Source organism: Ahaetulla prasina, chromosome 13, assembly GCF_028640845.1.
Source record: "Ahaetulla prasina isolate Xishuangbanna chromosome 13, ASM2864084v1, whole genome shotgun sequence".
Taxonomy (NCBI): domain Eukaryota; kingdom Metazoa; phylum Chordata; class Lepidosauria; order Squamata; family Colubridae; genus Ahaetulla; species Ahaetulla prasina.
The window spans coordinates 1,307,801-1,451,077 of record NC_080551.1 but is presented as its reverse complement, the minus strand read 5'-3'; the positions used below and the strand labels follow the sequence as shown (position 1 = coordinate 1,451,077).

Sequence of the window (143,277 nt, the reverse complement as noted above, 5' to 3'; positions counted from 1 at the left end):
GACTTTTATAATTTCACTTTTCAAAGTTTCCCATGCTTCTTGAGTTGTTTTTCCCTTGAGCATTTCCATCCATGGAATTCTTCCCAAGCTCTAAGTTAGTTAGTTGGTCTCTTAAAGTCTCATTTGACTTTGTTCTATTCCTTGAGCTTACATTATGTTGAATTTCAATATTGTATGGTCATTTTCTACCAAGATTCCTGTTACTTTAATCCTGTTAGTGAGAATTAAGTCCAGTATGGCTGACCCCCTCTACCTTTTGGGAGAAAAAGTTGTCTGCCAGGCTCATCAGGAACCAGTTTGATCTTCCACCAGCTGTAATGTTTGTCTCCCAGTTGATGTCAGGGTAGTGAAAGTCCCCATTGCTATTGTGATGTGCGTCCTATATACTTTAGCTAATTGATTAGCTGGGTGATCTGTAGTATACACCTATGGCAATGTCACTCTTTTTTCCTTTTATCTCGACCCATATGGATTCTAGGGGGCTTTTGTCTTTTGTCCTCTGCATTTCTACAGATATGCAGTGATCTCTTAACATATAATGCAACTCCATCTATTAGGTCTGTTTCTTTTAAACCGTTAAAATTCCTCTAACTTCACATTCCATTCATGGGTTTTGTCCCACCATGTTTTGGTAATGACAATGATATCATACCTGCCCTCATGTACTAGGATTTCAAACTCACCTGCTTGTTCCTCATGTTTTGAGTGTTAGTATCCAGCCATCTGAATCCTTTTTGACTGCGTTTGCTTTCTACATTACCTGTTTTGTGTCTAAATTCCTCTTCTTTCTTACCCCTTGTTTGATTGACCTAAGATTTATACTTGGAATTAGTTCCTAAAATTCATCTTCCTCCCTCCAGTTTTAGTTAAAGCCCTTTGGATAAGCTGAGTCAGTTGGTTTGAAAGACATTCTTCCTGGTTCTTGTGAGGTGCAGCTCATCCCTTACCAAAAGATACCCATGCAGGCATTGTAGACCATTGAAGAATCCAAAGTTCTCAGCACCATCCCCAAGACGTTTATTTCAAAAGTTCTGCCTTCCCTATTGGATGCTTATCTTTCATTGGGAGTACAGAAGAAAACACCACCTGTGCCCCTCTCTTTGGCTTTCATGCCGAGCTGTTTGTAGTCTCTTAATATTTCTTTCAGGCTCTTTGTTGCATCATTTGCCCCTCATGGAAGAGGAGAAAGAGATAATAAGCTGTGTGATTAATTGTTTTAGTAAACCTCCAGTCAGCTGCAGATGCGGCTGTCTGTCGGGGTGAATCATTGGCCCGATGGAGAAGGTACGCAACTTGGGCATGCTCCTGGATGGTCGGTTGTCCTTTGAAGACCATTTGGCGACCGTCTCCAGGAGAGCATTTTATCAGGTTCGCCTGATCCGCCAGTTCGTCCTTCCTGGACGGGATGCCTTATGCACAGTCACTCATGCTCTCGTTACCTCTCGCCTGGACTACTGCAATGCTCTCTACATGGGGCTCCTTGAAGAGCACCGGAGACTTCAGCTAGTTCAGAAGCGGCTCGCGGGTTATTGAGGGGCGTCTCGGGCTCCCATATAACACCTATCCTCGCAGACTGCACTGGCTACCTGTTGTTTTCGGGTGCGCTTCAAGGTATTGGTTACCACCTTTAAAGCGCTCCATGGCTTAGGACCGGGCTATCTACGGGACCGTCTACTGCCGGCTTCTATCTCCCATCGTCCGATGCGTTCCCACAGAGAGGACTCCTCAGGGTGCCGTCAGCCAAACAGTGTCGACTGGCGGCCCCAGGGGAGGGCCTTCTCTGTGGGGGCTCCCTTGAAGAGCACCGGAGACTTCAGCTAGTTCAGAAGCGGCTCGCGGGTTATTGAGGAGCGTCTCGGGCTCCCATATAACACCTATCCTCGCAGACTGCACTGGCTACCTGTTGTTTTCGGGTGCGCTTCAAGGTATTGGTTACCACCTTTAAAGCGCTCCATGGCTTAGGACCGGGCTATCTACGGGACCGTCTACTGCCGGCTTCTATCTCCCATCGTCCGATGCGTTCCTTCAAGCCAGGCTGGAAAAGCCCTGCTGAGGCTTCAAGACCTAAATTCTTGATCAAGTGATGAAAGTCTTAAGTCTGCAAATCCAGGGAGAGATGAGTATCTGGAAGCAAGGACAGGCCAGCAGAGGCCAAAGGGGAAGCCAGCATGTCCTGTGATCTTTGGATGATCAAGCTAATTAAGTCTGGGCTGCTGAATTGACCGTCTGTCAGGTAGCTGCACAGATGATTTGGGAAGCATCCTTGGAGAGAGCCCATCAATGGCTCTTTATCAGGTTTGGAGGAAATGTCTACGTAGGGCCACAGAGTTCTATGCTCTCAATCAGTCTCACGTGACCTTGATTCTATCCCTCATCTAAATGAATGGCGAAGATGAGAGTTTATGAAAGAGTCCTTTGTGGAGCCATGTTGGTTTCTTCTGGGATTTATTTTATTTCTTCACTGGTGTTGTACTAGTTTGGACTTTTATAATTTCACTTTTCAAAGTTTCCCATGCTTCTTGAGTTGTTTTTCCCTTGAGCATTTCCATCCATGGAATTCTTCCCAAGCTCTAAGTTAGTTAGTTGGTCTCTTAAAGTCTCATTTGACTTTGTTCTATTCCTTGAGCCTACATTATGTTGAATTCCAATATTGTATGGTCATTTTCTACCAAGATTCCTGTTACTTTAATCCTGTTAGTGAGAATTAAGTCCAGTATGGCTGACCCCTCTCTACCTTTTGGGAGAAAAAGTTGTCTGCCAGGCTCATCAGGAACCAGTTTGATCTTCCACCAGCTGTAATGTTTGTCTCCCAGTTGATGTCAGGGTAGTGAAAGTCCCCATTGCTATTGTGATGTGCGTCCTATATACTTTAGCTAATTGATTAGCTGGGTGATCTGTAGTATACACCTATGGCAATGTCACTCTTTTTTCCTTTTATCTCGACCCATATGGATTCTAGGGGGCTTTTGTCTTTTGTCCTCTGCATTTCTACAGATATGCAGTGATCTCTTAACATATAATGCAACTCCATCTATTAGGTCTGTTTCTTTTAAACCGTTAAAATTCCTCTAACTTCACATTCCATTCATGGGTTTTGTCCCACCATGTTTTGGTAATGACAATGATATCATACCTGCCCTCATGTACTAGGATTTCAAGCTCACCCTGCTTGTTCCTCATGTTTTGAGTGTTAGTATCCAGCCATCTGAATCCTTTTTGACTGCGTTTGCTTTCTACATTACCTGTTTTGTGTCTAAATTCCTCTTCTTTCTTACCCCTTGTTTGATTGACCTAAGATTTATACTTGGAATTAGTTCCTAAAAATTCATCTTCCTCCCCTCCAGTTTTAGTTAAAGCCCTTTGGATAAGCTGAGTCAGTTGGTTTCGAAAGACATTCTTCCTGGTTCTTGTGAGGTGCAGCTCATCCCTTACCAAAAGATACCCATGCAGGCATTGTAGACCATTGAAGAATCCAAAGTTCTCAGCACCATCCCCCAAGACGTTTATTTCAAAAGTTCTGCCTTCCCCTATTGGATGCTTATCTTTCATTGGGAGTACAGAAGAAAACACCACCTGTGCCCCCCTCTCTTTGGCTTTCATGCCGAGCTGTTTGTAGTCTCTTAATATTGCTTTCAGGCTCTTTGTTGCATCATTTGCCCCCTCATGGAAGAGGAGAAAGAGATAATAATCTGTGGGATTAATTGTTTTAGTAAACCCTCCAGTCACATCTTTGATCCACTTTATAATACCTTGGTAAGACCACACTTGGAATATTGCATCTAGTTTTGGTCACCACACTATGAAAGAGATGTGGAGACTCTAGAAAGAGTGCAGAGAAAAGCAACAAAGATAATTAGCAGACTAAGGGCTAAAACATATGAAGAATTAGGTTGTCTAGTCTAACGGGAAAAAAAGGACTGGGGTAATGTGATAGCAGTCTTCCAATATTTGAGGGGCGGCCATAAAGAAGAAGGGGTCAACCTATTTTCCAAAGCACCTGAGGGTAGGACAAGAAACAATGGATGGAAATTAATCAAGGAGAGAACCAACCCAGAACTAAAGAGAAATTTCCTGTCAGTGAAAACAGTGGATCAGTGAATGTCTTGCCTTCAGAAGTTGTATGTGCTCCAACACTAGAGGTTTTTAAGAGATTGGCTAACCACACATGCCACCCACTGCTTGTGCAAATGAGGATGCGCATGTGTGCTCACCTGCCACTTCCACGGCCTTGTTCCAAAAGGTTCAAGGCCTGATAGTGGGCTGCAGCCTGGGAGTTGGGGACCTCTGCATTAGAAGTCCTCCAAGTTCCTTTCCAACTCTGTTATTCTTTGGAAATGAGCTCAACTCGTGCTTTGTTCACGGCCAGGGCAGGTAGCAGTAGAAAGGCTTGGCCAGTGCCTTCCTCTGGAATGTTTCCTCCTCTGGACGATGCCCTTTCAAGCTCTCCTGGAAGCCCTGCAACCACGAAGGGTGATTCTCTTGGAAATGACAGTTGTGATAAGGCGTTTAAGATTAAAATTACTTGCAAGATGAATTTGAGCCAGCCGTGTGGCCTGGCTGCAAAAGAGGCAAATGCAATAATGCTCAGATTCATCTCAGAGTCTCCCAGCTGCAGGAAGTAATAAATTCAATTATTATCCTGCAGAAGGGCCAGTTTGATCTTCCACCAGCTGTAATGTTTGTCTCCCAGTTGATGTCAGGGTAGTGAAAGTCCCCATTGCTATTGTGATGTGCGTCCTATATACTTTAGCTAATTGATTAGCTGGGTGATCTGTAGTATACACCTATGGCAATGTCACTCTTTTTTCCTTTTATCTCGACCCATATGGATTCTAGGGGGCTTTTGTCTTTTGTCCTCTGCATTTCTACAGATATGCAGTGATCTCTTAACATATAATGCAACTCCATCTATTAGGTCTGTTTCTTTTAAACCGTTAAAATTCCTCTAACTTCACATTCCATTCATGGGTTTTGTCCCACCATGTTTTGGTAATGACAATGATATCATACCTGCCCTCATGTACTAGGATTTCAAACTCACCCTGCTTGTTCCTCATGTTTTGAGTGTTAGTATCCAGCCATCTGAATCCTTTTTGACTGCGTTTGCTTTCTACATTACCTGTTTTGTGTCTAAATTCCTCTTCTTTCTTACCCCTTGTTTGATTGACCTAAGATTTATACTTGGAATTAGTTCCTAAAAATTCATCTTCCTCCCCTCCAGTTTTAGTTAAAGCCCTTTGGATAAGCTGAGTCAGTTGGTTTCGAAAGACATTCTTCCTGGTTCTTGTGAGGTGCAGCTCATCCCTTACCAAAAGATACCCATGCAGGCATTGTAGACCATTGAAGAATCCAAAGTTCTCAGCACCATCCCCCAAGACGTTTATTTCAAAAGTTCTGCCTTCCCCTATTGGATGCTTATCTTTCATTGGGAGTACAGAAGAAAACACCACCTGTGCCCCCCTCTCTTTGGCTTTCATGCCGAGCTGTTTGTAGTCTCTTAATATTTCTTTCAGGCTCTTTGTTGCATCATTTGCCCCCTCATGGAAGAGGAGAAAGAGATAATAAGCTGTGTGATTAATTGTTTTAGTAAACCCTCCAGTCACATCTTTGATCCACTTTATAATACCTTGGTAAGACCACACTTGGAATATTGCATCTAGTTTTGGTCACCACACTATGAAAGAGATGTGGAGACTCTAGAAAGAGTGCAGAGAAAAGCAGCAAAGATAATTAGCAGACTAAGGGCTAAAACATATGAAGAATTAGGTTGTCTAGTCTAATGGAAAAAAAAGGACTGGGGTAATGTGATAGCAGTCTTCCAATATTTGAGGGGCGGCCATAAAGAAGAAGGGGTCAACCTATTTTCCAAAGCACCTGAGGGTAGGACGAGAAACAATGGATGGAAATTAATCAAGGAGAGAACCAACCCAGAACTAAAGAGAAATTTCCTGTCAGTGAAAACAGTGGATCGGTGAATGTCTTGCCTTCAGAAGTTGTATGTGCTCCAACACTAGAGGTTTTTAAGAGATTGGCTAACCACACATGCCACCCACTGCTTGTGCAAATGAGGATGCGCATGTGTGCTCACCTGCCACTTCCACGGCCTTGTTCCAAAAGGTTCAAGGCCTGATAGTGGGCTGCAGCCTGGGAGTTGGGGACCTCTACATTAGAAGTCCTCCAAGTTCCTTTCCAACTCTGTTATTCTTTGGAAATGAGCTCGATTCGTGCTTTGTTCATGGCCAGGGCAGGTAGCAGTAGAAAGACTTGGCCAGTGCCTTCCTCTGGAATGTTTCCTCCTCTGGACGATGCCCTTTCAAGCTCTCCTGGAAGCCCTGCAACCACGAAGGGTGATTCTCTTGGAAATGACAGTTGTGATAAGACGTTTAAGATTAAAATTACTTGCAAGATGAATTTGAGCCAGCCGTGTGGCCTGGCTGCAAAAGAGGCAAATGCAATAATGCTCAGATTCATCTCAGAGTCTCCCAGCTGCAGGAAGTAATAAATTCAATTATTATCCTGCAGAAGGGCCAGCTTGCCTTTTCCCTCCACTCCAGAGTGTTTGCTTTGATTCTGGGAGCCGCTTAGTTACACCTGTGAGAAGGGCCTGCTCCCTAAAAGGAGCCCTAGACTAGCGTCAATACAGAAGCCAGGGCATACGAACTGCGTCCTCCGAGAAGGGCAGCCCGCGTCTCTTTTGGGGCAGGGGAGCCGCCTCAGATTCGACAGGCCGGCTGGGGGGCTCCCTTGAGGGCGGAAAAGCGGCGCCGCAGCAGGGCCGGTTGGGCTTTGGCGAGCTCTGGCTCTTCCTTCCCGCCCCAGCCACCATTTCCCCCGCCCAAGGCGAGCGAGGCTCCGACGGCCGGCCGGCCGGCCGAGCGGAGTGGGGGGAGAGCCGGGCTCAGGGCAGCGGGGCGCCTGCCTGGAGGGCCCCGCTTTGCGGCCGGGCGGGGCGATGGCCCAGCCGCTCCGGGGCTTTTCTGCCTGTCTGGCAGGATTAGCCGAGTGGCTGCCTCGGAGAGACAGCGCTGCTGATCGAGTTAGCCGCCCCGCGATTCCGGCCCGCTGATTCACTGTGGAAATGCCTCATTAGCACTCGGGCGCTCGCGGGAGGACTCAGCCGGGCGGGCGGAGGGGGGAGCTGCGCCGCCTCCGCCTCCTCCTCTCGCGCGGCCGGAGCCCCAGAGAGGCCGGGGCGGGTGGGTCACCCCAATGCAGCCCTGTCAGCCGCCGGGACTCCCGGGCCCGCTCGCTGCCCCTCCGCCCGGCCTACTCCACCGGGTGCTTCTTGCAGGGGGGAGGGCGCGCGCAAAAGAAACCGAATACTAGGTCCAAAAAAGGCCCCTGAAAATGGACAAGTGAGAACGAGGCAGGGATTTAGTCCTTAAGGGCACTACCTCTACACGGAGGGAAATAAGCAGTGGGGTACCAAAGGGTTCCATCTTAGGCTCAGGACTCTTCGATATCTTCATAAATGACTTAGATGAGGGAATAGAAGGGGAACACATCAAATTTGCAGATGACACTAAGTTGCCCTCAGTTTATATTCTGGTGGCTTCTCCTGTCAATGGTGGTGGTGGTGGTTTTGGTGGTTCTTTGGTTGGGCTGCTTACTGTTAGCTTGTTAGGCGGTTCCTTGGTTGGGGTATTGTTTTTCATAATTGTTTGTCTGATATTAATCTTTTTTTTATTTTGTTACAACAGTATACACAAGCATCAACGTAAAACAACAACACATCATATAAGCATATATATAAGTAAAAGTATGCAATAACTATATTAATTTGATATAATGAAAGGAAACAATAGGACAGGAACGGTAGGCACGCTTGTGCTCTTATGCACACCCCTTAATCTTGGTGTTAACCTATGCTCATCTGGGTGTTCATTGATGGTGGGGAAGTCTTTTTGTTCCCTCTTTGGCTTGTGGATTATCTCTCTTGCACAATATGCAGAAGTTGTTTATGACTTATATGTCTATTGATGGTTGATCTCAGAGTTGATGTCAGAGTTGCCAGCTTCTAGAAATTTTCTAGAATTTTTGGACTTGCTTGCTCTAAATGGTCAGTTTCCCAGTTGAAACTATTGCTAAATCTGTCCATACGTTGTGAAATCATCCTGTCTTCTGACTGCTAGTTGGTGTTCATGGATGTATTCTGCTAATGTTCTGCCTGTTTCTCCTACATAGTGGTTGTTGCAGACATTACACTGTATGTTGTAAATGTTCTTGAGCTGTTAGATCTTTTGATTTACTTAGGATGTTTTGGAGGACTTTAGTTGGTTTATGTGCTATGCTGATGCCATGAGATTATAATATTTTGTTGGTAGTTTCTGAGATGGTTTTTATGCATGATGGTAGTATTCTTTTGTCATTCTGTATTGGGTTAAGTGGTCAGGCACTTTTTGCTGGAGTTGCGTGGATATCCATGTTGTTGGAAGATGTTTTATAGACGATCTGTTTCCTTTTTCTGCTGTTCAGGGCTGCTGCAGTGTGTTTTTTGCTGTTTATTTAAAATTTCTTAAATTTTTGAGCTTCTAATTAATTTTTGTTTTGCTTAGAATTGAAGCTAACTCCCCCAGCAACTTTTAAAATTTGTCATTCTGAAGGTCTCTAGTAGCTTTAAAATGGTTAAGAGCCAATTTCCACCTTTGATTGTGGTGGTGAGGTTTGTGAATGTAGTGTCCTTTAAAAGGCTCTGCTACAATTGTGAGTAAGATGCTCAATCCCTTTGCCTCCAGGTGCTGAAACCCATAGGAACCCACTGCCCTGAGGTCTCCTCACAAGGAGCAACTGCTGGAATACAGATGGGCAATCTGCTGTCCCCTGATTATCCAGAAAGGTTCAAAGGAACCAGTTTATTGAACAGTCCCTTGGGCTTGGCTTGTTCATCAGTTCCAGTTTTAAAGAGCCATCTTCAGTTCACCGTATCTCCCCCAGAAGTCCTTGGAACAGAACCTTTTGCAACACATTTTTCCTCTGTACCAAGGTACCTTTACCTCCTGGAATAAAATCATGGCAAACTTTTAGCACAAAATTGAGACACACTTGGCCTCATAACTACCAACTGCAAATATAATTAACAGATTAACAGATTAATCTTTTAATTTTAAATCCCCTCTCACAGTCACTGAAACAGAAAACAGAATAAAACCCATATGCAGCTGTTCAATTCACATGCTAGCAAAATAAGGCATAGGATCATCCAATGCAAATTAGATCCCTACATGGAAAAGGAGATGCCAGATGTTTGAGGTGCCTTCAGAACAATCTTAGGAACATAAGACATTATTGCTGATGTAAGCTGGATAACTGAGGATGCCAAAGAATACTGTATATAAGTCATCAAGTGCCTCATCGATTATAGAGAAGCCTTTCATTGTGTGAATCATGCCAAGCCATAGAAAGTCCTTAGAAAGATGGACTCCCAGAAGATTCCATTGTCCTCGTAAGAAGCTTATATACAAGTCAGGAAGTCACATTAGGGACAGAACATGGAGAAGCAGACCAGCTCCAAGGTTGGTAAGGCTGCACACTCTCCCCTTATTTATTCAACTTATATGCTGAATATATATTAAGGGAAAGTGGGTGCGAAAGAGCATGGTTTTAAAATTGGAGAAAGAAACATTGAAATCCTATATTGTGCTAATGACACTGCCCTGATTACCAAAAATGTTGAATTAAAAGTCAAAGAGCACAATGAAAAAATGGGAGTAATATACATATGTATATAAAGAATACCAAGTAATGACAATAGGTAAAACAACCAGCCTTAAAATTGACATGAAAAATAACAAAGTGGTGTATAGTTTCTGCATTTAGGCTCAATCATGAACAATAAAGGAACAAGCAGTCAATAAATATACTGCAGACTACAACTTGGTAGAGCAGCCATGAAGGCCTCAACAAATATATTCAGATGCTGTGATATGTCTATATATACAAAGACCAGAAGTTGGACTTTGAAGAAGCAGAAAAAGAAGAGTATTTACACTTTTAATCTCTGAAATTGGAGAAGATTGCAGAGAAGACTGGTCAGTCAAGAAAGCAAACCAAGGGATCATCGGAGAAAAATCCCCAAAGTTCTCATTCAACGTACAAAAGATAAGGCTCAAATGATCTTACTTCAGACACATTATGTAGGAAAGGTTCTCATGCTGGGAAGGATACAGGATAACATAGATAAAAGGATTGGAAGGGACCTTAGAGGTTTTCTAGTCCAACCCTCTGCTTGAGCAAGTGACCCTTTGCCAACTCCTAATAAATGGCTGTACAATCTCTTCTTAAAAACCCACAACTCTGGGAGACAAACTACTCATTTATTAATTGTTCTCTCTGACAAGAAATGTCTTCTTAATTCTAGGTTGGATTTCTCTTTAACAATCTCCTATCCATTACTACTTTTCCTGCCTGCAGGTGCTTTGGAGAATAAGTTAGTCCCCTCCCCTCTGTGATGGCCCCTCAAGTATGGAAGACAATTGCCATGTCCTCCCTGCCCCCCAAGTCTTCTCTTTGCTATCTCGCTCCCTCAACCATTCATCATGTAATGTATTTTCCAGTCCTTTATTGTTACTATTCTCTGCACACTTTCCAAAATCTCATATTTTTTGTATCGTGACCAGAAATGGATGCAGTATTTCAAGTGTGGCCTCATCTGAGTGCTATAAAGTGATACTGTCACTTCTTGTGATCTTCTGTGTAATCCTGTATAAAGTCACGAATCCATTCTTCTGAAAGAACCTTCATGGCAAAGTTCTTGCTGAATATCCCCTTATGAAATACTTAAGCAACGTAATATAATCCACAATCCAACACAATAAGATGAAGATGAAGTCTCCATTCAGTTTTGATTTCGCAGCAAGGCTATCGGTCTATTTGCAGTTAGTCTCAAACGCCATTTTAAAAGAAGAGGGGAAAAAAAATTTCTCTCTTTAAAAAAAGGAGGAAGTCAGGAAATCAACAATACTTGCAAACCAGTAATTGTTCACTCATGCTTCTTCCGTCTGCTTATAGAAATCCACAAAAAGAAATCAATTGCTAGCAGAACTTGGACACCTTTCTCTTTTCCTGCTTTTGCAGGAGACGCGCTGGATACTGGAGATAGGAGGAATTCAATGGGATTCGACCTTTCGGGACTTTGTGATCTTGATGCTATCTCTGTTGTTGCAGCCTAGGACTGCTATGGCTTTAGCAGCAGCGGCAGCACACTACTGGCTCCAACGTAAGTGGTAGTCCACTAGTTCACCTAGATCTCTCTCACAGCTAGCATTGCTGAACCAGGTACTACCTATTCTGTACCTACACAGTTGTCCTGTTCAGTTCATTGTTTCCTGCCAAGTGCATCTCGCCTGCCTCTGAGGATGCCAACGGAGCTGCTTAATGAAATGTCAGAACAGTAGAAAACTAGGCAATGGTCATTCAACCCAAAAGCTCATCCCTTCTTGTACTATTTGGAAAGAGGAAGGAAGGAAGGAAGGAAGGAATTTTGCTGTGTTTCTCAGTGGCTACTACTCAGCCATGCGTACAAAGAAAAATAGGGACTCAGGGAGAACCAACTATCAAGAAAGCAAATCATTTCCATATCTTAAATCTAAAAAATATAATCCAGACATAGCTCCCTAGATTGCTGTCTTTTCCCTGAATCCTTCTAGGTTTGAGGCCACTTGAGAGACACTCCAACTTCGCCCATGGGGAAAAAAAAGACTATAAAATGAAGCTACAACTTCTCTTTAGAAGCCCATCTCAGATTTCTGCTCCTTCTCCTTTATTGTTTATTTTCCCAAGTTTACCTGTCTTTACCTGCTGTATAGTTTGATTGGATTTTATTGCAGGTGAGACTCGGGTTTTCCGTTAACTCCTTCAGGGTTTGGGCATGAGGTTTCACTATTTAATGGAATTAAGGAGTTTGATTAAAGCCATACATTTCCTTAGCCCATCCTCCCAATTAATTTCAAGAAGTTTTGCAAAATATTTTCACTTTGGATCAATCTTGGGAGGACTTAGTATATTGGAAAGATATAGTTCAGTCAGATGCATTCTCCAAAATTGTCATTTTTCTTACTTTGTTTGAGTCCCTTTTCCTGTTAAATTCTTCACCTCTCATCAGTGAAATATTTTCCAGGCATGAAATTAGATTTAACAGATTTTATGTTGGCCAAAATTGTTGGGCTGCCAAAATGATTGATTAGAAGCCTAAGTCTAAGGAGGAGTTCTTGTGAAGCTTCCAATTGGAAAACTTCAAACGAATCAGTTTCAATTCCCATTTGCCTATTTAAGATAACACCTTCTTAGGCACAGAGCTGGTCTCTCTGCAGCCCTGAAGCAGGATGAAGTTGAAGCATGAATTATATTCACTCACAGCATAAGCAGAGAAGGGAAGGACTGTTTTAACTAGAAGAACTGCACTGCTTGTTTCACCCTGGCATTGTCACACTTTGCTTTTGCTTGGCCATTCAATAGTTTGAATTGGGGGAGAAAAGAATCATAGAATCATAGGACTGGAAGGGACAGTGGAGATCTTCTAGTCTAACCTCCTGCCCAAGGTAGGAATCCTTATACATCCCAGGCAAATAGTTGTCCAACCTTATTTTGAAAACCTCCAGTGATGAAGCACCCACAATTCTGGGAGGCAAGTTGTTCCATTGATTAATCATTTTCACTGTCAGGAAATTCCTCTTCATTTACAGGATGGATCTTCCTCTGATGAGCTTCCACCATTACTTCTTGTCCTCTCCACAAGTGCTTTGGAGGACAAATGACGTGGCTCTTTCCTGTGATGGTCCTTTAAGTACTGGAAGACTGCTGTCATGTCTCCCCTGAGCCTTCACTAGGCTAAACATATTACTTTGGTAGTGGAGCATTTGATTGTTGGGGGTGGTTTTTTGGTACACTTGCCATCATAGCAAACCTCAAGATTCTGTCCTAGGCCCCCTACTCTTCACTGTCTTCATAAATGATTTAGGTGAGGGGATAGAAGAGGATATTAATCAAATTTGCAGATGACACCAAGCCTGGGAGAGGAGCCAGCACTTTAAGAAGACAGGCTCCAGGTTCATGATCTTGACAGACTTGAATACTATCCAACAAAATGCAGGTGGTGAGAAAAGTATGGTATATAAGCCTTACATATAAGCAAGAAAAACCAAATGCACAGATATAAAACAGGCGGTATCTGGTTTAATAGCAGTAACTGTGAGAGAAAGCGAAGAGTAGACTATTATTTAAGTACAATCCAGCAGTCTGCTGCAGCTGCAAAAATAAATAAATAAATAAAAAATAAAGCCAATACAGTCCTAGGATGCAGGCAGAGAAAGATAGTTTCAAGCTCATGTGAAGTGATAGTACTGCTTTCTACTGTACTGGTGAGACCACATATAGAATACTGTGTCTAATTCTGGTTACCAAGAAACAAAATTGTTGAGACTCTAGAAAGGGTGCAGAGAGGAGCAACAAAGATGCCAGGGTTATGATGGGTTAGATGGAGGCTAAACTGTAAGATGAACTTGATATGTCTAGTTAATGAAGAGAACAACTGGGGTGATATTTATTTATTTATTTATTTTGCCACCTAGTTGCCCATGGCGACTCAAGGTGGCTTACAGAATATAAAAAACCACATTTAAAAAAACAGTAAAACTCATAAAAAAATCAAATAAATTAATGTAAATAAAATCACCCGACCCCCACCTCCCACCCCAGTGACAGCTGATCACATGAGCCATTGAATGGGCGCCATCCCGCTCTGGGTTCCCCAGGCCTGCTGGCAGAACCAGATCTTTAGTGCCTTCCAGAAGAATATTAGAGTGGGGAAAATTCTAATCTCTGGGGGAATGATGTTCCAGAGAGTGGGAGCCACCACGGAGAAGGCCCTTCTTCTGGGTCCCACCAGGTGTATCTTTTCGGGGATGGGACCTGCAACATTCCCTGCTTCCCCACTCTGATGGGTTGGGTAGATGTGACCGGCAAGAGATGGTCCCTCAGATAACCTGGTCCCAAGCCATGAAGGACTTAAAGGTGACAACCAGCACCTTGAATTGCACCCGGAAGTAAATTGGCAACTAATGCAGCTCCTGCAGGAGAGGTAATACATGTGCACACCAGGGTCTGCACAAAACCATGCAGGCCACTGCATTTCTCACCAACTGGAGCTTCCAAATGGTTTTCAAGGGCAGCCCCATGTAGACCGTGTTGCAATAGTCATGACGGGAAGTGACTAGGGCATGAGTGACTGTTGGTCCAGGAAAGGGCGTGACTGGTGCACAACCCACAGTTGCGCAAAGGCCCTCCTGGCCATGACCACCACCTACTCTTTGGGCAAGAGTCGTGAGTCCAGGAAAAAACCCTGGGAGTGGGAGTGGGAGTGGGGGGCACCGTTTTTCAGTGGTTCTCCTCCTACCTCGCTGACCGCTCGTAGACGGTGTTGGCAGGAGGGCAGAGGTCGGCCGCACGGTGCCTCACGTGTGGAGTGCCACAGGGGTCAATCCTCTTGCCTCTCCTGTTCAACATCTATATGAAGCCGCTGGGGGAGATCATCCGTGGTTTTGGGGTGAGTTGTCAACTGTAAGCTGATGATACTCAGCTGTACATTTCCCACAAAACCACCCGAACGAAGCCGTCAATGTGATGTCCCGGTGCTTGGAGGCCGTTCGGGTCTGGATGGGAGCGAACAGGCTTCGACTCAACCCATCCAAGACGGAGTAGCTGTGGATACCGGCGTCCTGGCACAGTCAGCTGGTTCCATTGCTGACTGTGGGGGGGGCGAGTCATTGGCCCCCAGGGAGTTGGTTCGCAACTTAGGCGTTCTTCTGGATGTAGGGCTGTCTTTAGAAGAACATTTGACAGCCGTCGCCAGGGGAGCTTTTTATCAGGTACGCCTGATTCGCCAGTTGCGTCCCTTCCTGGACCGGGATTCTTTATGCACTGTCACTCATGCCCTCGTTACCTCCCGCCTGGATTACTGCAATGCTGTCTACATGGGGCTCCCCTTGAAGAGCACCCGGAGGCTCCAACTGGTACAGAATGCGGCTGCGCGGGGGATAGAGGGAGCATCTCGTAGCTGCCATATAACACCTCTCCTGCGCAGGCTGCACTGGCTGCCGGTGGTCTTCCGGGTGCAGTTCAAGGTGTTGGTCATCACCTTTAAAGCGCTCCATGGCTTGGGACTGGGATATTTACGGGACCGCCTACTGCCAGCAATAACCTCCCATCGGCCTGTGCGCTCTCACAGGGAGGGCCTCCTTAGAGTGCCATCAGCCAAACAATGTCGGCTGGCGGCTCCCAGGGGAAGAGCATTCTCTGTGGGTGCACCTGCCCTGTGGAATGAACTATCCGTGGGACTACGCTTACTCCCTGACCTCCGGACCTTTAAGCGCGAGCTGAAGACTTTCTTATTTCATTGAGCAGGGCTGGCCTAATGGGAATTTTAATGGGGTTTTATAGGGTTTTTATAATTTTATTCTATTATTTTTAACTTTTAGCCAAATTGAATTAGATTTTTAGTGATATATGGTTTTAATTGCTGTGTTACTGTTTTATTTTGGCTGTACACCACCCTGAGTCTTCGGAGAAAGGCGGTATAAAAATATAAATAATAAATAAATAAATAAATAACCCAGATTACACACAGGGTCTGCTAGGAGTAGTGCCACACCACATCCAAGACCAAAGGTGGCAATTCTCCCTGAGCCAACAAACTTCAAACCCAGAGCCATTCAGTCTTGCCAGGGTTTAGTTTCAACCCGGTGCTCCCCATCCAACCCTGAACAGCCTCTAGGCACTGTGAGAGGGAGGACATGGCATCACTTAATTCACCACGGGCTGACACATACAGCTGAGTATCATCAGCATATTGGTGATACCTCAGTCCGTGATAATGGATGATCTCACCCAGCAAGCTTCATATAAATGTTGAATAGGAGCGGAGAGAGTACCAAGCGCTATCGAACCCTGTAAAGTAGTGGACGAGGGCTGGATCTCTCCCATCCTATCAACACTGACTGAGAGCGTCCGAAGAGGAAGGAAGTGAACCAGGCTAACAAGGCCTCCCACTCCCATCCTCTGAAGCCACCCCAGAAGAAAAATGCCATGGTCGATGGTATTGAAAGCTGCTGAAAGGTCAAATAGAGCAAGGATGGATGCACTACCCCCATCCTGCTCCAGCCAGAGATCATCTAAAAGTGCGACCGATGCCATTTCTGTCCCAAATCCAGGCCTGAATCCTGATTGGTAGGGGTCGAGATAATCCATTTCATCCAGAAACCTCTGGAGCTGCTATGCAACCACCTTCTCAACCACCTTCCCCAAAAAGGGAAGATTGGAGACAGGTTGGAAATTATCCAACCAGGTGGAGTTCAGCGATGGCTTCTTAAGAAGAGGGTGAATCACAGCCTCCGTAAAGTGCTGGGGCACCGCCCCCTCCTGTAGGGAAGCATTAATCACCACCAGAGTCCACCTGCCTGTCACCTCCTGGGAAGCTTTCACAAGCCAGAAGGGACATGGGTCTTACAAAGGTGCTTGCATGCACACTCCCTAGGATCCTGTCCACTTTCTCTGGAGCAACAGGGTCAAACTGTTCCCAGATAACAAGGTGAGAACCTGCCTCGGACTTCCACCGGATGAGCAACCACGCCAGCATCTAACTGGGTTAGAAGATTACCAGTCTTCCAGTACTTAACAGAATAACAGAATTGGAGGTCTTCTAGTCCAACCCCCTGCTCAAGCAGGAGACCCTCTACCATTTCAGACAATCTCTTAAAAACGTTCAGTAATGGAGCACCCACAACTTTGGCAGGCAAGTCATTCCACATCACTGGAGGTTTTCAAAAATAGATTCCAAGGTCCCTTCCAAATTTATTATTCTGTGTTCTAATAAAATAACAAGGTCCTTCATTCACCTTCATTCAGAATGTTCCCCAGAACCTATATCTGGTTCTTCTATTATCATCATTCTGTTGTCTGTTACTCAGAGTCCTTCCCAAATTATGGATTCCACTTTGATGCCCCCTCATAATGAACTGGATGTCATCACTTCATACTACCTGACATGTAATTTAGCCTGTACATTCATAATGAAGACTACACTTTCAAACATCCAAATATCTTAACCCTACTTTGATCAAACCATATCACCATTAATCATGTCTATTAGAGCCTTCCTTTTTCTTCTTGTCTCCTAGATACACAATGCAACTTTTACAGATTAACAGAGTTGGAAGGGACCTTGTAGGTCATCTAGTCCAACCCCCCCACCCAGGAGACCCTATACCATTTCTGGCAGATGGCAGTCCAGTCTCTTCTTGAAAGCCTCCAGTGATAAAGCTCCCACAACTTCCGAATGCAACTTCTGCTCAATGGGTTGATTGCTCTCTCTGTCAAAAAATTCCTCCTTATTTCTAGGCAGAATCTCTCCTTGATCAGTTTCCATTCATTATTCCTTGTCTGGCCTTTGGGCAAGTCTTTCACGTAATACTTTTTTAGTCAGAGGAATAAAAAAGAGCTTAGGTTACCTGCCTTAGTTACAGCCACAACACCTGCAGCATTTCATACAAATGGAAAGAACTTAATACATCCTCCTCTTCTTCATAATGCAGTCAACACTGGACCATTTGGCTAGGAGACACGAGCCCAAGCTGCTCACTCTTCTGTTTAAGCCATGATCTCTCATCTAAAGACTCCCTTCCAAGTCAGCATGCTGTACCCATTTCTCATTATCGGATAAGTATAACTGACTCACCCCGAAGATGCTTCTTAAATAAGTTGATTCCTAAGGTAAGAGTTATTTTCAACATAATGGAAGGCTATTGAAGTTGGTGGCAACCAGACATAAAGAACCTGACTTGGGGCCTTTTGTATAATATTTGTTCTGGAGATTGTTTCTGGGAATTGACAGATTTGACTATCTAAAAGGCAGAATGCTGGAGACTTTTGCTCAGATACACCAGCTCAGCCACTTGTCCTAAAATCAGATCTCTGCCCATGTCGGGGTCCCAGGCTGATTTTTGCCCTGGGATGCTAAGGAAGGTCAGCCTTCTAAGAAAATGGCCGATGCAAACAGAACGTTCTGCCAGGACTTGGATCTCGGCTCTTCAGGTGGACGGAGGCTCCCCTCTTAGGGAAGGCTGGTCAGTGCTGCCCTCTAGAGGCCTCTGGTTCCTTGTAAGTTTCCAGATGAAACCAAAGGCTGAGATCATGCTTCTTTCTAGCTCTAGCTCTGCCTCCCGTTATTTTTCCAAAAGTTGTAACAGAAATAACCACTTTGAAAGCAATGTTTCTAGGAAGGGAAACACCTTCCTGAATTTCCAGCCCATCTGGAAAGCAGCTGCTGTGTGGGTGGAAGTGGTTATTTTGAGTGCATCAACAGATAGAAAAGATGGTATTTCCACCCCAACGCAGCAGGGCGGCCTTCCAGAAATAATCCTTTTGTTTGGATGTGGGGTTCTTTGCCCTGTGGCAGAGGAGAGGCAGTTTGAGGAGGGGAAACACAACCTGGCTGACAATCCATTCCGCATCAGCCACTGCAGCCACCAGAGGGTTGTAGCTTTTTGTGTTCTTCCAAAATGATGCAGCCAGAGGAGGGAGTGTTTGTCCAACCTGGGCAGCAGACTGTCTTTCATTCAAAGAGCTGCTTCAAGATTATAGACAGAAAGGAAGAAAATACCAAGACGCTGTTTCGGGGCCAGCTTTTCGAGAAATGGGCACAAGGTTTCAGTTTTCATGGCCCAACCATCCTTTCTGCCCACAAACTTCCACGTTGTTGTTCAAAAGACCACCTTTTTCGTGGCTATTCCAGAAATCTGCTTGGATTCAGCAAGGATCTCCTGAGCGGGAGAGACAAGCAGCATGGCCAGAAGAGCCCACTCAGTGCCAGGCTCAGTGCTCAGTTCCAAAGCTACAATGCAACTGCAACAAAATAGATAAGACTTCAGAAGAGAACCAGCTCAGATGTCCTTAGTCTATAAGGTGCAGCATCTAACAGAGATTTAGGTATAGCTGTAGGCTTGTTTGTATATTAAAATAACTCTTCCCAGACATCAAAATGCCTTTTTGCATTGCCATAGGTTGCGCACCTCAGCTCAACTTATGCCAAATGCCCAGAGTCTGCCTATCGATCATGCTCATCAACCCCACAGTCATGGTCAAACATTGGCGTATCTCTATGGATTTAACTTCTGTGCCTCTTTCCTGAGTGCACGAGTTGGAAGAAAATACTGAAGTTAGAGGAAGGCAGCCTCTTGGTGAACGCAAAAGAAACCTCCAGCCCCTCTCACTGCCTGGATTTGGGCTCCTGCCCTGAGCAAGGTCACCCCTTAGATCAGATGTATTTAACATTCTTTTTATTACCTTTTGCGCAATTGTTTTGGAAGGCCTATCTTGATGATTTTAATAAAATATTTCATACAGACAGGGTGAGAAGAAGGTATTCATTCAGGTATTTACCTGATATTCTGCAATCTTCAAGTGAAGGGGGTGAATTTCAGTGTGTGTTAGGTTTACCCGGTATAATAAGGAATTATTTGTTTAATCAAGTTGATTGAACAGATCTACAGTCAACACACCATTCATGAAAGGGAGAATTCTGCACATTTCAAGACTCAGAGATTGCCTGGGGAGCAGTGAGAAGAACTTGGTGTAGATTCCGGGGGAACATCTGGTGGTTTCAGTCCTGCCCATCTGGAGGAAATTTCTTCCTCGCTGATTCCTTGTGCTGTTGCTCTTTAATTGTTTTACTTGTTTACTTTTTTATGCAGTTTGTAAGACACCCAGAGTATATGGCTACATTAAATCAAATAAATTGAAAGAAATTAAGTGATTCCCCTCTAGTCGCAACTGCCGGCATGTTTCCACCTATATCCCCACAGGGTACCAAGTGAAAGGGTTTGCCCAGGGCCTGAGCAGCCATGAGTGGCCATGTGCCCAGAGCCCATCTCATCGAACAAATCTTTCTATGCTACCCCAGAAGGGATGCATTTTTATTAATACTTCCTTCTGTCCAAGCGCAGCCGGTTGCAACCCTCTGAATTTCCCTTGCAAAGGAGGAGTCTGTAGAGAAATGGAAAGAATGGGGGAGGCCCAGGCCCCAGAAGATATTTGCAATTTCCTCTTGATCCCTGGAGGATTCCGGCTTCCTCTAGACAAAAGGAGGGGTTGAAGGTAAGTCCAGATTCTTCATTTGTGCTGGAGAAACAATCTGCTCTGCGCCTCGCTTGCTCTTCCCAGACTGTGAGGGGGGAGGGCATCGCTTCATCCAGTAAGCCCAGTGAGCAGGAGGGCTCTGGCACCTCTTTCCGCCCCTCGGGGTTTGCAGAAAAAAGGGCTTGTTTTGGAGGAGGGGGACAGGATCAGAAGCTAGCAGAGCCTTTGGGCAAGGGCTGCATGGGGGAGGCCTTGGAGGGAAAATGAGCCACAAGCAAGGAGGGAAAGTGGGGCTCCCAGAAGGCATGAAGAGAGACTTTGCTGGGGGGCTTCACTGGCCACGAGGGAATCTGCAAAAGGGTTTGCAAGAGCTCATTCTCCAAGCTTCCCAAGGGGGAAAAGGGTGGCCGGTCCAGCCACTTCCATGCTCACCTAGCTTTTGCCCCACAAGCAAGATTCAACTGGCTCTTCAGCTCAGTTTGATGAGAAAAGTCCAAGGAGAAAATTCGAAATTGATCCAAAATGCTAACATTAAGTTCCCCTAATACTTTTTGGTTGTTTTGCACTGTCATTGTCCATCTCAGGGCCCAACCCCAGAAGACCTCCTGTTCCTTCAACCAGTTCAGAAAAGCTGCCAAAGCAACAGGCCTGCCCCTCCCCCAAAAACCACCCTGCTTTTGCAGAGAGGGTGAATGAGACTTGCTGCGTTAAAAATGGCTGGACACAACATGATGCACGGCTGTCTCTTCCCAACTAGCCAAATCTCACCTTCCAGTCCATTTCTTTAGCTTTCCCAGAGCCTCAAGAAGCAGGATTGGCTTTTGGTAGTGCCAGGATCTGAACAAAATACAGACCAGAAGTTAATTGAAATGATAATTGATTATTTTGTAGATTGGTTAATTGATGTGGGAATCAACTTTGAGAAGCCCCCAAGCACCTGGATAAAGGGGAGAAGAGAGGATGACACAAAAGGGAGAGAGGAGGGAGAAGGGAGGAGAAGAGAAGATAAGCCATGGCCAAATGGGCGGCTCTTGCAATCTGCCCTGGGGGGAATCCATTGCTGGCCACTGAGTCATGTCGTGCCTCCCTAGGAGGGACTGAAAAGAGCTTAAACAAACATGAAGCGATGCAAAGAGAACATTCCTTAGCTCAGCAACTCAGGAAAACAATGGGGGCAGAGGGAGGGCAGTCCCACAGTCATGGCAGCCCCACTTGCATTCCTCAAAGGCACCGGCCAGGTGGGCACAGCTCTCAGGATGCACCTGGTTCCTGTCCTACCACATTATGTCAGCAACTGAACACAGCTGCTCATCCCTGGCTCTGGTCCGGAGCCCAGGGATCTGGGGAGAAAAGAAGCCAGCCCCAGCCCCAAGAAAGGGCCTGCCAGGATTGTCTCCCGGGCACTACCAGCCTTGGGGCAGATGAAATCTCCCTTAAAAAGGGACCAGACTCTCTAGTGCTGGATTGCCCCGATCTCCCCTTCCTGGGGGAGGCAGCAGTTTTGCAAAGCGGTCAAAATACTGGCAGGATTTGAGCTGCTGGAAGCAGAGTTTGGTTTTAAGGGCTCCTGAGGGCTAGAAGGACCTCGTTGCAAGTGGGAAGAGGGCGGGATCTTGACCTTTTAGCAATCCTAATTATGGCAAAACCGTGGCTCTGTATAGCCAATCAGATCAAGTTTTGTAGAAAACAAAGACTTGGGGAAGTGGATGGTCCAATCCCAAGAATGTGAGGAGGGAACCCGATGTTTATGAAATGTATGAATGGGCTGGGCTCTTCAGCTGAAGGCATTGGATGGGCAGAAGCAGCAATTTCCTGGTCTCTCCCCAGAGGACAAGCTCTCTTCCCAGGAGGACCCAGGCACACACAGGCAGCTGCTGCTGAACACAGCCTCCTGGCATGGCAAGATCTCCTGATGCCTCCAGAGGTGATGGGTGATGTCAACCCCTTTTTCTCCATCTTCTCCTCTTTGCTCTATTTTGCAGGTCTCGTGAGAATTCCTGAAGTCCCCCACATTTCCTTATCATTCTTCCAGCCAGCTTTCTTCTCGCAAGTGTTGGACGGAGAACTGATAAGGGAATGTGGGTGACCCACACGACCAGAACCCACTCCAGAGGTTGCCTGGAGGCCAGCACTAATGGGGTGTTGGGGGTCACATGAAGAAATACCCGTTTTGCCTTCTTTTGATTAGCTCAGCAAACTGGATGTCTGAGCAGCCAGAGGTATTTAAATGAAACCTTTAAGGGAATCTAGCCAAATGTCAATTTTAGCAGTTTGATTAGCTTTCCCACTGAATTTGAACACAGTTGGAAAGGTGAGACTACATTTCTTGTTTTGGAGTTTTTGGAAAGTCTTCTAACATCTGAGCAACGATCGTACTCTAACCTTTTTGTCAAGCACAATCTAAATTTGCTATCAGGAATTTTAAAAAATCATTATATTCTAAACATTGCAATTTCCTGATGCTATTTATTTTTTCCAGGAGGCTCAGGAGGTTCTTGAAACAGGATCCTAATTCAAATGCGCCATTTGAGTTGGAAAAAAAATATTTTAACGTTTGCTAACTTTTCTTTAAAAGAATGGCGAGACACTGAAAATCTCCCAAGTAGCAGAGGTAGAAAAACGGCTCCAGAGATGATGATGACCATAATCTTTGCCTGCTGCAGACTGTTGACCCGCAACAGATGGAGGACAAAAGAAAGTGGATTTCCATTCTTTTGTATTAATGCATGGGTCTTCTGCAAGATATGACCATCACTTCTGCAAAATAATGTTCCCTGCAATAAACACCAAAGGGAATATAGAATTACTTCATGCAGCAGGCTTAGTAGTTCATTAAACTTTTTTATTTCCATTTACTTGTGTCCACAACAGCATCAATGTCTGCTGTTTGGCCAGATGTTCTGAGCACCATGCTTTCCTCCATTTAATTCCACAATAATTCTCAGTGACAGCAGCTGCCAGAAGGATGGGGGTCTTCATTTGTTGCAGGGGCACAAAGTTCCTGTGAGCCTTTTGGGGCAAGTGCATTATGTGAGGAACCAGCTGTGGGCGTGGAGAAAACCTGTAAGGGCACTATAGATTGTACTGCCGAACGTTCCAAAGGAAAGTACAACGGCTACAGCCGAGGATTCAAATTCCTGCACTTCTTTGAAGTGTTATATACCTGCAAGCTCTGAGTTTTACACCCAAGTGCGTGTGTGCAGGAAACCCCTGTTCAAGGAGTGGCAGTCTTGTCTCTCAGTCTGGAGAAAGAAAGTATGCCAAACAGCATTTCTTCAAGGATTGGTATGACATTTGCAGACCCACAACCAGCAGGTGGGTTAATTCAGTAATCAAGTTAATAAAATCAGGCTGACTTGCCTCTTTATTTCACTAGTTACATGTCAGCTTTTAACTGAAAAAGTATTCAGAAGATAAACATGGCTAGGAAAAAACATGTTGGTTAGTACTTTATAAAGACAGAAACAGTTTGTCACAGACCGGTGAACATCAGAAGTGCAATTTCTGAGCTGTGAAGTTGAACAAAGAAATATTCCCCAAATATTCATTTTCTGTCGAACAGGGAAATAAGTAGAAAGGGCAGAGAAGGTGGGAAGAGCAATGTGCCTTGTGTGTATGTAGGGGCTAGTAGGGAGGGGGGGAGTTGGGTGGGAAGGACTTGCATTTCATCCAAGGATAGTTTCTGCTTAGTCATTTCAAAATTCAGTTCCAAAGCTGGCACCTCCAGAAGAGAAACCTGTAATAGTTTGATCTACGGCAAACGTTCATAAAAAAAGTGAAAGTGTTATTTCAAGTCACAAAACATTCTCAGCACATAATCGGGATTGGCCAATAATAATCAACGTTCCTGTCATTCTGAGGTCATCTCCTCCATCCTCCAGAGACCTCCTGTGTAGGATTCCAAATGAAAGCATCTCTTCTGTGGAGGCACCCCGGATGCTCTTGCTTGCGCTTAGGGTCCTTAACATTCCTCTGCCTGGACCTTCACCCCTCGAGAGGTGAGGGAAGGGGCTGGTCTTCTCATCCCCAATTGCACACCTGCCCTCTCTGCATCTCTTCCAACTTCTCCAAATCCTCTTTAAAGTTCACCTGGAGGGTAGGAAACAAGCATTGGAAAAACCCATAGAACAGCCAACTTAAAAAGGAGACTTTACCTTTGAAGATCCGTTGCATTCAAGTAGTCTCTGAGACTCACATCTTCCTTTTAAAGAGCCTCTCAAGTGAAGCTTATTCCTGGTAGTAGCTGCACAACTGCAAATGTCTACACAACTGTCTACAGGACAGTATGGAGGTGATTAACTTTTTGCAGGATAGTTCCTCAACTTTCCACTGTAGTCCCTTTGCAACATTGGCCAAGATAAACCTAGGATACCCATGGAGCTGGGAATTCTTTTTCTTCTGCGAGCACAAAAAAGGCAGCAGAGAAAGTGAGGCTGGATCCTGCACTCCGGTCAGCCTGATCGTTTGGCACCTCTTGGGCCCAGGGCAACTTTGCCTGATGTGGGGCCAGTTCTGATCACCAGAAAAGCAGCAACTCAGCCCTAACAGCAAAGCATGCTGCACCTGACAACCTATCTGGCATCTGACAAGGGACTTGGGCACTAGGGGGGTGAGTCCATTGTCCTGAACAACCTCCTCTTTCTGTGAAGCCCTGCAGCATCTCCAGCCTAGGAAGAGGCCCAGCCACCAGGCTCCAATATTTTTTTGTAAGGGAGGGGGAGCATGGGAGGGCCCTGAGAAACAGGGAGGCAGATGGGAAGAACCTGTGGCCCTTTCCCTCTGCATCCCCAGGCAGCCAAGATGGACTCCTAACTGCCCCACGACCGGCTTTTCTGGACTCCCCGCATGGCCGTGGCCTTCGGCTGCACTTCCTAAAATGATGGAAGCGCACAAAAGGCCAGGCAAGCTCTTCCCCCACCCTGAGCTGCCATTAGCCCAATTGTCCTTCACCCGACTGGCGGGAGGGGGGGGCAGCGGCAAGAAGGACTCCCACACAGCTTACAGGGGTGTTGTGCTGCTTATGGGGGGGGAGGAAGAAATTGTCAGATCTTTCATTAAAGATGCTCCTTCCTTTTTATTCATTGATTTCATATGCTCCTCCATCACCGACATATGCTTAATTTAATTTAATTAATTTAACTTAATTTAATTTAAGGTGTGCATAAGCGCACCAGCGTGCCTACCGTCCCTGTCCTAATGTTCCCTTTTATTGGTATCCATTTCATTCATAATCATGCTTATACTTATTTCCGTTATCTAATACATGCTTAAGAAAAATAAAATAAAATGAAATCTCGGTGCTCCCCTCCTTTCAATGAAGAACCGATCTTCATTGGGGGTTTTTTCTTTCTCAACTCTGTGGTGCCTAAGCACGTGCTTGGCCTGCGTCCGGGTTCACAGCCCGCTGCCCTCCATCTCCAGAGAACCGCAGCTGCCTTGAAGAGCAAACCACCCAACACGTGGCCGCAGCTGAAGAAGCACCCACGGGAGACGGGACGGAAAAGAGCGCGGGGGGGGGCACCCACTCCGGGGAAAGAGCTCGAGGGCTCCCGGCCCTGGCAGCGAAGAGGGCGGCGGGGGCGGCAGCTATCCCTGGTCGGGGCTGGCTTTCCCTCCGCCGCTGGTCCCCTCCAGCCGAGAAGGTCTCGTCGGGGCCCCGAGCGGGCTGGCCTGAGCGGAGCCGCCCTCGGGAGCAGAAGGCAGCGGGCGGCGGGAGAAGACGCAGGGCCGAGCAGGGCAGGCCCGTCTCCCCTTTCCGAGGGGAAGCCGCCGCGCTGGCCCCGCGTGCCCTCCGCCCGGCGCCGGCCTCTGCGTGCCGAGCGCTCCGTGCCCGGCGGCTGTTTTGTCAGCCTGCGAGGGCGGCTCAGTTCAAGGCAGGAAAGCGCTGAGTCGGCTGGAGGGGGCAGCCCCGCCCTCGCTGGGGAGCCGCGGCTCGGGAGGGGCAGGAGCGGAGCTGCGGGGGCTGGAGGCGAGGCGGCTGTGGGGGAGGGGAGGCGCTCCGAAGCGGCCGGGGGGGGCAACCCGCAGCCGCCGCTGGGAGATGTGCGGAGCCCCCGAGGGCGAAGGCAGGGAGGAGGCGGTCAGAAGGCGCGGAGAAGCAGGCCGGGCGGCCCGGAGGATCTGGAGGGGGGGGGGACGGACGCCCCTTCCTCCGAATCTCCAGGTGGGTGCGGAAGAGGCGGGGCCCGGGCAGGCGACTTTCCCCTTGGCCTCTCCTCCTCTTCCTCTCCCAGATAGGAGGGATGCCGTCTGGTTTGGGGCAAAGGGAGGGGCTGCTCAGGTGCCATCCTGTCAAGAATTGCGCTGCCTCCCCAGTCTTAGTGTCCACCCAGATTTGGGGGCATTCTCCTAGCTTCTGCTCTCTTTGATACTTGGCACCTTGCTTCTTTCTCACTTTTTTTTTTTTTCCAAGCCATCCAATCATGGTGGAGTCAGACAGCCTTAAAATTGAAACAATGAAATTAATTTCTGGAGACCATACAGTTCCACCAACCGGTGAATGGACCTGTCTTTTCTGCAGAAGTCCCTGTGAAGTTAGATGCCCATCTTGCCCAGTACTTGAACTTGGGACAGATTGATCGGGATGCCTTATGCACAGTCACTCATGCGCTCGTTACCTCTCGCTTGGATTACTGTAATGCTCTCTACATGGGGCTCCCCCTGAAGTGCACTCGGAGGCTTCAGTTAGTCCAGAATGCAACTGCGCGGGTGATAGAGGGAGCTACACGTAGCTCCCATGTAACACCGCTCCTGCGCAGACTGCACTGGCTGCCTGTGGCCTTCCGGGTACACTTTAAGGCGTTGGTTATGACCTTTAAAGCGCTCCATGGCTTAGGGCCTGGGTACTTACGGGACCGCCTGCTGTTACCATACGCCTCCCACCGACCCGTACGCTCCCACAGAGAGGGACTTCTCAGGGTGCCGTCCGCCAAACAATGTCGGCTGGCGGCCCCCAGGGGAAGGGCCTTCTCTGTGGGGGCTCCTACACTCTGAACGAGCTTCCCCGGTTTACGCCAAATTCCTGACCTTGGACATTTCGTGAACTCAAGACTCATCTTTTATCCAGCGGGCTGGCTTAAATCGGGATTTTAATATTAAATTTATTAATTTTAAACGGGGTTTTAGTATGGTAAATTTTAATCACTGGGCTAATTTAAATAAGTTTTTTAAATCGTATTTTAAATCTGTATATTGTATTGTCGGTTTTTTATTATGCCTGTACACCACCCAGAGTCCTTCGGGAGAAGGGCGGTATAAAAATCAAATAAAATAAATAAATAAATAAATAAATTAGGCAGCTGCCCTCCTGCCTGCCAGCATCCTGACTGTGCTGCAGAAATTCACCTGCCAAATTGCAGCCAAGCACTTTGGGCCACTTTTGCTGGTTTAGGTGCATTGAAGTGGGGATGAGGGAAGCTTCCTTCCCACTCCCACCCTGAAACATCTGGAAAATGGGATGAAAATACTGGGCCCCGAGGGAGAGATGCTCAAAAGCACATCAGCTGGAAGCAGCCAATCTTTGTGCCCTCCTGTCGCCCTCCCTGCATTGTTGCCTCTGAGGAGGCAGGGAGGGCGAGGTGAGTTCATCCTGGTGCTTGAAACAAGGAGCAGCTCCCACTGCTAGAAGGATGGAAAGTCTTCTCTGTTGACTGATGTCAAACCTGACAGGTTATTTTTATGTCAAATGTTATACCGTAGTTATCATTTTTTGGCTATGTTGCTCTCAACTGCCCACTTGCTGGTAGGCACAAGCTTTGAATAGCTGGCCACACCTTGTTTCTACCTGTGGCACGTGTTCTTTACAAATATTACAGAAATGTTACAGAAGGCATTGTTTCCCACTGCTCCTGAAAGCTGTGCACCATGACACCCTCGCCCCAACTGAAGACATGCTTACATAGCTTCATCAGCCACCTCACATCCTCAAAATCAGGGGCAGGATCTGCCCTCCAAATGTGATTGTGGGTTGCCAAGCACAAATACCTCCACATCCATGGCTTGGCATGAGGACAGACTTTAGAAGAGAAAGCTTCTGCTAGTGAACTGCCAAGGTCATCTTCCATGCCCTGAAGGAGAACCAAGTAAGAACGTCTTCTGTTTATTGGCTGGCCTTGCTGGCCAGATGGGGTGCAGATTGCTTTCCGACAGCATCCACAATCCCAGCAATGTAGAAAGCCCAGAATGCCAAAGTTGTCTATGAAAAGAAGAAGGTCCTGTGGACAAACTCAGCTGAGACGGCACACGTTCTGCTGTGGCTATGAAAATATTTTCATAGAGCAGGTAGGAATACTTAGAATCTGCAATATGGCTGGAGAGACTGATTCTCTACCACCCAGCTTTCCAGAGTCTGTTTTATTTCCCTCTTGCAAATAATATTGAGGGATCACTTTACGTTAGCATTCTTTCCCCACTGTATTCCAAAATGTAACACGTTGAAGGGGTGTCAGCACATCTGATGCTTCCATAATGCCATTGTGGCTGCCATCTTGACTTTTTTAAACCATATCTTGTAGCCCTGTCTTCCAAGTGGCGTGTTCTTAAACTGAACAAACAGTCTTGCAGAGAAACTCAGGGACCTAGAAGGCTGCTTGGCATTTCCAGTTGCATTATGCCAGCTGCACACCCATAGGGTAGCTTTGTCCAAGCGAAGGCCTCCTTGCATTCTTTCTTCTCTACCTCTTTGTTGCTTTTTCACATTGTACAAACATCAGCACTTCGTGTCATCCCTCTGTTTTCATTGTTATTCATAAAACCTGGATAGTTTACTATTTTCTCTTTAAGTCCATTGGCCGCCCAACTGTGATCTTCACAGTTGCACCTAGAATTGCAGCTGCTTTTACTGTGATGCTGCTGGACAAGTATTATTTCTCCCCAAAAGGGAGAAGCAGAATATCAAGCTGAATTGACTTAGGGAAGGAAGATAATCCAGGGCACAAGACTAGGTCACCACATCAGGAAGTCATCACAACGTGGGTGGATACAACTTCTCATGTGACCAAGAGGATGTCATCTACCTCAGGGGTCTCCAACCTTGGCAACTTTGCTGGCTGAGGAATTTTGGGAATTGAAGTCCACAAGTCTTCAAGTTGCCAAGGTTGGAGACCCCTGATCTCTCTCACAGGGAACTGGTTGCTCAACAAAAGGCGCACACACATTTGCGAACCGGTAGGGAAGGGAAGGGAAGGGAATTTCACCCCTGCTGTAACATGTTGGATGATTCCTACCAGTGATGAAAGGCTACCATATATGAAAAAGAAATAGGCTCAGCCAAAAGGGAGGGGGTGTTGCCTTGTATGTGAGGATAACGGGAATCTACAGAAATTCAGGTTTCAGGAGATAGATGTTTCTGGGCAAGAAGAAAAGAAAAGAGATGGAGCTGTGAGAGGTGTTGTTGTTGATTTAATTCAATTAACAGCCCGGGACTGGTAAAACCTGAATAGTTCAAGTCCTAACCAAGGGCCTAAGAGCTGTTAAGGTAACATCTGACTATATAGGCAGTTCCGAGTAAGGTGGTTTTTTGCAAAGTCAGAATATACAGGTCTGATAAATTCAGAGTTTCCAAGTATCTAGGCATATATGTATTGCTTGGGTATTGCTCCAAGGGCTCCTATTACCAAGCCCTCTCTTTTGGGGGCGCCAGGGTGCTGCACCGCCACTGGGAAGGCATGCTTGGTGGAGAGGAACTGCCAAATTGCCCTGCTCAGCAACTGCTGTTTTCCTCCCCTCCCCAATGCCTGAGGCCACTACTCATCCCACCTGGTACCACCGCATCCAATGGGAAGGCAGAGGCTTACCCCTTGGCATGGAGATTTGCTGCCAGGAAATGCAGCTATTTGTCCCACACAGCCAATTGGCTGGTACAAGTGTCTCTCTGGGAATCCCCTGAGATGAGGGGGTGGGAGACTAGTGGGGGGATTCAAGGGAGGGCCAGCTGAGAATGCCCGCAATAGGTCACCTGCAGCAGAGGGGCCCATGGTTAATTATCCCATTCCACAAGCTGACAACATCAAACACACTGAAGTTAAGATGAAGGCCAGAAGTGAATACCTCAAGAGAGTGAAAATCTTAAAGTCTAAACTCAATGGAGGAAATACCATCAAGGCAATTAACACCAGGGTAATGCCAGTCATTAGACACACAGCTGGAATTGTGGACTGAAGCAGAATTAAAAGCTCTGGATAGGAAGACCACGGCCTTCGTGCATTCAGTGATGTTGACTCTACTTACCAAGGAAAATAGGTGGGTGTGGAATGTAGGCAAGTACATGAGGTGGTTGAAGGAAGTAAAAATGGCCATTGGAAGAATATCTGAAGGACAATCGATGCATTGCTGTGCTAGTAAGAAGATGCCCCAGTTTTCTCCCTCCCCACCCCCCAGATTTGACTATCCTTTACCCAACAACCCTTTGAGGTATGGCCCAGTTCCAGATGGGTCGGGAGCTGCTTTTTGTCAATGCTACAACATTCAACTACAGCAGAAAGCTTAGAAATTGCTGAGAGCTGTCACTCGGAGCCCTCCAGGAGACCCTGGCTCTGGATTTGAACAGCCAGGCTACGCCCGTTCCCTGTCCTGCACTGCCCTCTGCTGCATTTTCTTTTAAAGATTGGAACCACGTGGGCAGTTTCTAGGATCTTTGAAAGATTTGGTTCAATGGTTCAGAGATGACGTCTGGCAGCTCCTTCAGGACCCTGAGATGGAATCATTCCAATATGAATCATTCTCCAAATGATTGAGCTTTCTCACAATGCTACCAGATATGGATGAACGATTTAACCTGATTGTGGTGTTCCAACAATTGTTAAAAAATGAACTGTCCATTTTTATATTCAGGACTGGGGTTTACACACCAAAGATAAAAGTATTTCATATAAGTATTATCCAAGATCAGTATAAATTTAATACGCTCCTTTGATTTAATTTCTCATTGTTGTGTATCTGTGCAAGCTGTGCCTTTGAATGTTTATATCTGGCAACTGCCCAGACCAGCTCCATTGGTCCCTTGACAAAAAGTTTTTCAAAAGTGACTTGATTGAGAGTGATTGGCCCAGGATCACCCAGTTGGCTTTGCTCTTTTGTTGGGATTAGAACTCAGGGTCTCACGTACATCTAAATTCTTCATTCTTTATGCAATCATTGACCTGTTTGGTTTCTGAGTCAGGCTTTACTAGTAATTGAGGAATAAGGTCCAGCTGATACTCTGGTATGAGAGTTTCAAAGGATAGCCAAATCTCTTGTTCCTGCAATTCTTTTTAATACCACTTCTTTGAAGACAGACAGTTTGGTGCAGCGGTTGGGGCACCAGGGTAGAAACTGACAGGCTATGGTGCAAAGCCAATGGATGAGGGAATAGAAGGGGAACTTTGCAAATGATGCTAAGCTGGCAGGACTACCCAACACCCCAGATGATAGACTCAAAATCCAGATGGATCTTGACAGACTTGAACACTGGTCCCTATCTAACAAAATGAAATTCAATGTAGAGAAAAGTAAAGTCTTACACTTAGGCAATAAATACCAAAAGTACACATACAGACTGGGTGAAACCAGGCTTAACAGCAGTAAATGTGAAAGAGATCTTGGAATCCTAGTGGACAACCAATTAAATATGAGCCAACAGTGTGCAGTGGCAGCCAAAAAAGCCAATGCAATCCTAAATTGCATTAACAGAGGGATACAAACAAGATCAAGTGAAGTATTGATACTACTCAATACTTCATAGGGCATCCCGGCCCCTTTCTAGACTGGGATGCCCTATGCACAGGCACTCACACTCTCGTGACGTCTCGTCTGGACTACTGCAATGCTCTCTACATGGGGCTCCCCTTGAGGAGCACCCGGAGGCTCCAGTTAGTTCAGAATGCGGCTGCGCGGGTGATAGAGGGAGCCCCTCGTGGCTCCCATGTGACACCTCTCCTGCGCAGACTGCACTGGCTACCTGTGGTCTTCCGGGTGCGCTTCAAGGTTTTGGTGACTATCTTCAAAGCGCTCCATGGCATAGGGCCGGGATACTTACGGGACCGCCTGCTGCTACCGGATACCTCTCACCGACCTGTGCGCTCTCACAGAGAGGGACTCCTCAGGGTGCCGTCGGCCAGACAGTGCCGGCTGGTGACACCCAGGGGAAGGGCCTTCTCTGTGGGGGCTCCCACCCTCTGGAACGAGCTTCCCCCAGGACTTCGCCAACTTCCTGACCTCCGAACCTTTCGCCGCGAGCTTAAGACACATCTATTTATTTGCGCAGGACTGGACTAGATTTTAAATTCGAATTGGTTTTAATGGGGATTTTATTATTTTTATTATCATCATTTTAATTATTCGGCCAATTATAATAAGTTTTTTAATGGATGTTTTTATTTGTATTTATATGTATATTTTTATCTGGTTGTTAACCGCCCTGAGTCCCTAGGGAGATAGGGCGGTATAAAAATATGAAAAAGAAAGAAAGAAAGAAAGAAAGAAATACTCTATAAAGCCTTAGTAAGACCACACCTAAAGTCCATCCAGTTTTGGTCACCGCACTATAAAACGGATGTTGAGACTGTAGAAAAAGTGCAGAGAAGGGCAACCAAGATGATGAGGAGAATGGAGGCTAAAACATAGGATGAACACTTGCAGGAACTGGGCATGGCTAGTCTAGCGAAGAGAAGGACCAGGGGAGACAGGTTAGCAGTCTTCCAATATTTGAGGGGCTGCCACAGAGAGGAGGGGGTCAAGCTATTTCCCAAAGCACCCAAAAGCCAGACAAGGAATAATGGATGGAAACTGATCAAGGAGAGATTCAATCTAGAGATAAGGAGAAATTTTCTGACAGTATAGTATAGTATAGCCTTTATTATCATTGTACATCATGTATACTATGAAATTGGTTTTAGCCTCACTGGTGCAATCCATGACAAAAAATACAAACAACATAAATAGTATAAAGAATAATCCTGATGCAAGTAATTAGGGGAAGAAAGAAAAAGAAAAACTAGTCATACATTTCTGCGTGTGCGTGGAGTGATTGTGGTTGTGTTTAAGAGTCTGACAGCCCAAGGATAGAAACTATTTTTAAACCTATGTGTTCGGCTGGCTATGCTTCGATGTCTTCTGCCCGATGGTAGAAGTGCGAAGAGACACTGACCAGGGTGTGAATCATCTTTGAGTATCTTCCTTAGTCTGCTAAAGCAGCGAGACTTGGCAACGTCATCCAGTGGTATTAGAGGGCAACCAATGGTTTCTTGTGCCAAATTGATCACTCTCTGTAGTGCCTTCCTGTCCACAGCAGTTAAATCAGCGTACCATACTGTAATGCAGTATATGAGGACACTTTCTATTGTGGACCGATAGAAAGGGGTCATCAGCCATTGTTCCACCTGATTTTTTCGCAGGACTCTAAGGAAATGAAGTCTCTGTTGGGCCTTGACAATCACCAGGGACATGTTATTTTTCCAGGTGAGATCTTGACTAATAAGCACCCCCCAAGAATTTAAAAGAGAAAACCGTCAATATACAGTGGGGCAGGTTCCTCTCTGTGCTTCCGGAAATCTAGCCCCATCTCCTTGGTCTTACTAGTATATAGATGTAAGTTGTTTTTTGAGCACCATACTCAAACATAGAGGGAAGAAGTCCTTTTGCACTTCTTCCCTGTATGTTGATTCCATCCCCTCCAGTTATGAGACCCAGCACCATTGTATCATCTGCAAACTTGATTATGATGTTGGATGGATCAGAGGATATACAGTCATAGGAATATAAGGTTAAAAATTTAACTTTAGAACAAAGGGAAGAATTGAACCGGCCTATAACTTCTGAAGAAATTATTTTGGTAATTAAACAATTAAAAATGGGGAAAACTGGTACGGATGGGCTTACAGTTAGTTATTATAGGAATTTACAGAATGAGATGTTAGGTCCACTTAAAGAATTATTTAATCAGATACAATTAGGAGGGGGAATTCCCCCCTCATGGAGAACTTCTTTTATTTTATTGATACCAAAAGAGGAACAGGATTGTTCTAAACCTGGGAATTATAGGCCAATTTCAGTTTTAAATTATGATTATAATAATAGCTAACAGATTAATGTTGATTTTGCAGCGAAGAATTCATACTGATCAATCTGGATTTATAAAAGGGAGACAGATGAGGAATAATGTTAGGCAGATTGTTAATTTATTGGAGCATTTAGAAAAGAAAAATTTTATTCCAGCAGCATTTATTTTTCTCGATGCGGAGAAAGCTTTTGATCGATTACATTGGGATTTTTTATTTAAATTAATAGAAAAGATGCAATTTGGAGATGGTTTTGTAAGAATAATTAGGGAAATTTATGGAGAGCAAACAGCTCAGATTATAATTAATGGTAGCTTAACAGAAGCTTTTAAGATTGCGAAAGGAACGAGACAGGGATGTCCTTTATCACCATTATTGTTTATTTTAACTCTAGAGCCATTATTGGATAAAATACAAGAAGTAAAGGAGATAGAGGGAATTAAAGTTAGACAACATGAATACAAACTGAGAGCTTTTGCAGATGATTTGGTGATTACTTTAACAAACCCTATAAATTCATGTATATCTTTGTTGGAAATAATTGATCGATACGGGAAGGTTTCAGAGTTTAAGGTAATCAGAATAAAACAAAAGTGATAATAAAAAATATGGCTAGACAACAGAAAGAAAAATTAGAGGAAATAACAGGATTTGAAATTGTAAAAATGGTTAAATATTTAGGGGTTTATATTACATCATTAAATGTGAAATTGTATAAGAATAATTATGAGGTTTTATGGCAAAAAGTTCAGAAGGAGTTGATTGTTTGGAAAAAATTGCAATTATCGTTGTTGGGGAGAATAGTTGCTATTAAAATGAATGTTTTACCTAGATTTTTATTCCTCTTTCAGATGATACCAATAATTAAGAAAGGTAAGAATCTGGAGGAATGGCAGACAGGAATTAATAAATTTATATGGGAAGGTAAAAAAGTGAGGGTTAAAATGAAAATAATTCAAGATTCTCGGGAAAGGGGAGGTTTGAAAATGCCCAATTTTAAATTATACTATGAAGCAGCTGCTCTCCCTGCAATAAGTGATTGGTTTAATTTAACAGAGGAAAGAATTCTGAATATAGAAGGTTATGACTTGCTATATGGATGGCATGCATATTTAATTTATGACAAAAAAGTGGATAAGGCTTTTAAAAATCGTGTTAAGAACTGCTCTTTTGCGTGTTTGGAAAAAATACTGTTATAAACTAAGTTATAAGGTTCCTATGTGGGCAAGTCCTAGACATACAATAGAGAATATAAATATAAATATAGAACAGAATCAGGAAATGACTACATATAAAGATCTTTTGTATACTGAAAGAGGTAATTTGCAATTAAAACTTCTGCACGTGTTAAAAGAAGAAGGGAAAAATTATACTTGGTTTCAATATGAGCAACTACGTGCTAGATGGAAGGAAGATCAGAAAATTGGTATAGTGCAGAACGAGGAAAATTTGGTAAAGCAAATTAGAAATCAGTCTCAGGAGCATATAAAGAGATTGTATAATGTGTTACTTGAAATAGATTCTGAAAGGGACTTGGTAAAGGACTGTATGATAAAGTAGGCGCAAAATTTTCAGGAGCCAATATTATTGGAAACTTGGGAAAAAATTTGGGTTAGAAATGTTAAATTCACGCAGGCACAGAATCTGAGGGAAAATTTTTATAAAATGTTTTATAGATGGCATTGAGATCCTAAGAATCTATCGTGTATGTATCCAGATATGCAAGCGAAATGTTGGAGATGTAATTGTGATGATGCTACATATTTTCATATTTGGTGGACTTGTAAGGATATTAAGGCCTTTTGGATAAAAATTTGGTGGATTTTACAAAATGTTCTGAAAAAGAAGATAAAGTTCCTGCCGCAATTTTTTCTGCTGGGAATTATTACGGACTGTACGGTAATTGAGACATATTTATTCATTAAAGCGGGACTGGCATAATTAGTGATGTATTTTAATTGGGTTTTTTAATATTTTTTAACTTCTTAATTTAAATTTTAATAATCAGCCTTTAAAATTTGCTCTTTTTAATTGTTGTTTTAAATTGTATACATTTTTGTTTTACTTTGGCTGTACACCGCCCTGAGTCCTTCGGGAGAAGGGCGGTATAAAAATTTAATAAATAAATAAATAAATTGATTTTAAATCTAATAACAGCAGCAAGATTACTGATAGGACAGTATTGGAAGAAAAAAGAAGTTCCCACATAGAAGAATGGATATTGAAAGTTGCTAATTTGGCTGAGATGGCGAAAATCTCAGCCTTTTTGAAAGACAATACGCAAGAAAGATACTTAAAGGAATAGAAAAAATGGATTGACTATATTCAAACCAGATATCAGACTAAGAGTTATCAAACTGCCTTTGAATGATTAGGATGTATTATTTCTGATTGTTTTGGGGGAACTTAGGAACTGATGAGAATTGTAGGAGTATAACTGAGTTGGGAGGGAAAATTTTTTAGCATATGTTTGTTTTATTTTTAACTATACCTTGTGTTTGTTCCGGGAAGTCGGGGGGGGAGGGGGGGGGGAAAGGGGGAAAAAAATTTTGTAAAACTTTTTTAATTAAAAAAAAAGAGGATATACAGTCGTGTATACAGTGAGTACAGGTAGTATAATGAGAACAAAACCAATGGAACAGAAGTTGCCTTCAGAAGTTGTGGGAGCTTCATCACTTGAGACTTTCAAGAAGAGACTAGACAGCCATTTGTCAGAAATGGTATAGGGTCGATCGAACCAGAAGCGTCGCAGCAAGACTGGCTGGAAAATAGCAGGCTCCAATGAGCCTTGTGAAAATCCAGCCAGACAAACCGCTGTGGGAGGGTGGGGGGGTCTTTGGACCGGAACTGCCACTAGAAGTTCTGGGTGCTTCATCACTGGAGTCTTTTAAGAAGAGAAATTTATCTGAAATTGTATAGGTTCTCCTGCTTGATTAGGGGCTGGACTAGAAGACCTCCAAGATCCCTTCCAGCTCTATTCTATTCTTAAAAACAATTTCCCCTAGGAGAGGCACATGAATATATGATTATTTACAACATCTGTACTTCTGAACAACTCCCTTAATCCACTCAAAGGTCATAAAATCAATCACAGACCCAGGGTGACCTGGTTTATGACCGGCGCAACTTACAACCTATAAGGCTGGGCTCATTCACGGCTGAAGGTTGAAAGGACTGCCAATAAGAGATATGAGGAGGGAAGCAGTGCTCAGCCCCCTTCTGGCTTAACAAACTAAGTTGACAAACGTTGCATGCTTTCAAAACGCGATCAGGGCCCATGGGAAGATGCGTTTGGGATCCAGAGGTTTTTCCTGAAAGCTTTTATTCAATGCTCCGTCTATGTAGATAATAATGAGCATCTTTTTGGAGGACATTAGATCTCCCCCCAGGGGAGTGTTCAGCTCTCTGCATCTGCCCTACTCTTGGCCACCTATTTCTGCTGGAACATGACCAAGTGTGGAGATGTTCCAGACATAATATAGAATAGAAGAGAATTTATTGGCCAAGTGTGGTTGGACACACAAGGAACTATCGTCGATGGTTGATGGTTGCTACCACCCTTCTCCATTGGCATTATATATATTAATATTATAATATTATAATATTATAATATTATAATATTATATATATATAATATTTTATATATATAGGTCTTTGGTTGTTTGGGTTTTCTCCCGTGTAAAACCCGAACAACCAAAGACCTATATACAAACACCCGTGAAAACCTCAGAAAACAAATATTTTATATATATATATATATATATATATATATATATATATATATATATATATATATATATATATATATATATATATGAAGCTGAAGCCTGAAGATGACGAATGAGACTTGTCGAACGTCGCCAAGACACTTCCAATTTTACGGAGAAAACCCGAACAACCAAGACCTATATACAAACACCGTGAAAACCTCAGAAAACAAATATATATATATATATATGTTTTCTGAGGTTTTCACGGTGTTTGTATATAGGTCTTTGGTTGTTCGGGTTTTCTCCGTAAAATTGGAAGTGTCTTGATGACGCTTCGACAAGTCTCATTCGTCATCTTTAGGCTTCAGCTTTGTGCTTCTGGGAGCAATGTGATCGCAGCTGTTTCTTCCTTTTAACTGCTAGTGGGGTTTGAACTGATTGGGTGGGAGCTTGGCTGTGCTCTGATTGGATGGGGGTTTTTGTGCTCTGATTGGCTGGGGGTGTCCTGTTTGGGTGGGGGCTTGGTTGTGTTCAGTTTAGTCTGTGTTGCAGGGGGATTTGAGCTGGTGAGCTGCATAGCTGTTGTTTGGCTTTGTGGTCGTGCTACATCTTCATAGTGGGTGTCAGTCTGCTGCATGTATGGATTGGAGGGGTTTGAAATGGCTAATGTTGCAGCTGCGGTCTGGCTTCTGGTCCTTGGTCGTGCTTCATGATCAGTGTGGGTTTGGGTCTGCTTTCTGGGTGGATGTGCGGTGGTGACATCCTGTGTGGACCTCGTGAGTGTGGGTCTGGTGTCATTCCTCGTGTTAGGGACTCGTTTGTCAATAAGGCGGGTTTCCAAATGGCTGGTAGGCGGAGGTATCATCTCGTTTGTTCATGCTGTGTGGGCGTTTTTCTATCTCAATGGCTTCTCTGATTATTCTGTTGTTAAAGTGTTCAGTTTTGGCGATAGTTCTGGTCTTTTTAAAGTCAATATCATGTCCTGTGACTTTAAAGTGTTGGACCAGGGAAGAAGTTGGTTCCTCTTTTTTGACTGAGTTCTTGTGTTCTTCAATGCGTGCACTTATTCTTCTGTTGGTTTGTCCGATGTATGTGGTGGGGCAGGCGGTGCATGGGATTTCATATACTCCTTGATTTTCTAACTCAATTTTGTCTTTGGGGTTTCTTAGGATGGTGGATATTTTTCAGTTTGTGCAGAATGCTGTCTTGATGTTGTGTTTGTGGAGGATCTTGCTGATTCTGTCTGTGGTGCCTTTTATATATGGGAGGAGGGCTGTGCCGTTTTCTTGTTCTCTGTCTTGGATTTTAGTGGGGGGTTCTTTTTGGATTAGCTTGGTAATCTTATTTCTTTGGAATCCATTGGATGTTAGTACGTTAGTGAGAGTGTCTAGTTCGGTTTTTAGGTGTTGTTCATCAGCTAAGCATTTTGTTCTGGAGATGAGTGTCTTGGTTACGGAGTTGATCTGTGCTGGGTGGTGGTGTGAGAGTGCGTGCAGATAGCGGTTTGTGTGTGTTTTCTTCTGGTAGATGGTGTGTCCTAGGGAGCCATTGGGTTTTCTGTAGACTAAGACATCCAGGAAGGGAAGTTGGTTGTTAACTTCTGTTTCCATGGTGAACTGTATTTTGGGGTGTAGGCTATTGAGGTGTGTAAGGAAGTTGTCAAGTTTTTCTTTCCCGTGTGGCCAGATTATGAAGGTGTCGTCTACATATCTGAGCCAGAGTTTGGGTTTGTGATCAGATTTTTCTAGAGCTTGGGTTTCAAACTGTTCCATGTAGAGATTGGCAATGACAGGTGAGAGGGGTGATCCCATGGGTGCTCCTTCTACTTGTTTGTATTTTTGTCCATTATAGATGAAGTATGTGTTGGATAGGCAGTGGTTGGTCAGATCTAGGATGTGCTTGGGGGGGTTATATTTGTTTTGGATAGCTGTCAAGGCTTCTTTGATTGGCACTTGGGTGAAGAGGGATATGACATCAAAGCTCACGAGTAGGTCGCTGGGCTGTAAGTTTTGTTTCTTTATGATCTCTATGAACTGGAATGAGTTTTTTACGTGTGAGGTGATGGATTCTGCATAGGGCTGTAGTTGTTTGGCGAGAAATTTGGCTAGGTTTTGTAGAGGTGAGCCTATGGAGCTGACTATGGGTCTAAGTGGGGTTCCTTCTTTGTGTATCTTCGGGAGACCATAGAGCTTAGGGCATCTGGATGATTTCTCTCTGGGAATGATTCTTTGTTGGGTTTCTTCGCTGTATGTAGGTCTTTGGTTATTCGGGTTTTCTCCCGCGTAAAATTGGAAGTGTCTTGGCGACGTTTCGACGAAGTCTCATTCGTCATCTTCAGGCTTCAGCTTCGTGCTTCTGGGAGCAATGTGTGATTGCAGCTGTTTCTTCCTTTTTAACTGCTAGTGGGGGTTTGAACTGATTGGGTGGGAGCTTGGCTGTGCTCTGATTGGATGGGGGTTTTTTTGTGCTCTGATTGGATGGGGGTGTGTCCTGTTTGGTGGGGGCTTGGTTGTGCTCAGGTTGGTTGTGATCATGAAGCACGACCAAGGACCAGAAGCTCAGATCTGAAAATCAAGCATGATTTGGGGTTTCCAGACCATGAGGAACATGTCAAGGTTCCAGAAAAACCTCTTCTGCATAAAAAAAACCCTCAGAAGCCATTGTCTTTCAGAGTTCTTTACTAGCATGAGGAAACTGGCACACGATGAGTGAAATTCCAAAACTGAACTTCCGGATTCTTTTCCCAGTTATACAAACCCCAAGAGTCCCACCCCCCTGACCCCTTTGCTGGTCACATGGTCCCACGTTCTCCCAGTTCATTCGAATATCTTCTCACCACTCTTCCTGCAGATGTGAACACCATCCGACCTTGACCGTTTGAAGAATGTTACCATACCCCTCAACCCCCCTTCTTCCCCTCAGGGGAAAAATGTGGCAGCGTCTGGAACCCTAAAGTCTAGTATGGTTTCCAGGCCTGACAGGCGTCCCCCCTCTAAAAAGAAACAAAGAGTTAATAAAGAAGAGTGTCAGTGGTCCACACTTCCCTTCTACCCCCCTCTCCCTCCTCCAAGAGGTTTTTTAGGTTTGTCAGGGAAAGTGTCGTGAAATTGTTTAATCAAATTGTCCGCATTTACTTTCCAACTTTTGACCCAAGTAGATTCAGATAATGGATATCCCTTCCAGTGGACTAAATATTGTAATTGACCTCTGTATAGTCTAGAGTCAAGGATTTTCTTGATTTCATAGTGGGTTTCACCTTGGATTATCAAGGGTGGTGGGGGAGCAGCAGGTTGAGGTCTCAGACCAGACTGTCTAGCAGGTTTTAATAAGCTGCTATGGAATACCGGGTGTATCTTCCCCAACATTTGAGGGAGCTTGAGTTGGACGGTAATGGGATTAATAATTTTTACAATGGGGAAAGGACCCAAAAATTTTGGACCGAATTTTCTGCTGGGTATTCTCAACCTCAGATACTTAGTAGATAAAAAGACTTTATCTCCAATGCGAAAAGGGGGTTGAAGGGAATGGTGTTTGTCAGCTTGGGCTTTGTAATTCCGAGCTGTCACAGCTAAGGCCTTTTTTGTATTTTCCCAACCTTTTTTCAATGAATTCATCCAGTCCGTTAGGGAAACGGAAGTGGGGGGTTGCACGGGGAGTTCAGGCATTGGAACGAAGTCCATGCCCGTGGTTATTTGAAAAGGGGTTAACCCCGTGCTGCTGTGTACAGCATTATTATATGCGACCTCTGCAAATGGTAACAAATCTGACCAGTTTTCTTGTTGGTAATTTACATAACAGCGTATGTATTGTTCCACCATCGAGTTTAATTTTTCAGCCGCCCCGTTCGTCTCCGGATGGAACCCAGAACTAAGTCCTTGAGACGACCCAATGGACCGTAGGAACTCCCTCCAGAACTTGGCTGTGAATTGAACACCCCTGTCGGATATTATCCTTTTAGGAACTCCATGCAGTCTGTAGATGTGTTTGACGAAGAGCTTTGCTAATTTTCTCGCCGATGGCAATCCGCTGCACGCAGTGAAGTGGGCCTGTTTAGAGAACAAGTCCACTACGGTCCATATCACCGTATTACCCCCACTAGGTGGGAGTTCAACAATAAAATCCATGGCAATCTCTTCCCAGGGTCTGGTGGGTTCGGCTACGGGTTGTAGGAGTCCAGGGGGTTTCCCTGGTCTGGACTTCATGGTGGCGCAGGTAGCACAGCCCCGGACATAGTCTTCGACATCTGATTTCATTTTTGGCCACCAGAATTGTCTTCTAGCCAAGTGGAAAGTCTTTAAAAATCCAAAGTGACCTCCTAGGTGAGAGTCGTGGCTTCTCTGTAGTATAGGCAGCCGCATAGCGACGGGTACATAAATCTTGGTTCCCTTCCAGGGTATTCCATCCCTTAAGGTGAGGTCTGGCAAGTTTTCTTTAAACCAAGCATCGTCAGTGAGTGCTGATTTTAATTCCGCTAGTAGTTTATTTGGTGGGATGTTATTATCATGGCGTGATCGCGGTCGAGTAAGTGCTTGGCTGGCTGGTTCGCTATTGGGAATCATCGCATGTATTACCTCTTCGCGTTGGCTGTCAAATTGCGGTTTCCTAGATAGGGCGTCAGCCAGTAGATTTTGGTCGCCGGGGATGTATTTGAGGGTGAAATGGAACTGTTTGAAAAACTGAGCCCATCGAACTTGTTTGGGAGAAAGCTTTCGAGGGGTTTTTAAGTATTCGAGGTTTTTGTGGTCCGTCCATACCTCGAATGGTTCCTTTCCCCCTTCAAGGAAGTGTCTCCAGGAGAGGAGTGCCCAGCGCACTGCAAAGGCTTCCTTTTCCCAAACTGCCCATCTGCGTTCAGTGTCCGTCAGTTTTTTAGAAATGTATGCGCAGGGCATAAGATTGTTGTCGGTATTCCATTGTAATAAGACAGCGGCTACTGCTACATCACTTGCGTGAGCTTGGACCACAAAAGGTTTATTTGGGTCCGGGTGTTGAAGAATTGGTTCCATCGAGAATAGGCGTTTTAGGTGTTCAAAGGACCGTTGGCAGTCCATTGTCCAAGGTAGGGGTTGGCTAGGTTTGGGTTTGGTGGGTAGTGGCCCAGTTTTTAGCAATTCTGTTAATGGTAGAGCTGCTTCTGTGAAAGAAGGAATGAATTTGCGGTAAAAATTTGCGAATCCCAAGAAACTTTGAAGTTGTTTACGTGTGCGTGGCGGTTGCCAATCCAACACCGCTTTCACTTTTCCTGGGTCCATTTCGATACCTTTGTTTGATATCCGGTAACCTAGGTAGTCTAGGGATTCCTTATGGAATTCGTATTTGGAAAGTTTGACATATAGCTTGGCTGCTAGGAGTTTTTTAAGGACTTGTCTGACCAATTTGATGTGTTGTTCGATATTGTTTGTGTAGATAAGAATGTCATCTAAGTAGACAAGAACCCCATTGTAGAGATGGGGGTGCAGGGTTTCATTAATTAGTTGCATGAAAACAGCTGGAGACCCCTGGAGGCCAAAAGGCATGACACGGTATTGGAAACTGCCCAAGGGGCAGTTGAAAGCCGTTTTCCATTCATCACCTTCCTTGATGCAGACCTGGTAATAGGCTTCCCTTAAATCCAATCTGGTGAAAATTTTGCCTTTTGATAAATGGTTCAATAAATCGTGCATAAGTGGTAAAGGGTATGTGTTTTGTATCCAAATTGCATTGATATCTTTGAAGTCAATACACAATCTAAGCGAACCATCTTTCTTTTGTTTAAATAGCAAGGGCGCAGCTACAGGTGATTTTGCTGGTTCAATGAACCCTCTGGCTAGGTTAGTGTCAATGTATTTCCTTAGTTCAGACATTTCGGCTGGCGTCATTGAGTACATTTTGGGTTTTGGTAATTTTGCCCCAGGGTGCAATTCAATTGTGCAATCAGTTTGTCGGTGGGTGGGTAGGAGGTTACATTCATCCTCGCTAAAAAGGTCTGCTAAATCCATGTATGCTTTAGGGATGTGTGGTTTATTAGGAGATGGATTGGATCTGGTGGTTGTTGGTTCCCTCTGGTGGTCATTTTGGATAAGGTTTTTTTCGGCAGGGGGAATTGGGTCTAAGGGTCTGAAAGCCCATATAATTTTCCTGAATCCATCCTCCCATTTGATTGTGGGTTCCCATTTGTCCAACCAAGCTAACCCTAGGATGATGGATTCTGACATCTTTGGAATTACTATGAATCTTATAAGTTCATGATGGGCTCCAATTTCTAAGTGAACCAGTTGCGTGATTTGGGTCGCTGGAACACCGCCAATTAAGGTTCCATCTACTTGGTGGAATTTAATTGGGTGTTTCAAGGGAAATGTTTTTATACGGAGTTGGGCGACCGTAGAGGTTGAAATTAGGCATCTGGTACATCCTGTGTCCACAATAGCTTCTAAATCTTTTTTGGCCCCTCCCTCTGGAATTATTAAGTTCACTTTGATAGCAAAAGGAGGAATGGGTGCACTCACCATTGGGTCGTTTTCTGCTTGGTTCGAGTCGTCAGGTGGTGAATCAGCTGACGGAAGATTAGTGGATCAGTAGGGAAGTCTATTCGGATTTTTTCGAGGGGGTTTGCATGGTCGAGTAGCAGTTGGTGGGTGATACTGTGGGAGGGTGTTGGGGCTAGGCAAACCGATGCCCGATGTCCTAGTTTTCCACAACGGTAGCATTTAATTATTGTTGAAGGCTGAAAGGTGGAGGGTGTGGTTGGTTTTAAGAGGGAGGGTCTTGTAGATGGTCGTTGTGGAGTTGTAGTTGGTGATTGGCTTTGGGGGGGGTGTTGAATTCTCTGTCCAGAGCTATGGACACATTGTACCAGTCATTTAGTTGTTCTGGGATTCCTCTGGTGGAACAGGCTTTTCTGATTTTTTGATCGATCGCCTCTTTGAAGTAGTGGAGGAGGATGCGGTCTGGCCAATGTCTAAGATTACCAGCAACTCTTTGAAAATCCCATTTAGAGGTCTGTTACCTTGTTTCATCGTTTTTAAGATGGTTTCACATTCTGCAATTAGGTCGTCATCCTGAAACTGGTTGCGAAGCAATGCCATAAATCCGTGAACATCGTTTAGTTCTGGTGCAAATTCATTGTGTAGTTGAGCTATCCACTCTGAGGCTAGCCCCACGTTCATATTATCCGAGATGCGGTTGATTAGGCTTCTTTCTGATGGGTATTGATGTCTATATTGTTCAACGTAAGCCTCAATTCTGCTGAGAAAGTAAGCCCGGTGGTGTGGATTTCCATCAAAGGTTGGTTTGAAAGGGGGTGGGGCTGGGTGAGGGGGTGTAGGTGGGTTTGGCTGGCCTGCTTGCAGTTGAAGAGGGATTTGTGGGAGGGCTGTTGCTACCGTGGCTGGTTGCTGAGTTGTAAAGGGGGGTGGCTGCTGAGAAGGAAGTCCTTGAAATGCTTCAGCTGGCGTGGCAAAACCCCCCCTGGGGTCCCCAGGAAAGAAAGCTGCTGAACTTTCTGGTTGCCATTGGTATTGAATCCATCCTTGTCCAGGATAAAATGCCCAACCGGGAGGAATAGAAGCAGCAGGAGGCAGCATAGGCCTCTGTTGGCGGGAAAAGTCAATTGGGGGGGGAGTTGCGATTCCCCCCAAGTCCCTGGTGCTGCCTGAACTCCCTGCCGTCTGAAGGAGGGAAGGGAGGTCCTCCTGCGTTCATCGGAATGGCTTCGAGCTTCAGTAGTTTCTCCCTCTCTGGTGGGAGGGAAGGTGAATTTAGGCTGAGCTAAACTCAAAGGCTCTCGAGGTGGGTGAGCTGAGCTTATACGAGGTCTCACTTCCAAACGCTCAAAAGTTTCCGGGAGGTCCAGTAGGGACTGGGATTTCAGGGGGTTTCTCAGGTCCCAATCCAGTGACTCTCCCGATTCTCCAGGTTTTACTGTCCTCCATTGAGGTTGAGAAGAGGGAGGGGGCTCTCCATTCCGCCCCGGGGAAATATTTTCTCCCAGGGATCTCACTTCTTGCAATTGATGGGGAGGGGTTTGGCCGCTATGACAGCTTACCCATGAATCGGAGTCTTTAGGCCGTGCACCAAGCTGACAAGCAGGCTCTACCACTTCGGGTTTTTGAGTCATATCTTCCGATGGGAAGTAGGTGATTTCGACCACGTCCTCAGATTCCAGCCTTTGTGCCCCTTCCACGCTTTCAGCTTGCTGCCCGTCCATCTTCGCTGGGTCTTTGCACCGCTGTGGAGGTTGCGGAGGCTGGGGCCCAGCACCCCCTAATGGGCCCACCCCTGAGCGGAGGAGAGGGTACCGTTAAGCAAAAGAAAGTTAGCAGTTTTGGAATACTGTCAAGGTTCCAGAAAAACCTCTTCTGCATAAAAAAACTCAGAAGCCATTGTCTTTCAGAGTTCTTTACTAGCATGAGGAAACTGGCACACGATGAGTGAAATTCCAAAACTGAACTTCCGGATTCTTTTCCCAGTTATACAAACCCCAAGAGTCCCACCCCCCTAACCCCTTTGCTGGTCACATGGTCCCACGTTCTCCCAGTTCATTCAAATATCTTTCCGCCACTCCTCCTGCAGATGTGAACACCATCCGACCTTGACCGCTTGAAGAATGTTACCATACCCCTCAACCCCCCTTCTTCCCCTCAGGGAAAAATGTGGCAGAGTCTGGAACCCTAAGGCCTAGTATGGTTTCCAGGCCTGACACTAGCTGCAAGACCAACTGCGGCGTTTTCGATGTCCGGATCCTTTGGGGAGTGGCTTGCACTTGCCAGGAGGGGCGTGGGAGGTGATGAAGATGGCCCCTTGGACGGCATTTCCAGGTACCCTCGGAGGACGGAGCCGGAGACGAGAGGAACGTCGGAGGCGTTGTGGTCTCTGTTCGACATGTTCTCCCTTACATATGGGGGACAATGACGGACAGTGACGGAGGCGCCCGAAGCACCACTTATTTCCCTATGGGACTCGGGTTTTATGGAACAGAGCAGTTGTGTTTTATGTCCTGGTTGGTTTAGGACGGTTTAAGATCTTTGTCTGTTAATCCACCAGGATATCATGGACTTTACATCTAGCCATGAAAGACTGCTTGTTCTACTTTTTCCATCTTGCACCGGGCCCCGGATAACCACCTTAGTATAACATCTCAGCCGATAAAGGGGACGGAATCAGCTGTCGGCCGATGCCATGCGTTATTCGCCACATGAACTCTTGCGCCTGCGAGGCACCCCTGCCTCACAGGAATGGCCGTCCACGTTATCAAGGGCTGGCCTTATTGATGGGTTTTGGGACCCAGAGAGGTGGCATGCATCGAGGAAGAATCTTTGGGGTTTTTTAAAAAAGGGTTTTTTAAAGGGGGGGAGGGAAAGCACGGGTGGGGGGTAACCCGTCGGGGAGGGGTCCAGTTCCTGCGCCTGCTCGCGGCGTTACTTCATCTGATCCGAAGGCAGGGAGGGAGGGGTATGTTCCTGGTTTTGAGGGTCGTTCCATCTGTACGGTAAGTGGGAGAGGCAGATATGGTGGAAGCGAGGGGCCGTATCAATCTTTGGGAGCACGTATTCGCTGTCTAAAAGCAATCGCACACTCTGGCCCCTCAGACTTCACCCGTTCCCCGGGTGGCCAGGATCCTCAGAGCTTGGGCCTTCGGTTGATGCTGTGCAATGCACAGTCCATGGTTAACAAAGCCCCCCTGATTTGTGATCTTATTCAGGGGGGGTCCGCGGACCTTATGGGCATTACGGAGACCTGGTTGGGCATGGAAGGGGGTGTTCCTCTTGTCGAACTGTGCCCTCCGGGTTTCCGAGCATTCCATCAACCGAGGGCTCAAGGTAGGGGTGGGGGGGGTGGCGGTTGTTATTAGGGAAAGTCTACAGCCGAGGGAGTCCACTGTGCCTCAGATAGCCGGTTGTGAATCCCTCTTTGTGAGGTGGGGTCATAGGGGTCAGATGGGCTTGTTGATCACGTACCTGGCTTCTTGCTGCATGACTACAGCCCAGCCCAAGCTGTTGGAGGTGCTTGCCAGGGTGGTGGTTGAGACCCCCAGACTTATGGTCATGGGGGATTTCAACTTGCCATCGACCGGCTTGTCATCGACGACGGCTCGGGAGTTCAAGGCCTCCATGAGGGCCTTGGACCTGATACAAGTAGTTGATGGCCCTACTCACATTGGGGGAGGCACACTGGATCTGATTTATATCTCTGGACAGTGGTTAAATGATTTGGATTTAGGAGATTTAGCAACAGAGCCTTTGTCATGGTCAGATCATTTTCTCCTTCGCTTGGACTTTCGGACCACTACCCACCACCGCAGGGAGACGGGACCAATACGGTGGTTCCGTCCCAGGTGCCTGATGAACCCGGAGAGGTTCCTGATGGAGCTTGGGCCGTTCCCTGAGGATGGCTGAAGAACTAGTTGCAGCCTGGGAACAGGGGCCGGGGCTTTAGACTGTGTCGTGCCTTTGCGGCCTCTGACCCGGCATAGATCTCAACCAGCCCCTTAGTTCTCCGAGGAGCTGAGGGAGATGAAACGCCGGAGAAGACGCCTAGAGAGTACTTGGAGATCCAGCCATTCCGAAGCTGACCGGACACTAGTTAGGTCTTATACTAAGACCTACCTAGCGGCATTGAGGGAAGCGAAGCGTTCCTACGTTTCCTCCCTCACTGTGTCGGCAGATAACCGCCCGGCCGCCCTGTTTCGGGTGACCTGCTCTCTCCTTCATCAGGAGGTGCGGGTCCTTACAGGACCGTGCCGAGAAGTTTAGTGGCTATCTATACGATAAAATCGTTCAGCTCCGGGATGGTCTGGATCAAAATTGGGATGATCCAGGTGAGAGGGTGGAGACTCGTCATGTTGAGATTGTTTGGGATGAATTTGACCCTGTGGCTCTCGAGGACGTGGACAGGTTGTTGGGAGGTTGCATGCCACCACATGTTTACTGGACCCGTGTCCCTCCTGACTGGTGCTGGCCACACAGGAGGTGACACGAGGCTGGCTCTGGGGGATTATTAATGCTTCCTTGTTGGAAGGGGCTTTCCCTGCCGCCTTGAAAGAGGCGGTGGTGAAACCCCTCCTCAAGAAGCCTTCCCTGGACCCAGCTGTTTTGGGAAATTATCTTCCGGTCTCCAACCTTCGCTTTGTTGCGAAGGTTGTAGAGAGTGTGGTGGCATGTCAGCTACCCCAATACCTGGATGAAGCTGTCTATCTAGACCCGTTCTAGTCCGGCTTCCGGCCCGGATATAGTACGGAGACAGCTTTGGTCACGTTGGTGGATGATCTCTGGAGGGCCAGGGCCAGGGGTTGCTCCTCTGCCCTGGTCCTACTAGACCTCTCAGCGGCTTTCGATACCATCGACCATGGTATCTTGCTGCGCCAGTTGGGGGGATTGGGAGTGGGAGGCACCGTTTATCGGTGGTTCTCCTCCTATCTCTCTGACCGGTCGCAGATGGTGTTGACAGGGGGGCAGAGATCGACCGCAAGGCGCCTTACTTGTGGGGTGCCGCAGGGGTCGATTCTCTCGCCTCTCCTGTTCAACATCTATATGAAGCCACTGGGTGAGATCATCAGTGGCTTTGGGGTGAGGTACCAACTGTACGCTGACAATACGCAGCTGTACTTTTCCACCCCAGGCCACCCCAATGAAGCTATCGAAGTACTGTCCCGGTGCCTGGAAGCCGTACGGGTCTGGATGGGGAGAAACAGGCTCAAGCTCAATCCCTCCAAGACGGAGTGGCTGTGGATGCCGGCACCATGTTGGGGGCAAATCATTGGCCCCAATGGAAAGGGTGCGCAACTTGGGCATTCTCCTGGATGGACGGCTGTCGTTTGAAGATCACTTGACGGCCGTCTCCAGGAGAGCTTTTTATCAGGTCCGCCTGATCCGCCAGTTGCGCCCCTTCCTTGACCGGGATGCCCTATGCACGGTCACTCACGCTCTTGTTACCTCTCGCTTGGATTATTGCAACACTCTCTACATGGGGCTCCCCTTGAAGAGCACCCAGAGGCTCCAGTTAGTTCAGAATGCAGCTGTGTGGGTGATAGAGGGAGCCGCACGTGGCTCCCATGTAACACCACTCCTGCGCAGGCTGCACTGGCTGCCTGTGGTCTCTCGGGTGCACTTTAAGGTTTTGGTTACTTCCTGACTGCTACCCTTTTAAAAAGAGAAACTTTTTTTTCTTTGTTTTAACTGACTGTTTAAGATGGCGCCTGAAAGGAAGTGAAAGTGAAGAATGGAATTGTAAACAGGCTGTGTAACTAAGAAGCTAAGAAACGTTATGTGTGGTTTCTAATGAAGTGAAGTGAGCTCTCCTATACTTAAAGGGGAAAAGAGAAGTTTCTAGACTTATATTTTGTGAATTTTAAAAACTGAAATGGCTACTAAACCACCTAAGACTGGGGGTAGAAGGGGTTCTGAACCAGCTTTAGAAGATTTGATTAAAGAGCAAGGGAAAGTGTTTGAAGAAAGGTTTAAGGAGATGATGGATAATAATGAGAAAATAAGAGAAGAAATAAAAGAATAATAAAAAATAAGAGAAGATATTTTGATGGCTTTTCAAGGTTTGGCAAAAGACTGGAGGTGGTGGAGGAGGAGGTGCAAGAAATTGTTCAGTCAAATCAACAAATAGAAAATAGAATGGGGAATGCAAATCAAATTGGACAAAATGAAGATCAAGTGGTGGTGATGCAGTATAGAATGATGGAAGGAGCTCTGAGAATTAGGGGTTTGAATGAGGAGAAAGGGGAAGATTTAAAAAAAAATTTATCAGAAGCTCTGGCTGAATTTATTGAACTTGATCCACAAGAGGTTGCTTATCAAATTGACAAAATTTATAGAGTTAATTCCTGAATTACTAGGCAGAAGAAACTTCCTAGAGACATTGTGGTTTATTTTTTGAAAAGAACAGTGAGAAATCAAATTTTGCAAGTTACATTTCAGAAAAACTTGAAAATAGGAGAACAGGAGCTGAAGGTTTTGAAAGAGATTCCTCCCAAGATGTTAAGGGATAGAAAGGACTTTACATTTTTTACACAAGAACTTAAGAAATACCAGATTCAATTTAGATGGGAGGTTCCAGTTGGTTTGACAGTGTATTATCAAGGAAGGAGATATCGTATTGATACAGTGCTTAAGGCCAAAGATTTTCTTTCTACAGTGCTGAAACTTGAAGTAGAAATAAGTAGTAATAAGTAGTAGAAAAAAGAATTCAAGAGACTCAAATGGGTGTGGAAGCTGAGGTGATTCCAGTGATGTTACCATCTGAGGAACAACCACAAGAACAAAGACTGACGAGGGGAGCCCTTAAGCATAAAGAAAAGGAGCAACAAACTCAAAGTAAAGTTCAGAATTCTGCTCAGAAGCGGTGGGAGGAGCACGGCCGAAGATACGGGAGGACGATCTTCAGCTGATCGCTCAAAAGCTTCAGCAGGCCAGTAATGGAATGTCAATGGTTTGAATTCAGCTCAGAAGAGAAGAAAAATATTTCATTATTTGAAACAATTTAGAAATGATGTGATTTGTTTACAAGAAACACATATTAAACTATCAGATCAAAAGTACTTAATAAAGTCAAAGTTAGGTAAACATTTTATTGCCTCAGCTTTGGACAAAAAACATGGCATAGTGGTTTATTTGAGAAAAGATATACCAGCCAAGTTAATAGAGGCAGATATTCACGGAAGATATATTGCTATTGAACTTACAATAGAAACAAAAAAGACCCTTTTGTTTGGTATATATGCACCTAATCAGCAACAAGAAAATTTTTATAGAATGTTGTATGATAAGTTGATTCTATGGGATTATAAATCGTGTATTATATTGGGAGATTGGAATGGAGTAATAGATACACGAAAGGACAAGAGAATTTCTTCCAAGAAGATACCTGCACATGCAAAGCTACCTAAATCCTTTTTGATATGATAGAAGATTTTGAGTTAAGAGATGTATGGAGACTGGAATTTGGAGGAAAGAGACTATACTTTTTCTCTGATAGGCATCAATCCTTCTCACGTATTGATTTTATTTTAATTTCTAATGATTTGCTTTTTAGGGTGAAGAAAACTAAGATATTTCCAAGATGTTTGTCTGATCATAGTCCTGTTTGGATGGAATTGCAATATGGAAAAGAAGGTAGAAGAACTTGGAGATTAAATGAAAATTTGTTTAGATATCAGGATAATGTAAATCAATGTAAAAAGCAGATGAAAGAATTTTTTGATTATAATTTGAATAATGAAACATCGATAGAAATGGTTTGGGACTCCAGTAAGGCTTTTATGAGAGGTGTATTAATATATATTAATAATAGACAGAGAAATAAGCAACAAAGACAGCGTAGGTATTTAGAAGAGGAAATTTATAAGAAACAACAATTATTAATACATAATCCACATGATCAAAAACTTAAAGATGCAATAAAGTTATTACAGAATCAATTTAATATGATAATGGCTGATCAGGTGGCAACAAATATACAATATGCCAAACATAATACTTTTGTAATGCAAATAGACCTGGTAGGTGGTTAGCATACACTTTAAGGAAAAGACAAAACAACGTACTATAGAAAAATAGAATATAAAGGTAAAGAGAGATATCAACAGGATAAAATTAAAAAGCTTTTTAGAATATTATACAAATTTATATCTTAAAGATAATATATTGAATAGGGATATTGATAATTATTTGAAGGAATATAAGGTTAAAAATTTAACTTTAGAACAAACGGATGAACTGAATCGCCTATAACCTCTGAAGAAATTATTTTGGTAATTAAACAATTAAAATGGGAAAACTCCTGGTACAGATGGGCTCACAGTTAGTTATTATAGGAATTTACAGGATGAGATGTTAGGTCCACTTAAGGAATTATTTAATCAGATACAATTAGGAGGGGAATTTCATGGAGAACCTCTTTTATTTCATTGATACCAAAAGAGGAACAGGATTGTTCTACAACTGGGAATTATAGGCCAATCTCACTTTTAAATAATGCTTATAAGATTTTTGTTAAAATAATAGCTAATAGATTAATGTTGATTCTGCAGCGAACAATTCATAATGATCAATCTGGATTTATAAAAGGGAGACAGATGAGGAATAATGTTAGGCAGATTGTTAATTTACTGGAGTATTTAGAAAAGAAAAATTTTATTCCAGCAGCATTTATTTTTGTCGATGCAGAGAAAGCTTTTGATCGATTGCATTGGGATTTTTTATTTAAATTATTAGAAAAGATGCAATTTGGAGATGGTTTTACAAGAATAATTAGGGCAATTTATGGAGTGCAAACGGTACAGATTATAATCAATGGTAGCTTAATAGAACCTTTTAAGATTGTGAAAGGAACAAGACAGGGATGTCCTTTATCACCATTATTGTTTATTTTAACTCTAGAACCATTATTGGATAAAATACGAGAAGTAAAGGAGATAGAGGAATTAGAGTTAGACAACATGAATATAAGTTAAGAGCTTTTGCAGATGACCTGGTGATTACTTTAACAAACCCTATAAATTCTAGTAAATCTTTGTTGGAAATAATTGATCAATATGGGAAGGTTTCAGGGTTTAAGGTAAATCAGAAAAGACAAAAGTGATAATAAAAATATGGCCAGACAACAGAAAGAAAAATTAGAGGAAATAACAGGATTTGAAATTGTAAAGAAGGTTAAATATTTAGGGTTTATATTACATCATCAAATGTGAAATTGTATAAGAATAACTATGAGGTTTTATGGCAAAAGTTCAGAAGGAGTTGATTGTTTGGAAAAATTGCAATTATCTTTGCTGGGAGAATAGCTGCTATTAAAATGAATGTTTTACCTAGATTTTATTCCTCTTTCAGATGATACCAATAATTAAGAAAGATAAGAATCTTGAGGAATGGCAGAAGGAATTAACAAATTTATATGGGAAGGTAAAAAGCTAGGGTTAAAATGAAAATAATTCAAGATTCTCGGAAAGGGAGGTTTAAAATGCCTAATTTTAAATTATATTATGAAGCAGCTGCTCTCTGCAATAAGTGATTGGTTTAATTTAACAGAGGAAAGAATTTTGAATATAGAAGGTTATGATTTGCTATATGGATGGCATGCATATTTAATTTATGACAAAAAGTGGATAAGGCCTTTAAAATCATGTGCTAAGAAATGCCCTTCTGCATGTTTGGAAAAATACTCTTATAAACTAAATTATAAGGTTCCTATATGAGCAAGTCCTAGACATACAATAGAGAATATAAATATAGAACAGAATCAGGAAATGATTACATATAAAGATCTTTTGTATACTGAAAGAGGTAATTTGGAATTAAAATCTCTGCAAGTATTAAGAGAAGAAGGGAAAAATTATACTTGGTTTCAATATGAGCAACTACGTGCTAGATGGAAGGAAGATCAGAAAATTGGTATAGAGCAGAACGGGGGAAATTTGGTAAAGCAAATTAGAAATCAGTCTCAGGAGCATATAAAGAGATTGTATAATGTGTTACTTGAAATAGATTCTGAAAGGGACTTGGTAAAGGACTGTATGATAAAGTGGGCTCAAAATTTTCAGGAGCCAATATTATTGGAAACTTGGGAAAAAATTTGGGTTAGAAATGTTAAATTCACGCAGGCACAGAATCTGAGGGAAAACTTTTATAAAATGTTTTATAGATGGCATTTAGATCCTAAGAAATTATTGTGTATGTATCCAGATATGCAAGCAAAATGTTGGAGATGTAATTGTGATGACGCTACATATTTTCACATTTGGTGGACTTGTAAGGATATAAAGGCCTTTTGGATAAAAATTTGGTGGATTTTACAAAATGTTTTGAAAAAGAAGATAAAGTTCCTGCCGCAATTTTTTTTGTTGGGAATTATTACGGACTGTACAGTAATTGAGACTAAATTGATTTTAAATCTAATAACAGCAGCAAGATTACTAATAGGACAATACTGGAAGAAAAAAGAAGTACCTACAATAGAAGAATGGATATTGAAAGTTGCCAATTTGGCTGAGATGGCGAAGATATCAGCCTTTTTGAAAGACAATACGCAAGAAAGATACTTAAAGGAATGGAAAAAATGGATTGACTATATTCAAAGTAGATATCAGACTAAGAGTTATCAGACTGTTTTTGAATGATTATGATGTATTATTTTTTATTGTTTTCGGGGGAAGTTAGGAATTGATGATTATAGGGGTATAATTAAGTTGGGACAAAATTTTTTTAGCATATGTTTGTTTTATTTTTAACTATACCTTGTGCTCGTTCCGGGAAGTCGGAGGGGGAGGGGGGTTGTGAAGGGAGGGGGGAGGGGAGGTGGGGAGAAAGAGGGGGAAAAATTTTCTGTAAAACTTTTTGAATAAAAAAAAAAGGTTTTGGTTACTACCTTTAAAGCGCTCCATGGCTTAGGACCAGGGTACTTACGGGACCGCCTACTGCTACCGAACGCCTCCCACCGACCCGTACACTCACACAGAGAGGGACTTCTCAGGGTGCCGTCCGCCAAGTAATGTCGGCTGGCGGCCCGCAGGGGGAGGTCCTTCTCTGTGGGGGCTCCTACCCTCTGGAACGAACTTCCCCCTAGACTGCGTCAACTGCCTGACCTTTGGACCTTTCACCGCGAGCTGAAGACGTATCTGTTTATTCGCGCAGGACTGGCTTAGGAATTTTAAATTTTAAAGAGTTTTAATTTTAATATTTATATTTAATACAAATTTTATGGGGTTTTTAATGGTATAATGTTTTAAATTTTTGCCAAACATATAATAAGTTTTTTAATCTCTGCTTTTATCTGTACATTGTCAATGTTTTTTATTGTGGCTGTGAACCGCCCTGAGTCCTTCGGGAGAAGGGCGGTATAAAAATCCAATTAATACTAATACTAATACTAATACTAAAGAGATATATCAACAGGACAAAATTAAAAAGGCCTTCTCAGAATTTTACACTACTTTATATGCGAAAGATAAAATACTGAATAGGGACATTTATGATTATTTGAAAGATTATAAGGTTAATACTCTAACATTAGAACAAAGGGAAGAGTTGAATCGGCTGATAGCTACTGGAGAAATAGTGGAGGCAATTTATAATATAATATAATATAATATAATATAATATAATATAATATAATATAATATAATATAATATAATATAATATAATATAATATAATATAATATAATATAATAAAATATTATAATATAATATAATATAATATAATATAATATAATATAATATAATAAAATATTATAATATAATATAATATAATATAATATAATAAATATAATATAATATAATATAATATAATATAATATAATATAATATAATATAATATAATATAATATAATATAATATAATATAATATAATATAATATAATATAATATAATATAATATAATATAATATAAACAACAGAGTTGGCAGGGACCTTGGAGGCCTTCTAGTCCAACCCCCTGCCTAGGCAGGAAACCCTACACCATCTCAGTCAGATGGTTATCCAACATTTTCTTAAAAATTTCCAGTGTTGGAGCATTCACAACTTCTGCAGGTAAGTTGTTCCACTGATTAATTGTTCTAACTGTCAGGAAATTTCTCCTCAGTTCCAAGTTGCTTCTTTCCTTGATCAGTTTCCACCCATTGCTTCTTCTCCTGCCCTCAGGTGCTTTGGAGAATAGCTTGACTCCCTCTTCTTCATGGCCACCCCTGAGATATTGGAACGCTGCTATCATGTCTCCCCTAGGCCTTCTTTTCATGAAACTAGACATACCCAGTTCCTGCAACTGTTCTTCATATGTTTTAGCCTCCAGTCCCCTAATCATCTTTGTTGCTCTTCTCTGCACTCTTTCTAGAGTCTCAACATCTTTTTTACATCGTGGCAACCAAAACTGGATGCAATATTCCAAGTGTGGCCTTAACAAAGCATTATAAAGTGGCACTAACACTTCACGTGATCTTGATTCTATCCCTCTGTTTATGCAGCCCAGAACTGTGTTGGCTTTTTTAGCAGCTGCTGCACACTGCTGGCTCATATCTAAATGGTTGTCCACTAGGACTCCAAGATCCCTCTCACAGGTACTACTATTGAGCAAGGTACCACATATACGGTACCTGTGCATTTTGGGTTTTTTTTTGCCTAAATGTAGAACTTTACTTTTTTCACTGTTGAATTTCATTTTGTTAGATAGTGCCCAATGTTCAAGTGTTTCAAGATCTTTCTGTAACTTGAGCCTATCTTCTGAAGTGTTGGCTATTCCTGCCAGCTTGGTGTCATCTGCAAATTTGATGACATCTATCCCCTCGTCCAAGTCATTGATGAAGATGTTGAAGAGTACTGGGCCTAAAACAGAGCCTTGGGGTACTCCACTGCATACTTCCCTCCATGTGGATGTAGTTCCGTTGAGGACTACACGTTGAGTGCAGTTGGTCAACCAGTTACGTATCCATCTGGTGGTGCTGCTGTCTAACCCACATTTTTCTACTTTATCTAGTAGTAGGTTATGGTCTAATGCTTTACTGAAGTCCAAGTAAATTATATCGACAGCATTCCTCTGGTCTACTAATTTTGTCATTTTGTCAAAGAATGCAATAATAGAATAGAATAGAATAGAATAGAATAGAATAGAATAGAATAGAATAGAATAGAATAGAATAGAATAGAATAGAATTTTATTGGCCAAGTGTGATTGGACACACAAGGAATTTGTCTTGGTGCATATGCTCTCAGTGTACATAAAAGAAAAGATACGTTCATCAAGGTACAACATTTACAACACAATTGATGATCAATATATCAATATAAATCATAAGGATTGCCAGCAACAAGTTATAGTCATACAGTCATAAGTGGAAAGAGATTGGTGATGGGAACTATGAGAAGATTAATAGTAGTGCAGATTCAGTAAATAGTCTGACAGTGTTGAGGGAATTATTTGTTTAGCAGAGTGATGGCCTTCGGGAAAAAACTGTTCTTGTGTCTAGTTGTTCTGGTGTGCAGTGCTCTATAGCGTCGTTTTGAGGGTAGGAGTTGAAACAGTTTATGTCCAGGATGCGAGGGATCTGCAAATATTTTCATGATCTGTTTTTGACAAACCCATGTTGGCTTTTGGTTATTACTTTGTTTGCTTCTAGGTGTTCGGTGATTCGTTGCTTGATTATCTTTTCCAGAATCTTCCCCTGTATTGAGGTCAGGCTGATAGGTCTGTAGTTTCCTGGATCTGTTTTTTTCCTTTTTTGAAGATGGGAACTACATCAGCTCTTTTCCAGTCCTCTGGCAGCTCCCCTGTGCAATTAAACAATTAAAAATGGGGAAAAACTCCGGTACAGATGGACTTACAGCAAGTTATTACAAAAAGTTACAGGATGAAATACTAGGTTCACTTAAAGAATTATTTAATCAGATACAATTAGGAGGGGGAATATCCCCGTCGTGGAAAACATCCTTTATTTCATTGATACCAAAAGAGAAACAAGATTGCTCTAAACCGGGAATTATAGGAATTATTATCTCACTTTTAAATAATGACTACAAGATTTTTGTTAAAATAATAGTGAATAGATTAATGTTAGTTTTACAACAAAGAATTCATACCGATCAATCTGGATTTATAAAAGAGAGACAGATGAGGAATAATGTTAGACAGATTATTAATATATTGGAATATTTGGAAAAGAAGAATAGTTCAGCAGCACTTATTTTTTTGGATGCAGAGAAGGCCTTTGATCGATTGCATTGGGATTTTTTATTTAAATTAATAGAGAAAATGCAATTTGGAGACAGCTTTGTTAGAATAATTAAAGCGATTTATGGAGAGCAAATAGCTCAGATTATAATAAATGGTAGTTTGACAGAAGTTATTAAGATTGCGAAAGGAACGAGACAGGGATGTCCTTTATCACCGCTACTGTTTGTTTTAACTTTGGAACCATTATTGGATAAAATACGAGAGTTAAAGAAGGTAGAGGGAATTAAAATTAGACAATATGAGTAGAAAGTTAGAGCTTTTGCAGACGACTTAGTGGTTACTTTAACAAATCCTATAAATTCAAGTATATCTCTGTTGGAAACAATTGATAAATACGGAAAGGTATCAGGATTTAAAGTAAATCAGAATAAAACAAAAGTGATAATTAAAAATATGTCTAAACAACAGAAACAAAAACTAGAGGAAATAAGAGGCTTCTGGTGGCTTCCGTCTTCCCCGGAAGACGCCTGGAAAGGCGTCCCAAACTGAGACTCCGTAAAAAGCTGGAGAGACAGCGAAGAACAGCTGTTGCCGGCTTTAAAGCTTTCTCTGGGTGAAAGAGAATAGCAAAGAGCGGCTGGAGAGCAGAAAATTGCCCCAGGGGCTCTGCTTTGTTTAGCAGAGTCTTGGAGTGGAGCCTGCCTAATTCAGCCCTGCTCCAGACTCGGCGCGATCCTGCTAATTAGGCAGGATGAGAGGAAGACGCCCACCTCTGCTCAATTGATTCCATTTTAAATACTGGATGCAGATGGGACAAATACAAGTGATTGATCATTGGGGAAGCAAGAAGAGAGCTGACTTCTACTTTTTTCAAAAAAAGGAAAAAACTTTTTCTCACTTTAAATTAGTGAAGGGAAAAAATGGCATCTGAGAGGAAGTGGATTGGAGGCTGCTTGTGAGAGAAAGTGAAGTGTGTCTTTGTGGTTTCCAGCTGAATTGAAGCTCTCCATAGGGAAGCAAGGTGAAAGTTTTTATTTTACAACCTCAATTTGAGACTTCATTTAAATCAGAATGGCTTCTAAGCTACCTAAAGTCCCTATAACGAGGAGGGGGTCTGAATCTAACCTGGAAGATATGTTAAAGGAACAGAACAGAGTTTCTGAAGAAAGATTTAAGGAACTTATGAATAATATTTATGAGATGATGGACCAGCTTAGAGAGGAAATTAAAGAGAATCTTAAACAAATTAGAGAAGATTTATTGATGGCATTTCAAGGTTTGGCAAAAAATTTGGAAGTAATAGAAGATAAAGTGGAGGAAATTAGCCAAACGAATCAGTATTTGGAAAATAAAGTGGGAGAATTGCAAAATAAAGTGGATAAAAATGAAGATCATGTGGTGTTACAACACAGGGTGATGGAGAAGGCTTTGAGAATTAGAGGCCTTCAGGAACAGAAGGAAGAAGATCTTTAAAAAGTTATTTCAGAAGCCCTGGCTGAAATGTTAGGATTGGACCCTCGAGATGTTGCTTTTCAAATTGATAAGGCATATAGAGTTAATTCATGGGTAGCGAGGCAGAAAAAGCTCCCAAGAGACATTGTAATTTATTTTTTGACTACCACAATGAGAAATCAGATTTTGCAAGCTATATACCAAAAGAAATTACAAATAGGAGAAGAGGTGTTGGTCCTGAAAGAGATTCCTGCTAAAATGTTAAAGGATAGGAGAGATTTTAGATTTTTTACACAAGAGCTCAAGAAACATCAAATTCACTACAGATGGGAGGTGCCAATTGGTTTAACAATGTTTTTTCAGGGCAGGAGATATCGAATTGATTCAGAGCTTAAAGCAAAAGATTTTCTTTTTAATGTGTTGAAAGTGGATGTAGAAGTGGTGGATAAAAGCCTTCAAGAGAGACAAATGAGAGAGGAAGTTGAAATGGCACTTGTGATGTCATTATCTCAAAAACAACCTCAAGAACAAAGAATGACAAGGGGAATTATTAGGCGTAAGGAGAAAGAGGAACAACTACAAAGAAAGGAATGGGATACTACCTCTGAAGCTGTGGGAGGGGCTAGGCCAAAGAGTGAGAATTTTCAGCTGATTGCTCAAAGGCTTCAAGATGCCAGGGATGGCAAATAAATTTCTGACATGGAATGTTAATGGTCTGAATTCAGCGCAGAAAAGAAGAAAAATATTTCATTATTTGAAATAATTTAAAAATGATGTGATTTGTTTGCAAGAGACACATATAAAATCATCAGATCAGAAATATTTGATTAATTCAAAATTAGGTAAACATCTTGTTTCTTCATCTCTGAATAAGAAAAATGGTATAGTGATATATTTGAAATTAAATATACCATCTAAATTAATCGAAGCGGATACTCAAGGAAGATATATAGCTATTGAATTGGTACTAGAAGGAAAAAAGACACTTTTGATTGGTATTTATGCACCTAATCAACAACAAGAATTTTTTTTATAAATTGTTACATGAAAAATTGACTTCTTGGGATTATAAAACATTTATTATATTAGGAGACTTGAATGGTGTAATGGATATTAAAAAAGACAAAAAAATTCTTTCTAAGAATATTCCTACGCATGCAAAATTGCCTAAATCTTGTTTTGAGATGATGGAAGATCTTGAGTTGAGAGACATTTGGAGAATACAGAATTTTGAAGACAGAGATTACACTTATTTTTTGGATAGACATCAATCTTTTTCATGTATTGATTTTGTATTAATTACTAATGACTTGCTTTCTAGGGTTAAGAAAACGAAGATATTTCCAAGGTGTTTAACTGATCATAGTCCAGTATGGATGGAATTGCAACAAGAAGGAGGCAGAAGATCATGGAGAATAAATGAGAATTTGTTTAAATATGAGTATAATGTAAATCAATGTAAAAACAAATGAAAGAATTTTTTGATTATAATCTGAATAGGGAAACTTCGATAGAAATGGTTTGGGATGCTAGCAAGGCCTTTATGAGAGGTATTTTAATATATATGAACAATAGACAGTGGAGAAAATTACAAAAACAACGTAGGTATTTAGAAAAGGAAATTCAGAGGAAACAAAAATTATTGGTATATAATCCACATGATTTAAAAATTATGGATGCGATAAGGATATTGCAGAGTCAATTTAATATGTTAATGGCAGATCAGGTGGCAACAAACATGCAATATGCTAAACATAATACTTTTTGTAACGCCAATAAATCAGGGAGGTGGCTGGCTTATATGTTAAGGAAAAAACAGAAAGCACGTACTATTGAAAGAATTGAATAGAAGGGTAAAGTGATATTTCAACAGGATAAAATTAAAAAAGCTTTCCTGGAATATTATACAAATTTATACGCTAGAGATACAATGGTGAAGAGTTGGAAGGGACCTTGGAGGCCTTCTAGTCCAACCCCCTGCCCAGGCAGGAAACCCTACACCATCTCAGTCAGATGGTTATCCAACATTTTCTTAAAAATTTCCAGTGTTGGAGCATTCACAACTTCTGCAGGCAAGTCGTTCCACTTATTAATTGTTCTAACTGTCAGGAAATTTCTCCTCAGTTCTAAGTTGCTTCTCTCCTTGATGAGTTTCCACCCATTGCTTCTTGTTCTACCCTCAGGTGCTTTGGAGAACAGCCCACCTCCCTCTTCTTTGTGGCAACCCCTGAGATATTGGAACACAGCTATCATGTCTCCCCTAGTCCTTCTTTTTATTAAACTAGACATAAGGTTAAAGGTTTAACTAATGAACAAAGGGAAGAGTTGAATCAGCCTATAACTTCTGAAGAAATTATCTTGGTGATAAAGCAATTAAAAGTAAGGAAATCCCTGGGCACAGATGGATTTACAGCAATATATTATAAAAAGTTACAGGATGAGATAGTTGGTCCACTTATGGAGTTATTTAATCAGATACTGATGGGAGGAGGAGTGCCACCATCATGGAGGACTACTTTTATTTCATTGATACCAAAAGAGGATTAGGATTGTACTAAGCCTGGGAATTATAGACCGATTTCACTCTTGAATAATGATTATAAGATTTTTGCAAAAATAATGGCAAATAGGTTAATGGAAATTGTACAACAAAGGATTCATACTGACCAGTCTGGTTTTATAAAAGGGAGACAAATGAGGAATAATGTTAGGCAGATAGTGAATTTATTGGAATATTTGGAAAAGAAAAATCAGATTCCGGCAGCGTTTATATTTTTGGATGCAGAGAAAGCTTTTGATCGTTTGCATTGGGAATTTTTATTTAAATTAACAGACAAAATGCAATTTGGAAATGGTTTTATACGAATACTTAGGGCAATTTATGGAGAGCAAACAGCTCAGATAATAATTAATGGTAGTTTGACAGATAGTTTTAAAATTGCAAAAGGAATGAGCAGGGGTGTTCTTTATTACCTTTATTGTTTATTTTGTCTTTGGAACCTTTATTGGATAAGATAAGAGAGTTAAGGGAGATAGAGGGTATTAGAATTAGAAGACATGAATACAAAGTCAGAGCATTTGCAGATGATTTGGTTGTTATGTTGACTCAGCCTATAAATTCGAGTGTATATTTGTTGGAAGTAATTAATCAATATGGAAAGGTCTCAGGGTTTAAAGTGAATCAAAATAAAACAAAAGTGTTAAAAAAAATATGATTAAGAACCAGAAAGAAAAACTAGAGGAAATAACCGGATTTAAAATTGTAAAAAAGGTTAAATATTTAGGAGTCTTTCTTACTTCATCAAATGTAAAATTGTATAAGAATAATTATGATGTGTTATGGAAAAAAATTCAGAAGGAAATGAATACTTGGAAAAAATTACAATTATCTTTGTTGGGGAGAATAGCAGCTATAAAAATGAATGTTTTGCCTAAATTCTTGTTCTTGTTTCAGATGATACCAATAATTAAGAAAGAAAAAAATGTGGAAGAATGGCAGATTGGAATTAATAAATTTATATGGGAAGGGAAAAAAGTGAGAGTCAAAATGAAAATAATGCAAGATACACGGGAAAGAGGAGGATTAAAAATGCCTAATTTAAAACTGTATTATGAAGCAGTTGTTTTTTCGGTAATAAGTGATTGGTTTAATTTGACGGAGGAAAGGATTTTGAATATAGAAGGTTATGATTTATTATATAGTTGGCATGCATATTTATTGTATGATAAGAAAGTAGATAAAGCTTTTAAGAATCATGTGTTGAGAATTTCTCTTCTGCGTGTCTGGAAAAAATATTATTATAAGTTAAATTATAAAATTCCTATATGGGCAAGTCCTCGGCACGCAGTAGAGAATATAAATATAGAACAGGAACAAGAAATGATTACTTATAAAGATCTTTTATATAATGAGAAGGGAAATCTACAACTAAAATCTTTGGATACATTAAAAGAAAAAGGGAGGAATTATACTTGGTTTCAATATGGACAGTTAAAGGCTAGATGGAAAGAAGATCAGAAAATTGGTATTATTCAAAATGAAGAAAATTTGGTTAAACAAATTAGAAATCAAACCCAGGGGCATATAAAGAGATTGTATACTGTGTTGATAGAAATAGATTCTGAAAGAGATTTAATAAAGGATTATATGATAAAATGGCACAGAATATTCAAGAACCAAAAATGTTGGAAACATGGGAAAAAAATTGGGTTAGAAATGTTAAATTTATGCAAGCACAGAATTTAAGGGAAATTTTTTATAAAATGTTTTATAGATGGCATTTAGATCCTAAGAAATTATCATGTATGTATCCAGATATGCAAGCGAAATGTTGGAGATGTAATTGTGATGTTGCTACATATTTTCATGTATGGTGGACTTGTAAGAAAATTAAGTCTTTCTGGATAAGAATTTGGTGGATTATGCAGAATGTTCTGAAGAAGAAGATAAAGTTCCTACCACAATTTTTCCTTTTGGGAATAACAACGGACTGTACAGTGATTGAGACTAAGTTGATTTTGAACTTAATAACAGCAGCAAGACAGTTGATTGGACAATATTGGAAGAAAAAAGAATTACCCACAATAGAAGAATGGATATTGAAAGTTTCCAATTTGGCTGAGATGGCTAAAATCTCAGCCTTCTTGAAAGACAGTACTCAAGAAAAATATTTAAATGAATGGAAGAACTGGATTGATTATATTCAAAATAGATATCAGATTAAGAAATTTCGGATTGCCTTTGAATGAAGGATGTTGTTTTTTTTTATTTTAATGGAAGAAGTCAGAGAGAGAAGGATTATAATTGTGTTAGATTTTAAAAATTTAATGTATGACTGTTTGTTTATTGAACTATACCTTGTGTTTGCTCCGGGAAGTCGGGTGGGGGAGGGCGGTTTTGGAGGGAGGGGGGAAGGTGGGGGAGGGGGGAGGGGAGGGGAAAAAATTTAATTGTTGTTGTAAAACCTTTTCAATTAAAAAAAAAATGAGCTTAACATCCCTGATAACCACGATGGGGTGGTAACCTTGAGTCAGACATCCTAGAATGTGAAATCAAATGGGCCTTGGGAAATCTGAACAACAACAAAGCTAGTGGAGAAGACAGTATTCCAGCTGAGCCATTCAAAATCTTAAAAGACGACGCAGTAAAAGTGCTACACCCAATTTGCCAGCAAATTTGGAAAACTCAACAATGGCCACAGGATTGGAAAAGGTCAGTTTACATTCCACTTCCAAAGAAAGGCAATGGCAAAGAATGTTTAAACTATCGCAACATTGCACTCATTTCACATGCTAGTAAAGTTATGCTTAAAGTTATGCTTAAAATCCTACAAGCTAGGCTCCAGCAATATGTGGATCGAGAACTACCGGAAGTACAGGCAGGATTTCGTAGAGGCAGAGGAACTAGAGATCAAATTGCCAACATACGCTGGATCATGGAGAAAGCTAGGGACTTCCAGAAAAACATCTACTTCTGCTTCATTGACTATACTAAAGCCTTTGATTGTGTGGATCACAACAAATTGTGGCAAGTTCTTAAAGAGACGGGAGTACCAGACCATCTTATTTGTCTCTTGAGAAACCTGTATGCGGGTCAAGAAGCCACAGTGAGAACTGGACACGGAACCACTGATTGGTTCAAAATTGGGAAAGGAGTCCGGCAAGGCTTTATACTATCACCCTGCCTATTTAACTTACATGCAGAACACATCATGAGAAAGGCGGGGCTAGATGAATCAAAAATTGGAATTAAGATTGCCGGGAGAAATATCAACCACCTCAGATATGCAGATGATACCACTCTAATGGCAGAAAGCGAAGAGGAACTAAAGAGTCTCTTGATGCGGGTAAAGGAGGAGAGTGCAAAAGTTGGCTTGAAACTCAACATTAAGAAAACTAAAATCATGGCATCCGTCCCTTTCAATTCCTGGCAGATAGATGGTGAAGAAATGGAGGTAGTGACAGATTTTATTTTCCTGGGCTCCAAGATTACCACAGATGGGGACTGCAGCCAAGAAATTAAAAGACGCTTGCTCCTGGGGAGGAAAGCTATGGCAAATCTAGACAGCATACTAAAAAGCAGAGACATCACCCTGCCAACAAAAGTGCGTATAGTCAAAGCTATGGTTTTCCCAGGTGCAATGTATGGCTGTGAAGGTTGGACCATAAGAAAGGCTGAGCGCCAAAGAATTGAGGCCTTTGAACTCTGGTGCTGGAGAAGACTCCTGTGAGTCCCTTGGACTGCAAGGCGAACAAACAAGTCAGTTCTAGAGGAGATCAACCCTGACTGCTCTTTAGAAGGCCAGATCCTGAAGATGAAACTGAAATACTTTGGCCACCTAATGAGAAAGAAGGACTCCCTGGAGAAGAGCCTAATGCTGGGAAAAATTGAGGGCAAAAGAAGAACGGGACGACAGAGAACGAGGTGGCTGGATGGAGTCACTGAAGCAGTCGGCGTGAGCTTAAATGGACTCCAGAGGGTGGTAGAGGACAGGAAAGCCTGGAGGAATGTTGTCCATGGGGTCGCAATGGGTCGGACACGATTTCGCAACTAACAACAACATAAGATGTGATTCGGTCAATACTCTGTTCATAGAATATACTGTATATAGGGGGGAAATTAGTAAAACTTGATTTAAAAAAAAGAAATGGGGGGGTTGGACTAGATGACCTACAAAGTCCCTTCCAACTCTGTTAATCTGTATCTGATCCTGGGCGATCCTCAGCTCTCTCAGTCCAGGAAAGAAGACAATGGCCAACTGTTCCCAAAAAACTTTGACAAGAAAACTGGTCCAGGAGTCTCCATGGACTCAAAGGCACACATGCACACTAACTCCCTTCTTTGAGACTCTAAAACCAGCCGAGGGATGAAGCCACTGGGAAGTCAAACTCTCCAAAGATTTTATCCTTGTTTTATTGATAATCAGTCCTTGAGATGCAAATGAAGTATTCTCTCTCCCTGAGGAAAATGCCTTGTGCTTTCCTCTTCATAAAAGTAAATATTTAACAGCAAAGCAAGGAAGGAAAAACATGTGTTTATTCTTTTCCCATATTTATCCTATATTCAATACCCTAACTATTATTATTATTATGCCATGAATTACTCACTTCTATTTGTATCAGACCACAGATAATTGTGCAGACTCTCCTTTCCCTTCGATAGAAATAGCTGGCCATGAGACACAATCCACTCTTAATCCATGGTCGCCCGGCTTGAGGGTTGGCACTGCCAGGGCACTTCGCTCTTCCAAATTCTGCAGCTCTTGAATTTCACCCTAGATACTTTATGTGTTTATGCCAGTCACATAGTAAATGTTGTAAATGTGTAGTAAATGTTGTACCTTGATGAAGGTATCTTTTCTTTTATGTACACTGAGAGCATGTGCACCAAGACAAATTCCTTGTGTGTCCAATCACACTTGGCCAATAAAAATTCTATTCTATTCTATTCTATTCATAGTACCCCCTGTTTAACACATATATATGTCACTTCTTTGTAAGAAAAAAATAAGTATTGGAAGAGTGTTTGTTTTAAAGGCTGCAATTTTTCCTAACCAAAACAACTCCCCCCTGGCTTACGTCAAGTGCCTGATCTTCGGACCTTTCGTCGTGAGCTTAAAACATATTTATTCATTCAAGCAGGACTGGCATAAATAGCTGTTTTAAATTGGGGTTTTAATAATATTTTAAATTTTTAAATGTTTTAATAATCGGCCACATAGTAATAGTTCTTTTTAAATTCTTTTAATTGTATATATTCTGTGTTTTATTTTGGCTGTACACCGCCCTGAGTCCTTCGGGAGAAGGGCGGTATAGAAATTTAATAAAATAAAATAAAATAAAAATAAAATAAATACATTTTTTCTATCCACTGTCACATCTTTTCAGCTCTGTAATTATTTTAAAACAAATCCTCCCTATTCTTTGTCAAGTGAATTACTGAGTAATTGATCTTTTGCTGCTGTGTTAAACCCTGTTATTCTATGCCTTTATTTATATTTATTGATTTGATTTGTACCCCACCTCTTTTACTTTATAAGTAACTCAAGGCAGCAAACATACCTAATTCTTCTTTCCTCCTCCTATTTTTTGCCAGAACAACAACCCTGAGAGGTGGGCTGGCTGAAAGACAAGGACTGGTACAAAGTCACCCAGTCAACTTCCATGCCTAAGGCAGGACTAGAACTCACAGTTTCCTGGTTTCTAACCTAGTGCCTTAACACCAAACTGGCCCTCTAAATACTGAAAGCAGCGTCGCTTTTCCTCCTGCTAGATTCTGTGCCCGCATCTGGATTGGGCCTGTCTTGACTTGATGCCAGGAAGAGACGCACTTTTCCTTTCCCAGCTCTTGGCGGGTGCCAAACTCTCCTGACCTCTTAGGCAAGAGCCGACTCTCTTCTCCCCTCCAGCTTCAATTCATTTAATGGCAGGACAACAACATGAGAAGAAGGAACCGTGTGGAAGGAGGGGCAGCATCAGACCATGAGGTGCTGTGTGATGACCCAGGGCTGGGCACAAAAGCAACACAGCCAGAGTGAAGGCTTGACTCCCTTTTATTGCTCCAAACACCCCCCCAGCCCCCCCTAGTCCAGAAGAGCAGCCAGAGTTCAGGGAACTTGGTTCAGGGAGTCTTTGTCACATGGAGGGAGGGGTCGCTGGGGCTGCAGCACAACTGAAAGCAGAGCTGTGCCACTGAGTACTTGCCCACAACCAAGCTAGGCAACCCAGGCAAAACAAGGCTAGGCAAAGGGGCAAGATATCAGTAACTGCAAGTGTGGCTGGAAAAAGGCAACGCTTGTTCCCAACAAACGCCCCCCCCTTTCTTATTCCCCAGGTGAGCCTTGTGACAATGGGTGGGTGCCCCCCCACCCCCCGTGTTTGCCCGGCACTGATCCCGCCTCCTCTCCCTTCTCCCTTCTGGAGATCCTGGGCTGGAGAGTCGGGTGGGGGAAGCTCCGTCACTCCTCTACTCCATGGCCGACTCTTTTCCTCTCCTCCCCCCTCGCTCGGTCGTCCTGCGCCCTCTCTCTGTCCTGAGGGGCCCGGGACTGTCTCCTCCGGGGCCAGCGAGGCTGCACATCCTCCTCCATCGGACTTGGCTTCGTCTCGTCCTCCCGCTTGGAACCAGGCTCCAACAGGGCCACGACATGCTGGACTTCTGGGTTTTAAGAGAGATGGAAGCAGCACATTTTTGTCTCTTCCAGATGAGCAGGGAGTCGGCTGTGATGGCCTCCAGGCACCCTTCATCTCTAGGATTCTAATCTGGTTCTGTGTATGCTGGCTCTGGGTCACTCTGCCTCCTCAGCCGCCCGGGTGAAAAAGCCAAGCTGGGTGCCTGGGTGCCCATTTGCCCTGAGCCAAGCAGTGTTTGGGCCCCAAGAAAGACAGAGCCTCATCTGGAGCGCTGGGCTGCCAATCTGGCTCTTTGGTGGCTCGCTTTCTGGTTGGCATTGCAGGAACATTTTTTTTTTCTTTCACCTGCTTGCTTTGGAGTGGAGCATTTGCTTGGCATCTGCGTGGCAAGGCCCTCTTCATGTTGCTCCACCCTGGGGGGCTTCAATCAGCTCAGCCAGGGATGGGCAAGCAGCATCTGTGGGCCACATGCAGCCCGACTCCCTGCTTGCTCCCAGCATGCAGTAGGTTGCTATACCCTCCTTCCCTCTTTCTTTCTTTCTTTCTTTCTTTCTTTCTTTCTTTCTTTCTTTCTTTCTTTCTTTCTTTCTTTCTTTCTTTCCTTCCTTCCTTCCTTCCTTCCTTCCTTCCTTCCTTCCTTCCTTCTTGTTTCTGGCACAGAGCTGAGAACTTTTTTCCCTTAACATTTTCACAAAATACAAAAAGGGAATGCTGAAAAAAGCATGGAAGAATATGAGTGTCAAATGAGGGAAGAGGAATCGCTTTGGCCCGGATGCCTCTGCTCCCATTCCCCTCCTTCAGACCTGCAAACATCCCAAAACAGGCTGAAAACTATTGGCTCTGCTCCTGCGTGTGACCTCATCCCAGCCTCCTGCATCACTCTGGGATGCTGGGAGACTCCTGGCAGCCCCAGGCCCTTCTGCTGTCTCTCCCCAGCTTCTCCAAATGCCAGTTTGGTGCCAATTCTGCCAAAAAGGCTTTGTGGGTGAGGACAGTTGGCTTGCTCCCCAAGACTGTGGAGCTGGGGATGGTGGGGGGAGGGCTTGGTGGTCAGCAGGAAGAGCCACAAGTACTGCAGTGGTCAGAAAAGAGGGCCTGAGCCCAGTCAAGAAACGGGTCTCTGACAGTATGCCATGGCCAACTCGCCACAGGACAACTCTTGCTGCGGGGATGAGAGCTATATTTTGAAGAAATGGTGAAATAAAATCATTAAAGAATGCAAAAGGTGGGAGAGAATGAAATTAAAGAAAGGATGCAAAAGGAGGGAGAGAATGAAATGTGAACAGCAAAAATTAAAATATTTTTTATTAATTTTAAATAATTAAATAGAACTTTTAAATTGTCCCACAGGGAATTGTCCCACGGTGAGTGGGCCGTGTTGTCCCATTGAACCTCTCTGCAGAGAGGGAGGGAGGCAGAAGGGACTGTCCCTGTGGCTGCTGCAATGAGAGCCTAGCTTTCTTGCCTGGGTCTGCCTTAAAAGAGCAGCCCAGATCTGCTCCCAGCAGGGGATGGTTCCTCTTTGCAGGACTGCTGCTGCCGCTCTCAGGCCCAATGTGGAGGCTGGCGGCAGCCCTGTCACTTTCCTTGCTGTTTTCCAGTGTCAGGCAATCTGCCAGGATCTTCTCCTTTCCCCCAAAGCCACCAGGCCCTGGTCTCTTCCTGCCCAGCCTCCTAATTCTAACCCTAATCCTAACCCCCACCCCCACCCTGCAGACCTTGGGAGCAGAGCCTGCTTCCTCTAGGCACCACCAGGAGCTCGTGAGCATTTTCTCCTGGGGGCCACTGGGGGGCAGCGCTGCACTCTGACACCCAGAATCCCCAGCTGCCTCCTGGAGGGGCCTCCACTGTGGCTGTTTGGAGGGGCTGCTCTCCAAACTGTCTCATTGGGCACCTCTCCAGGATGTCTTCTTCCACTGAAGCCGCCTGGATTGAAATCCCTGGAAACTCTGGGAGATGCTGTGCCAGTTGTGCTCACCAGTTTGTTGTGGGGAAAACCGGGAGAATCCCCCAGGGACAGGAGCTGGTCAGCCAACCATCCCCCATCAGGGCGCAAGTCAGCCTCACCACTCCAAAGGCTCCTGGCTCAGCCGATGCCCAGGAAGCCCAGGATCAAGAGGGGAGCATGGCTGCCCACTTGCCTCCTGCCAAAGAACAGGCAAACCTGTGCCCCCCTCCCTCCCTGAGAGGAGACTCGGCCTCTCTAGGGGAAACAAAACAGGCCTGGGCAGAGACCCCCACTCCATATTACTGCTGTTGGGAAGCTCTTCAGTCCAGGCTTCACAAGGAGCGCAAGAGGCTGAAAGAGGGTTGAGCCGTCATTTCTTGAACAAGCCACAGCACCATAAAAGCAAGCCTAGACAGAATGTGCCAGAAGCTCCTTATGGCTTAAGCAACAGGCGGGAACAGCTGGAAAGCCCCCTCCCAGCTGCCTCAGAAGGAGCCGAACTCACGGCCACTCAGGCTCCTTCCCAGACAAGGGGCCTGTGGTGGCGTCCCTGCTGGAACTCCTTCCTCCTCTGGCCCAGGCAAGGCAGCCGGCAGCTCTATGGTCTGAAGGAGGCTGGAAGGGCTGCCAGTTGGGCACACAGATGCCCTCGGGGGGGCCCTTGAGCCCGGGCCCAGGGCCACCTCTGCTGTGTCAGAGAGGAGCAGCCTGCCCTCTCTCTGGGGGAGAGCAGAAGACACGGAGCCCTGGAAGGAGCCAGTGACGGGGGAGGGCAGCTGCTTCCCTCGCCCGGCTGCCCTGCAGCACCCGCCCTGCCAGCCCCCAGCAAAGAGGCGGTAGGTGATGGGGTCCAGGCAGGCATTGAGCAAACCAAAGAGGAAGAGGATGTGTGCCAGCGAGGGGCTCACTGCCCGCTCCATGTCCGCTGGCCAGAACCAGTACCACAGGCCCAGCAAGTAGTAAGGGGTCCAGCAGAGCACGAAGGAGCCGACGATGGCCAGGCTGAGGTGCAGCAGGCGGAGACGCGCCCTCGGGATGGGGTTGCGCGAGCGGCGCAGGGGCATCTCTTGGGCAGACCCTGAAACAAAGAAGGAAGCCTGGTCAGCCTGGGTGGCTGGAGGCCCAAGGGCCAGAGTTCATGGGTCTGGTACATTCATTGCTTAATGCAGATTTTGGTGCAGTTTTTCCTAAAATGTTTCTGTTTTGTGTTTGTCCAGAACGAACATATTGGACAGACTTTTTTTTCCAATGGATGCCTTTTCTGTTAATTTCCTCTGTTAAGGAAAAAAATCCCAAATTTTGCTTTGGGTCAAGCATGAAGCTCCTTTGGCAAAGATATGAAATTAGTCTGACATCTTTGGGGAATTTTTTCATTTTCGTTATTTGGCCTCTGGGATCCCATTCAGATTTAGGCTTTTCCCGAACCTCAGACAAAACTGTGGCTGAATGAATAACAGCACAGGTAGTCTTCAACTTACGACCACAACCGAGCCCAAAATTTCTGTTGTTAAACGAGACATTTGTTAAGTGAATTTGGTCCCATTTTACAACTTTTCTTGCCATAATTGTTAAGTTAGTAACACGGTTATAAAGTGAATCTGGCTTCCCAATTGTATTTTCAAAGACTCGTTTAAAAAACCCCTATGCAAAATCTCCAGAAGATGTGGACATTGAAGAACAATTCAAGTTTAAAAGGCATGAATTAACTCCCAGGTGAAGGGAAGCAATTGTGCTGCCCCACTGTGCTCACTCCCAGCCCCACCAGGCCAAACTCACAGCTGTTGCAGGAGCCGACGTGTCTTGAAATCTCCAGCAGCAGCCGGGTGTAGCAAGCACTCATGACCAGCAGCGGCAGCAGAAAAAGGCTCAGGAAGCCAAACATGTTGTAAGCCACCTCGTGCCAGTGCTGGGCAAAGGAGCCGTGGGTGGTGCACTGGGTGAAGTTCTGGGGGGAGCTGATGGTGACTGTGTGGAACAGGAACAACTGCAGGGACAATGCAGGAATTGGGGGGGAGAGAAAGGTTTCGGAGCAGAGCCTGATGTTGTTCAAGCTCCCCCTCACCCCCCAGCCACCCCCCCAGGCCACGGATCCCTACCCCAGGGAGGGGAAGCTTCCTTGCCAGGATGAGCAGGGTCAAGTACCTGAGGAGCGGAGAGACTGGCGCTCATCAGCCAGGCCGCATAAAGCAAGATCTGGTTCTTGCGCCAAGCCCGGGCAGTGGCCAGGGGCTGCAAGATGGCCGCTTGGCAGTCCAAGCTGATCAGAGTGGTGACAAAGGCCGAGGCGTACATGGCCAACAGCTTGAGGAACATGAGAAGCCGGCAGGCCACATCCCCGGCCTGCCACTGCAGCGTGATGTTCCAGGCAGCATCTAGTGGCATCACCACCAAGGCCACTAGCAGGTCCGCCACTGCCAGGTGCAGCAGCAGGCGTGCGTGGGAGCCCTTGGCTGCTGGCCTGGTCCAGCCGGTCCATAGCATGGCCACGTTGCAGGTGGCCGAGATCACACACAGCAGCAGGGTGAGCCCCACCCGGACCTGAGCGGCAGTCGAGAAGACGGGCAGCACCACCGACTCCTCCAGGCCTTTGAAAGAGGAGCCCCTTCCCCACAGCCCGCTCCTGTTGTGCTCCATGGGTAGGGAGATGAATCTGTCTCCCTGGACCCTGGGAGGGAGAAAAGGGAGGCAAGGTGGATCGTCGGAGCCAGTGCAGCTCCCCAGCAGCCCCCTCCCCCTCCTCTGTTGCCCTCCATAGTGTCTCAGCAGCCTACCTGCCCCGGAGCTGGAGCCTGGCTTCCTCTCTGCCTCGCCAGCCCTGGGAAAGCAGCCTGAGGAGGCCTGCAGGCAGTCAGGGCTGGTCACTCTGAGAGACGCCCTTGGACAGACATCCCTTGAATTCTGCCCAGGGTCACATCTGCTCAGCCCCACCCCAGAATGCAGCCAGGTGGCTCTTGTGCAGCAGTGGGTGGCGGGAGGGGGGGGAGAGGTGATTCCAAATCAGGATTTTCACATGTTGCCCCAACCCACTTTAGCAGCATGTTGTGCAACTAACAGCTTGTGTGAAAAAGGGCCCAATGGCTTGTGCTACAAAACACAGTTAAAACAGAGGCAAATGTTTTTGAACCCAGCAGGGTCAGGATCCAAGTCATTTAAAGAAAGGAGTTCTTACTCAGCCTGCCGCAAGAGAGCGGCTATGGGGCAGCAGAGGGTTGGATGGCAAGGCTGCAGCCTCTTCCTGGAGGGGCCTGAGGAAATGGGCAGAGTCCCCACTGGGCTCGGGCTCCTTTCTTCTCTGGGTTTATCGGGGCGGGGGGGGGGCTTCCCCAGAAGACCCATCTGGGTTGGGGGTCACTTTATTGTCCTCCTTTGGAGCAGCTTCTGGGTCACCTGTGCTGCTGCTGTGGTAAAGGGGCTCACAGCCCACCAGTGACCTGACAACCACCATTAGCAACCGGGGGCTCCAGCAACACCTAATCCGGCCTTTGCGTGGCTGTTTGTGGCCAAAGGCGGAGAAGGGGGCTCTCTCTCCTCCTCACCACCCTTTCTCTTGTTTCGTTTTGTACTTCGCTTTTGAGGGTCAAAGGTTTTCTAAGCAAACAGCATTACAGTCAGCTCTAAATTATTAAAAACCATTTATTTTACCCAATCATTTCTACCCCATTTTCCCCCATGATAATAAATACCATCAGAATTGCAAAAGACTGTAATTATTACAAAGAGTCCAGAAGCTTCAGGGAGAACCAATGAACGGAAAGGGCCCCGCGGGCATCAGGGCAGAAACCGCCACCAGGGGGCGCCTGCTGCTCACGGCCTCCGAAAAGTCCGAGTCCGGAGTTTGCTCAACGGTTCGAGGCGCGTCCGGCGGCCCGGCCGTTCCGGGGCCGTTTTCTGTCCTCGCCCCACCAAGCGCGATGGAGCCGGAGGAGCCGAAGCGGGTCTCGGGCGGCCGCAGCCGGGGGAGGAGGCGCCGCTTCCCGTTATCCGCTCGGCGCCTGCTCGGAAGGCCGTTTGGCCGCGGGGTCCCTCGGCTGGCGAGGGCTGCTAGGTCGGCTCCGAGAACGCGGCGCTCCGTCCGGCGCGGGTGGGCCGCCTCTTCTGCTGCTGGCGCGGGGCCGGCCGGCGGCGGCGGCGGTCAGTCCGGGCCGGGAGCCGCCAGCGGGAAGAAATCCTCCAGGAAGGCGAGCAGCTCGTCGGGGAGACTCTGCAGGGAGAGACGGGAGCCGGTGAGCCTCCCGCCGCGCCACCACCCGCGACCCCGCAGGAGGGGCGGCGGCGGCGGCAGAAGAGGCCGGGCCGGCCGGGGACCTACCTGGCAGGCGGGCGACGGGGGCGCGGCGGGCGGCTCCGGCGGGAACAGCGCGATGCCTGCTCGGCCGCCTTGTCCGCAGCTCGGGGCGGGAGCGGCGCTCCACAACTCTGCCTGCGGCGGGGCGGGCAGGCGGGGCGGCGGCGGCGGCGGCGCCGGCGGGAACAGCGCGATGCCTGCTCGGCCGCCTTGTCCGCAGCTCGGGGCGGGAGCGGCGCCCCACAACTCTGCCTGCGGCGGGGCGGGCAGGCGGGGCGGCGGCGGCGTCTGCTGGCCGAGCAGCTCGGAGAGGTGGCCGATGTAGCGGATGGCGAGGCGCAGCGTCTCGATCTTGGTCAGGCTCTGCCCGGCCGGGGCCACCGAGGCGGGCAGGTAGCGGCGCAGCGCGTGCAGGGCTTGGGCCAGGCGCCGCATGCGGAGCTTCTCGCGCTGGCTGGCGCTCTGCCGCTGCCCGCCGCCCAGCCGCGCCCGCCCGCCCGCCCCCCGCCAGGCCCGGGAGCCCGGCAAGGAGCCGCAGGAGTCCGGGGAGGAGGCCGGCGAGGCGCTGCTGGAGCCCGGGCCGCCCTCGGCCGGGCAGAGGCAGCAGGAGCGCCGCGGGAAAGCGGGGCCGAGGTCTGGCGAGGGGCAGCCGCCGCGGGTGCTGCGGGCCATGGCGGGGGCGCTTGTGTGGGGCGGGCCGCGTGGGGAGCGCTTTATGCCGGCCAGGTGTGAAGTTGCCACCTCGGCCGGGCCTTCGCACCTCAAAGCGGGAGGGGGCGGCCGGGCGCTTTCTGCCGGCGGTGGGAAACCGCGGAGGGTCGTGGGGGTCGCCTGGGGAGCTCTGCGGGGGGGGGCTTGGCCAGGCCCGGGAGCGTTGCCTGAAGGGCCCCGGCAGCCCCCTTGCTCACCCCAACCGAGGGGCCGCTCTCACGCCGGAGGCTCTCCTTGCCTTTGGGCCCCCATCCCACTTAGGGGACCCCGGGCTACTCCGATTCCAGGCGCCTGGAAAGGGCCTGGATAAAAACTGGGTCGGGTTGTGGAAGAATGCCTGGGGTTGGCCTGGTGTGCCGTTTTCTCCCTGTGTGTTGTAAAAATAACCAATATGGAGGCCTCTTCCTTGGTGCATTAGATAAGAGGAAACGGTGACCAGCAGCTCTGAGCTAGCTGAGAGTTGGGTGGTCAATTGGCCAGAGAGCTCCATTAATGGCACTGGTTGCCCTCTGGGATCGGAGGCTTTCTGATCCCACTGCTGAATGTGTGAGACACCCCACTCTGAAGGGGCCTCACCCCACTGATATCCCCCCCCCCGCTCTGGTTGGGCTTATGGGGGAAGCTCCCGGGCTTTGAAGGGGCTGCCATGTCTGAGGGGTGATGATGAGATCAGCTCCAGTGAGGGCGGATAGGCAGGTGGTCTCCGCAGGAGAATCCCAGGAGGACTTGCTGCCCTGGGGGGGTGGGGGCATAAGGCTTGTGCTCCCTCTGCCCACGGAAGCAAGACCACCCCATGGGCTGCCTGGAGGCTGCTGCTGCCCACCGGCCCTCTTCACACCTGGCCTGCCTCATGAACTGCAGACTTGAGATAGGGTCTCCAGACCGGGCACTCAGTGTTTAGACAAGGGTGGGGTTTTCTTACTACCGGCCCTGGGAAATCTTTCCCTCCACACCTTTCCCAGCCACTGCAAGGGGAGGAAAAGTGAAATGCAGCCTCTTCTCTTCCTCACAGCTTCTGAAATCGCCACTGAGGGTCTTCCACATTGAGCTCTTCAGATTAGTAAGAGGTGGACCAGTGAGAAGACCCATCCTTCCTGGTTGTGGGCCTGGAACCGCAGGGAGAGCAGGGCTGCAACAGGGCAACCTTGGTGGGAGTGCGGAGGCCAAGAGGCTACCCTTGCACTCCCGAGATATGGAATTTTATTCTGGGGGAGAGAATGGGAAGCCATCCTTGTCACCTGGATTAGGAAGCTACCGGAGAAGAGGAATTCCCAGTGGGATGATAGTGGCAAGAGTCAGAGGGTGTCCTGGCCCCTTCTTTTCTTCGTGAGGAGCAGCTCACTCTTGGTGAATCTGGTAGGACACCAGAGAAAGCAAGGATCCTCTCTGAACAGGCAAGGCTTTGCAGTCATGGCCCAGGCCCCCTGCGGAGGAGGCTGGCTGGATTGCATGCTTGCCTGAAGCAGTCAAAAGAATTGGAGCAGTGAGTTTGGCCAAGAGAGCTTGACCAGGTCAAAGAAGAGGGCAGAAAACGAGGGGGAAAGAGGAGAGCAGATTCAGGGCTGCGAGTGAGCGAGATCCAGGAGAGCCGAAACACCAAGGCCACCTACAGACCTTGCTGAGGAACCACTGACTGAGTTCAGGCAAACAGGAGAGGGTTAGAAGAGCTGGGAGACCAGTGGAAGAGACAGGTGGAGGTGTGTGGCTGCCATGATCCCTGGGTCCCCCAGAAAACATCTGTGGGGCTTCCATTGAGGTGCTGGGACACATTTGGGACCATTTCTCACATGAGGGACAGAGATGAAAGAGAAAATCTCTTGGTAAAAGAGAGGCCAACTAAGGCAAGATACAAGTTGAAAGGAGAAAGAATTATTAAGGGGGGAAAAACCCCACATTCAGTCCTCATTTTCTTATCTCTGGTGAGTGTCGGACTAATCAAAGACCACCCTGAGTTAATGAAAAAAAGGCTTGTGAAGGGGATGAATGGTGGGAGAACCCGATTATAAAGGCTTGGGAAGGCAGCGCCAAGAAGACACACACACACAGCCAGGTAATTGGAGGGGCAAAGGCTCGTGGGCCTCAGGAGGAGGGGGGGCAGGGGAGGAGAGGTCCCTCCCAGAGGGTCTCCATTGGGAAGGGCCTTTCTTCAGTTTCCCACGTTGCATTTTTGGCTGCTGGGTAAAAGAGAGGGAGGGATGCTGAATCCATCATAGTCCACCTGGCCTGGGGGGCAACTCGGGAGGGACTGCTCCAGGGAAGCTGATCCCAGAAAGGCCAGCCAGGGCATCAGCAGCCCTCAGTGCTGTGTGAATTGCTGCCTGCACACTTCCCAAGGCCGGAGTGACGACAATTAAGGCACCGAGTGGTGAAAGTCACACCTTTGCAAATGGGGCTCTCTTTCCCACTGCCCTCGGCTGGGAGCCTTTGACCCCTTGCCCAGCCCTGCTTGGGGTTGCTTCCCATCACCAGAGGCAGCATCAGGCACTTTCAGCTTCCAAGGGGGGACAAGGCTGCTTTGGATTTTCTCCCCCCCCCCGCCAGGCCCCTTTCAGCCCCCAGCTGCAGGGGAGATGCAGCCTCCACCCACTCTAGCCATGCCAGGTGGATTTGCATAGGGCAGCTGCCAGGCCCGGACTCCACTGCTCCCTGCCCATCTGGGCAGCCAAGGCTGGCACTCTGTCCCCCCCTTACTGCCTCTCAGAGCTGCTAGACCTCGTGGGAGCCACAGACTGCCTGCCAGATGACTGGAAGAGTGAACAGTTGAAGCAGCCTCAGGCCTTGTGGGGTGGGGGGAGAGTCTGGCACAAGGAGCTAGAGGGCATCCAGCTGTCTTGCAGAAGAATGGTGGCCATGGCATTTGCTGGAGAGGCAGAGATGCTTTGGGGCACCTTCCATGTCCAAGGGATGCTCTTGACTCCCAAGTCCCTGCAGCATCTGGGCTGTTTGGTCCCCTCTGCTGGGCACCCCTGATAGGGCACCCCTGCTCAGACCTAAAGAACCACTACTGCAAAAACCTGAAGCTGAGGAAGAAAAAGACACAGAGGGTGCGGAGCACATGCAGCTCAGAAGGCACCCAGGTCAGAGATCCAGTAAAACATTTGCTTTCTCCACCTCTGGCATTCCAGGTCCCGCATGCCTGGCCACTGACCTCTGCAGTTCCTGAGCATGTGTGGAGAAGATGGCCTTTCTAAGAATGATAAGAATTGGTATCGATGTCTATGGAGATTATTGGTCATCCAGGTCATGGTTGTGTCGGGTGCTTTTTTCTTTCAAGGAAAAAACATGGTCCAGTTGCCTTTTGAAGAAAGCACCTTTGGGATAAGAATTGGTAGGGACCTTGGTCCAGTCCAACCTCCTTCCCAGGGCAGGAATCCCAGCAACCATTCTGGACAAATGGCTGCTCAGTCTTTTCTTAAAAACCTCCCACAGCACCAGGAGGCAGGTTCTCCATGACTTTGTAGCTCTGACAGCCAGGAAATTTCTCCACAGTTCAAGTTTGGCCCTCCCTCTATAAAGCTTCCACCTCTTGCTTCTTGTCCCATTCCTGTGGGGAATGTATCCACACTTTCTTCCTGGGACATCCCTGAAAAACTACTCTCCTATCTCCCCGTCTTCCTGTGACTGCTATTCGTAGCTACCCTCCAACCTCTTGACCACCATTGTTGCTCTTCCCTGCGCCCTTTCCGGTTCCTCGGCAACCTTTCTTTATGGGGCAACCAGAACTGGAGAGCAGATTCCAGGGCCCTCCTCCCTCCCTTTATGTCTGTATGTCACCTAAAGCTTCTCCAGAGGTCCTCTTGACCTGGGTGGCATTGAGAGAAGATTCAACGGATAAAACCAATCCTGGAGCTGCCACCTGCCAAGGCACCTGCCTTCCTGTTCCAGGCACAACAAGGCCCTCAGGTGGGAGGAAAGGAGATTGACTTGCAAAACTTCCATTGGGCTGTTTTTCTGGTGCCTCAAGAACAAAGGTTGCTCTTTCTCTTTTTATTTTATTGCTTTTTTAACTAACAAAAAAAGAGCAACACATAGAGCAATGCATACGTTGTTCAAAAACAGGAGGAAAAAAAGGTGGTATGAAGTGGTTGTCTTGTGGACTGCAGCTGCTGTTGCTTCTGCCAAGGACATCCATGAGTGCCCCTTCTCACCTGGGGCAGCTGCTGCTCCTCTCCCAGCCATGCTGAGCCAAGCATTGAAGAGGGAGCCTTGCCCGTCTCTCATCTGCCCTGCCCTGCCCTGCCTTGCCTTGCCTGCGTGAGCTTGTTTAATAAAGGCTGCGGGTCTGCTGTTTTTCTTACAAAGTTGTGCCATGATATTTTAATGTTTGTGCTTGTGAGACACTGAGAGATGAAGTGAAATCCTGAACAGGCTGTGCTTTTTGTATGGAAGAAAGATTCAAACAACATGATAAATATAATGGAAGATTCAGCTGGAGGAACATGTTAGCTTCAGGAGACCAAACTCTGCATCTATCACAAATTTAGTCAAAGATAACACAAAGATAGGGTATTCCTTGAGCACGAATTCTTCGGAAACCGTTGCTGGAGTCCAGTTTTTATCCTTTTCTTCCCAAAATTGGGGCGTCTGCTTAGCCAGCGCTTCCCCAGCAGCTGCTGCAGGCTTGCGTTCTTTCTAGTGAAATGGTTGTGGTGTTGCGCTGTGTGTTCTGACTTGGGGTGGTGCACTGGTGACCCTCCTGGGCTGCAGCCGGAGCCTGCCCAGTGAGACAGCCCTGGTGGGTCAGGGACTGAGCATCAGCAGGCAGGAGGGACTAGATGAGCCCTCTCCCTTTTTGGGGGTTCAGGTGCTACAGTCATCTTCATGTCCCATGTGGCTAAAGTAGTTCCCTTGTCCCCAGGTTCCCACTGGGGGGGAGGGGATTTCCAGCACCTGCCCCCCCCCTCCACAAACTTCATCCCAATCTAAATTCTTCCACTCGTTTTCAGGTTGTGAGGGGCTGGATGTTCTTTGGAACAAGTTGGAAAACAGGAATTGACCAATAGAAACTGACTTTCTCAGCCCAGCAGAGCAACTTGGAAACATAGAGCTGGAAGGGTCCCAAGAGGTCTTCTAATCCATCCCCCTGTTCAAAGTAGGAGCTTTATGCCAATTAAATGGTCATCCGGTCTATTGAAAATCTTCAGTGATGGAGCACTCACAACTTTGGGAGGCAAGCCATTGCATTGATTGTTCCCACTGACAGAATTTTTTTCCATCTAGGTTGGATCGCTCCTTGACCAGCTTCCTCTCACTTCTTGTCCTCTCCCCCCCCACCCCCCCCACCCCGTGCTTTAGAGAATAAGTCAATCAGCTCCTCTCCGTGACAGCCCCTCAAGTACTGGAAGACAGTTAACATGACTCCCCTATTCCTTATCTTTGATAGGTAGACATATCTAACTCCCTCAACTGTTCATCAATCATCTTTGCTGCTTTCCTTGGTAAGACCACAGTTGGAATATTGCATTCAGTGTTTGTCACCATGGTATTAAACAAAAAAGCCCGAAACTTTCTAGAGTGGAGACAAAAGCAACAAAGATGATTAGGGGACTGGAGGCTAAAACAAAGAACGGTTGTAGGAATTGGAGATGTCTAGTATACTGAAAAGAAGGGCTGGGGGTGACATGACGGGGGCAGTCCCTCAAATTCCCCTAGACTCCAAAGTACCTGAGGGCAAGACAAGAAGTAATGGATGGAAGCTAATCAAAGAAAGAACTAACCTAGAACTAAGGAGAAGTTTCCTGTCAGTGAGAACAATGAATCAATAGAACTTCAGAAGTTGTGGAGGCTTTAACTCTGGAGGTTTTAGAAGAGACTTGACAGTCTGAAATAGTATAGGATTTCCTGCTTGGGCAGAGGGTTGGACTTGAAGACTTCCAAGGCTCCTTCCAACTCTGTTATTCTGTTCTCTTAATTCTTTATACACTTGTCAAACTCCCAAGATTGTTTTTGTATCGTGACCAGAACTCTACGCAGTATTCCAAGTGTGGCATCACTAGTGCAATATAAAGTGCTACTATCACTTCTCGTGATCTTGACACTATCTGTTGATGCAGCCTAGTATTGCACTGACTTTTTGGGCAGCTGCTGTCTCATATTTATGGGGTGATTTATTAGGATACTAAAATTCCTCTGACAGATTGTTGAGCAAAGTACCTTCTATTCTATATCTATGCATTTGATTTGTCCTACCTAAGAACCTTAACGTATCTCACTACTGAACTGCATCTTATTATACAGGACCCACTGTTCAAGACTGTCAAGTTCCTTTTGGATGTTGATCCGATCTTCTGGAGTGTAATCTGTTCCCGCTGCACATTTGATGAGTTCCCCTTCTATTCCCTCATCAAAGTCATCTATGAAGATACTGAAGAGCCTAAGACAGAACCTGTGGACACCCTACTGCATACTTTCCTCCGTGTAGATGTAGTTCCATTTGAGGGCTAGTTGGTCAGCCAGTTATAAATCCATCTGGTGGTGATATTGCCTATCTCACACTTTTGTATCTTACCAAGATGTAAGCTGTGACCAGTGCTACCTTCAAGTGCTATTTCAAGATGAAAGGGAAGAGGATGCAAGGTGGGCAGACTCCATTCTGGTGGCAATAACTGGGAGACGTGACATAACAGGGATTGATTGTCTTTGAGAAAATTTTATGTGATTGTTAGGAATCGAAAAGGACTTGATGGCTCATAATCAGTCACTTAATATAAAGTGCTCTTGATAACACACTCTGAAATTTGGATTTGGAGACTTCTACTGCATGTGAAATTAAGCATAGTGTCCATCCCACAGCCAGGATCAATCTTCTTCGTAAAGGTAGCAACCCTGGTGTTCTTGGTTAGGACTAGACACGTTTGGAGACACGAGAGAAGTGGAAGCTGGCTGCTTTGGATCTTACAGGTGGTGGGCTCTGGGAAGGTGGGGTAGACGGGATAATAAATGACTGAAGGAATGTGGGGGGGGGGTAGAAAGCCTGGTTATTCCATCCATACAGTTGTTAGGAGAGCTAAAGCTGAGATTCTCCATTCACCAACAAGAATGATCAAAAGGCATGGCTGATTAAGAAGGACCAAACAGAACAGAACAATACAATAGGGCTGGAAGGGACCTTGGAGGTTTTCTAGTCCAATTGTCTGGCCAAGGCAGGAATATCATCCTGGAGAAATTGTCCAATCTTTCCTTGAAAACTTCCTACAATGGAACACCCCATAACTCCCGATGACAAGCTGTTCCAATGATTCATTATTCTCTCTGTCAGGAAATTCCTCTATACTTCTAGGTAGGATCTTTCTTTGTTAAGCTTACATCCATTACTTCTTGTCCTGCCTTCAGGTGCTTTAGAGAATAAGCCAAGGCCTTCTCTGTGACAGCCCTTCAAGTCCTGGAAGACTGTTATTGAACCTAAACCTCCTGTTTGATAAACTAGATGTATCTTGTTCCCTTAGCCATCCCTCATACGGGTCAGCCTCCAGACCCTTTCTCGTCCCTGTCGAGACGGGCGCTCCTTGAGCAGCCTTGCCAAGGACATGTTGCCCAAAGGATGCTGATGCAGGAATCATGTGCCCAACCCTTTCTCCATTGTTAATACCCTCTACAGGCATAGAGTGCTGCGTCAAGATGGCTGGCATTGCATCACAAAATCTGCCTTGGCATCAGGTCACACCCCGCATGGCCCTACAATATCTTCCCTTTCCCCAGCAGTAATCTGCACATTCCATTCAAGAGAGACTTTAATTTACAGTGTTGGAGTTACAAAATTATAGAGGGGCATTGCCGTGGTCAGAGAGAGTCCCAGCCCACCTGCTCCTTTGCCCTCAGGTGCCCAGAGGGAGAGTCACTGAGCCCAATGCAACATCCCGGACGTTGCCCCTCTGGCCGGAACCTCTGCCCTGCAGCAGCACTGCCGAGTCCCCCTACAAGCTGTCCTTGAACCACTGCAGGACAAGCGGCTGGTTCTCTGCCACCCACTTGATGTTGGCCTTCGTTCTCTCCAAGGCCTGCTCCAGCGCCCGGGTGGCAGAGCCGAAGCCCACATCCGCATTGTCTGCCTTGAACTGCTCCAGCTGTCGGCCAGTCAGAGAGAGAGAAGGAAGAAGCATTTTTCCTAAGCGTCCCTGCTTGCTGGCTCACAGATTTTCTGATCAGACCTGGGTTCCCCCCACCCAAGTGTTCCAAGGGACTCTCCGCCGGCCCCCTTCCTTCAGATCTCCCCTCTGCACTAGGATCCAACAGGAAGAAGTGCTTCTGGGAAGAGGCTAAATAACTCACCCAGCAACCATTTTGAAAACCCCTAGCAAGATAAAAAGAGCTGGTCCGATGCCAGGAAGGCAGCAGCACCTTTAGCAGATGCCTTGGCCTGGTTCTCTGGCCTCCAGTGCTTTCTTCACTGGGCAGATACATAAAACGAGGACTTGGCTGTTCCTAAAAGGTGGCCGTCACTCTTTGCAAAGCCGGCCACCCCCCTAAGCCCTCCACAAACCCCAAGCAGCCTCACCTGTTGAAGTTCAAATGGAGATGCAAATCTCTGGGTCACCGACTGGATGAGGCTGGAGAAAGAGAAGGAGCTTCCCCCAAACCTAGACCGGAAGATGGGCAGATGAGTGGCTGGTCTCCCGTCACCCAGCCCGGGGTGGGGGTGGGGGTTCACACTCACTGCTGGAAGAGGGTCCTCCAGTTCATGCGCACAAAATCCCAGGCCAGAGGCTGCCCCACCACATTGCTGGCAATGCCGTTGATGGTGGACGTGGCATCCTGGCGGCGGATCAAGGTGGAGTCCAGGGTATACTGAAGGTACCTGCGAGGGATAAATGGGTAGATCCAGCTAGCCCCCTCCTCAAACAGCTGCAGTCGAGGCTTCCTTCTTTTCATGCAATTGTACAATTGTACGGCTGGACAGGGCCACAAGGATCTTCTGACCCAACCGCCTGCTCGATGCAGGAAGAACATCCCTGAGAGGTGGCTGCCCAGCCTCTTCCCAAAATCCTCCAGAGATGTAAAAGGCCCACCTCCAAAGGGAGACTCTACCGCTGCTGGGCAGCTGTTCCAGGGTGAAATCTAATTTTTTTTTGCTACCGGTTCTGTGGGCGTGGCTATGTGACTGGGGATCATAAGACAGAAACTCACTAGCAACGTCCTGCTGGAGCAGGATTGGACTAGATGACCTCCAGGTCCCTTCCAACCCTGGATTGTCCTCTGAAGCTGCCTCTAGTGCCAGGTTTGTATTCCTTCCTTCCTCTCCTCCTTCCTTCACTGCCTCCTTTCGCTCTCTCTCAAAAATGAAACCCCCCCACACCCCGTTTTTCTTCCCTGAAGCCTTCTTACTTCACCTTCTAACGGGATTCTCTCCATCTTCCAATTTTGCGCAAATACAATTCTTGCTGCTGTTATGACATGTATAATTAAATATATTATTTTTTACTATATCTCTCTGACAAAATACTCAATAAGAAAAGCTCTGGCTTAAATTCTATAAATTTTTGTAACATTTCCTTTAACCATGTCTGCATTCTAAACCAATATTTTTTTGCTTCTATACATGTCCACCACATGTGATATGATCTCTTTACCTATAAAGAACTCCTTTGTATGGAAAAGGGGGAATTACAATTAAAATCCAGAGAAAAGATGGGGGAAAGAAGGAAAAAATTATACATGGTTTCAATATGGACAATTACAAGCTAGATGGAAATTAGATAAAAAAATAGGTATTAAGCAAACTCAGGATAATTTGTTAAAACAAATGAGAGATCAAGGCCAACAGCATATTAAGAGGTTGTATAATGTATTAGTAGAAATAGACTCAGAGACTGAACTGGTTAAGGATTGTATGATTAAGTGGGCACAAAATTTTCAGCAATCAATAATGTTGGAAACTTGGGAAAGAATTTGGGTGAGGAATGTTAAATTTACACAAGCGCAAAATATGAGAGAAAATTTTTATAAGATGTTTTATAGATGGCATTTAGACCCCAAAAAGTTGTCATGTATGTATCCTAATGTACAGGCTAAATGTTGGAGATGCGATTGTGAAGATGCCACTTATTACCATATATGGTGGACTTGTAAAAAGTTAAAGCATTTTGGATTAAAGTATGGTGGATCATGCAGAATATTTTGAAAAAGAAGATTAAGTTTACTCCACAGTTCTTTCTACTAGGAATAATTATGGATTGTACAGCTATAGAGACTAAATTGATTTTGAACTTAATAACAGCCGCGAGACTTTTGATTGCTCAATATTGGAAGAAAGAAGAATTACCTACAATTGAAGAATGGACACTCAAAGTATCAAATCTGGCAGAAATGGCAAAATTTCTGCTTACTTGAAAGACTATACACAAGAAAAATATATTTTAGAATGGAAAATGTGGATTGATTATATTCAAAATAAGTATCAGATAAAAAAATATCGAATAGCATATGAGTAAATTTAGGAAATATTTTGTATTAGATATATTTCTGAAGGAGAGGGGAATTGAGAGTGTGATTATGTGTGGAGTGACTAGAGATTATAATTTAGGAATTATTTTGGATTATGATTGTTAGTTTTGATACCCTGCATTTTGTTCTGGGAAGTCGGGGTGGGGGTGGGGGTAAGGGGAGGGAATTGGGGGTTGAGGTAGAGGATGGAGTGATGGTAATTGTACAGGGATTATTGAAGATGTATAAATATAATTAATGTAGGGTCGGGTCTGCCCAGTTACCATTTTAGAACGGTGGGGAGGGAGAAAAGAGGAGAGAGTAGGAGGTAGGAAAGAGGAGAAGAGGAAGGAAGAGGGGTAGAAGAGGGAGAAGGAAGGTATAGGGTGGAAAGAGGAGAGGATGTAGATAAGAGAAGGAGAGGAAGGTCTGGAAAGTAGAAGAAGGTGGAAGAGTGTTAAAAAGGGTGGTGGTGACTGGACCAACTAATTGTATATAACTGTACATTGGATGAGCTGTTTGATATGATTGTAAAAATAAAACTTTTTTATGAAAAAAAGAAAGAAAGAAAAGCTCTGGCTTAAATTCTATAAATTTTTGTAACATTTCCTTTAACCATGTCTGCATTCTAAACCAATTTTTTTTGCTTCTATACATGTCCACCACATATGATATGATCTCGGCAAACATTTTTGCTATCCTTTCTGGTGGCATTATATAAGTTTATATGAGAGCCGGGGTCGTCTGTGGGATGCCTGAACTGTGCAGTGCTATCTCCCCACTCGTCTCTGGCCATCGGATGAAGCCCCGTGAGCTGCCACCCCACTGCCCTGGGCAGAGATCAGCTCACCTCTGAAGGATCCAGGGGGTCTGGCTGCAGGTCAGGGCCCCGCGCAGCTTGTCAGCCTCTGAGATCACCTGGGCCTGCTGAAACATCTTCCAGGCAAAGTCCCAGGCCTCCAGGCCGCCTGTGCTGATGGCGCTGCAGTAGATGGCGGAGCGCAGATTGGGCGGGATCCTGAAAGTGAGACCATCACTGAGAGGCTCCACGGGCAGAGTGGGGGAAGACGGGAGAAACTGGAGCAGGTGAAGGAAGAGTTTTAACTAGGAATGAGGTCCAGCAGGTCTAAAGTGCTGTCTGGGGAAAATGGGGTGAGGTTTTGCGTAATGGGCAGGATGTATGGATCCCTGCCATTACCCGCCCCCAAGATGGCTGCAGCCGAGGACTATTCTTTTGGTCTAAAAGAACCAGCAGAGAGAGAAGCAGCTGTACCAGAGGCTAAAAGTGCCCTACTCAGAAAAGCCCTCTGCATTGCCAAAAGCAGTTTGCTGGACAGGTGTGTATGTGTGTGTGTGTGTGTGACTGTCCTCCTAACCAAGAAAACTCTGTGGCCGATGCCTTTCAAGATCAGTTTGTCCTCCTTGCAAAAGCAGGGGAGGGAGGGAGGGAGGGAGGGAGGGAGGATTTGCTGGGAGGGGAGGCCATTTTTTTTTGCCCATCCCAAATCCACACCATCCTGGAAATTAAAAACTCCCATCTTCAGCTCAGCCGTAGCCCAGGAGTGATGCTTTCCTGGTATTGGTATTTAAGTGGCATTTTCTTCCCTTGTGTGCTGCCCAGAATCCCTTTTGGGAGGACGAAGCTTCATTCATCATCTTCAGGCTGGTGTTATCAGCTTCGTGCTTCTAGGAGCAATGTGTGATCACAGCTTTTCTTCCTTTTAACTGCTAGTGGGGGTTTGAACTGCTAGTGGGGGTTTGCTAGTGGGGTTTGAACTGATTGGTTGGGGTTTGGCTGTGCTCTGATTGGATGGTATGTTCTGTTTGGGGGCTTGGTTGTGTTCAGGTTAGTCTGAGTTACACGGGGATTTGAGTTGGTGAGCTGCATTGCTGCAACTCAAATTCCCGTGCAACTCAGACTAACCTGAACACAACCAAGCCCCCCCTCCAAACAGAACACCCCCCCCATCCAATCAGAGCACAGCCAAACCCCCAACCAATCAGTTCAAACCCCCACTAGCAGTTAAAAGGAAGAAACAGCTGCGATCACACATTGCTCTAGAAGCTGACTGATACAACCTGAAGATGATGAATGAGACTTCATCGAAACATTGCCAAGACACTTCCAATTTTACGCGGGAGAAAACCTGAATAACTAAAGACCTACATACAAACACTCGTGAAAACCTCAGAAAACAAATATATATGTATATGTATAAATATACATATATATATATATATATATATATATATATATATATATATATATATATATATATATATATATATACCGTATATACTCGAATATAAGCCGATCCGAGTATAAGCCGAGGTCCCCCATTTTTCCCCCAAAACTGGGGTAAACTGGGGACTCAGTATAAGCCGAGGGTGGAAATGAGGCACCTACGGTTGAAACCCTCCTCCTCAGCTGAGAAGGCTGGCGGCTCCCCGCCCGCCCTCTCACTGCACCGGCAGGGCTTCCGTCCGGTAAAATGTGAAAAAGAAAGAAAAAAACTCAGTATAAGCCGTATATACTCGAGTATAAGCCGAGGTCCCCAATTTTACCCCAAAACTGGGGTAAACTGGGGACTCAGTATAAGCCGTATAGACCCGAGTATAAGCCGAGGGGAAGTTTTTCAGCACAAAAAACGTGCTGAAAAACTCGGCTTATACTCGAGTATATACGGTATATATGTTTTCTGAGGTTTTCACAGGTGTTTGTATGTAGATCTTTGGTTATTCGGGTTTTCTCCCGCGTAAAATTGGAAGTGTCTTGGCGACGTTTCGACGAAGTCTCATTCGTCATCTTCAGGCTTCAGCTTCGTGCTTATGTATATATGTATATATGTATATATATATTTGTTTGTTTTCTGATGGTGGAACCAAAGACCTGTGTGTGTGTGTGTGTGTGTGTGTGTGTGTGTGTGTGTGTGTGTGTGTAATGAATAAATAACTAAATATGAAAGTTGTTAGGCTCGGTCCTCTGAGTGCAGTGCAAAATGTGAGGACAACCAAATGTTTTATTGTGAATATAGAAATCCCTTGACTTCCAAGAATTTGGTCAAGTGGACTTTGGATGGACTTTGGACAAAGGCTAGCTGGACATTTTGGGGTTCACCCATAAAACCCCCTTGCCTGAGCTCAAATATGTCCCACTTAAGCCTTGATTGGGGAGAGATTTCACAGTGGTGCCTCCATCCAAGGGCCAACCTACTGCTAAACAAAGATGACCCAGGAAGCGATGGAAGGAAATCTCCTGTGCAGGCCTTCAGGGTCTGCTTTCGCCTGCCACCCCCCCCACTCCACCCCACCCCATCTGACCACGGGGCTCTCCGCCTTCCTGACTTTGGCTACCAAGAGAACGAACTTTCCTCAGGTGGGGGAGGGAGTGACTCTGCAAACCCCAAAGAGGGTATTTTCTGTCCCGGATGTGGAGGGGGGGGCTGCTCTCTGGCCCAGGAAAACAGAGCTTGAAAAACCTGACCCATCTCTTCTCCTGACACCTTTTTCTGCACCGCTCCCTGTGGAAAGCCCCTCCCTGGCCCTGCCTCCTACTCCTCCAAGCAGCCGTCCCAACCTCCAAGGAGCCCCGACAAATGCCACCTGGGCTGGGGGAAAAGAATGGGGAGGGCGTCAGATTGGAACCCCTCGCAGACCAACAGCCCCAGAGAGGCAGGCATCGGGCGATGGGAGTGCTGAGTGGCAACCATTGCAGTATTTTGGATGCCCAGCCCCCTTTGCAGGGGGTTGCCGTCATGCTGGGGCATCGCTGCCCTCTCAGAAATCCACCCCTCAGGCCCCAGGCTGATGGGAGAACATCCCTCACCTGGCCTTCTTTCTGTCAAGGCAGCTGGGTGGGCAGGGACATGTTATTGGGGATGGGGACATCCATGGGGCTGACAGGAGGAGCCGCTAAATCAGGAGTCGCTAAACTTTAGTAACTTTAAGGCTTGTGGACTTCAACTCCCAGAGTTGAAATCCACAAACTTTAAAGTTGCTAAGGTTGGAGATCCCTGCTCTAAATCACTGCTTCCTTTTATTTGTGCATGAAAGATGCACACATGAAATTCCACCTGGATTTAGTGGGCCGCCTTCTTTAGCAGACAGACCCTCCCACTTATTTGTCTGCTGAATCCGGGGATCCCTGAGCGTTCCCAGTAAAGGCAGAGGACACAATGGGCCTGGTGGCTCTTCAGCAAAGAGGCGGGAGGCTAAGCCCTAAGAGCAGGGCAGGGGCCTCTGCTCTGGCCCAGCATCTGAAAAGAAGAGGTGTGCAGAAGCACAGGGTCCCTCGTAGAGCTGCCCCTCTTTGGGACCTGGGCAAGCCCAGGGAGTGAAGAGTGGTTAAAGGCCACTGCCTCCCCGAGACTGAGCAGGAGGGACTGGCCTTGCAGAGAAGAGGATGGCCTGCCCAGAAAGCAGCTCCACTCCCACCCACCCCCGCACTAGGCTTCCCCCCCCAACTCCCAGGGCCAGACACTCTCTCACCTGTTGACGCTGGGGTTGTCTTTCCAGGCCTTAAACCAGGAGGAGGCCAGCTCTTTGCACTCAGGGACTCCATTGGAGCAGGCAGTGCGGATGGCCAGGATCTGGTTATACCTGAAAGAGGGAGAGAAGGCCAGGATATGAATTCAAGGGCAGTGACCCCCTCCCCTTTTCTCCTGCCATGCACAACAAGCCCCCCCCCACTTCCTCCTCATCCATGGAGACTCACTGATTCATCAAGCCATCTGGGATTTGGGTCCAGTTGAGAGTGAGGTTCTGAAAGTGGTCAAACAAGGGGGTGACCTGCTTCCGGATGTATTTCTGCAACAGGGAGAGTAAAATCTGACTAGGACCGAAGCTGGAGAGCAGCCCTTTCACCCCCACTCCCACCCCAGGATCCCCTCTGTTGGAAGGGAAGAGAGGGAGGAGCCGAAGGGCCGAGACTGGCTGGAGCTCACACCTGCATCGGCCCGTAGACTTCGCTGCGATCAAACATGAGGCGGAAGTAGTCCAGGTTGTCCAGGGCCGTGTCCCAAGGAAGGTACTCCCTCTCCTGGGCCAGGTAGCGGGTGGTATTCAGGGCAAGGTCGCTGCCCACGTGCTTGGCTCTGAAAGAGCAGCAGAGGGCTGGCTGTGGAGCTGGCCTCCGCTCTGCCTCAATGCTTAGCCCAAAAGAGGGCCATGTGGTGGAAGAGGCGCCCCTGGGTGGGTGCAGCAGCCTCCCAAAGTGGGGGGCCCTGTCAGTCCTGTCCTGGAATGCCCCCCTATCAGATGGCAGCATTTCAGCCCAGGGGGATCCCTTAGGCGGAGTGAGGACGAAAAATCCTTGGAGGTTCAATAGACTCAGAAGGCAATCTGATTGCAATTCTGCTCCCCAGCAGCAGGGGGAGATAAAGGGATTCTCACCTAGCCAGGTTGAAGGCATCATCGATGATCTGAGCACGATTTAGAATGGGGATCTTCTGCAAAAGAACAGAGCAGTCAGAGAAAGGAAAGAGAGTTGGCCAAATCAGGCGGTGGGCAAGAGGAGGATCCTGGAAGCTCACATCCTGCCTCGAGACCATTGCCGGTTGTGTCGGTTGTGTCGGCAGAGTGCTTCCTCCACTGGGAGGCCGTCAGGTGAGACTGTGGAGTTAGAGAGGGCAGCCTCTCATCCACAAATGGAGAACGAGAGCCAAAGCATTCGAAAGACTCTTCTGGAGAAGCTGGCTGGGGATGTTTGGGAGGCAAACAGATGCTGTGGGACCCGAAAGGAGGAATGGCTCAGGGGGGAAAGGTAAGCGCCTCCCTGCTTTCCAACTCTCGGAGCTCTTCCCTTACCCTGGAGGAGCAGCTGTTTCCCCATAGCCATTTCTGGGACAGAGAGGGGAGGCGGCAGTTTGACAGCCTACCTGAAGGTCTTCATTCAGCTGATTCATGAGCCTCTCCCAGTTTTCCAAATCATAGTTTACCCGGAAATAGCCCATGACATTAATATTGAGTAGCAGCCACTGGGCAGGGTCAGCAGAAGTTGAGAAGTTGGCATTTTCAGCTGCAAAAAAGGAAGAGAGGTTGTTCCACTCTACAGCAAGAGCTGCCCTGCTGCTCTTCCAGGGCGACAGGTAAATCTTAGACATTTTGTAGTTTCAAACATACAACACTGATGACTTCTCCCAAATTCCATTTTGAAGATCAGGAGGAAGAGGCCACCAAGCTTCCCCCCAGCAACAAGAGAGGCCATCTCCTCGCCACTGACTGACAGCAGATCAAGCCAGGGCAGGCTAAGTGGGCGCACCCATCTTGGGCCACCTAGCAAAAGCCACCTGGACAGCCTTAAGCAAACTCCATCAAAGCTCCTAACACTTTAAGGATGATTTTGTAACTCCACACAACAACCAAGGCGGTACAAATGAATTATACCTGAAGTGTCTGTGAGCCAGTACATCTCTGCCTCCTTTCCTTTGCTCAGCCAGGAGACCGGAACAATCCAGGTGTAACTGCAGGAAACCGGCTGTCAGTTGAGCAGCTTCTGCCCTCCCTTGTTCCTCCCCTTGCCTCCACCTGGTCCTCTTCATTCTTGGACTGCATGAACCTCGTCTCCCCAACAGCAGCATGTGGCCCCCATCGTCAAGAATTGCACTAGCCAAGAGGATTCCTCCCTCTCGCTGCCTCTGGACAAGGCTCCTTCCAGGCAGAGATCTGACCTCTCCACAGAGGCTCAAAGCTCCTGACTTACTTGAACTCTGAGGGTCGCTCAACGGGACTTTCTGGGTCCAGCAGAAAATGTTTTTGGGTGATGATGCCTCTAGTGGTATTAACTGTGAGAACCGGGAAGCCCATCTGCAAGGTCCAGCGGTCCATTATGGTCTTGACAGTGCCTGGGAGACTCATGTTCTTCTTGTTCACCACCTGTCCCAGAAGCATCAAAAAGACTCAACTTGAGAAGGTGGCTCCTGGCTCTGGTATTTCGAAATGCCTAATCTCAAGACTTGGACTTCCTGGCAGGAAATGCATCCCAGGAAGCCTGAAGTTGATTGAGGCCACCTGCAGACAGTCCCACCAGCCTTTGAAATGTAGCTCCTCTCTCTTCTACCGTGGACCTGTCTCTTCCTCAACTGGGCTGGTTGTTGGCAACATGGGCATAGGCCCACAGAAGGAAAGAGGAGATGGTTCCCACTGAAGTTGGGCAGACACAACAGCCTGCAACTTCAGAGGAACAATCTGAGTAAGATGGAGTACCAAAGGTTGAGAACCAAGGTCACTTGCAAGGCAATTGAACTTCACACTCATCACGTGCTTGGGACCTAGTGCTCCTGTTACTTTTAGCGTGAACTTTGCACTATAGCCTTCAAAAGAAAGCAGTGTAAGGCAGTAGGACTAAGAAGAGAGCCAGATGCCTTCACAGCTGTGTTGGCTTCCTGGTGAGTTGGGATGTGTGAATGGGTTGCTAAGAGTAGGACGAGAGAGTGGCTTCAGATAGGGAAAAATGTCCTTACCAGAGGACAAAGGAGGGCATCTTTGGGGTGGTGGTGTCTGGAGATGATTGTCACATGTATGGAAAGGGGAGCTGGGGGTGGGGGGAGGCAAAAGGCCACTCTGGATGTTGCTATTAGCCATAGCTGTCTCCATCCGATCAGTAAAGGCAGAGACTGAGGGGTTGGCTGGCCTGCTCAAGCCCTTGGGGGAGAGGATCCATTTCTAAAGCCTGCTCATAGCACCAACAAAGAAGGGACACATCGGGTAGAAAAACATCCTTCCATCTCTGGGACTCAGAAAAGTCTATGGAAGCAGCTAGAATAGGATTCAAAACTTACCATCTGCAGTTCTTTCCAGAGGTCATCACAAACAGTATTTTCATACTGGTAGGTCTCGAAGTAGGACTGTGGAGAAAGGAGAGTCGGGTGAGCAGAATTCCCAAACTCAGCAGAGCTCCGGGTGCCTTTTCTATGGCGTGTGTGTGCTGGTGGCAATTCCCTCTGCCGCTGGCTGATTTCCCGCTCCCACATTCAGGACAGGGAGGGGCCGGGAGGGGCCCAGCCAGAAGCCACCACAGCGCCCCATCCAGATGTTGGGTGGGGGAGTTATCTAGTAGACAGGGAAGTCAGCAGGCCCAGAACCTGACAGCAGCCACCATGGAGGAAAATCCCACAGGAGAGGGGCTTGCCCACATCAGCTTGGAGGGGGGCACAGAGGTGTCGTATCCCTACAAGTCATCCCTCAAACCCCCGAGTAAGATTTTACACAGGTTGGAGCTGCCTGCCTGTCTCCCTATGGCAGGCAGGTGGGCAGGGGTCAGAGGGACATGGGAAAGCCTCTGTGCTCATCCCACCAAAGCTGAGGAAGTCCAAAGGGCCTCTTGGCTTCCGCTGGTCGTTCACCAGTGTGGCAAGCTGAGGTCTCTCCCGAAAGGGCTGCCTGGAGGTAGCACTGTGGGATCCACCCTTTTACATCACACACACACACCGCCCACAAAACAGCACAGCTATACATGGCACCTTAGGATGTATATGTGTGTGTGTGACAGTTTTAGCTTGTGCCTCAGTCAGGGAGGGGAGGTGAAGGGAGCCCCTTACCTGCAACCCTTCTCTGAAGACCGGCTCGGTGAGGAATTCGGAGAGCATTCGGATCACAGCCGCCCCCTGCAGGGAGAAAAGAAATTGCAATAAGGCAAGCATACACTTCCCCCCCTCCTGCTCAGCCCTCTTTTCTTCCTCCACAGGAGGATCTTGCACAAGAGGGCACTGAAGGGCATGGAGCAGACCTGGTCCCAGACTTTTTGTGGGCAGCGTCTGAGGAAGAATACAGCAAATCCCTCTTTAGTTCTCCAAAGCCCACAGCTGTCAGGAGGCTCAGTAAACAGATACTGAATTCACAGAATCAAGGAAGGGACCTTGGAAGTCTTCTAGTTCAACCCCCCGGGTCAAGCAGGAGACTCAATGCCATTCTGGATAAATGGCTGTCCAGTCTCTTCTTAAAAACCTCCACAACTTCCGGAGGCAAGATTAATTGTTCTCACTGACTTAGTTCTAGGTTGGATCTTCCTTAGTAAGTTTCCTGTCCTACCTTTAGGTGTTTTGGAGAATTGGTCAACCCCTTCCTCTCTGTGACAGCCCCTCAAATATGGGAAGATTGCTATCAATGGGCTCTCTAGTCCTTCTCTTTGTTAGACTAGATATGCCCAGTTTCTGCAGCCATTCATCACACATTTTAGCCTTCAGCCCACTAATCATCTTTGTTGTTCTTCTCTGCACTTTTTCTAGAATCTCAAGATCTTTTTTGTTTCGTGGTGACCAAAACTGGATGCAATATTACAAGTGTGATCTTCCCAAGGCATTATAAAGTGGTATTTTGTATTTTAAAAAATCTATTCTTTACTGATGTTTCAGTTCACGTGATCTTGATTCAATGCAGCCTAGGACTTGATTGGCTTTTTTGGAAGCTGCAGCACATTGCTGGCTCATATTTAAGGGTCCACTAGGAGTCCCAGATGCCTCTCACAGTTACTGCTGTTAAGCCAGGTGCCACCTATTCTGAACCTGTGCATTTGGTTGGTGTCTGTGTATAAAAATCTCATCACTGAATAGCATTTGGTTGTATGGGGCCCAGTGTTCAAGTCTGTCAAGATCCTTCTAAAGTGTTAGCTATCCCCCCCCCCCCCCCAGGCTTGGTGTGATCTGCAAATTTGATGAATTCCTCTTCTAACTCCTCATCTAAATCATTTATGAAGCTATGGAAGAGAACAGGGCCCAAGGCAGAGCCTTGAGGTACCCCACTGTATGCTTCCCTCCACGTAGATGCAATTCCTACATGCTGAATGTGTCAGCCAATCAAGAATCCCTCTGGTGGTGATGCTGTCTATCCACATTTTTCTAGTTTACCAAGAAGTAGGCCTTTTGTCTACTTTGGTCTATTCTGTCAAGGGCCTTACTGAAATCCAAGTGTACTATGTCTGCAGCATTTCACTGGTCCACTAATTTAGTCACTTTGTCAAAGAATGAGATAAGGTTTCTTTGGCATGATCTGTTTTGACAAATCCATGTTGGCTTCTGGTTATAACTTTCCTTGCTTCTAGGTGTTTGTAGAAAGCTGCATTGCCTTTCAAAAGATGGGCAACTTTCATTATATTTCTTGACACAAGCTTACTTTTACCAGCACTCCTGATAGATTGGGCCCTTTGGGAAAGAAATGGATCTTGACTAAGAATCCTGAAGTTCTTACAGAGCAAAACAGGAACTCTTCTGTGATGGTGAAATGTCAAAGCCTTCACTGGCTCGGCTCCTGCTTGAAGGTCCAAGTGATTTTGGAGCAAGAGGGGAGGGGCAGCGCTCCCACTCATACAGCCTGTCCAAGGTCGATCAGGGTTTGTTTGTTTTTTTAAATGTCAGGCCCCCCCCCCAACTTCTTATGACACACACACATGTCCTGCATTGTAGCTTTTCTCCACCTGGTGGCATGCATCTGCAGGTCTTCTTGCTGTGGGATGGATTTTCCTGCTCCTGGCATTATTTGTGTGCATTTGCCTGGAATCCCCTCCAGAGTGAAGGCAGCCCAGCAAAGCTGCTAACAAATCCCTCCTGCTCTAAAAGTCAGGCAAAATTTCAGGAAGCCCCCTCCTCACCTTACTGTAGGAAATGGCATCGAAGACTTCACTGATCTGAGCTGGAGTGTTGACTTCATCTGCAGGGCTGGAGAGCGGGTGTGAGGAAGCCAGGGCATCGATGGCCATCACACGGTATACATCATTTGGCACAATCAGGTCTTTCTGAAAACAAAGGCCTTAAACTCAGTTCTCAAAGCAACCTGACTGGCCCCGAGTCCTTCTTCCACCAAAGACCACAGTGGGCGGCAACCTGATTGCCACCAGTGGGCTTATAGTTGGAAGGGCAGGACATGGAAGTTCCTCCTCCTAGATCTACCACAAGGACCTTGGATCCAGCAGGAAGATCAGGAAAGCCTCTCCAGCAGGATCATCTTTGTCCCAGGAGAAGTCCTTTCTCTCCAGAACCAGGAAAGGCAAGTCTAGATGAGTTTTTTCAGCCTTTCAGAGGCTTGGGCTAGATACACCAAACACTCTCAGCCAAGTCAAAGACCTAGTGCTGCCTTCAGACAACATGCTTACCCTGGGAGAAGAGAAGAGCTAACCAATGCATGAATTTGGCTATTTTGTGATTCAGTGGACGCTGCTAAACCAGGAAATGGGTTAAATGAATGGATTCAGTAATCATGTTACACATTGCATGTAAATTCTGCTTAGTGAAAGAACTGCTGCCCAGGAATCTTGGCGGTGGATGAAATGGGAAACCATTGAAGCCCCTGGATTCTTCCTACATCTGGATTCCCTTTCCAGGACTGGCTGGTTTTCTGCTGCCCAGCTCAGCCCTTCTCCCAACAATTCGGCCTCCCACAGATGCTCCGCTCAATTTGCCTCATTCAGAATGTGCTCGGCTCCTGGCTCCAGGCCCTGGAGGCCTCTTCCCAGAGTTACGGGGGCACCTGTACTCCAGACAGGGCTATCCATTTAGCCAGTCTAGATCGCGCCCTGGCCAACTCTCTCTTCTGCAGGGGGTGGGCATAGCCTAGCCTCCAATTGCACCTTTGGGTTGGTCCAGAGCAGGTTAGTGTGAGTTTAGAAAAAGCCCCTCTCCTACTGCTCCGCTGGCTCAGTGGTGCTCCTGTTGCCTCCCCATCCCCATCCCCATCCCCATCCAGCACTCCACACGGCACTTACAATATTCCATGTGGGCTCAGCTTCATCTGCACCCAAATATTCCACGTAGGACGCAAAGCCCTCGTTTAGCCACAGCTCATTCCACCACTCCAGGGTTACCAGGTTTCCAAACCACTGTTGAGAAGGAGATTAGTCCTGTAAGCACTTTTCCTAGGAGCCCCTGGGTATGTGAGGGTGCCAGGGGTTCAGCCAGAGTGGATTGCCCAGAGGTTCCATTGCATGGCCTCTATGTTGGTAGGGATTCAGTTGCTCCAAAAGTACAATCTAGAAAATACCTGGTGGGCAACTTCATGAGCAATCACTGTCACAATCCGTTCCTTGTTGCCGATGGAAGAGAATACTGGGTCAAATAGTAGGGCACTCTCACGGTATGTAATCAGCCCCCAATTCTCCATTGCTCCAGCGTTGAAATCCGGAAGAGCGACTTGGTCTGGCAAGAGAAGTCCCTGCTAATTGAACCAAAACCACCCCCAGGACTCCCTGTTCAACCTTGATCAAAGCATCTTTTCCCTGATTCAAAGCATCTACTGCTGTGGCCGTGCAAGGGCAGCGGGGAGCTTAAACGCAAGGGACTCACTCACTGAGGTTCTTCTATCTGGTGCTAAGTTGCCAACAGTGCCCAAGACTCTCTGTGAATGCTGAGTGCAAGAATTGGGAGGAAATTAAGCACATGGGGGTGTTGTGGTCCGCCAGCAACCTGCAGAGCTGGTAACGGAGTCGGATAGTGATGAGGCTGGGGAAGACCCAGATGAGGGCTCTGAGTTGGAGGCTGAGGGGGGCCAGGGCTATCAAGGAGTGTGGACTACAGAACCTCCAGAAACTGATAATAGTGAGGCAGAGGAACAGGAGGAGTCTGTTCCTAATGCACGCATGAGTAAGAGCTGCCAGAGCAGCTCAGGCCAAGAGGACGACTCGGGAGTAGGACCAAGAGATGATTGGTCTCTCCCATAAGGCTTAAAACAGATCAGCAATGGTGTTTGGGCTTTGCCGGAAAACAACATTAGTAGCTTCATCTTTATTTTTGTATCGGTGTCTTCTGAACGTTTGCCAGGAAAGGCTTTTGGCAGTTTGCCTAATTGGACCAAGGTTTGTGATAGGACTGAGGAATTTGTGTTGGGAGGAATTTGATTTAATTTAATTGAACTACGCTGAGAATGAAGTAATTCTCAGCTGTTCGAATAAAGTTTGTTTGTTTTTTCACTGACTGAGTTTCCCAGTACCTACTTAGGCCTGGGTCACAACAGGGGGAGGGTCACGCCCACAGGACACCCATCATGACTGAAGGCTACACAGCTCTCCCCACCCCCTGCCCAGAGTCACAACTCCCATCTGTGACTCAGCCCTCCTCACCTACCTAATCTCTTCAGAGGATAAGGCACATTGTACTGCCGCTCGAAGAAGTTGAGAATGGGCCAGGTGACATGTAGGGCGTAGTCCCCCTGGCCTTCCTTGATTGACTTGGGGCGGCCCCAGATCTGGATCTGAAAGAGGAGCCAAAAACGCTCAGGAAAGGCCCCCCTTCCAGGGCAGAGCAACCTAGAGGATGCCCCTGTTGTGGGCAGGGGGTCCCCCGTGAGAGCAGGCCTACCAGGATGTCATTCTGGATAGCAGACACATTCTCAAACTCGCTGACAATAAAAGCAAGCAAGTAGGTAGACATCTTAAGGGTGGGTTCAAATTCAGTCCGGGTCCAGGTTGTTCCATTTGACATTGTTACTTCCTCAGTCTCTGGAAGAAGAGGCAGAGAGGAAAAAGGGTGAGCTCAGCCCCCTTGCCTAGCCCCCCTCCCCAGGAGGAAGGGGTTCTGCCTCCCCAAGCACCAGTTCCCAAAGGAGGGGGCCCTTCCCTTTCGGCCCTTTGGCCTGGTTGTCCTTTTAGACGGAAGGCCTCCAACCCCTTTTCACTCACTCGCAGAGTCCACTGACAGGCCTGGGTAGCTCAGAGGGAGGGATCGACATGCCCTGTGTAAAAGCAGAGCAATCCTCCCCTTTGGAGGCAGAGGGGGGATTTTCCCCACCATCAAATGCAGCAAAAACCATGGGAAGGGAAAAAAGCGAGAGTCAAAATGAAAATAATGCAAGATACACAGGAAAGAGGAGGATTAAAAATGCCTAATTTAAAACTGTATTATGAAGCAGTTGTTCTTTCTGTAATAAGTGATTGGTTTAATTTGACGGAGGAAAGGATTTTGAATATAGAAAGTTATGATTTATTATATGGTTGGCATGCATATTTATTGTATGATAAGAAAGTAGATAAAGCTTTTAAGAATCATGTGTTGAGAATTTCTCTTCTGCGTGTCTGGAAAAAATATTATTATAAGTTAAATTATAAAATTCCTATTTGGGCAAGTCCTCGGCACGCAGTAGAGAACATAAATATAGAACAGGAACAAGAAATGATTACTTATAAAGATCTTTTACATAATGAAAGGGGAAATTTACAACTAAAATCTTTGGAGACATTAAAAGAAGAAGGGAGGAATTATACTTGGTTTCAATATGGACAGTTAAAGGCTAGATGGAAAGAAGATCAGAAAATTGGTGTTATTCAAAATGAAGAAAATTTGGTTAAACAAATTAGAAATCAAACCCAGGGGCATATAACGAGATTGTATAATGTGTTGATAGAAATAGATTCTGAAAGAGATTTAATAAAGGATTGTATGATAAAATGGGCACAGAATATTCAGGAACCAATAATGTTGGAAACATGGGAAAAAATTTGGATTAGAAATGTTAAATTTACGCAAGCGCAGAATTTAAGGGAAAATTTTTATAAGATGTTTTATAGATGGCATTTAGATCCTAAGAAATTATCATGTATGTATCCAGATATGCAAGTGAAATGTTGGAGATGTAATTGTGATGATGCTACATATTTTCATGTATGGTGGACTTGTAAGAAAATTAAGTCTTTCTGGATAAGAATTTGGTGGATTATGCAGAATGTTCTGAAGAAGAAGATAAAGTTCCCACCACAATTTTTCCTTTTGGGAATAACAACAGACTGTACAGTGATTGAGACTAAATTGATTTTGAACTTAATAACAGCAGCAAGACTGTTGATTGGACAATATTGGAAGAAAAAAGAATTACCCACAATAGAAGAATGGATATTGAAAGTTTCCAATTTGGCTGAGATGGCTAAAATCTCAGCCTTCTTGAAAGACAGTACTCAAGAAAAATATTTAAATGAATGGAAGAATTGGATTGATTATATTCAAAATAGATATCAGATTAAGAAATTTCAGATTGCCTTTGAATGAAGGATGTTGTTTTTGATTTTAATGGAAGAAGTCAGGTTATGTGAGAGAGAAGGATTATAATTGTGTTAGATTTTAAAAATTTAATGTATGACTGTTTAATGAACTATACCTTGTGTTTGCTCCGGGAAGTCCGGGGGGGGAGGGGGGTTTAGGAGGGAGGGGGAAGGAGGGGGAAGGGGGAGGGGAGGGGAAAAATTTAATTGTTGTTGTAAAACCTTTTCAATAAAAAAAAAGCAGCAAAAACCTTGCATTGCTGCCTTTGTCCCACAGACTTTCTACAATGGGGGGGGCACCTTTGAGCCAACAGAGCCTTGAAAGGTTGCGGGTGTGTTGTTGTCACTCTGACCCAGGGCCAGAGGGGGCAAATTACCTGTTTAAAGTGATGGTCATCACGAATATGGGTGGCACCCTCCCCCCTCTCAGATCCTTCCCTTTTCCCACTTCCTTTTGCCTTGGGGAGCACAAGCGGGTGGGCCCACCTCCTACCAGCCTCATCTCAGCCCTAGGAGCCCCCCCACAACATCTTCCATGGCAGCAGCAGATTTTGTCGCCACCCAACCACTGCTAAAGCTTGGCCTTAAGGAGTCTCTCCCCATTTCTAATGGCCCCAGAATCTTCTTTCCACATCCTCAGACACACCCTAAAATCACCCTCATCCTGCTAAGTCAGTCATTCGGCACCTTCTCCCCAGCCCCATTCCTGCCCCCCTTGGCTTTGGTTCAGCCTCCGGTTTCCACCTAGACTAGAGGGAAGTTTTGCCAGCCTCTTAGAGGAGCCCAGGTGGCAGCCAAGAGCAAGAGCACCTCCCCACTGCCCAGGGGAAGCCCTTTCTTCTGCCCCCCACCCACCCAATTAGGCACTTACTTTTAACAGGCATGTTGGAGAGTGCCTTATATTTAGGCAAGTGAATCAGCGTGATGGAGAAGTTGGCCTTCATGGCAGGCTCATCAAAGCAAGGAAAAGCTTTGCGGGCATCAGCAGCCTGCATCTGGGTTGTAGCCACCAGCCTGGAGAAAGACAGACCCCAGATGGTCAGTCAAGATGCCCAGAAATCTTTTAGTTAATCAGCCCTGCTCTTTCTGCTTGAGCTGGGGCCTCTCAAGGGGGCATATATACGACCACAAGAGAAGATCTGTTTGGGGAACAAAGGCTTCCCAGTCCAGGTGGGGGACAGGCAGAGGCATGGTGGCACTAAGGAGGATTCGCTGCTTCATGTGGAGTGGCTGAGAAGTTCTAAGTTCCCTTTGTCTCATTACTATTCCTCAGAAACAACATTTCCTGAGACACAAGTGGGGGAGTGACTCAGTTCACGATGGGTCTGCTCAGGGGGCATCTGCTTCTTCCTAGGAAGATGCAGCTTGGCCTCCACTCCCAATCCCCGCCCAAGCCCCAAAAACTGCAGCAGCTACCATGTTGTAAAACCCATTGATGGAACAGATCTCTGTGGGTCCTCTTCCTGTCCCCATACTTTCCCCCCCCCGCCCACCTCTGGCCCTTCCACATACTTGAGTACCCGTTCTTCCATATATGCACTGCGGTAGAAGCCAGCCAGATCATCTGCCAGTTCCCCAGTGAACTCGGCATACAGCTTATAGGTCTTATCCTGCTGGAGTTTCTCTTTGAGTTTCACCACCAAGTATTCTGTCTTCTCCACTAGCCAAGTTTTTTCAATGGCAGGTGCAACAACATCAACTCCTGTCAGGGATGCAAGGAATGTCTCCTGCAGAGTGTAATTCAGCTTTTTGCTGTGGATGAGTATGAGGTCTGTAGGTTGCTTGCACCGGAACTCCACTGTGCTGTTGCCTTTGAAAATGTAGAAGTCTGGTCTGATCTCTTCCAGAAATGGCTGCAGAGAGATAGTGTAAAATGTGGGCATCAAAGTTTTGGGCAACCGCATGTGGTCCCAAGGCTCCAAAGGCTTGGTTGTGATAGTGCTGTTGGCGCCGGCCGTGGTAGCTCTGGTGGTGCTGGCCATGGTAGCTCTAGTGGTGCTGGCCATGGTAGTTCTGATGGTGCTGGCCATGGTAGCTCTGGTGGTGCTGGCTGTGGTAGCTCTGGTGGTGCTGGCCGTGGTAGCTCTGGTGGCGCCGGCCATGGTAGCTTGGACAGTGCTGGCTATAGTAGCACCAGCTGTGATGGTGCTGCTTGGGCCCTGGTTGGCGAGCGCATTATCTGCCCGCTGCTTCTCCTGGGTGTAGACAACCGAGAGGGCGATGATGGTGGCCACGGCCCCCAGGCCAAGGACAATGCCTACGATCCCCAAAGACTTGCTGATGAAGAATCCTTTGGCCATGGCTGAGGAGAAGCCAGAGAGGGGCTCGCACACAAAGGGATCTGCTAAGACGCTGCAGGTCCTTTATATATGTGTCGCCTCTGGGGATTTATTAGCGTGATGAAACATGTCAATTATTAAGCCAGGAATGGTGGGCAAAGGTCACTTCTGCTCTGTGGCCATCTTCCCTTATCTTGTGAGAGAGTTAATGGAGAACTGGATGCACCTTGATGTGGTTCCTGTGGAGAAAAGCAGCCCCAGTTTCAAAGGACCCCCAGGGCAACAGGGCCCGCTGCCTCCCACCTGCATTTGCACTTGGCCAAGTCCCCCTGAGGGGCAGGCCTGAGATTCAGGAGGAACTGCTGGCCCTGCAAGTACAGGACGGACTTGAGATTCAAGCCCAGCCAGTACACCCACTACTGGGGTGTAGACCTAATACCTAGAATTTGCCAGCCCAGCCTCTGGAGGTCCGCCAAGACCCTTTTGTCACCCTTCTCATTATTATTTTCATTTGCTTAAAAAGTAGATGGCTTTTTCTTGAAAATATTGTATTTATGTTAATAAATCAGTGGTTCTCAACATTTTCTTCACCATGGAGCCCCCTTTAAATACCTTTTGTGGCCACAGATGATGGCCATGGGCCCCAAGACTTAATTCAAGATTTAAATAATTACATTTCTTCAAGCCTTTGCAGACCCCCTGTGATGATATTGTGGACCCCCCCTAGGGGCCCGCAGACCATAGGTCGAGAACCACTGGTTTACATGATTCAATAAATAAACTTAGCACTAGCACTTAGACTTATATACCGCTTTACAGTCCACTCTAAGCAGTTTACAGAGTCAGCCTCTTGTCCTCAGCAATCTGAGTCCTCCTTTTAGCCACCTCGGAAGGATGGAAGGCTGAGTCAACCTTGAGCCCCATCAGGATTGAACGCTTGGCAGTGGGCACAGTCAGCCTACAACACTGCTTTCTAACCACTGTGCCACCATGGCTCATTCTATGAACGCATCATTTTTTAAAATATTGTAAATATCAATAAATATAACTTCTACAAACAAATGCTCTTTTGGGGTCTTCAACAATTTTTAAAAGTGAGAAGGGGTCTTGCAAGTGGAACATTTAAAAAATATTTCCCTAGAGCGGGGGTCTGCAAACTTGGCTCTTTTAAGATTTGTGGACTTCAACTCCCAGAGTTCTTCAGCCAGCTTTGCTGAGGAGCTTTGCTGGCTGAGGAACTCTGGGAGTTGAAGCCCACAAGTCTTAAAAGAGCCAAGTTTGCAGACCCCTGCCCTAGGGTAACATCTCAGTTGTAAAGTTAGAAACAATTAGCATTTCTGTTCCACCTGTCAACCCCTGAAGCTGACCTGACCTTTACTATCGGTTTGCAATGGGACTGTGTGTGCGCGCTTCTGCGCATGTGCAGAAATTTCCTAATGACATCCGGGTCAGTGGGTGGAGCCTCCCACCAGTTTTACTACCAGTTCTTGTGAATCAGTCCAAACTGGGGGCAACTCACCACTGGGCCGGGCCATATTGGAGCTTCAGCATTGCCACACTGGAGCTGAGGGAAAGGGAGGGAGGATTAGAGATCGTGGGGGTTGTGTAGCCAAAATAAAATACTTTCTCTTGAGAACCAAGGACGTTCTCACACCTGGACCATGGAAGGAGCAGAGAGGTCACCAGGCAACCAGGCAATATCTTGATTGGACCATGACTAACTATTTGGGGTTGTGGGAAAACTTTCTCTGTTAATTAGGTGAAAACTGTGAGAACCTTCAGAGTCGGTTTTCACCAGATTTGTGACAATATGATATCTCCAATAAAGTTATTCTTTGAGGAATTCACCTGCCTCAGAGTTTTGCTTGCTATAGGACTATTACTTGGAACCCTGAGACCACCCTTTAAATGGGAGATTTCCCACCTGCTCATACATAGTGTACAAGTGTGCCACATCTGATATGGGTTGGAGGCTGGAGATCCAGGCCAGACAGTCCCTGGGTTGAGGAAGGAAATCTTCTGCTAGCTGGCTTGTTCCATTGTGTAACATCTGTCAAATGACTTCCGGCGGCTGCATTTACCTTCTGCACGGGCCGTTCCCCCTGCTGAGCTGAGGTGCCCTCCACCCTCCTGCCAACTGATTACTGCTGCCAGGATTGTCTCTAGCTACAGTCGCTGCCAAAGGATGCAGAGTGTGGTCAGAAAATCGGGTTGAGCTGCTGGTCTTCAGCTGCAGGAAAATACCAGCTCATCATAGCACAGGAGCAGGAACTGGTAGGATCCGGGTGTCGGACTGCTCATCTCTCTACCAACTCTCCCTATTTGGTCATAATCTATTTATTTAGAAGATTTATATAGCTGTTCAACTCACTCACAATGATTCCAGGTGGTTTACCAAAATAAAAGCCCAAATAGAAAAAACCCCAAACCCCCTTTCCAGTGATAACAATCAAGCAAGTCACTTGATGGCCTCTGAATTCTCCAGGCCATTTGGCAAAGCCAGGTCTTCAAGGCCTTTCTAAAGAGTGTCAAGGTGGAAGCCAATTTTATCTCCGCAGAGATGATGTTCCAAAAGAGGGAGCCAGCACAGAAAAGGCCCCTCTTCTGGGTCCCACCAGAAGGACCTCCATACAAGAGGAGATCCTAACATACTCTGCCTCTCTGCTATGATGGGTGGGGTAGGCATAACTGGGAAAAGATGGGAAAACATCTTCAAATAACCTGGCTCCAAGCCAATCTAAGTTGAATAAAGTTTAAAAATAGTCACGGCCACTAAGGCAGACAAGCAGCTCAAAGCAGGGCGGAGCGCTGGTCCTGTCGTTTGAGGCTAATACCTATTTCAGTTTGTTGCACCTTTTCTCTGGGCCTTTCTCACATCCTCCTAATGGTGGCACAAACATGCCCTGGCACTTGCTGTTTTGCATGCTGTATCCTCATACCCTTGCCTCTAACTCATCCCCAACCCGGCCACGGCAGCTCTATCCATTCCCAAGCTCTTCTGTCACAGCCTTCTCTGAAGCAGAAGAGAGCTGGCAGATTCTTTCTGGACTGAATCAGACCATCACAGAAGTCTGGAGATGGAAAGGACACAAGGCCAACCTTCGTAAACTGATCTCGAGAAGCAAATCCACCATTCACAAGAGATAAACAAGCTCCTCTGGAGAGGGGCTACTCACTGCCTCCATGGGCAGACTGTTCCAATCTTGTACAGATCTTGCCCCAGAAAGTTTTTCTTACAATAAAATGAAATACTTGCAATGTATACTCATTTTTTTCTTTCCTAATTTCTGTGAATGTGAAAAACAGTTAACATATCTTGGCAATCAGATCTTTGCTCAGTCTTCATTTCTCTCGAATATCCCTGGTTCCAACCAGCCTGTCTTCATAAACATGTTCACAGGTCTCCATATCAGCTGCTGATATGCTCATATTCAGCTGGTTATTAATAACTATAAGTCCTGCTTCAATCTGAGGCTTCCAAGTCATTAATCTCCCATTTTAATTTCTACATCTTTTCCTCCATAAATACAATAAACTTAGACTTTTCCCTATTAAAATACACCTTCTTTTTGTAATCTGTTTTCCAACTTGTCCTGATTACACTGCAAACCAGCTCAGATGTTATGTCATCTACAAAGCTAGTAAGCAGCCCATCAAGTCCATTATTAGATCATTAATAAACATGTTGCGTAAGAGAAATCCCCGTGAAAACTTACAAATTACCACTTTCCAACTTAATGTCACTCTCTGAATGTGGTTACCCAACCAGTTGTGGACTCACCTTACTGTAGTGCCACCCTTTAATAGTCTGGCAATGAGAATGTTTGGGTAACTTGTCAAAGGTAGATTATAACCAAAGCATTCCTCTTGTCCACCAGTGAACCTGTCAAAAAAAACGAAGATAAGATTTGATTCGCCTGTCCTGGTTTTTTTAGAAAATCATGTTGACTCTTGGCACTCAGCACTGCTTTGAGATGCTGATTAAGTGCCTGCTTTAATACCAGCAATCACTTCTTTCCCTGGTGAGAAATCTCTAGGATTCTCCAGCTCAGTGGCTTCTCCCCAATTCTACAGACACACATACACACACACATCCTGTGATCCCTGGCAGAGGTCCTGGCAGCTTTTTAGGGCCTTCCAATTAGCTGGAGGGTCCTGCACCCAACTCACTGTGTTCGTTTGCAGTCTGTTACTGAAACCACCAATTTCTTAGGATGCAAAGACAGGCAAAATCAGATAGTTCCTCCATTATTATTATTATTTTATCATCTGTTCAGATTTTTCCTTCTGAAAGAAGCTGGGAGTCCACCAGCCCTTCTGTTGACACTTTTGGAGAAACCCCTCTTCATATGTTTTGCCATTGTGATCTCGTTTCATTTCTGAGCTGAGGGTTTTTTTAAAGACTTTTCTTCCATTGATAGCAAGTACATTCTGGAATCCCAGTTCCTTTGTAAACTGCCTGTTTAACTGCATTGACTTCTTTTGATGCCTCCCAGTTTTCTTCCCCACTGGACTGCATTCTCTGTAATACATCTTTTCAGAAGCCCCACCTGACTCAAACATCTTTGCCTTTAAAGATTTATTCCCACTTGAACACAAGCATCTGAATGCATCTTATTACATCATTTTGCTGTATTTTCACTTGTGCATCATTTTATTGTTATTTCACTATTGTATTCTACTATACTGTTTCAAACTTACACTGTTTCAAGTTTCAAGAAACAATAGACCAATCAGCTTGACATCAATACCTGTGCAAATCCTCGAAAAGATGATCAAGTGATAGGTTTGTGAACATCTAGACATCAGTAAGGTGATTACTAGACATCAGCATGAGTTTATTAAAAACAGATCGTGTCAAACATACCTTATTGCCTTCTCTGATATAGTGACTAATTTAGTAGATCAGGGAAATGCTGTGGACATAGTTTACTTAGACTTTGATAAGGCATTTGACAAAGTAGACCACAGCCTACTTCTTGGGATTGTGTGTGGGATAGATAGTACCATCACAGATGGATTTGCAAGTGCCTGGCCACCTGCACTCATCATATAGTCCTTAACAGAACTACATCTACATGGAGGGAAGCATGCAGTGGGGTACCTCAAGGTTCTCTCTTGGACCCAGTACTCTTCAGCATCTTTATAAATGATTTAGATGAAAAGTTGGAAGGAGAACTCATCACATTTGCAGATGACACCAAGCCGAAGGGAATTGCTAACATAGGCTGAAGATTCAGAAGGATCTTGGCAGACTTGGGCATTGGGCCTATCCAACAAAATGGAGTTCAGTGGTGAAAAAATTAAAAGTTTTACACTTAGGCAAGAAAAACCCAATGCGCAGATATAGAATAGATGGTACTTGGCTCAACAGCTGTAACTACAAGAGGGATCTTGGAGAGTTAATGGATAACCACTTAAGTGTGAGCCAGCAGTGTGCTGTAGCTGCCAAAAAAGCCAACACAGTCCTAGACTGCATTAACAGAGGGATAGCATCAAGATCAGAGAAAGCAATAATATCACTCTGTATTATCACTTTCTGTACTGTACTCTGCACTAGTGAGGCCACATTTGGAATATTGTGTCCAGTTCTGGATGGAAGACATCCAAGGTCCTTTTCAACCCTATGACTCTATGATTCTAAGCCCTGGTGTTACATTTTATGTGTTTTCCCAGTGTTTTGGGGAACCATCAGCAGAGAGGTGGCCAGTGGGACTGACCAGAGCCTGGAGGAGAGGGTCACCTCTTCATCCACCTGAAAAACCACAAAGCACCTCTGAAGCCCTTTCCATGACTTCCAGCATGTTGAATGGTGAAGCCCATGAAACTTCAATATCTTGTGGTTGTCCTGGGATGGTGTCAGGATAAGGATGAAAATGCTACTTCAACAGCAGTATGTATGTGCTGTATGTTCTGGGGTCTCAGTTTGGTTTGGAAGGCGTGGGGGGCTTTGAATCAATCTTGACTCCTGATGACTGCAAGGCAAGATTTTCAGAGGGGGTTTGTCCCGGCCTCCTCCTCCCTGGCCCAACATCACCCAGCTGCTTCATGTCCAAGGGTGGACTAGAACTCACAATCTCCAGGTTTCTAGCCTAATGCCTTAACCACTACATTAAAATATCTTTGTGTGAATTTACTAAGATTTATATGCCCCTCTGATCTGTGGAAATTCAGGGTGGCTTACAAACCCTTTTCAGTAAGAGGATTAAAAGCAGTACATTAGAACAACCACAAAATCCTAATACAAAGAAAACAAAAACGAAGTTGCAATATAGTCTATGCCAAAGGAATAAACAAAAATAGCAGATTGTACAGTACACAAAGGTCTGTCCCAAATGCTTGGGAGAGGCAAGTCCTAATGATGCCTCGGAATGTGAACAGGAAGGAAAAGCAGTGGGGGGGTGTGGCTGGGAATGCTCTCTGAAAGAAGGCTCATGCCTTTGGACACCAGGACTCAGGGAGAGCCCACAGAAACGGGGAACAAACCCCACAATCCCTCCCATCCTGTTGGGGAAGGAAACCTCTGCAAGTCCAGAGAGCACCCAGGACTCCAGAACAAAACCACTCCTAATATTGCCTCCCCACCAGCAATCGGGATTGGTTGCCAACTGCTCCAGGGAGCTGAAAAGAACTCCATGGAGGGATGCCTTTTAATACAATTTGCTAGTCAGAGAAGCAGTTCCCACACTACCGATGTCTGTCAGCAGAGAAAAACATGGCTCTCCTCCTATAAGGTCTCTAGAGCTCTGTTTTTCTTGAATTTTGGAGAAGGTTGTGAAAGTAAAAAAAAATTGCAGTCAATTCTATGAATTCCAGGTCCACCTGAACTGGAATCACAGACTGTGGGGAAAAACAACAGTTTTTTCCTGAAGGCCATCACTCTGCTAAACAAATAATTCCCTCAACACTGTCAAACTATTTAAATCTGCACTACTATTAATCTTCTCATCGTTCCCATCACCAATCTCCTTCCACTTATGACTGTGTAACTGTAACTTTGTTGCTGGCAATCCTTATGATTTATATTGATATTGATTGTTCCTGATTGCTTATTTGTACCCTATAACCATCATTTGTGTTGTAAATGTTGTACCTTGATGAAGGTATCTTTTCTTTTATGTCCACTGAGAGCAGATGCACCAAGACAAATTCTTTGTGTGTCCAATCACACTTGGCCAATAAAAATTCTCTTCTCTTCTCTTCTGTTGTGTCATTCTAGTCAAATCACGGATAGGGCTGCAACTGAAGCCAAAAGCATTTCCATTTCAACAATTGGCTGAAGCCAATCATATACATTTTAAATATCAAGTCAGGATTTACACCCAAGCACTTTGTTTGGGGAGGTGGGGTGGAGATTGTCTGTAAAACATTACAGAGGTAATTTTTGAGCCAGCGGTGGGAGATTGAGTGGTCCCAGCAGAGCCAAGCTGTTCAGCTACTCTCAATCTCTGCATGATCTGTGTGACAGACACGTGTGAGGGAAGGTTTCTAGCAAGGGATGAGCTGCACTGCGTAAGAACCAGGAAGAACATTTTTAGAAAATGATTGACTTGGCTTATCCAAAGGACTTTAAATTAAAATCGGAGGGGTGGAAGGCCATGTTTTAGAACTTAATCCAAACATAAACCCAAGACAATGAACCAAGCATAAGAAAGAAGCGGACCTCAGATACAAAATGGAAGAAGCAGGAAGCAAATGACTCAGATGCCTAAATACTAACACTTGAAGTAGGAGGAACAAACAGGGTGTCCTTCGAGGTCTAAGTAGATGAGGGCAGGTACAGGCTATTACCAAAACTTGATGGGATGAAGCCCATGACTGGAACGTACGGCTAGAGAGATTTAAATTGTTCAGAAGAAACAGACCTAAAAAAAAGAGGAAATGGAGTTGCATTGCATAAGCCAATGGAATCCTAAGTTGCATTAATAGAGAGATTCAATCAAGATCATGTGAGGTACTAATACCATATAAAGCCTTAGTAAGACCACACCTAGAATACTGCATCCAGCTTTAGTCACCATAAAAAAGATGTTGAGACTCTAGAAAAAGTGCAGAGAAGGGCAACCAGGATGATTAGGGGACTGGAGACTAAAACATATGAAGAACGGTTGCAGGAACTGGGCATGGCTAGTCTAGTGAAGAGAAGGATCAGAGGAGACATGATAGCAGTCTTCCAATATTTGAGAGGCTGCCACAGAGAGGAGGGGGTTAAGCTGTTTTCCAAGGCACCTGAAGGCCAGACAAGGAACAATGGATGGAAATTGAACAAGGAGAAATTCAACCTGAAAATAAGAAGGAATTTCCTGACACTGAGAACAATCAATCCACAATCAAATGGAACAGAAGTTGTCCTCGGAAGTTGTGGGAGCTTCATCACTGGTGGCTTTCAAGAAGAGACTGCATTGACATTTGTCAGAAATGGTGTAGGGTCTCCTACTTGGGTGGGGGGTTGGACTAGATGACCTACAAGGTTCCTTCCAACTCTGTTAATCTGTTATATGTAAGAAATAACTACACCTCTACAGAGATGCAAAAAACAACAACAACCCCAAAACAAACCAAGGATGAAAGCCTTCTTGAATGCATTTCAAAGGAAAAGGAAATGACATGGACTACAAGCAACCCAACCAAGCAGAGATGTGATTTTTTTGCTTATCGTTTTGCTAAGGTGCACAGGAAGCATACTACAATAGTAATGGGGGACTTCAACTACTCAGACATCAACTGATAGAGAAACTCTGCAATACTGCAGAGATAATACTGCTTTATACTGCGCTGGGGAGACCCCGCTTGGAATACTGCATCCAGAGCTGGTCACCACAATACAAAAAAGATGTTGAGAACCTGAAAAGAGTGCAGAGAAGAGCCAAAAAGATAATAAAGGGTCTGGAGGCTAAAACACAACAAATAAAATAATAAAACAGTTGAGGAAACTAGGTTTATCTAGTCTAATGAAGAGAGGGACTAGGGGGTGATATGATAGCAGTTTTCTAATATTTGAGGGGCTCTCATGGAGAAAAGAGGGTTGGCCTATTCTCCAAAGCAATGGTCACCAACTGGTGGTCTGCAGACCACTGGTGGTCCACAAGAAAATTTTGGTGGTCTGCAGAGAAATCTTTGCCTTTTTGCACTTCAGTGAGCACTCCTCGAGAGATGAGAGTTTGCAGGGGGTCGATCTAGCATCTGGGCTGGCTACAAGAGAAACATTCATTCTCAGCCGCATTTGAGATTTTTAACTGCAATAGACAGTAAAACTAGGGTTGACCCCAGCCGCTTCTCTCCGCTAACAAGCGGTCAAGCTAACTGCCTGAAGGACCCCATCCTGTCCCTGGCAATCAAAGCGCTGAAGTGTGAGCGGCGCGGGAAACTTTGGCCGGGCTCCTCGAGAGACAAGAGTTTACAGGGAGCCGAGCTAGTGTCCACAATGGACAACAAAACTAGGGTTGACTCTGGATGCTTCTCTCTGCTGTAGTGCTTCCTGGACATGCTCTGAGCCCCAAGTGGCAGGAAACAAGGGCTGCCTTGGTGCCACCAGCTGGTGCAAATATACTGTGGCAAAGGCAGAATGCTGATGCCGCACAAATGCAAGTAGCGCTTTGCTCCCACACCTTCCAGCCATCGCCACCACTGCTTCAGGCCCACCCACCCCCCATTCAGATTGACCAAGCTTCTTGAGAGAAGGAACACAAAATAGGTTTCCAGGCTGTGTGCCTGGACCAGGCAGTTTCTCTCGGCCTCCCACCCGGAGGCCTCACAGAAGCAGAGAGGTAGGCCTCCCCCCCACCCCACCAGTAGTCAATGGGATTTAAGATTATGAATTTGGTGGTCCCTGAGGTCCAAAAGGTTGGAGACCCCTGCTCCAAAGCACCTGAGGACAGGACAAGAAGCAACCGGTGGAAGATTATCAAAGGGAGATCTGGAAGCTGAATAATGGCAGCTGAACTTCTTTTCTTTCTTAGTTTGAAACATTTCACAGCTTATCCAAGTACAATCAAAGAGAGTCTAACTTAGAATTTCCTGTCAGTGAGAAAAATTAATCAGTGGAATGGCTTGATTTCAGAAATTGTGGGTGCTCCATCACCAGAGGTTTTCAAGTACAGACTGGACAGCCATTTGTCCAGAGCGGTATAAGGTCTCCTGCTCAAGCAAAGGGCTGGACCGGGTGCGCTTCTACGTCCCTTCCATCCTTGTTATTCTATGTTCTCTCCCCCTTTATGATAAGAACTCAGTTGTGGATGTTACATCATCTTCTGAATAAGTTCCCTAAAAAGGAGAGGACAGAATCATGACAGTAATTTCCAAAATTGCTGGCATGGAATCTTAATAAAGTTGTTCTTTGTCCTAAACCTCCTGGTCCTCTCTTTGGCCCAGTTGTGACACTCCTCTACATCCTGGTGTCCTCTTTGGTCAGGCAGAGATGCAAAGTGCAACTGCCTAAGAGCTGGTTCAAGTATTGACTCAGTAGCAGTGATGGCAGCTTAGGAGTTCTGGTTCACCAAAGAAGCCATGTCAAAAGCATGACAGCTTTATTTTGCCTCAGTAGCGCAACAACCTGTTTGACCTATTTTCAATCAGCTAAGTTGACACAAGATGCTGAGCTCATCACAAACAACAGGTTGATTCCAGGTTGATTCCACAAACAACAGGTTGATTCATGGTTACATGACCAACATGTTTACACAGGCAGAGATTTGGAAAATGAGAGCAAAGTTATCTTCTGCAACATCTACATGAGGTTGCTGGGTGAGGTTATGTGATCAGGTATCATCAACATGCAGAGGATGCCCCGTTGCATATCTGCTCTTGAGCTTGTTTTCTTGGGGCCTGAAGGCTCTGATAAGACAGCACAAGCTCAGGTTGAACAACACTTGAGTGGTATGGATTCACAGTCCCCCCCACCACCATTTCTGGGCACCTTCTCTTCTTGATGGAATTGTACTTCCCCAGATGGAACAGACCTATAATTTGGGGCTCATCCCAAAGTCTAGATTGAAGATCAGATGGCATCTGTGGCCAGACTGTGCACTAATGACACACTTCCCTGGTTCATGGCTAGTCATGGTTGGCCTATTGCAATACACCCTACAGGGACAAGTTTTGAAGACCGTTTGGAAGCTACAGAGGGTCCAGAATATGGCAGCACAAGCAGTTCTTGGTGGGTTTACCTGGGTAACATGACTGCTCTGTAAGCTACACTGGCTGCTAGTAAGCTTTCGGGTGCTAATCCTCTTTAATGCTTTTTCTGCCTCAAACCCATTAATATAAACGACTGCCTCTCTCCAGTTGGCCTGTCCTATTCAATCTTGCACAGTGCACATTCCACCCTTAAAGTACTTCATTTTGTGGGACTCAGAGATCTGCATTCTACATGAAGGGAAGTAAGCAGTGGGGTACCACAAGGTTCCGTCTTGGGCCATCTTCCGTCTTCAATATCTTCATAAATGACTTAGATGACAGCATGGAAGGGGAATTTACCAAATTTGTAGATGATACTAAGCTGGCAGGAATAGCCAACATCATAGATCCGTGATGGCAAACCAATGGCACGTGTACCACAGGTGGCACATGGAGCCATATCTGCAGGCACACAAGCCGTTGCCCTAGCTTAGCTCCAGTGATTTTCAGCTTGCCCCACCTACGCTGCCCCTCCCCTCACAAGAGTCTTCACGCAGCCCTGTTTGGTAAGTACAGGGCTCGCATGGAGGCTCTGGGAGGGCATTTTCAGCCTCTGGAAGACCTCCGGGGGGTGCAAGGAGGCAATTTTTGCCCTTCCCAGCCTACGGAGAAGCATACTGGAACCTGGGGAGAGCAAAAAACAGGCCTACCGGGCCCACCGGAAATCAGGAAACAGGCTGTTTCCGGCCTCTGGAGGGCCTCTGGGGGTGGGGAAAGACCTTTTCAGGGCTTCAGGTAAGCCTGCTAGGCCCAAAATGGGGCACGGGGGGGGGGTTGTGTGCACATGCACGGGGTCGCAGGTCATGGGGGGCATTGAATTATGGGTGTGGGTACTTGCGCGTGTGACCCTCCCCCCATGCTTCCCACCCCCCACTTTTCACGCGATGGCAAAAAGGTTAGTCATCACTGCCCTAGATGATTGGACTAGATGATCCAGATGGATCTTGACAGACTTGAACACTGGGCCCTGTCTAACAAAATGAAATTCAATGTAGAGAAAAGTAAAATTTTACATTTAGGCAAGAAAAACCAAAAGTACACATACAGACTGGGTGAAACCAGGTTTCATAGCAGTAACTGTGAGGGGGATCTTGGAGTCTTACTGGACAACCAATTAAATATGTATCAACAGTGTGCAGCGGCAGCCAAAAAAGCCAATGCAATCTAAATTGCATTAACAGAGGGATACAATCAAGATCAAGATTCCACACTATGTTGTGACTCTAGAAAGAGTGCAGAGAAGAGCAACCAAGATAATGAGGGGACTGGAGGGTAAAACATACTATGAATTGTTGCAGGAACTGGGCTGGCTAGTTTAGTGAAGAGAAGGACCAGGAGAGACATGATAGCAGTCTTCCAATATTTGAGGGGCTGCCACAGAGAGGAGGGGGTCAAGCTGTTTTCCAAAGCACCCAAAGGCCTAACAAGGAATAATGGATGGAAACTGAACAAGGAGAAATTCAACCTGGAAATAAGGAGGAATTTTCTGACAGTGAGAACCATCAACCCATGGAACAGAAATTGCCTTCAGAAGTTGTGGGAGCTTCTTCACTGGAGGCTTTCAAGAAAAGGCTGGACTGCCATCTATCAGAAATGGTATAGGGTCTCCTGCTTGGGTGGGGGGTTGGACTAGATGACCTAAAAGATCCCTTCCAATTCTGTTAATCTGAAAAGAAAAAAGGTGGCTGCAGAAGTGGGTGGTTAGAGTTCCACATGATCAGCTAACAGTTTTGAAGCTCAGATCAACCCCATTTCATAAACCAAGAATGAATGATTGAAATACACTGAGATTCCAGTTACTTAACGTCTACAAAAGAGTTACTTATGCATATGTGTATGAATTTCTATATTTATATACCACCAACCTAAAGTTTACAAAAATATGGATATTCTCCTAGTTGCCCATCCCAGTAATATTCCTTCCATTTAAAATCATTTCAACATTTTCAAAGATGTTTCAGAATGGTTGCATCTGATGTCCTTTTCCTGTTATTGTTCCAGTTTGGTAAAAATGTAAGAAAACCACTAGATTTTTGGAAGAGAGCCTTCATTCTGCAAAGTCAAGGTGAAAAGAACACTTGGAAGGAAAAAAGACTGGAATGGGCTTTCTTAGAAAAGAGCAATGTTGAAAGAAACAGGTTGTGTAGTGCCTGTCTCTTGGAAGGCTGCACACACTGTTTAAAAACAGAAGAGTATCCCTGCAAACTCATACATGGGAGTGAACAACCTCTGTATCTCTCTGCTCTAAGAGCTTAAGGGAAGCTGGATTGTGTACATCACAGGTGTCCAACTTGGCAACTTTAAGATGTGTGGACTTAATTCCTAGAATTCAATGACCAACCATGCTGCCTGGGGAATTCTGGGAATTGATGTCAACAGGTCTTACAGTTGCCAAGGTTGAAGACTCCTACATCCTTCTGGCAGACTGGGAGAAGCAGTGAAAGGACCCCCTTGGGCAGCAGGAGGCGGTGAAAGCCAGCTCAGGGATGATGTCCAGTCAGACAGCAGGTCTAGGAGCCCTTAAGCAGACAGAAGTACTTACGAGGAGCCAGAGGTCACCAATACATCTGTGCTTTTCTTGTGTTGGGGTGGAGGCCAGGAAGTGGAAGCAGGAAGTCCTATTCCTCCCTCGCTGGAGGAATCTGTGGGGAGGAGGCCCTTTTGCTAAGCCCCGAGAGTGGTCTGGAACACGGTCTTCTATGCAGAAGAGGCCCCCGGGGCTGTTCGAGCACTTGAATCAAAGGCAGGGAACACCAGAGGTTGAAGGGAAAGAGCTGCTGGGCGACCTTCCGCCAAAGGGAAGAGAGCTAAGACATGAAGCTGCCTTCTTCTCTTTTAATCCTGGGATGAATGCAGTTATCCAAGGGCGATAAATATATTCAAGTATCTGGAGCTGAATCCCTTCTCTTTCCTCAGGAGGGCAAATATGAATTAAAATTTTTATATAATTCCCATTTTCTAACAGCAATGCACGCATGTTTTTTCCTTCTTCGTCAACCTCTCTGAAACGGAAGTGACACTGCTATCTTCTATCCAGCAGGGAAACATTTGCATTCATACGTTCCAATCATAATAATTTGAAATCTGCAGGGATTTCCACCAAAAAAACCCCAAAATATTTGGCGCATGCACAGAATGATGGCTACTGCACATTGCCATTGCAGGATTGTTCTGTTAGGCATGCTTGCATGGTTCCTGTGCCTGGTGAAGGAAATGTGTTTCTGAAATTGCTCTGCACTAGTAAGGCACTTCAATATCAGCAATGTGCAATGCAGCATTTTAATGATTTCTTATGACACAGAACAGCTACCTCAGAGTGTACTGCAGGAGACAGCGCTGGGGCCGCAACCCTATATGCGCACTCCTGTGGAAGGTTTTACTTGGTGATGCCGGTAATGTATGTATTTGCTGCTCCAACTAGTTCTGTGTCTATACTTACGCTGTGCGCATTTTCTTAAATTCAACCATCCACTTTCAGTAAAGATATTCAGTATTGCCCTATGTCTCTGGCAGAGCTGAAATAGCCACTGTGAACTGTGGACAGAGATAAGTGAAGAATTATAATTGGACTTGGCAAGAATGCAAAGGCTGGTTTGGGAAATTATTCCAAGAGCGCTGTAAAGTTGCCGTTTCAGTGATATGTACAAGTGCATCGGACCTCTGTACCTGCTCTGGAGGTGCATGGGGAACAAAGCTATGGGATGGGAGTCCAAACCTCAACTACGTCTTAAAACACAATCAACAGCAACTGTTTGTGTCTGATTTAACAGCTGCTGTGATGTTGCTGCAGCAGAAGAGGCCAATGCCACATTAGCCAGGTACTAGGCCCTGTGTCGTGTCCCACTCCTCCGTTGACAGCTGGGTCCGGGAAATCCGAATCAGGCTTGCCTCTGCAGCTCTGCCCAAAGTCCTAGCAAAGTCCTCAGAGCAGGCAGGAGACCAGAAAGTGACTTCAGCAAGATAAGTTCGACTTTTGCCTGACTCAGAGACTGCCAGAAAGTAGATCCTTTATATAGGCCATGGGGTGTGGCTCCATGACTCAGCACTCATTAAGGCCTGCCCCTCCCTTCCCTCTGTTGCCTCCGCCTATCCAATCTTCTGATGCGAGGGTCACACCAATCAGCTGTTGGTAATAAACCCTCCTCAGGCTCACATGCTGTGGAGGAGGGGGAGGGGTCTAGCTGCTCCGTTTGCCTGGGCATGGAGTCAGGGCTGGGGCAGGAGATTCTCCTTCTTCTGCAGTTTGTGTGGGCATGGAGCCAGGACTGGGACCGGGAGGCATACATTCCTCAGTGTTCGGGAGCAGGTAAGAAGGCCCCGGCTGCTCTGAGGGCGGGCAAGACACAACACCCTGGTGGAAAGGGGCAAGATTCAATACTCTCCAGGTGGCTTCATGGGGATGACGAGAGCTGTGCCCCATTCTTTGTTCCACATGTATCTTTGCATAGGTCCGAAAGATCCTTCCTCGGCACAGCTTGCACTGCACACTTCCCTGTGTAGCCCCTCCTTTTCTTCCTCCCCCAGAGAAGGGAAGCCACGGGTGTGGGTGTGGCATGAAGGGCTCCCCTCCATTCCCAGGTTATGTCTGTTGCTTCATCCGCTGCCAGACACACAGTAAATGCTTCCAAACCTCTTTCAATGCTTCCAGAGGCAAATGTGGCTAAAGCAATCAACCGGAAAGATCTTTCTGACTTGAACCTCCTCATAGAAGCCAAAAGAGGAAGCCAGAAGGTGCATCTCTAGTGTTGATCCCAGCTTACCTCCTGTGGCTGTGGCCAGTCCAGGGTCTGAATTGGCTCTTCTGAGAAATCACAAGTGGTGCCAAAGATTAGCTAAGGATCTGCCCTTTGGCCCCTCCTTGGACCTTGAATATATAACAGTGGGGTTTTTTTTTGCTTTCTGACTGGGGAAATTGCTCCTGGGCAGGAAAAGCAGCCAAACTCTAATGGCCTTGTGAGCAATTCCTGCTTTCCCTCCAGGTTGCAGGCAGGCAGGCTCGGCTGGGCCATTCAGCAAGGCCGGCTGGGGATCTTCGCCCTCTACCACCTGCAAACAACTCCCTTTCACCAACTGCCCCCGCCCAGCCCCCAATTGGCCGCTCTTCCTGGTGCAGAGAATGCTTTGGGCAAGGCAAGCAAACACCCTGGCTACCCTCAGGCAATTTTAATCCGCAAAGTGGCAGCTGAAACTGTGAAATATGATCAGCCACGGGGTAAGCCAACCTTTGTGTGGCAAGCAGAAAATCAAATATGCCTTTCCTCGTCTTGCTGGAGCAAAGCTAAAAATATTTATAATACCATACAGCCCAGAAAGGAAGTATAATTGGACAACGATTTGTCTGAGATGATATGAGAGCAACCCCTCATACTAGAAGGTCCAAGGTCCCTTATTCTATTGTTCTAACAAATAGCAGAGAATATTGAAAAGAATGAGATGGGTGCTGTGTTTGTTTTTCATGTTCTTTTTTCCTCCCAGCCTTAATGTTTCTATAAGTTTAAATGAGTTATCCATTCATTCAGCAGAAATGCAGCCAACGACCCAGAAAAGCTTCTGCTGCTGGGAGGGGCAAACAGCTGTTTTGTTTGTTTTGCCCTGACTGCATGTTCCTCCGTCTCCCAGGGTGGGTTTCTCAGAGGAAGGGGGCCACATTGCTTCCTCTTTTGGTCCAGAGCTTCAGAGCGCTGCCCGGTTCCTCCTGGCAATTTCTCACCTGGCAGACCACTGCCCACCTCCCCAAGGTACCCTTTCCAGAGAAGCCCCGATGAATCCCGCATACCACTAGGGACCCCCTGCCCTCCTTCCTCTGGCTGGGAAAGGCTGATCCGTTTGGTTGGCAGCATACCAGAGAGTGGGGGTGGGGGGGTAGGCAGGGCGGAGGGGCAGAAAGAGCAGAAGGAAGTGGACCCTTTTCCAGGCGGCAGCAGAAATGTTTCTCTGAGGCCCCCAGTCACCCTCAGAGGCAGCTCTTCTAAAGAATGAGTCCTGACCATCAGTCTGGAAACAGTGGCTTCACTGGTGCTGTGCCCAAGTAAGGATGCCAAAGATCAGGATGGTGCCCTTGGCAGCCTTGGTGAGAGCCATTTGCACAGATCTGAAGCTCCTGAGAAGATATTTTAGGCCTCCCTGGGTGGGTCTTTTTTCTTTCTTTCTTTTCTTCTTTTGCCTGTGTGCCTTTGAGTCAGTCTCAACTCCCGGTGACCATCTGACCAGTTCCTGCAGTTTCTTGGCAAGGTCTTTGGCTTTCCATTGCCTACTTTCCAGGACTGGAAGATTGTGACTGGCTTTGTGCCTCAGGATGAGAACTCAGTCTCCCAATTTCTAGCGTGTTGTCTAACCACAACATCAGGCTAGCTCTCATTAAAGTTGCCTAATTTTTTCCTTCTGTTTAGTCATGTCCAATTCTCAGAAATCTGCCTAGTCTTTCTTGGTGAGGTTTTTCAGAAGTGACGTCATTGACTGTTTCCGAGGGCTGGGAGTGAGTGACTGGCCTAAGTGTCTTCATCACCACCCCATCCTGGTCCCCCACCCCTTTGCCTGAGCCAATTTCCTTCAGAAAATCATTTATTTTTATGGCCGCTTTTATGATGGCGTTTTCTTGGCTTTGGTGTGCAAAGTATCTTTCAAAGTGGTGTTCCTATCTGTTTATGAAATGCTGTTGGCATGCACAGAATAGAAATTAACTCTGGGCATTATCAGCTTGGTGAAAACGATTAGATAAGCCTATGAAAGGAACACACTGATAACAAGGAGGGGTTGGGAGGTTGATTAATGACAGAACAAAGTGTCGAGGAGGCAGAGGGCGATCTCTGCTTCCTCCCCCGCTTTTGCGGGGCGATGGGTAGAAAGAAATGCTGACTTCTCCCTTTCCAGAACTGCATCAGATGCCCGGCTGTCCCACTCACACCCTCCCGCAGAAAGAGGAAAGACCGCGAGGGCTCCAACCGGCCAGCAGGATCGGAGGGCAAAATTGCGAAGCTTCTTATTCGCCCCTTTCCTGATCGGAGAGGAAGCCCGGCGGCCTCAGGCCCGGAGTGGACAGGGAGGGGCCAGCTGGGAAGAAGCTCCCGGCGCTCCCCGAAGCCCTCGAAGGCTCAGAGTTGGAGGCATCCGGGAAAGTGACCGGACACACACGCACACGCACGCACGGAGGGGGAAGGGGGGGAGAGGCGCGCAGCAGGCAAGGAGGCTGCAAGTCGCCAGCGGCCCTTGAGAAAGGCCGGGGAGGCTCGAAGGAGGCAACGGTCTTTCCTGTAAGCCGCCTTGAGGGGCCACCAGCGAATAGGCGGCAAGAGACGTTTTCCAAAGCAATAAAGAGAGCGGGGGGGGGAGTCGGACACCTCCTCGGCCTCCCAATCGGATTTGGGGCAGAGTCGCCGCCTTTTCCCCGCAGCCTCCGGGCCGGCGCCCCGGGAAAAGCCATGCGGGACACTCCCGGCCGAGCATCGCGGCTCCTCCTCGGCCCCGCCCGCGAGGTGCGGGAGGCAGCCATGCCCACCCGTGGCCCGTGGGGGAGGGCGGCCCCCGGCCCACAGCCGCGCCCCCCGAAGGGGCCAAGGGAGGCGGCGGCGGGTCACCGCGGCTGCTCGGACCGCCCGCCACGCCGGGATCCGGGGGGGCCCTGCTGGGCCGACGGCGCCGGCCGATCCTTTCGGCGCCCTCCGCGCCTTCCTCGGCCGGCCGCGCGCGCCGACTCACCTGCTTGCCCCATGGCCGGCCGGCCGGCGCGCCGACGCGGGCCCGGAGCCGCTTGCCCTCGGCTGGCTGGCTGGCAGGCAGGCAAGCAGGACGGGGCCTGGGCGGGGGGCTCGGCGTGAGGGGCCCGAGCCGTGGCCGGCTGCTGCGTCACCTCGCGGGGCGGGCTGGCCTCTGGCGGGGACTCCGGCCCGGCCGGACGCCGCTGAGCCAGACTGGGCCCGCCTCCCCGTCAGCGGCCAGGCCGCCACATCTGGAAAGCATCTGCGGCCGCCCCGCCGCCCTGGGGAGGAAGACCGGCCGGCTGCTTGCCAGGGGCGCGGGGGGAAAAGGCCGGCCCGCGCTTCACCCCCGACGGGCGGCGCGGAAAAGGGCTCGGGCCCCGCCTGGACGGTCGCAAAGAGCGACTCGGACTGGCTGGGATTGAATCCGAGTTCCTCTGTCCTGCCAGCCCTTCATCGCCCCAATTGGGCGGGGGGGCCTCCGCCTCTGTCAGCGGTTTGTCACCCTCGCCCAGACACCTTACAGCGGAGTCTCCAGGAGCCCCCCGCCCCCCCCCCCGTCAAAGGCAGGTCTCCCCCTGAAGTGCCAGCAGAGGCCACCAAGGATCTCACCAGCCTCCTTCCCTGGGGAGTCTTGTGCAAATGCAAAGCCTGGGTCTGGAGCGGCCCCCAGGAGCCTCCGTGTGGGAACCCAGCCTTGGAAGCAGCAGGAGGTTGACCGTGGGGGGGGGGTGTGTGGAGAACAGGGCCTTTTCAAAAAGCGGGTGGGGTTTCTTCTTCCTCCAGATGTTCATACTTCCTCTACTTGCTTACAAGATTTACGTTCTGTTTTTGGGATGTTTCTTAAGTTTTGGCAGCTCCCAAGGACTGCAAGAGCCAAAGGCAGAGGAGCTGCTGGTGATTTAGAGGTTCCCCACCTAAGGCTGAGCAGAGCCTCTGAGCTGCACTCAGACTCAGCCTTCAGGGCACAAGGAGAGCAGGCATTTGGAACCAAGGCAACTGGAAGTGGGACCAGACCTCTGCAGGTTTTGCCTGCCTGCCAGCCAGCCAGCCAGTGGGGAGTGGAGGAGGCTGGGATTCCTAGTGCTTCATGGGCCCAATCCTAAAAGATCCTTCCAGCCAAGAGGATGGTCCACATAACCCCCCCATCCCACTGCCATTGAAGACCATTGGAGCACAAGAAGCCAGAGCCTGGCATTCAAACACACTGCCAGAGTTGCACCCAGAAAGCAGTTCCACACACAAGCACCGCAAGAGGCTGTTCTGGGAACCTTCTCTTGGTAAGTGGCTGCACATGCTGGAGAGAAGCTGCCCTGCCTCCAAGTGTCTTTAGGTGGAACTGGTAAAAGCAATCAGTTGCCTGGTTCTCCCCCCCCCCAGTTGGCACTGCCATTTTCCTGACTGGCACAGCCTGGCCCCTGGGAACAGATGGACAAAGGCCACCCTGCTGTGTCCTCAAGGTGAGGGATGATGGGAAGAGTCAGTTGCCCAGCAACGCTGAGAATTGCTGTGCTGCCAGATTATTTTATGGGTTCTCCAGAGGGGGCTCTGCACTCTTCCCTCAGAGTAAACTGGCTGTGGAGTAAAACTGAGCAACTGCCTCCTACTCCTTGCAGAAGATGGCACCTTCATTCTGCAAAATCGTGGCTGCTAGAGCCAGCTGTGCTCCGCTGCCTTCACCCGCCAACAGTTGATGCATTCAGAGAACCCATCCTAAGCCCAGAGCAAGCTCCCCCCCCCCGCCCTTGGAGATGTGCCAGGTCAGCACTGCAGAAGATTGCAAAGGTCTCACCCAGCAGCTGCTAAGCTGACTGCGCTTCCCTTTGGAGCCAGCCCCCAATCCTGCTCTCCCCAATAGTTCATTTTCAAAACAGGAGGTCTGACAGCCAAAGCCCCACCTGAGCCTTGAAGGTTCCTGGAAAATGCCTCCGCAGACCTCAGTCAGAGGGCAAACCGGACTTGCCTGATGGAGGAGAGAGACCCCTCTGCCTTCCCTCTGTCCTTCGGTCCCAAATGCTCCTGGCAAGGAGTGTGTCTTGTGGGTGCAGCTCTGGGCTGGCTTAACTGGTTTGGGCACTCGTGGCTTTAGGAAAAGGATGACAATCAAGGAAACATGAAGTGGCCAATTGCTAAATCTCCTTCCCCGCCCTCCCTCCTGCCACCCTCTTAAGATGCACCTCCGGGGATATTCCAGGATTTCCCCATTATAGGAATTGACCTCTTCTGTCTTCTGGATGGCTGAGGGCCATAGGGTCTACTGGGGCTCTTTTCCTGGGCTCCAGCATAGCCTTCCAGCCAGGCAAGAGGTGAATCAGCTGGCCTGCCAGTGAACGTCCTTAGCAGAGGAAATGGTAAGGACATTGAAGAAAGAACTCCTAAAGGAGGGGTCCCCAACCTTGCTGGCTTTGTGGACTGGCGGAGGGGAGAGGAAATGGCAGGTGCATCTGCTTGCATGTTTTTTACAACAGAGCAGAATTTCAGAACGCAGGTTTATGACTTTCAGATAAATTAAAATGCCACAGGACGAGATAAGATACTATGTTATTTCCACATTAATATATAGTTTACAGCAACATTTTTCGGATACTTTGCAAAGAAGCCATCTCATTGGCAATATAAATATTACTGGATAGGAAATCCAGATCACATTGGTGGGTGACTTGGCACCCACCTTCCTAAAAGATCCTTCCAGCCAAAGCTACACAATAAAACAATGAAGAATGACCTACACAAATATAAACAATGCTTCTAAATATAGGCTACAGGCCACAATCCAAGTTAAACAGAATAACAGGAAGATCCTGGCAGTTGGATCATTTTCATATTTTGCTTTTTTTTCTAGCTGGAATAACTCCTCAGATATAGTAACTAAAATCCGGTTGCAAAGTATCCAATATCAAGAGCAAATATTTTCATGCAAATTTCAATCCAGCCCTCCTATTCTGAATGCAGTTTGGCTACACATTCTCTCCACCCTTTAGAATAAAGCGCCTGAAGGAGCCGCATCTTGTCTCAGTACAGAATTGCTGGAGGGCAAAGGGTAAAATCTGTAAATTTACTTCATTTGAGACCCACCATTCTCAGCCCCGAAGGAGCAACACCCTGTTTTTCCCACACCAGTTGTCCAATGGCCACGATCTACTTGATTTCTTCGATTCTCATCCCTCCTGGCTTGTGAAAACTGGTGGGTCCATTCTGTAATCTTGGGTTCACTGACAGAGGGGTGGTGGTTCCCTGCTACCTTAAAAAAAGCAGTGACACACCCCTCTCCATAAGAGGCCTCTAGATCCAACTATACCACACAATTTCCATCCAATCTCCAATCTTCCATTTTTAGAATAGAATAGAATAGAATAGGGAAGACTATTAGGGAAGACTTGAGAAGGTGGTGGGGTTGTAACTATAGAGCCGTGATGGCAAAGCGGAGCCATATCGGTGGGCACGCAAGCATTGCCCTAGCTCAGCTCCAGTGCGCCCCAGCTGATTTTTGGGCCTTCTAGGCCCACTAGAAGCCGGGAAACAGGCTGTTTCAGGCCTCTGGAGGGCCTGGGGGGGCGTTTTCATCCTTCCCAGGCTCTAAGAAAGCCTCTGGAGCCTGGGGAGGGCGAAAAACAGGCCTACTGGGGCCTCTGTGCCATCGCGTGCCAAAAGCGTGGGGAGCGTGGGGGGGGGGTCACGCGCATGCATAAGGGGGCAGGGTGCATTGAATTATGCAATGTGCAGATGACACTCAGTTATGCTGGATCCCAGACTGACCAGGCAATGCTGTTAAAGCTTTGTCCAAGTATCTGAAGGCTGTGGGGGCTGGATGGGAAGGAACAGACTTAAACTCCACCCAATTGGGGTCTCAACTCCTGCTCAAGGAGGCGCTGGCGGCTGTGGCTAAAAGCCTTCACACAAGTCCATCTTATCTGTCAACTGCACCCTGCCCAGGATCAACAGGTCCTTCAGGATGTCCCCTATGAACCGCCACTATGGACCTGCATGAGGAAAGCACTCAAAATATGCTGTTGGTCCAGAAGAGGGTGGCCCAGGCAATCCTGGGACAAACGGATCTCCTCAGGCCTTTGCTCTATGACCCACAGTGGTTGCCAGGAGGCTTCCAGATGTACTGTAGGTAGTCCTTAATATTGACCATTGGTTCAGTGACCATTTGAAATGAAGGTGGTGCTGAATGAAGGGACTTAGCAACCTGCCCAAAGTTACAGCCACTTCAGCAGCCCCGCAGTCACCTGAACCAAATTCAGGCGTTTGGCAATCCTATAAGCAATCAAAGATTGTAGGAATATGCAGCAGCCCCTCTACCTATCTTCCTCCCTATCCCACTCTGCTGGGTCCCTGCAGGCCTTGGGACTGGTTCCCACCCTGCTAGGTCAGGAGTACCCAGTGAGATCAGGCAGAGTGGGTGTCCTCAATTAAATAGCCTCTCCTCTTGGGACCCAGGAAGGCGGCCGACTCTGCTGCAGTGCCTGCCTCTGTTTGGCCATGCTCCAAAGTGCTCTGAAAACCTGACCTTCCCCCACCCCCCAGACCTTGGTTAGGATGGGTGGTGGTCCGATGTGTTTGGTCATCTTTTAAGTATTTTGTTTCTTCTGGCTTTTTTATTGTTTTGTGTAGCTGCTTGCACTCCCATAGAAAAGAATATGTGCATCTCAAGGCTGAGCTGTGGGATTCTTGGTGCTCTCTGAGCTGCTTGCTTGCAGATGTTTCATTAGAACTGCAGAAAAAACAATTGCTACCAACTTGCCTTCCATGGAGGACCTCTATACTGCACAAGTCAAAAGAGGGCTGTGAAAATGTTTACAGACCCATCGCATCCTGGACATAAACTTTTTCACCTCCTACCCTCAAAACGACGCTACAGAGCACTGCACACCAGAACAACTAGTCACAAGAATAGTTTCTTCCTGAATGCCATCACTCTGCTAAACAAATAATTCTCTCAACACTGTCAAACTATTTACTAAGTCTGCATTACTATTAATCTTCTCATTGTTCCTATCACCCATCTCCTCCCACTTATGACTGTATGACTGCAGTCTTGTTGCTGGCATTCTTAATGTTTATATTGACTGTTTCCGTATGACTGTCATTAACTGTTGTACCTTATGATTCTTGATGAATGTATTTTTTTTTTGTACACCAAGACTGTATGCACCAAGACAAATTCCTTGTGTGTCCAACCACACTTGGCCAATAAAGAATTCTATTTCTGTTCTGTTCTGTTCTGTTCTATTCTATTCTATTCTATTCTATTCTATTCTATTCTATTCTATTCTATTCTATTCTATTCTATAAGACTAGGTAGCATCATCAGTGCAAGTGAGTGGGGGGTTGCTTCTTGTTTATATGCAGCCATTTGCCCTGCCTGTGTCTGCCGTGGGGTTTGCTCCTTGGTTGTTCCTTGATTAGGCTCTCTGCTTATCTAGGTGTTGGCTGCTGGAGAAGATATTCTGATCTTTTTCTTTCTTTCTGAGCTTTTTCAACTGTCTCTTTTAAATGGTTTGTAAATTTAGTTTATCTCTACTTTATACACATTTATGCACCATTTTACACACTATTTGTATAAAACATAAAATGGAGTATTTATATCTTTAAAATGCACTCTATTTTACAGACTTTTATTATGCACCATTCACAAGAGACAATAAAAGAGCTAAGAAGGACCCTGGGTTAGCTATAAATAATTCTGGAGAAACATGTCTTCCCTTGGAATGCAGTCAATAGTCAATGTGAGAATAGAGTTTTCAGAGGCTGCTATGCTGGGACTCCTTTGGGAGTTGTCTTAAAGAGTTTGGTTCTGCCTTTTTGGGAGAACCATATATGGTACAAAAATGTGAAACCTCAACCAAAGGAGGAGTCTTAAGTTTCTATTATAGACCTAACGTATTAGCTAGCCATGAGAAACACAAAGTCCTAAAATTGTGTTACTTTCACACCAGCTCCAATTCTCTCTGTAGACATAATTAATTTGAAAAATAGAATATATCTATTTTTTGCCTGCTAAATCTAGAATATCCTGCAAGGAGTTTCTTTACTAATTCTTATTCTATATTTCTGGACTCATGACTCATGACTGTATTTTTGAACTGAGTTCCACTTGTCCATACCTTTGTGTCCTCATATTCCATCCTTCCTTCATGTCCTTTTTGTTCTTTGAACTTCCCACCTCTTTCATTCTGAGGATCTCCTCAGCTTGTTGAACGCTATTTTAGAATATAGAACATAGAATAATAAAGTTAGAAGGGACCTTGGAGGTCTTCTAGTCCACCCCCCTGACTATGGCAGAAGACCCTATACAATTTTGGACAAATGACTGTCCAATCTTTTCTTAAAAAGTTTCGGTGATGGAGCACCCACAAAGCCATTTGACTGGATAATTGTTCTCACTGTCAGGAAATTTCTCCTTGGTTCTAGATTGGATCTCTTTTTAATTATCTTTCATCTGTTGTTTCTTGTCCTGCCTTCAGGTGCCTTAGAGAATAGGTTGACCCCCTCTTCTTTGTGAGAGCCCCTCAAATACTGAAAGACTCCTGTCATATCAAGTGCTAGTTCTTCTCATACCTAGTTCCCCTCAAACGTTTGTTATATGGTTTAGCTTCCAGACCCAGTATCATCATTGTTGCTCTTCTTGGTATTCTTTCTAGGGTCTCAACATCTTTTTAGTGTCATGGTGACCAGAATTGGATGCAATATTCTAAGTGTGGTCTCACCAATGCAGTACAAAATGGTGCTATCACTTCATGTAATCTTGAAACTATCCCTCTGATGATGCATTGTAGGACTGCATTAGTTTTTTAAGCAGTTGCTACACACTGCTGGCTCATATTTAAGGGTTGTTCCCCTAGGACACCTAGATCCCTCTCACAGTTGCTACTTTTGTGCCAGGTACCACCTATTCTGTATCTGGGCATTTGGATTTTCTTGCTTAATAGTGTGAAATCTTACATTTCTTACCATTAAATTGTATTTTGTTGGATAGGGCCTGGTATTCAAGCCTGTCAAGATTCTTCTGGATCTTGAACTTATCTTCTAAAGTACTGGCTAACACCACCACAACCCCAGCCTGGTGTCATCTACAAATTTGATGAGTTCTCCTTGTATCCCCTCAGCTAGATCATTTATGATGAAGGGATAGAAGAGGAATTCATTAAATTTGCAGACCGCACAATGGTGGGCAGAATAGCTAACACTTTAGATGATGGATTCAGTTCAGGCAGATCTTTCCTCTCAATAATGTTTCTATGCTTGCAACAGACCAGCTATGACCTTTTATTGGTGCTAGCTTTTATTTTTGTTAAAAATCTTTAAATGCCTTTTGAAATCATTCGCTCATATTTTGCCTGCCAAACACAAGTACTTGGATCTTTGGGTTCATTATGGATGTTTTCACGTTCATATTTCCCACTGAATCATGCTGAAAGATTCTCTTTTGGATAGGTTATTAAGGAAGACAAAAGAAAGGATGGGCCCACTGCAAAGAGAAGATGGCAGGACGGCACCTTTGATGAGAAGTTGCAACATCTCAGCTGATTATGATAATGCCAGAAAGTATGACTTACATCTTATGCAAGTATGCGTAAGTCATAGCATTTACATAATTATGCCCTCACATATCTGTTCCTGTTTCCCCCTTTTCCCCTTCTCCATAGTCCCATGTAGAACCTTCCAAAGAGGAACTGCATTCAGGAGGATCTTGGCATCAAAGGAACTATTTGTGCAACCATGGTGGTTTTTGGAGTGTCTCATTTCTCTTGCTCCATGACATTGTTCTTGTTTGGGCCTTTAGTATTTCGTTTATCAGGGTTTCCCAAGCATCTTGAACTGTTTTTCCTTCTAGAATTTTCATCCTTGGAATCCTCCTCATCCCTCCCTGAGTTTGTTGAAGTCAGCTCTTTTAAAGTCTAGTCTGACTGTATTCTGTCCCTGTGCCTCCCTTATGTGGAATTCTAGTATGATAGGAAGTTCCTATCTCTTCTACCCTCTCCATCATTTTATCCCTAAATAAGAGTTAAGTCCAGTATAGTTGACCCTCTAGTTCTCTCCTCTATGTTTCGTATAACAAAGTTGTCACCTAGGCAAGTCAGGAACCTGTTCTATCTTCCATTCCCTGCAGAGTTTATTTCCCAGTTGAAGTCAGAGCAGTTCAAATCTCCCATTACTACAGTGATGTGTTTCCTGCACAGTATAATCTTGACAGTATACATTTGTTGATGCATCTAGGATGCCATATACTTTTTGTTTGCAGCCACATCAGTGTCTTGGCTCATGTTCAGCTTGTCCTATATCAAAACATCCAGATCTTTTTCACATTACTCCTGTCTGCTGTAGTCCTGCCATCCTACCTTTGTTCAGGAATATTGTCTTACTGCAGAATAAATTTGGGACCAATCATATGCCTCTCTGATAGAATGGCATGATGGATAAGTATCTGTCTGTATTTCTCATCACTGGGGATACCATTGATTCTGACCAAATCTCCAACTCTATTTGCAGAAATGCACCTCCAAACTTGTAAGGAGCCTCCACCATGCTTCACTGTTGCCTGCAGCCACTCATTATTGTACCATTCTCCATTCCTTTGGCAAACAACCTGTTTCATGCTACAGTCAAATATTTCAAATTTTGACCCATCAGTCCAGAACTCCTGCTGCCATTTTTCTGTACCCCAGTTCCTATGTTTTCATGCATCTTAGCCTTGTTTCCAGCTCGGAGGTATGACTTTTTGGGCAGTTTTTGATGAAGACCACTTCTGACCAGTCTTCTCCTGGCAGTAGAAAGTGTACTGGTTTCTGCCAATTCTGTACTGCTGGACCACTGCTGGACATCTTCCAATGTCAAAGGGAAGTAAGCATGTGTCGTTCATCTGCTGCATTAAGTTTCCTTGGCCTATCACTGTGTCTGTGGTCCTCAGTGTGGTCCATTTGTGCTTCTTCAAAAGAGCTTTATACTGCACTGAGATTACACTTGAAATACTGCATCCAGTTCTGGTCACTATGATATAAAAAAGATGCTGATACTCTAGAAAGTATGCAGAGAAGAGCAACAAAGATAATGAAGGGTCTGGATGCTAAACCTATAACCTGAGCATTTTATGCCCCCCCCCGGCCATATCTGGCCTTTTGGGTGTCCCTGACTAACCCACGTGAGGTCAACTGGATGTTAGAAAAGAAATGTAACTAAGTGTATGCCATATACACAAATACAACTGCATTGCTTTTATTTTGAAGGAAACACCCACACCCACACACTCACACGTTTGTATGTGCATACCAATGCTCCTTCACAGTAAAGTGGAGAACAGATGTCTACAGGAAATGCTGAGTTAGCTAGTAGCTGTCAAATTAAAAAAAAGAAAGATTGATACAGAATGTAGAGTTTTAACAAAATGTGGACTTCTAAGTATTTCTTTACCGAAATAAAAGGTAAAGCCCTGTGACTAGTATAGATTGCTGCATTTAAGGATTACAATTTGAATCACCACTGGGTGACGGATGCCTTGTTGGCTAAGACGCAAAACCAACAAGGACTTTTTATCAAACTTCATACATCCAGGGATGGAGCAGAGATGATCAGTTATGTGATATCACACAAAATTGCAAACACAGTAAGCCATTTTCTGATGAGGAGTGTCTCCCTTTCATTCTCAAACACACCTTTCCCTTCTCTCTTTCCTATCCCTGTCTCCCCTCCCCTTTTCTTCATTTCCCATAGTCTCTGCATTAGTTCCTACTCTTGCCTTGTATGTATGTATGTATTTGTATCCTGCCTTTATTATTTTTATACATAACTCAAGGTAGAGAACATGCCTAGTACTCTTTTATGCATTTCTTTTCCCCATGACAGCAATCCTGTGAGGTGGGCTTGGCTGAGAGAGACCCTGCTCAAGGTCACTCAGCTGGCTTTCATGCCTAAGACAGGACCAGAAGTCAGAGTCTATTTTGTCAGCATTCCTCTGACAGTCCATCTTATAAGGGGCTCATATGGTGGTTATCACAATGACGCTTTCGGTCTCCCAGCTGGAAAAATAGTTGGCTCCGACAAGCTCCGCAAAAATCCAGCCAGACAAACTGCTGTTGGGTGGGTCTTCGGACTGGACCCATCCTGTAGGGATGGTGAAGAAGGAGAGGCATCTCGGAAGACCAAGAGGAACAGGCAAGTTCCTCTAAAGGTCGGAGGCAGCTCTTCGGACTGGTGGTGGGGGTGGCAGCCATTGTAAAATGACCATTCTGAAGCTGGAGCAACCAGACTACGTTGTTGTGCAGGAGCAGTGCTTGAATGGAGTGCTGGTACCGGGTGAGTGATTGGCCAACTCACAGGTAAAAGAAAATTTCGAATTGGATTAAAAGGTGTCCCAGAGCTGAAATGAATGGCTAATTGGCATTTGGGAAATTCTATGGAGGGAGAAGAACAAAGAGGAGGCTGAAATACTAAAGCCCCAAAAAGTTTTTGTATCAATAATTGGATTTGGAGAAACTAAAAATAATAAAAGAAAAGAACCCAAGGAAAAGTATTTTTTATGTGGATTTAAAATATTTTTGACAGCTTTGACACTTAGTTGGTTTGAGAATATTGTGGATTTAAGAGAGACACCTACTGGCTGAAAGAGAGTACTGCAATAGAAAGTACAGCTGTGACCTAGACTAGACTAGGCTAGACTAGGCTAGAATAGAATAGAATAGAATAGAATAGAATAGAATAGAATAGAATAGAATAGAATAGAATAGAATAGAATAGAATAGAATAGAATTTTATTGGCCAAGTGTGATTGGACACACAAGGAATTTGTCTTGGTGCATATGCTCTCAGTGTACATAAAAGAAAAGATACCTTCATCAAGGTACAACATTTACAACACAATGATGGTCATAGGGTACAATTTAACACTTAATGATACAACACTTAATGATAATCATAGGGTACAATTAGGCAATCAGGAACAATCAATATCAATATAAATCATAAGGATTACCAGCAACAAAGTTACAGTCATACAGTCATAAGTGGAAGGAGATGGGTGATGGGAACGATGAGAAGGTTAATAGTAGTGCAGACTTAGTTAATAGTTTGACAGTGTTAAGGGAATTATTTGTTTAGCAGAGTGATGGCCTTCGGGGGGAAAACTGTTCTTGTATCTAATTGTTCTGGTGTCCTGTGCTCAATAGCGTCGTTTTGAGGGTAGGAGTTGAAACAGTTTATGTCCAGGATGTGAGATAAAAGATAATTTGGAAACTATGAGAATTAAGGGGTATATTTCTACATTGCTTGGTTTCAATTTTCAATGGCTATGGAAGATAACAAAGCTTTAACTTGGAGTGGACTAAATAAATATTTGAATTGGACATTAGAATTTGAAAATAAAAAAAGCCTATATGGATTTTAAGTTCTAATTAAATGTGACATAATTTAAAAGTCATAAAAATTTGTTAAATTGGCAATATGGAGTCTTGGATGTGTGAGGAATTAATTGAGATGTTTAAAAATATGTGTGAATCTCTGAAAGATAATAAAAAGTCAGAAACATTGTTGGAATACACAGAGCAGAAAACAGGAGAAGAGATGAGGAGCAAGAAAATAATATTGAAGGAAAAGGAATTGCAAGCAAAAAGTAGTTAGATGATTTCACTGGGATTAACAGTGGCAAAAAAAGAGTGGACAGGGGGGGGGACATTCCCCAAAAAAGAATCAATCAAAGGGTAAGGAGAGAAATCGTGGGAAAAGGTTAGGAGAAAGCTTGAGGAGAATTACTCAAATAATATATTTAAAAGTGAGAAAAAGGATTCAGGAGAAAAGATATAATAAATATAAAAAGAAAAAGAAAAAGAAGTTAAGTGAATGGGAAAAAAAGAGAAACTACCCAGAAGTGGAATTTTGGAGAGACCAAGAGAAAATGGTTAAAGAAGGGAAGTTTAGTGGAAAGGAGGAAGGTAAATAAGATAAATATTAGTAGATTTAAGGGAACTGTATTGATATTATTAATTCTGGATGGTCAACTAAGTTAAACAGTTTTAATGTAAGATCTAAATATGATGATGTATATACTGTTTTACTAAAAACAGAACAGCAGATGAAATATGAAATGGCAATTCGATTTAATTTTGAAGACAATTTAAACTAAGAGACAAAGTTGAAATGTTAAAAAGTGGGATGGAGAAATAAGATAATTAATTGATGTTATTGTAAGAAATTAGGAATTAAGGGCGGATAGTGATACTGTTTATGTATTATGTATTAAGAAGAAATTAAGATAACACAAAGAAGTATGGAAAAAGAATATTATGGCTGAAATTGGAAACATGTAAAATGGACTTGGGGGAAAAAAAGAACAATATGGCAGAAGTTGAAATAACAAGATATGGTGAAAAATGATTAATTTGTGATAAAGAACTACATAAAAGAGATGAATATGGAAAAAATGGGAAGATTGGAATAGATTAAAAAGATTAATATATATAAAATATATAAGATGTGACCTGGTCAACACTCTGTTCATAAAATATATATGATGAAAGAAAACTTTCAATAAAACTTGTTTTTTAAAAAATATGGTGGTGATCACAGAGGGGTCTGCAAATACTGAACCTGGAGGCCCATCCTGCTGTTTGCAGTCAAAGAAGACTCTCAGCCTTAGCTGAACCACTCCCCCCCCCGCCCCCCCCATGGTATTCATTGCTAACAGTTTGGACAATGTTGGTCGGCTAACACCTTTTGGCCCACGCAGCATATAAACAACATAAACTGATGTTTGCCTCAAGCCTCTTTATGCCAGCTTGGGTCTCTTATCTAGAGATTCCCCGGCAAGTGAGAATTACATTATTGTTCTCTCAGTGCAGGGCTGTAGTTCACCATTGTTTTCTTCCGTTTCCCGGTCTAGTTTCCAAGCTTCAGGTTTTCTGGTGCTGGCTTCTTGCAATCAGCCATGATTTCAAGGCAAGCAGATGCTGCCACCTGCTGTAGGAACAGGAAACTCTGGAGCTGGCAGCTGCGAAACCCTGGTGCCAGGAGGAGGAGGAGGCTCTGAACCCTTCCAGGAAGCTCCTGGGGAAGGAAAGGATCTCTCCTCTACTAGCTCTGGTAACAGAAAAGATGGCTACCCATGGGCAAAGGCTGAAAAATTGCTTTGCCGGGGCCGGGGACTCCAGGAGAGGGTCACTCAGGGGTGAAATCTAAAAATTTTCCCTACCGGTTCTGTGGGCGTGGCTTAATTGGTGGGCGTGGCTTGGTGGTCAGATGACTGAGTGGGCATGGCCAATAACAATAAATAATAAAAATAATAAAGTATAAAAAACAATAAAAGGTATCAAAAACCAACTTTCACACCTTACACACACACAACACAACACAACAGACTCATGCACAATGTAAAAGCAGCTGCACTTCACACTTCACACTTCACACAGCCACAAAAAGCTTAAAAACCAACTTCATACTTTACACACACACAACTCACACACACACACACAAAATGCCATATACAGCTTTCTGAGATTTTGTGTGTTTGTGTAGTTAGAGTGAAACACTACAGAAACACACCAAATCTCAGAAAGCTGCACAAATATTTTATTATTTTATTTTATTTTATTGTGGACTTCAAATCCCAGAGTTCCTCAGCCAGCAAAGCAGGAAGTCAAAGCAAGCTTTCCCCCCCCCCCCTTCAGTAGCTGAAGAAAGCATGCAGTTGCAGCCGGAAAGGAGCAGTATTATAGGTAAGTGAGGAGGGGGAATTGGCTGGGCATGGGTGGGGGCTCTTGTAAGTGGGGGCTGTTAAAAAGTGAGTTTAAAAGCCTGTGAGGATCAGGAAAGTCCTCTGGGATCGCCAGAGGAGGCTTTTAAAACCTTGGGTTTTTTTCTTTTTTCTTTTCCCCTTCTGCTGAAGAGGGTTTTTTAAAAAAAACTTTTAAAGTGTTCTGATGATCTCTGTTCAGCCCTGCGATCATCAGAGGTTTTTTTTTTTACTTTTCAAGGCATGTTTCAGCTGAAGAAAAACTTTAAAAAAACATTTTTTTAAAAAACCTCTGCTCAGCAGAGGTGGCTCAGCAGAGGCCGAGGGGTGGGGCCAGGGATTTTTGCTACCGGTCCTCCGAACCAGCAGCTGCCATCGCTAACTAATCGGGAGAGCTGGTGCGAACCGGGAGCATTTCACCCCTGGGGTCACTCTGCGGATGCAGGACAGTAAAAGAAAAACTTGCTGTGAGTAATGGGTCAGAGTCTTGCCTGAAAATATGGGAAGCTCTGATTCTAAGGTTCTGCCGATCTCTCCTTTAGGGAGACTGCTAAAAACCTGGGATTAAAAGAGCCTACCTGTCCAGGTGGGAATGAAGTGATTATGCAAGAGATGAGTTTTGCTCAGGGATGAAGCAGGAAGACCAATTTGTAAATTTTAAGGTACTTAAAAGAAAAGGAAAATATAGTAACATTAATCTTTCTCCCCTTCTAGATTTTTGCCTTTCCTAATTTAGATTAACTGAGATTTACAATTGTGATTTATGATTAACTGAGATTAAGAATGAACAGGGCGTGTAAACCTGAGAATTCTATTTTCCTTTTCTCTTTCCCTTGTCTGTGTGTGTGTGTGTGTGTGTCAAAGTCTTTGTGTACTCTTGAGGTGAATGTAACTGTTAAATGTCTCTAATCCATTGAGACAGGAATTTTAAGTTCTGTTAGAAAAGATAATAAAAAACAGATTTGCCAACATCTAGAAATTAATAAACTAATAATTAGAAGTCAGCATGGGTTTGTTAAAAATAGATCATGCCAAATCAATCTTATTTGATTTTTCAACATAGTGACTAAATTAGTAGACCAGCGAAATACTATGGACATAATATACTTAGATTTCAGTAAGGCATTAGACAAAGTAGACTACAACCTACTTCTTGGTAAGCTAGAAAAAAGTGGGATAGATAGCATCACCTTCAGATGGATTGGTAACTGGCTGACAAATCATATTCAACAAGTAGTCATTTACAATACTATGTCTACATGGAGGGAAGTAAGCAGTGGGGTGCCACAAGATTCCATCTTAGGCCTCAGTACTCTTCAATATCTTCATAAACGACTTAGATGAGGGAATAGAAGGGGAGCTTACCAAACTTGCAGATGATACTAAGCTTGAATCCCACCACTGGATAGGGCCCAGTGTTCAAATCTGTCAAGATCCATCTGATACACCAAGATACATCTAGGGTGTTGGCACATAATATTGGATACTATAAATTTCCTTTTTACTTAACAAAAATTTTGCCCTGACTGCTAACCCTTCATGGGTTGAAAGCTCTCCTTTTGGGAGCCACTTCAGGATCCTTTCCTGCTGCCTCTATCAATGCCTTCCCCTTTGCATTAACAATTTGAGAACTTGCTTCCCCAGAGGCAGAGGAAAGCTATGGGCCTCATTTGTGGCAAATCCCACTCCCACCCCGTCATGGCACCCGCCCCCATAAAAGTGCCCATTGTCTCTCTGATCAGATCAATTCTTAATCTTGTGCCAATAAAAGTGTGCATGTTACCCACACTTATATGGCACAAAGGGAATGGCATACACCCACATGTAGGAAGCTCCCCTCCCCAGATTAAAATATTCTTTTTTTTTTATTTGAAGAGCGGCAGATAGAATATTTTCCCAAAAGAGAAATGGAGAAACATGAAAGAAAGGCAGAAAGCAGCCAGTCTTTCTTAATAGCCTCAAGCAGAAGCCTCAAGTCTTTAGAGATGGATATTTTGTACCTGTTAAAGACTGGACCAATCTATTCATAAACAAAACGCCTCAGCTACAGCTCCCACCAGTGATGGGATTAAGAATTTACATTCCCCCACCCAAATTCTAAGGACAGGACATGAGCTTTAGGACATAATAGGATTAACCTACCACCATTTAAATAATAAAAGACACAAGGCTCACTACATTGCACAACCCCTTGGAGCATCTCAATCACAAAACCCCAGAACATTATAAAGATCCATTCACTCACTCAGCCACTTGGACAGCTGCCCCAGAATCATTTCTGCTGTCACTGAAGTTTCTGGAAACCAAATAAACCCTCTTTCTTTGCAGTCAGCCTCCATTTTATTTCTGGTGCCTTTCTCCCAGCTTGGAACCAGATTGGATTTTTCTTCCCACAAAGGGAAAAGGGTTTCCCCACAAGAGCTGGTCTGCTAGCCAGGTAAGTGTTCTTTGACTGTATTCAAAGGGAGGCAGATGAAAGCAAGATCCAGGAGGAAGCGATCCAAAGGAGAATCGGAGAACCAGACCTGGCCTTTGCTATGTGACATTTGCTGCTGGAAAATGAGACCTGTAGCTTTCCTCTGCCTGCAGTCCAGAAAGAGCAGGAAGGACTGCCTAGCCATGGCCTGGGGAGGTGGGGAGGGCATGAAGGTCAGGGCCATGGGCACCACACTGGACTAAGACCAGCCTGGGTTTTTGGAAAATAAGTACAAGTGAGCAGGAACGAAAAGCTCTACAAGTTTTCTCACACAAACAGAAGTCTGCAATAGATCTTTAGTCAACAAGATTCAACAAGCATCATTCAGGAGCTCAGTAGAACTGCAATGCTTTACTCATCGGGCCACCCATAATGTGATTTGCTAGGACTTGGCTTTGTGCGATGGAAACACAGTCAGTTGTGCTCTATTGACAAACATGGTTACAAGAGTTATGGCTTAGCACAATCTGCAAACCCAGGCCCTGGGTCCTTAGGAAAGTTTAATTAAATGAATAAAAAGCCCTGATGGTGCAGTGGCTGGAATGCAGCATTGCAGGCTGTGCCCACAGCCAGGAGTTCGATCTTGACTGGCTCAAGGTTGACTCAGCCTTCCATCCTTCCGAGGTTGGTAAAATTAGGACCCAGATTGTTGGGGGCAAGTGGCTGACTCTGTAAACTGCTCAGAGAGTGTTGTAAAGCAGCATATAAGCCTAAAAGCTATTGCTGTTGTTAATAAATGCTGAGGAAAGCTAGACTCCTTGTATTAATTGCTTCATCCATCCATTTATTTATTCAGCAAGTCGCCTTGTGGCATCAGCTGGGCTCCACAAGTTATTATGAGGGATTGATAAATTTGCAAAGAGTTGTAAAGCAGGACAGGAGGTGCTTTACAACTCTTCAAGGAGCTGAGCAAGGGGTGCATGCAAATAAGAAAAGGAAGCAGAAAATCTCATCCAAACACCAATTATAGATGGCATCCTAGAGTCTGGACTGCATGACACACCTCTGCCTCTGACTGTTGGCGCTGCTGGAATAACCCTCCCCAAGGAACAGCCCACAACTGCAGCAGAAACATCAACTTTCTCTTCCTGAAACTATTGTATGCAACCTGTCCATTAGCACCACACTTCGATTCTTACTATGCTACAGAGCCCCTGACTACGACATCGCTCACGCAAATATGTTAACCACACTGTTAACATGGGCTACCTCTTGCCCACATCCTCTCATCTTCCTGGGTGACCTAAATCTACCTTTTATTAACTGGATAACAAATGAATGTACAACTGAACCAATCCATACTACACTACACAACGCCGTTACAGACCTAGGTCTTGAACAACTAGTAACTAACAATACAAGACTCAACAACTGCCTTGACCTCATCTTCTGCAACAACAAAAACTTAATTTATGTACTGCAAATAAAAGAACCCTTTTCCAACAGTGACCACAGCATGATAGACTTTTGTCTCAATATATGCCCTCACATAAATCGTCATAATAATAGTACTCCTAACTACAATTTCAAAAAAGCCAGCTATGACCTTATAAACAATGACCTCTCATCTCTTGACTGGCAAAATCTATTCTCAAACTGTATCACTGCCGAAGACCACTATAGAGTTTTCCTACTTGAAATCAATAGAATCATCAAACTATACATACCACAAATCACCACCAAAATCAAAAAAACCAAATTACCCACATCAATAAAAAAGCTTGAATCAAAAAAAAATCCCTCTGGAGAAGAAACAAAAAGGGCTATGTAGCAAACTTCAAAAACCGCTACAGAAATATTTGCAAGCAAATAAAAACTGAATACACCATTTACCACACAAATCAAGAAGACCTTCTGCGCACAAGTTCCAACCGTGCTTTTTATAATTTTGTGAACAATAAACTTAAAGAATCAAGATCCATCCCACCACTAAAAGAATCTAACGGCAAAGAATGTAACGATGAAACAGTTAAAGCAAACCTCTTTAACAAATTCTTTGGCTCAGTCTTTGTTAACAGTGATGGCACATATCCGACATTCCCCAATCGGACCAACGAGTACAACGATTTAACACATATAAACTTCACAGAAGATAATGTTGAAAAAGCTCTTCGCAAACTGAAACCATCTTTATCTATTGGGCCTGATGGACTATGTGCATACTTCTTAAAAAAACTTTCCACTAATATAGCAGAACCCCTAAGCATAATCTTTGATAAAGCTTTCACGACTGGTTCCCTTCCCAAACTTTGGTCTCTAGCCACAGTCATCCCTATCTTCAAAAAAGGAGATCCCAGCCTAGTTGAAAATTACAGACCAATCTCTCTATGCTGCGTCACCTGCAAAGTAACGGAATCAATCATCAACCAATCCATTACCCTCCACCTAGAAATAAACAACCTACTCTCTAATAAACAATTTGGTTTCAGAAAAAAATTATCATGTAACTTACAACTTCTCCACTGCAAAAACATATGGACTACTAATCTTGATTAAGGCAAAGCAATAGATACAATCGACATAGACTTCTGCAAAGCTTTTGACTCAGTAGTACATGATAAACTTCTCCTAAAACTAAAATCCTACGGCATTTCGGGACCTCTTCACAATTGGATAACTGCTTTCCTGTCAAACAGACAAGTGGTCAAAATTGGCAATGCTCTATCAAATCCTGTTCCTGTCAAAAGTGGCATTCCTCAAGGCAGCGTTCTTGGACCAACACTCTTCATACTAAATATAAATGATCTCTGTGACCATATCTCAAATTATTGTGTTCTCTTTGCTGACGATGTCAAACTATTTAACACCACCAGCAATACTACTACCCTTCAAAAACACTTTGACTTTGTATCCGATTGGTCTAAAACTTGGCAACTCCAAATCTCAACCAGCAAATGCTCAGTCTTACATATTGGAAAAAAGAACCCAAACACTAAGTACAAGCTTGATGGACATTACCTTACAGATGACCCCCACCCTGTTAAAGACCTTGGAGTTTTCATATCAAATGATCTAAGTGCCAAAGCCCACTGCAATTACATAGCAAAAAAGGCTCTAAGAGTTGTAAACCTAATTTTGCGTAGCTTCTTCTCCAAAAACACTACACTACTAACCAGAGCATGTGAAACATTTGTTAGACCAATTCTTGAATACAACTCGCCTGTCTGGAACCCATACCACATCTCTGACATTAATACAATTGAACGTGTCCAGAAATATTTTACAAGAAGAGTTCTCCATTCCTCTGAAAACAACAAAATACCTTATCCCACCAGACTTGAAATCCTAGGCTTAGAAAACTTGGAATTCCGTCGCCTTCGACAAGACCTAATTTTAACTCATAGAATCAAACATTGTAATGTCCTTCCTGTTAAAGACTACTTCAGCTTCAATTGCAACAATACACGAGCACACAATAGATTTAAGCTTAATGTTAACCGCTCCAATCTTGATTGTAGAAAATATGACTTCAGTAACAGAGTTGTTAATGCCTGGAATGCACTACTTGACTCTGTGGTCTCTTCCCAAAATCCCCAAAGCTTCAACCAAAAACTGTCTACTATTGACCTCACCCCATTCCTAAGAGGTCTGTAAGGGGCGTGCATAAGAGCACAAGCGTGCCTACTGTTCCTGTCCTATTGTTTCCTTTCATTATATCCAATTAATATAGTTATTACATACTTATGCTTATATACATGCTCATATATTGTATAGTTATTTCATGCTTATGCTTATATATACTGTGTGACAAAATAAATAAATAAAAATAAAAATAAATTGGGTTTCTGCCTCTGACCCATTGACAAAGGTAGGGTGGGAGACAAGAAGATGCTTTGTCTTTAAAACATGTTTCTCCATTTCTCATCCAGGGAAATATATTCTGCCTTTTTAATATTTCCCAAAATATCTCATTCTTCTAGGAGAGGGGTGGGTGCTAAGTTCCTACAGATTTTTTGAATCAGTTGTCAGTTATTAAGCAATCACTGATGTAGTCTTTATGCAATGTTATTAAGCTGTTAGCCAATCTTGTAAATTAGTCAGATATGCAGTTGTTCATTTTGAGACGTTCAGTATTTTTCACTTGACGTTTAAACTTTTCTGCTGTTATTAATTGTTCCATATGATTTATACTAGATTTGCTCTTCTTATTCTTCAAATTTTGCTCTTTCATGTTCTCTAAATTATTTGCACCTGATCTTAATTTCTTTATTTTGATCTGCAGACTGACCTTCCACTTCGGCATATGGTTCTGCTTTCGGTTTTCTAATTTCAAAGCTCACTTCTTCTATTAAGAACCAGTGCTGTGCTGCAGGCAAGCCGATTGGTCTGCCCAATGGATGTTATCTTACTTTTTTCAATCATTTTCTGTTTTCTGAACATATGAAATGAGTTGATGGATACACCTTGTCTGGCTCTTCCATTAAGCCAGGAACTGAGGCTGGGATGAAAGCAGTCTCATGGACAATCTCAGACAAAAGCTGTTTGTGTTCTTAGGTGTGATGGAGGGAACACCTTCGACTTA

General features: G+C 45.5%; 3 protein-coding genes across 6 annotated transcripts; all 3 read right to left on the bottom strand.

Annotated features, from left to right (window-relative positions):
* Nucleotides 1-71,525: 71,525 nt before the first annotated feature.
* Nucleotides 71,526-73,674, bottom strand: LOC131184746 (gonadotropin-releasing hormone II receptor-like). Its single transcript, XM_058156451.1, has 3 exons — nt 73,183-73,674; nt 72,817-73,024; nt 71,526-72,118 (listed from the first exon to the last, which is right to left on the bottom strand). The coding sequence occupies exons 1-3, from the start codon at nt 73,672-73,674 to the stop codon at nt 71,526-71,528; spliced, it is 1,293 nt and encodes a 430-aa protein (XP_058012434.1).
* Nucleotides 73,675-74,664: 990 nt separating this feature from the next.
* LOC131184745 (mesoderm posterior protein 1-like) lies at nt 74,665-75,970 on the bottom strand (the record flags this gene model as incomplete). Its single annotated transcript, XM_058156450.1, has 2 exons — nt 74,665-75,241; nt 75,350-75,970. Coding segments are annotated over 2 exons (690 nt in total), but the record flags the coding sequence as incomplete, so codon positions are not given.
* Nucleotides 75,971-83,748: 7,778 nt separating this feature from the next.
* ANPEP (alanyl aminopeptidase, membrane) lies at nt 83,749-124,491 on the bottom strand. Of its 4 annotated transcripts, XM_058156713.1 has the most exons (23): nt 122,558-122,915; nt 110,781-110,929; nt 107,469-107,570; nt 102,921-103,926; nt 102,280-102,422; nt 99,736-99,875; nt 99,502-99,628; nt 98,423-98,577; nt 98,148-98,261; nt 97,038-97,181; nt 94,993-95,058; nt 94,234-94,299; nt 93,156-93,328; nt 92,840-92,916; nt 92,332-92,471; nt 91,847-91,902; nt 91,401-91,548; nt 91,170-91,261; nt 90,944-91,054; nt 87,306-87,473; nt 84,690-84,830; nt 84,531-84,612; nt 83,749-84,099 (listed from the first exon to the last, which is right to left on the bottom strand). In XM_058156713.1, exons 4-23 carry the CDS (start codon nt 103,706-103,708, stop codon nt 83,950-83,952), a joined length of 3,081 nt encoding a protein of 1,026 aa, XP_058012696.1. In that variant the 5' UTR covers nt 103,709-103,926; nt 107,469-107,570; nt 110,781-110,929; nt 122,558-122,915; the 3' UTR covers nt 83,749-83,949. The 4 variants fall into 4 exon arrangements, with proteins under 4 accessions (XP_058012696.1, XP_058012698.1, XP_058012697.1 ...); XM_058156715.1 differs by lacking the exons at nt 110,781-110,929; nt 122,558-122,915 and adding an exon at nt 124,455-124,491; XM_058156714.1 differs by lacking the exons at nt 110,781-110,929; nt 122,558-122,915 and adding an exon at nt 123,169-123,297.
* Between the last annotated feature and the right edge of the window lie 18,786 nt (nt 124,492-143,277).

What these genes read in the sequence shown, in the direction of transcription:
- LOC131184746 (XM_058156451.1), bottom strand. Translation starts at nt 73,674, where the DNA reads ATGGAGCACAACAGGAGCGGGCTGTGGGGAAGGGGCTCCTCTTTCAAA. An exon ending in CCAGTCTCTCCGCTCCTCAG is followed by an intron (nt 73,025 to 73,182) that starts GTACTTGACCCT and finishes TTGTCCCTGCAG; the next exon opens with TTGTTCCTGTTCCACACAGT. An exon ending in CGTCGGCTCCTGCAACAGCT is followed by an intron (nt 72,119 to 72,816) that starts GTGAGTTTGGCC and finishes TCTTTGTTTCAG; the next exon opens with GGTCTGCCCAAGAGATGCCC.
- ANPEP (XM_058156715.1), bottom strand. Translation starts at nt 103,708, where the DNA reads ATGGCCAAAGGATTCTTCATCAGCAAGTCTTTGGGGATCGTAGGCATT. An exon ending in TCTTCAGAGAAGGGTTGCAG is followed by an intron (nt 94,300 to 94,992) that starts GTAAGGGGCTCC and finishes CTTTCTCCACAG; the next exon opens with TCCTACTTCGAGACCTACCA. An exon ending in TGGAGGACCCTCTTCCAGCA is followed by an intron (nt 84,613 to 84,689) that starts GTGAGTGTGAAC and finishes CTTCCGGTCTAG; the next exon opens with GTTTGGGGGAAGCTCCTTCT.